The following is a 144179-nucleotide window of genomic DNA, read 5'->3' as shown; positions in this document are numbered from 1 at the left end:
AGTCTCACACTGAGAGATTTTGTTTGCCCTTAAGGATCAAGCTGTTCCCTTCTTCCTCCAGGGCTGGATGTAAAGGACTGATAATCTGGCCCAGCTTTGTGATGCAGCTTTAAAACCCTCAGGAACCTCACCCATCCACAGATTTTTGTGGGCCCCAGGAGCCTGATTCTGCTTTCCAGCAAACTTGCTGACTCAATGCTGCCCATTATTCCTTTGAAATCATTGCACTGGCTCTAGATTTACAGTGGCATGAGAGACATCTGAGTACAAACAAAGGGGAAGTGCTGCAAGATGCTCTACAAGACACTGTTTCTGAGAGTCTCAATGAAAAGAAATCCCATCTCAGACAACATCCAGTAATGCTGGAGCAATGCCCATGGGTTGTCACAGCTCTGCCCAGTTGGGCAGATGCAGCATCTTGCACAGCACGCTAAAGCTGTTGGAGAAAAATTCTCCCCCTTCTTTTTTCCTTAGCTGTTCTGCCAGGCAGACTCCCCTTTACTGAGTGGTGAGCTAGAGGAGGATGTCTCCATCAGGAGCTGCTGAGGGCCAGGGAGCTGCAAGTCAGAGGTCTGCATAGGCAGCTATTGACCTCCATGTCCTGCCTCTTTCCCAGAGCAAGGGGACTGGGGGAATTGAGAACAAGAAGCAAATGAAACTGAGGCCAAAGCTTTCAGTGAAGAACTTGCCTTCATCTCACAGACCATTTTAATTAGAAACATATTAATGGGGACCTGTTCCATAACTCCCACTTAGCCAGAAAGGACTAAAGGGGCATATATGACTTGCCACATTACAAGTTAGGGGTCTTCACCCTGCTTCCTGGCAGGTCTCCAGTCAAAAGCAAGAGCAAAAGCTGAATAAATGGGCTACTGCCAAAGGACTGGTTTAATAGCTGATCTGGAGAGACAGCAAACCTTTGCTCCAACTTGGTGCACCTTCTAACCCCAATTCCACGCTGTCCCTACTAACAGAATTAATTGAAATGTTAGGAGATAATCAGAGCCTTGAAGGGTAACACAGCAAAAATGCCTCTGCTTTTAGATGTTAAATTCTGTCCCTGTGTGCATCATCAGGGAAATACATCCATGTTTGCAAGCTTTAGAGAGTTCATGATTTTTTCTGTTTAAAGCCCTACAAAAGTACTCCAGCTGAGATGAGGAATACCTTGGAGAAACAGGATTTTTTGCCTATTGAATATGTTCTTGTGTTTTTCCCAAAGGCTCTTATTAGGCTGTACCATAAAAAAAAACCAAAAAACACTAAAGCCCTTAGGGTGCTCTGATATCAAGCAAAGATATATGAGATCTGAGCAAACTTCTTGTCCAAACTTTTTTGTCCTTCTCCAGACGAATGGTTTTCTTGTTCTCTGCGAAGTACTTGCAGACAGAGTTGCAGCAGAGCTGGGAAGTATTATTAGTAAGGTTTATTATAGCATCTTGCCTTGAATGGCTGCAGTGAAGGAAACCCCACTGGGTGACCCAGAGTGCAAATGAGTATAGAAGCTGTGTAATTCATTGTGCACAGCACAGAGTAAAATACTCACAGCAAACCATTTGCCTGGGGAATAACTTTCTGTCTTAGAGGACCTGTGATTTCCTGGGGTTTGTTGCTTGAATTGCACCTCATGACCCTGTTTTCCAAACATGATTTTACCTCTTAAAAGTCTGTGTATGGTGAGACTATCTAACACCTCAGGTTCAAGCTTTAAACTGAATTGCTTAATAGAGAAGGTAGGTCAGGTAGCACTATTTGTGTTCCTCAACTGGGTAATCAAGTAATTCTGGGGCATGGAGTACATCTAGAGCAGTCATTCATGTGAATGAATTTTCTAAGAATATTTAATTTTTTTCCCTTTGTTGTGTCTTCAGGAGTGATATCAACCTGGGTTGGCTGCATTCCTTCTCTGATGGATGGAGCTTGTGCCAAATCTGCTGTGTTCACTCAGAGATAAGCCAGTCAAGCTCCCTGACCTGCTCACTAAGTTGGTGTATTAGTGGAGAGTAACTGATACCACCTCAGTTTAAAAAATCCGAAATAGTGAGGAGAGAGCAAATTGTTCAGTCATGTCAAGACTCACACTGGGTCCCGCACTTGGGTTGCCACAACCCCATGGAATGCTACAGGCTTGAAGAAGAGTGGCCAGAAGGCTGCCCTTTAGAAAAGGCACTGGAGCTGTCAGTCAACAGCCAGCTGACTATGAGCCAGCAGTGTGCCCAGGTAACCAAGAAAACCAACAGCATCTTGGCTTGTATTAGGAATGGTGTGGCCAGCAGGCGATGTTTGTTCTCTTGCGTTCAATGTAGTTAAGACCACACCTCAAATACTGTGCTCAGTTTTGGGCCCCTCACTACAAGAAAGCCATTGAGGTGCATCCTACAAACCATTAGGGACAACCCCAGAGGCACTGATGGCTGAGTAATACATTCCTCAATCCACTTACCACCACATGTCAGTATCTACTGCAATGTCCCCAAAATTTAGCACAGTCAGAAGCACCCTGGAGACACTCAGTCTGTGAAAGGACTGTTCTGCTGTTGTGGCCCCACCAAACTATTACCTACATTAGCCCAAAGGGCAAAACTCTGGGGCTCCAGGGATCCTGGGCAGGTTCTGCATTCCCTCCTTTCTGTGAATGCACAAGTTGTCCATAATTTCCATGTAAGCAGTTCACTCATTGCAGCAGCTGTTTTCTGCCCCTATCAGGTAAAAACACATAAAATTTGTTACAACTGGCTCTGTCTTTTCCCATACTGAAAATTATTAAAGAAGGGGACCAGGCAAGAATGACATCCTGATTGCAGAAGAGACCAGTCTGGTAGTCCTTCCCTTTTCTCTGTGACCTCCCTGGCTGCTTTAATGCAAATACTTGTTTCAGGTTGAAGTGCTCCATTTCCTTCCTAAAAATCTCTTCCTTGTTCTACTAATCAGGGCAATATAGAATGTTCCTTTCAGACCATCTGGAAGCCACAGGAAACATCAATTAACTGCATATATTTGAATCACAAGTATATTAGGCAAAAAAATCTACACACTCTAAAAATTAATTTCTATAAAGATTTTAAGCTGTGCAATATTTAATTAAATGGTGGCCCCAGAATGTGGGGAATCAGGTTCCTGAGCCATGGTGCAGGGTTTGCCAGAAATCCACACATGCCAGTCCCCACCAGAAGTGCAGATATAAAGTTGTGTTTTTTTTCCATAGTGAGCTCACTGTCCAGCTGGTGCAGCCACATCAGAAGCATTTCATTTATAGCCTCTTTTGAAATGCAGAGGATTTTATTAGATACATCCAGCAGAACTGGCGAAAAATAAAGGAAGTGTGCTCCCTACTGTCTACGAAACCTCAAAGCAGAACCTGCCAGTTTGATTCAAGCACACTGGTCTAAAATACCAGCAACAGTTTAAAATTTAAGCCAACTGCTTTCTTCATATGCCTGCAACATGCCAGGAAGTGTGTGCATCACAGCCAGCTCTCAGCTAGGGTGACTCATCTGCAGTCAACCCAACTATGCCTCACAGTGCAGTCCCTGGATTGCCTCACGATAGAGTGAGAGGGTGAAGAAGGAAGCATTCTGTTCCCACCCTTCCCATAGGGACCATTTGCTTTAGCTTCAATTCTTACCTTTGTTTTGTGACCTTGAACAAGTCACCTCACCTTGCTTTCCCCTTCCTTGTCATGGAAGCATGATGTGAATGATACTGTAACTGCTCTTGATGCCCAAACCGTAAGCTGGGTTTTATGCTGGAGCCAGGAGATTTCCCTGCCAGTGAGGGAAGCAGAGCTCAATATCTCATTCACCGGTTGCTGCATTCTCCAGTTGTCTGGAGGCTGAGAAGGAGCTGTGAGGGAAGAGCTGACCAACATCATTTCAGAGCTCTGACTTGTGCTGTTTGGAGGGCAACTGTGCTAACAAGAGAAACTGCACAGAAAGCAAACTACAGCTACCTTAAGGGAGGTTGTAGACAGGCATAGGTTGGTCTCTTGTCCCAGGCAACCAGCACCAGAACAAGAGGACACAGTCCCAAGCTGCGCCAGGGGAGGTTTAGGCTGGAGGTTAGGAAGAAGTTCTACACAGAGAGAGTGATTGCCCATTGGAATGGGCTGCCCGGGGAGGTGGTGGAGTCACCATCATTGGAGGTGTTCAGGAGGAGACTTGATAAGGTGCTTGGCTGCATGGTTTAGTTGATTAGGTGGTGTTGGATGATAGGTTAGACACGATGATCTTGAAGGTCTCTTCCAACCTGGTCTGGTCTATTCTATTCTATTCTATTCTATTCTATTCTATTCTATTCTATTCTATTCTATTCTATTCTATTCTATTCTAAATGATTCTCTGGAGTGGGGCTGGCCACTTTTAAACTGTCATCAGGCCTCTTACTTTGTAAGGCATCCAGCAGGTATTAAGTCCCCACAGCCAAGCCCCATGCTCTGAGCACAAAGAGAAGGCACCAAGTCTGTCAGCAGTGGAGAAGCTGAACAAGCTCCACAACAGTTGCAGAATGCTGCTAGTTTTCCAGCTACCCTCTTAGGAAGTGTCAAATGAATTAAAAAAAACTGATGGCATGGTTGAGGGCCTGGGTACAAGTGTAGTCTCCTCTGTTCTGGGCACTAGTGGAATTCATCTTTTTCCACTACCTAGCTAGGACCAACATGAGGGAAATTTTGCTCTGAGAGCAATTTCATCCTGGGTAATCCCAGAACAGGGCTCCCCTGTGATGACTCTTTCTGGGATTTCAAATAAATGGATAATGAAAGACACTAAAGTGAAGACTGTAATGGAGACATGCCCAATTCACCCAACACACTACCCTAGTCAGAAGTGGGGTGATAGTTCATCTCTGTTTGGACTTTGTTTCATTTGGGAGTGAGCCACAAGAAATGCTAACAGTAGAGAACTGTATGGTGGATAAGGAATTGGCTAAGGGGAAGTGGCAATGGCTGACGTTAAGATGGGAACTACCATGTCAGAGAACAGTTGCCAATGGAGCTCATCAGAGGTGGTAATGATTAATGTTTGCATCAGTGATATGAAATAAATATTAAGGGAGTTGTTAGTGGCATCTGTTGATGACACAAAAGTAGGATGCATCTGTCAAAGAAAATAATTGAAGAAGCAGTCTGAGAAGAACTGAGTGAGCCCGAGGACTGAAGTATTAATAAAAATAATATGAAATTCACTAGAACAGTGTTCAGGGTCTTGAAATAAGGAACTGATGACAAAACATTTTTCCATAAAATGAGAACTCATCTGCTAGAATTGAGTGTAGCAGAGAAAGACCTGTGCATATGAGGTGATTATGGGATGATTATATGCTGCCAATGTGATGCAGCTGTGTAAAAAGAAAAGGTGGTCTTAAGCAGTGTCAGGAGAGATACCAACTGTTGTACAATGTGACAGTAAAATGTCATCCTTTTGGTATAAAACAGTCCCTGCTGAAGATAGATGATCTGCACTGGGAAAAATGCAGTGCTCAAGGGGGAGGAAAGTGCCTCCTGAGAGGAAGCTCTGGACGCTTTGCACATCCTGGTGCAACGAAGGGAATACGCCTCTCTCTGCCTATAACACAGGCATTCAATACGGAAGACGGAGAAGAGATGTTTGGGTCCCCGCCCAAAGTTTGTTCAAGAGAGAACGAGTGCAAAACGGCCATTAGTAACGTGACCTGGAAGTGAGGGGGTCAGAGCGCTGGGAATGAGCCGATCATGCAGATGTTCGTCGGTGCCAGCAAAGAAAGGCGATGCTGGACTGCCATCGTCTGTCCCTTTATAGCATTGCAAGGATCTCTGGAGGAGTGTCAACGCTGCAAGGACCAAGCCAGACTTGTGTAATTGGTTAAAAATAAATCCGTATGTGCGCGCTATGTTTTGTGCCAAACCAGGGCTACAAGCCCTGACTCTCCCCAGATAGCAGAGCTGGACGTGCAGCTTTCCCTGGATGATGTTGATACATGCACAGGAAGCAGAGGGACGAAGCATGCAGCCTCCTCTGTCAGTTGGGAGAGTTCGTATCACAGTCCAAATACAACAGAGAGAAACAACAGCAAAATATCTGCAACTTCCCTGAGACAAAACCTAGGAAAAAAAGGATGAATAAGCCAAACTCACATCTTAACTCTAACACCAACGTTAAAAACCATGAAGTTTCTGAGTTGGTTGTTTTGCAGCAGGTTACCACTCTGATTATGTTGCCTTCTGTTATGATAGTGCAGATAGCACAGAATTAATGTCTTTCTGCCACTCATCCTTTCTGCAGCTGTCTTATGTGAGGCTCCACGATGTGTTAAATTCCAAATATTTTCACTTGAAGAACGTGCTTTGGCTCATTAGTCCTCAACAATATTGATTTTCTGTCTTGTTTTCTCAGTTAATTCTTCTAAATGGAGAGGGACTGCCAAGGCTGTAATGCTAATACTAATCCCCATAATGGCACACCTCAGAAGAGGCTAAGCTACTAAGTGTAATTGTGACACAACTCAAACCCAGACATCTCTGGTTTTCATTTGCAAACATTTTTCAATGCAGGTTGGCATCAGGGCCAGCCAGTTTCTTAAGCCAATCATCTAACAGTTATTGCTCCCTATTACCATATTACACCAGAGTCTAGATGACTGAGCAATCAAAACATACATTTTTTAACATATTTTGCTTTTTTAAAATTTTCTTCTTAAAAAATGCAATGCTACTCCTCTGTTATACACTGCATCAACCATTTGGTGGAGAAAAAGCACTGAGAATAAAGAGAATTGCCACTCAGCACCTCATTCCCAAAAGCAAACCTGTACATGATTGATTCTCACTTAGCACTTCCACCAAGTCTGTGTGAAAGGAGTGCCCATCCTAGTCAGAGCTTTGTGGGATATACTCAGTGAGGAGACCAAACCCTACTGAGACCTTTGTTCCTACCACAGTGCATGCAGCACTGGCAGACATGGCAAAGATGAAATGGAGGAATGGGGGAATTATGTCCCCTCTTGCAAAAATTATTGTAAGCCATGGATGTTAAAGAGCTCACAACAGTGTGCAAGACCAGGCCAGACATCGGCTGTTGTGTGAGGCTCTCCTCCAGTGAGCAGTGAGCTGGCAGGAGCAATGCTTGGACATACCAGTATGCTTTTGGTACCTCAGAGCAATGGTACCTCAGGGTGCCTAAGCCTCACTTCACCTGGTGAACAAGCGTTTTTTTCCAGAGCAGCAGCGCTGTCAAGCAGGTCTGCAGGAGAGACAGAAGAGCATTTCTTAGCTTTTTTTCTGCATTTATGGCCAGGGCTCCTTTTGAATGTTTCTGGACCCCTCTGAGCACAGGCATTGACTCTATTCCTGCCTGCCTATCATCCCTGCTCACTGTGACAACTGCCAGCAAGTATCCGGGTAGACTTGTGGTATTCACATCAAAAAACACAGTTTGAAAAAAAAAATCCAAACCCAAACATGCCATTAGTTGTCTACATCATGCTGTCAACACCTAAACTCCCTGAGCAGAAGAGAACCTGGGCTGCAGCAGGGTTGAGGAGGACACCTTCACTGAGCAGCATGCAGAGCCACACACACATCCCCATCACAATGTCCAACTGCCAACTGCCCACTTCCCTGCCCATCTCTCTGATGTGTGACACAATCAACCAGGTTGGAAGAGCCCTCCAAGATAATCAAGTACAACTGATCACCCAACACCAACTAATCCTAAGTGCCTCACCCAGTCTTTTCTTAAACACCTCCAGGGATGCCGGCCCCACCACCTCCCTGGGCAGCCCATTGCAATGGGCAATCACTCTTTCTGTGAAGTACTTCTTTCTAAGATCAAGCCTAAACTTCCCCCTGCACAGCTTGAGACTGCATCCTCTTGTTCTGTTGCTGGTTGCCTGGGAGAAGAGACCAACCCCCACCTGGCTACAACCACCCTTCAGGTAGTTGTAGATAGCAATAAGGTCTCCCCTGAACCTCCTCTTCTCCAGGCTAAACAGCTCCAGCTCCTTCAGCCGCTCCTCACAGGACTTTATCCAAAGCGTTAAAACTAAAGCAGTTTTGATGGAGTAGGAGTCACCTTCCAAGAATGCATGCCAAGTGCATGGGAAAAGGGTTCCACTTGTTTGTTCAGAGTGCTGAAGATGTATGGCCTCCTTATCTCACCTGAATGCAAGTGCTTCACCAACATGAATCTACGACTGATGTCTGTGTACTGTTCCACACACCTGGTTCCTTCTGCGTCCTGCATAAGATAAAATCTTGTGTACCCCAGCACCTACAGAGACAAGAGCAATTCAGATTACTCATAACTCTTACATATTTTTCTCCATCTATGACTCACCTTTTTCACCCCAAATATCTTTTCCAGCTTACTAGCCATTTTTAATTGTGTTCCAAAGAACATGTCAAAATTAGTAAGTTAACATTCTCTGAGGTTAGTTCTTTTCACATAATCTTGGTTACATTTTCAAGTATGTATCTTTCTTGGAGAAATATAACTACAGACTGACCAGAACTTTTAGCAAATTTACATCGAATGGAATTAAGTGTTTTATCAAACCCAGTGTGTAATTAGGAGACAATCTCTAGGTGGAGCCTGATCTAGCTGCTCTGCAGAGAGCATACATCACTCTGTTAACACCTTACAGTTGAGGGTACATGAACTACACTTGAGCCAAATCAACAGGCAATAAGTAGGAGATACAGTCCTCTCGAGAAGTCCTCTGGTACCTACCACCCTGTGGTACAGTCTACAGGAACTACTGTAAAGTGCGATGCACAGGCACACAGTGACTACTTGTGTCATGTGAGCACTGCCAAATGTTGCATACTTGATATTCCTGCTCAGGAATTTAAAACTAAGATTCATTCACATTGCTATCACTACCTAACAGTATGACTGAATAAAAGATAAGATAGCAACAGACAGGTCAACCTAAGTAAAGTGCTGTCATGCAGAGAATAGATTTTCACTGCACTGGGTGACAGGTTTTTGGGTTGTTCACGATCATTACCGACATTACCAATTGCTGCTTCTCATCCTATTTAGGTAGACATCTTTTTACAAAAGGGATATCTGTTGTGTTAAAACAGTAAGTTTTTCCAGCAGTTGAAAAATGGATATTTTGCTGCAAGCTGGCTGAAAAAGAATGCTTACTGAAAGTGTATGTCAAGTTTCCATGTAGTTTTCCTAACATATTTGTGTATGGTGGTACATGCTCTGTACTTAGAGGACTAGCCAGTCTATTAGGTCTTTTTATTGCTAATATTGAGTCTGAATAAGATAACTTCTAAATTCTGGAGAACAGTTCTCTGCTGTCTCTGACAACCTTAAGATTCCCTCTGGTAATAAGTGAATAAAGCATTCTTTCACTGAGGCTGTGAGAGAGTGGCCAAAGAAGTAAAAGATACTGCAAAACTACTTATTTAATTGACTTTTTTTTTTTCTGAAAGTGTATCATGTTGTGTGTTAGGAAATAATTGGGTCTTACCTTCCATGAATAACAGAACAAAAATTTAAATCACAAGGTGAAATTGGCATCCAGACATGTTTACTAGAGAAGGAATCCAGCACTGTAATATCTGGTCAAAGAATTGGGATCTTTATGTAGTCCATATTTACAGCTCAGCCTGACAAGTTGCTGAGATCTGTGGCTCTGATCCAGCAAAGCACATGTTTAACTGTAAGCATGTGAGTAATCCCATTCACTTCATTTGTACTACTTAGACACTTCAAGATAAACAAGGGATGCAGCTCTTACTGATCCAGGAATGAAAAAAAGATAGGTGATTATACAGTTCCATGGGCAAGAATGTTTTGGATTATTTTTCTTTTCTTGTTCATTCCAAAGGATGCTGCAAATGCTTACTTGGTGTTTGTGTACACTGTCTCTAAGACTCTTCTGGCTGATAGAGACAGGATGCTTTAGGGATGCTCTCATCTGTTCTTCTTAATGTTTGTGGAGATGTGTTTCCTTTAGCTTAGCAGACATCATGACTGGAAGAAGTCCTTGTAGTTTCATTGTTTCATAGTTTCATTATGGGTTGGAAGGGACTACAATGATCATCTAGTTCCAACCCCCCTGCCATGGGCAGGGACACCCCACACTAGATCAGGCTGGACAGAACCTCAGCCAGCCTGCTCTTAAACACCCCCAGGGACGGGGCCTCGACCACCTCCCTGGACAACACATTCCAGGGTTTCACCACTCTCATGGGGAAGAACCTCCTCCTCACATCTAGCCTGAATCTCCCCACCTCCAGCTTCATTCCATTCCCCCTAGTCCTATCACTACCTGATATCCTGAGAAGTCCTTCCCCAGCCTTCCTGTAGGCCCCTTTCAGATACTGGAAGGCGACAATTAGGTCACCTCGGAGCCTTCTCTTCTGCAGACTGAACAGCCCCAACTCCTTCAGTCTGTCCTCATAGGAGAGGTGCTCCAGCCCTCTGATCATCCTTGTGGCCCTTCTCTGGACACGTTCCAGCACCTCCACATCCCTCTTGTAATAGGGGCTCCAGAACTGGACACAGTACTCCAGGTGGGGTCTCACCAGGGCTGAGTAGAGGGGGAGAATCACCTCCCTCGACCTGCTAGCCACACTTCTCCTGATGCAGCCCAGGATCTGATTGGCTTTCCGGGCTGCAAGTGCACATTGAGAGCTCCTGTTGAGCTTTTTGTCCTTATGGGTGTTTTTCATGGTGCTCTGTAATTCTTACAATGAAGCAAGTCCTTCCTGTGCCCTCTAAGAGTATATCAAGACGGTATTCTTATAATGAGGAAAATTTTGTCCATTAATATAGATGTCTGTGTCCATATGCAATACAGCTGTAGCTGGTGTGTGTTTAGGCACATAGCTATTCTGAGCTGGAAGAAGACTCTGTTGACTGTATACTTGATCTCCCCGCTGAGATGAATGACGTGAGGTGCTGTAAACCACATTATTTCCATTCTTGAAGCAAGGTGAGCTTGCCAACGGTCACATTACAGGGAGACCACTTGACCCATCTCCACTTACAATGTGCACACAAAATACATTTCATGACTTTACTACAGTGTATGATTGCCTCCATGGGTCAACCTATCATCTTTCATAAATTTCAAAAAGAACAACACTTTCTGGGCAGCAGCCAAAATAAGGACTGCTGAGGAACCTGATACTTGTTTCATGTTTATATCAGGAGGAGTCAGGCAGTAATAGATCTTCCATCACTTCACTCAAGTTTCTTAGTCTGGGTTATAGGACAAGAAGTCAGATGTTACAAGCAGAGCTGTGTAAACTTGTAGAAGACACTGAAGCTAGAACACACCATAATATAAAGTTTTATTACAAATCTGCAACTGGTCATTCTGCTTATTACTATTGCTTTTACTGATCCATCCCCTCATTTCAAGCAAAAAATATCCAAATCCCAGATTTTAATTTTTTCATATACCTTTCTATGTGCAGAAACTTTTTGAGATCTTGTAACTTCTATGCTTCTTTTAGAAAGATTCTTTACAGTCTTTGCAAGTTACAATTTACTTTTTCTCCACATTTCAGTGTTTGCTCTAAAGATGAAGGAAAAGTGCGAGACAGCTATATCCTGATAATAGCTTTGCAATCTGCTGCAGGTGTAGTTGACATAATAAGAAGTGATTTCTTCTGGGGCATATGAGATCATTTTTCTCGAAAAGCTTAATGATGTACAATTAAAGACATGGTTTAATGAGACAGAGAAGGTGGTAAGAAATGTCATATCATTACCATGAATTAGAAAGGTAAAAAGCACTTCCCAATAGGCCAAGTCAAACTTGTCAAATTTTAAACTACCTGTCATTATACTGCAGAACTTATCACAGATTGTCCTTTCAAGACCTGTTAAAACTAAGATTTAACAGATTACATAGATAATGTCATGTGCACAGTTTTAAGCCCCAAATTCTGGGGGTTTTGCTTTGAGCAACCTGGTGTAGTGAGAGGTGTCCCCGCCCAAGGCAGGAGAGTTGGAACCAGACAATCTTTTATGTTGCCTTCCAACTCAAGCCGTTTTAGCATTTTTGGTTAATAGAAGGCCCCAGATGAAATCTAATGAGACAAATGGGCCACAAATGAAATGCAAAACCCCAATAATTTTCAACTGAGACAAAATTCCATTTAGAAAATCCCAATGCGTTGGCTTTATAACAAAACTCTGATTTGAATCACAAATTTTCTTCAGACGTTCATGGTCCAGTCTAACTGCCTTATATAACCTGGATCTCTCTCTTACTCAGATGTGTCTAATTGCCTTAATCGTGCCAAGTTCCCTAGTCAAGAATGTCTGGTACAGTAAGCAACACAGGCCAACCATACAGTGCATGAAAAATATTTTTAGCAACTTGAAACATCTGATTGAATGATCAAAATGTCATTGCTCACAAAATGTCCTCTGTGTTAATTTAAAAATGTTTGACTGTCTACATAGAAGGCATAATTGACACATTAACAGCCAAAGTGGGTAAGAAGAATGGTCATAACAGGAGTTTTTGCTATTTCATAGAAATTTGTTTGCATCATTCATGCTTCAATTTCCTTTTCATTTCTTCCAACACCTGCATTAATATATTTTTTGTCTTCAGATCTCTTAAAGAACTCTTTATAATGCTTTTGTTCAAAGGCAGTCTTACATCAATCAGTGTAATTCAGTTCACTCTAACCATTAACAACAACTCTGGACAATATTCACTTCTCGATCTTTTCATAGCTGGGTAGATATTATCTTCATTTTACAGATGGAAAAAAAAAAAGTAATCTCTGGTATTTCTCTTTGTTTGTTTGGCTTTGCTTTAGTCTTCTATGTTTTCACATGTACAATCTGGGTTTTTGCTGCCAAAACCATAATTATTTCAGGAACAGCAAGGGTTAAATAGTGAGTATTATAAGGGGAAATTTAACCTAAAGCCTTCTTCTTTGACATCCTGCCAGCCCTTGCATCTCACATGAGTTGCTGCTTCTCTGCTATAATCCTGATGTTACTAACGTCTGACCTGTTCCCTACCCCAGACTCTTTCAGCAGGTAGTTTCCACCACGACCTGGGCAATTTGTGGGCAATGCAATCACAGCATGAAGGAGAGAGTGAGTCAGCCAAGAAGCATCTAAGGGAAAGTTAATTTTCAAGATATGGTACTTTTAAAAGGATAGATATGGGTTATCTGAATTGTAGGTTAGACATACTATACATATTAGATATGTGGCATCAAAGAAGCTCCCTTAACAAACATCTTCCCCACCTCTGCTTGCACCCTTTATCTAACTGAGAAGTAAATTAATTTGCAGCAGCAGGAACAAGCAAGAGATCTGTTAGTACAACACAGAAACCTCTGAGGACCACCACATTGTAAATGCTCAACAGCAACAGTAAAAAATTCCAGAACACGTGTGCTGTTCCACTTTTCAGAGTCTACAGAGGAGATCTTCAACAGCCTTTTAAGGTCTCTGGACTAACAAATTTCCTGGACCAGATCTGTAGCTTTCCTCACAGTAATGGAGATTAGGTACATAGGAATGATCAGGCCTGCTAATCAGGCCCACTCCATTTCCTTGACATTGTTGGTAAACCTTCCATCCAATCACTGACATAAGCCTACCACAGTCCATTTTAAAAGTACTCACTACATTGACAGAACATTCCAATGCTTTAAAACAAAACCAAACCCAAGCCCAAGCCCAAACCAACAACAACCCTGAATGCTTTTTTATTTTATTTTTTAAATTTCCATAATCTCAATTCTTTCCTTCTGAGAGATCTCATATATGCAGACAATGGTTTCTTAAAATGTTTTCCACCTACTTTCTATTTTTTTTTTTTTTTTTTAATTTAGGAAACATTATCCCTAGCCCTTTAATTAACCACACTGCCCATCTGCTGCGAGCTCTCATCAAATAACATCATTCTCGTGGCTGTGCTCTTCATCTAGTGTTCAGAGCTATCACACTATCTGGCCTCCATGATAGCCAGCCTTCTGTTCCAGGCCAAGGAATCATCTCTGCTTCCATTCCCATGACGGTGTTGTGCTATTAAAAGCCTGCTTTCTATATCAAATCATTTTGGTCCTTAGCACAGTGAGGAAGTAGCCTGGCCCTGAGGAGCCTCTGGAGAACGGACAAGCAGCATCAGTGCAGTAATAGCTGCGAATCAGTAGATGGCTCTCTTGCAAACTATTGCAACAGGGTTTTCGGGTCTTTGTAAGTGTCGGGGGAAAGATCTTGCTTTTCTATTCTATTCTGTTTTGGAAAGTGGCTCATACCCAACTCAGTTTCTCCTTTGTGTGCATTAGCTGTAGATAAATTGTCCCAAGAGTAGAGCCCATCAACACCAAAACAAATTAAATGTCTCAAAAGTCAACAATCCGCACATGCTTTCAAGTCAAATGGTTTGAGAAAGGGCTGTGGCACCTCAGGTTATTTGTTCACCAAGATAACAACATTAATGTAAATTACCACCAGCTTCCCTCAGTTTGTCCTTGCTGATATTTCCTAGAGTTTGAAGGTGTTCAGAGAGGCCACAGTTTTCTTGTATCAAACTGGACCCGTGGATCTTTGTTGTATAACAATGTTTAATTACAATTAATTATAAAAATGGTTATAATGGATTAGATTCATAGTCTATATTGCTCAGTATACTGTTTCAAGCAGTTTTAAGGAGGACTGTATGAACATTGCAAGTAATTATGAGATCCCATGGATGTCACAGTCAGTTCAGGGATGTTCTTTATCAGGGTAATCTTTATTGATTCAGTAATCTTCAACAGGTTTCTCTTGCATGAGCTTGTACAGATTACACCCATTTAAGGATTTCACACCAACAACATCCCACACCAAGAAGTTTCACAGCTTCTTTACACAGTCACATGAGAGAGATGTGCCTCCTTTCATTTGTTCAGAGTCTTTCCCAGCCACCATACGATATCCATGGCTTCTAGACAGAATACTGAATGAAGGGGCAAACACTGTGCCCCTTCTTTGTGTGGACCCTCATATAAGAGACTTCTGCTGCATTTTCTCCTCTCCATGTTCATGTCACAGGTTCAGTCTTATGGCTAGAGATATACCTTGGCCAGGCAATTCACAATCCCCTGTGCCTTGCTCACTTCCCTCAGATCAGGAATCAGGATGAACTGTGATACAGCTCATGGTGTCTTTGAAACCTATCTCCACCAGTACCACTGTACTGTCTAGCCCTAATAACAGATTTTTCTTATTTTCTGTCCCAAGCACCTTTTCAGTTTGATGATGGCCCACCAGCAACGGCAACTTTCACCACAAACTGAAACCATGCCTTTGAATATATTTCTTTTCATGCCTAGATGGTATTCAGGGCCATTAAAAAGCAATAGTAGTTCAGGGAGTTCCTACTGGGTAATCATGTGCATCAGGCATACAGCTATCTCTTGTAACTTTGGAAATGTCCCTCTAATAGTAATAACATGAGGGAAAGAAGAGTGTTACCTGCAGATCCTGAGGTATTGGTAATACAAGTATGATTAAGCCCACCTTTCTGTTAGAGCCCTGTTCCCTGTTCTGCATCCTTCTCACACCTTTGGATTCACATAGTTCCTTCCCTTCTTCAGGTTTGTGCCCAACTCTGCTCCTGACTGTGGTTCTGTCCTTTGAGAGCAGGTTCTCTTCTTTGGTACGTCTTTCCTACTCCCAGATTTCCACATTTCTTTTCACAGTGTATTGATACATTTCCTACCTGCTAGTCTAGATCGAGCTTTAGCAAGGATAGTTAAGTTCCCAGAGCTAATCTTCTGCATGGAAAAACCATAACCAGAAAGATATGGTTATTTCAAAATCACTCTGTGAAGTGATCAAATCTATACTTAAATATCTGCTTTAGCAAGGGGTTTAGATTAGGTGATCTTCAGAGGTCCCTTCCCACACTGATCATTCTGTGATTCTATGATCTTGAAGGAAGGGGCATTGACTCTGGGAACAATGTAGGTGTTTCTGTTCTTGTCATTGATATGGGAAACATGCAAAAGCTGGCAAGAGACCTATATTAGAAAGTGGTTCAGCTCCTCTGGCTGTCTTGTTATGTGAACAGGACCTATGAGATTTTTGCTGAACTGCAAAAAACAGGAAGTGTTAACAATAGCTCGAGACAAGAAGGCTCCCCTGAAAGTCCATGGGCCAGATCTTTTGCCAATCAGTCATTCAAGTCAGTTTGAGGAACTGCATTTACTACATCAAAACTAGTCTCAGCTCACATGACTCTCGTGGTAAGAACAGGTGACAACAGCAGAAGATTGTGGGGAAGCATTTTATTGTCCAGCTGAATGTTTCTCATAGGTTGGAAACAAGTATACTCTCCAACCTCTTTTCAAATCACACAATAAATATCCTCTGTTCTCTCAGCATTTTTGGATAATCCCAGGGAAGATGGTAGCCTGTTGCACTCTCTGAAGGCTGGATTACCCAACTAATAATTTCACCGCAGGAAAATTATTGGTATTTCCCAATTAACATCTGATTCATAGTCTGCAAAGCAAACCAAAGTAGCCTGGTACCCAGGGACAGCTCTGGACATGAATATGAGTGCAAAAATACACGGCAGAAAAAACACAAATTACTAAAGTAATAAGAACACATTTCCACTTCCGATGTGTCACCTTGCTCAGGTCAGCCACCACTTGTTCTCCCACCTTCATTTTATCCTCCATCTACTTGTCTTAGAAGCAAGGAAATTTTTTTTCTTTAGGTTAAGCACTAGTACCTATCACAGACTGACTCAGGCTCTTGGCTGCCCTTAGGTGCCGCTACAGCACAGATAAATACAGCTGGGTACAGCTTGGTCTTCCTCATGTTTAATTCCTAGCCTTTGCACAAGCCGTCATGCATGTTAGAGCTATGGGCAGAAAGCAGCAAGTTCATCACAGATTCACCAAACGAGTCATAAAACTCTCACAGCTCCTCATGGAACAGGCTGCCAGTTTGGACATCCAAACAGTCAAATTTAAGTGCCTCCATATTACTGAGTCTGCTCATGACCAAGCTATTCCTAGGTGTTAGGGAATGCATACTTAACACATTTTGATCATCTCTCTTTCCTACAAATGGGCCCTTGCAGTTCATCTGTCCTGTACCTTGTGTGGGCAGCCTCTTAGACAGCCCATTGCTAGATCAAACACTTCTCTACCTCCAGCTTTTCAGATGCTGGTATGTTACAGCTTACTTCATCAGAGTGGTGCCAAAGTGCAGAATACTCAAGGCTTTACAAAGGGTGCTAAATGTAGTTATCCTTCCTTTTCACTCGTGCAAGAACACAGACTGAGGAAAAATAGTAAAAGAGAGAGATGGAGCTCTATGCTGAAGTTCACCACACTTGAGCCTTCTGTAGGTTTTGATCAGTGATCCCAAGATTGCCCTCACTGCAGCTCATGGCTTCTCCCATGGATCAAGGGATGTCACTTTCTCTATTCAATGCAGCCAGCTTCTCTGATCCTCAGCTGTGAAAACAACTCTTTTGCTATAAAAGCTTGTCCTTCTCTTTCTCTTTTACGGCCCAGTTTTTTCTCTCTCTTTACATCTTTTAAGGTGAGAACATCCTGGTTTCTTTGCTTCCCCATCTGAAAATTTTTCTTTTCTCTTCGGACCACAGAGTTTCAAATTCCAAGCCAGATTCATCCTCTGAAACTTTGGCATTTGGGCAGAGCCTGGAAAGCAGCTTATTTTCCTTGCTGCGTAGCATTCCGCAGTGATATGGGCAGGAGGAGTGGAAGTGTGAATGAAGATTGAGGTAGACAGGCTCAACCACAACATTCAGTGATGCAATTTCATGAAAATAACCCAAATTCATCAGTTATGCAGAGCCTCTCCACAGCACTCCAGTGACTAAATTAGTGAGGTTAAACCAGAACAAAACTCAGTCCCTGGGATAGGCAGTGACTTGCCCACAGCACCGGAAAGAACTGAGCTACGTTTGTTTCATGCCCAAGGATATGCAATTTCTGCCCTTGAAATCATTTCCTAGAAGGAAAGAGATAAATTAGAGGCCCTGCTTTCCTCTTACTGTGAAAAGTTTTGATCATGTTTTGGCTGAGGTGTGCTTGTGAGCTAGGTCAAAATCATTTACATGGACATTTCCTGCTGACCTATAGAACCACTCCAGGTCATAAGTGCCGCCGGTCAGGACCAGGCCAGGCGACAGCCTAGGTAGCAGCAGTGGTGAGATCCAGACACACGAGGCAAGATCATAAATAGCAGGAACTGATCCTATGAACTGCTCTTTTCTGTATATTCAGTCCCTTAGGTTTATTCCTGCAGAACTGATGGCAAAACTAAGGCAGTGGGACCTGTGGGTGTGGAAGGAGCCTCTCTAGGGATCCAAGTACAAAGTCTCAGTGCCTAATGTTGTGCATCCAACTCTGTAAACTGTGGCCAAAGTATTTTAACTAGGCTGGGTAAGGGCTTGCTTCTCATATTGCTTCCTGTGCTTTTGTGCATTGTTACCTCTAAAGTTATTCAAAACATCTAAAGGAGGCTGAAGCAATTATATTGCATCTAAAATAAAGTCCTAATTTTGTAATCCACTTCCCCCCTCACCTACACAGAAAAACTCCACAATGAAATATAGTGCATGAGAAAATACGGAATATTCCACCCACCCTTCAACAGTGCATGTATGAGCACAGCCCTATCACAGACAGCACCAGGCTAGAGTGCTTTTCATTAACTCAGTATATATAAGGGTAGAAGCTTGATAAGCAAATAGCAGTGTTCCCAGCACACCAGCCAAGCCCTATGAAAACTAAAAACAATAAATTTATTGAAAGCCTTTTAAAAATACTAGGAAATTATTACTCATTCGAATTCTGTTCACGTTAAGGTCAATGGCCTTTTTTCAGATTCTGATTGTTAATATTAGATGAAAGGACATTTCCTTTACATTGTATTTATGAACTCTAATGGCACAAGGAGGATAACAGCCACATACATTGCACACCAGAAACATTTCTGAATTTTGCATTGTTTAAGAATTAATTCATTACTCATTTTTCCTTTGACCTTTAAGTTAAAGCCAGGGTTATTCAAACACATTGGGCCTGGTTCTGATCTGCAATGCGAAAAATAAATAATACTTTATTTTTATCTTCTAGAAGTCTAGTCTGTGTAGGAACACATGGCTTGCATTCAGTCAATGCAACTTTAGACTATTCACATGGTAAGACTATGGTTTGAACAACGCTGATCTGATGGTACTCAGTTATTTTACATCCTGTGTGATGGAGACAAAATTTCCAAGACATTGTAGCATGTAACCAGAGTTTCAGTATCTTCTGATGAGTTTAACAGGACAGTTCCTGGTTATGGTTTATAGTTGAGAACCACAGCATTCAGTGGAGTTGCCTGGCTTTGCACGCTCAGAAACACCTTTGTTGCATAATTTTGTGGGTATTCAGAAGTAAATTTTTGATTGCTTGGATGATTGCTTTAAAATACTGCACAAGCACAAAATTATGGTCTTAGATTTGCTGTGGCTTTCTGCTAACAGCAAACATAATTTGACAACTGAAAGCAGCCCCAGAGCCTTTTGTGTGGTCTATATTACGGAATCATTATCCACAAAACAATATACTTCGGGTGACATTTCCATTGCCCAAGAAATTGCCACCTTTCACTCTGCTGATGTTACTGTCATTTGAAATCCTTCTTAATGATAGTCAAAAGCTTTTTCTTCATCTTGAGGGGGGAAAAAAGGCAACCTCCTAAGATTTGCCTGTGTGTAGGTACTGGATATTGCTCAAAATACTTCATTACACCAGGTGATTGCTAACAGAGAGCAAAAGATTATTAACAGCGTCAATCCTTAACTCAGTTGTGGAGTCAATGCAGGTTTACCTGGTGTTTGTGAGAACAGGGCTTGGCTGTGGGCATTCCTAAATGCTCTCTGCATATGCACAAGCTGCCAATGCTGTATCTTTGTCTGTGAGATAACTGAACCATGTGATAAGCTCTAACGTTGCAGTCAGCTCTGTGACTTCCACAAAACACCTGGGAGTGGTAGCTTCCTACACAAGGCTGTAACCAGCATTCCTTGGGAGTGCAGCACACCTTCTCCTGACTGTAGAAAGGAAGAGGGGTGGCCAAAGCCTTGGGGCCAGCAGCCTCTGCTTCGTCCTCTTGCTGGTGCTTATCTCTCTGCTCCACCCCATCCTCAGCATTAGTGTCTGATGCAGTTCCAGTGTTTGCTCCTTCAGTGATTGTACTTCTTCACCTGGCTGCTGAGACATTGCTCTCATTTTTCTGGTTAGAAATACCAGAGTATGACCTCTTCCTCCTGAAGGCACAACAGCCTGCAAGCAGCAGGGCTGCAACTCTGTAAAATGGAGTCCAGTTCCTTTCCCCCTGTCTTTCCCTTTTCTTGTAAGGACAGGATAAATTGTGGCTGCCTGTTGCCACGAGGGGCAAACTATAGCCTGCCAAAATGGCCTCCTGTGCATACACTTCCATCACAGCCATTGCAGAAGAATATTTTGATATTTGTGAGTGGTTTGGAAAGTTCCATAGTTTCAGAACCATAATCCACAACTGATATCAATGCAGTAGCCGTTCAATCTACATCCTCCTGCAGTGCTTTTTGAAGTTTTCTGGAATACACATGAAATTAGTAAAAGCATTTTCTTATTGATTTTCTGTTCTCAGATTCAGATTGCATCAACAAATGTATTTTTATGAAAATATGGGGGGAAAAATAATCAGCAGTTTAATGGAATGAGAACATCTTCCTTCACTTTCTAATCCCTTCTGCTCATACATGATGTGCAACAGTAAAGCCACACAGCAGTTTTTTTGAGCAATTCTAGTTTGTGAAGAACTCCACCAAGGTTTTAATCTCAAGTAAAGCTTTAAGACTTCATTCAGATTTTAGAGCTTTGGCTCAAAGAAAATTTGGCCTGAAACATCCTTAGTAATGATCCGGACACTCACAACTCAATTCGAACAATCAATAACACAGCCTTTGTGGAAAATGGTCATGGATTAATGTTAAAATTTGCAGAACAGGCATTTAGAGGATGCTTTGCAGCCTTTTGAAACAGAGCAAAGAACACTATTTTTCCTGTTAGCCTTCCAAAGTCTTAAAGTGAAAGACAAGTGAGAGTGTCACAAGGCTCCCCTGGCTTCAAAATAACAATAATACACAAATAGTTCAGCTATTGAATAGGATTGGATAATCCTTTGTACTTTTAGTATTTCACCATCTGCCATGTCTAAAAAGAAGTACATGTAGCCAGGAGCACTGTGAAAGATAGTCAGCCGAGAGATCACGACCCCTGCTTTTGACCTTGATGCTGAGGACTCATATCTCAAAAGAGATCTAGGATTGCAAACCTGTCATTAGTCCTGCCCTTTAGAAGCAGACAGTTGGCAGGCCATGGATTCATCCCTGTAGACATGAGAAACTGTTGTGGGGGGCTTAGGGGAAGGGGGGAAAGAAGACTAGACAAAAACAACTGCATTTCGGAGTACCGAACTTACTCCTCTGAACCATCCTATCACCATTTTCCTCCTCTCATTTCCATACTGCAGGCAGATATAAGGCTGTGAAAGATGTTCAAGATGTGGCATCCATTTGAAAACTTCCCAGGTAGTTGTGCTAACATGTTTTTAAAGACTGCCTGTAGGTCTTTCATCTGGATTAGCTGCACATTCTTTCCTTGACTTCTCTTTTTTTTTTTTTTCCCTCTCCTGCACTGGCTTTTATCCACTGCAGGACAAAGTTCCCCTTAAAGCCCCACCTTAGAACTAGCTAATTTACACAATAGAAGCTTGCTTGCCACCACTTTTGCATCTGTATTTACACAGGAGAGGCACCTGGATCCAAGTGAAGCTTCTTTTGGGAATTGACTTCCCTTTGCAAATCAGGAGTACATTCCAGAGCTTCACTCACTTTGAGTTCACACCACATATGCATGTTCAGCTGGCTTATTCATGGGAGTAAGACAAGCAAGAGCTGGCCTCCTACTTGACTTCATATAAGAGCAATGGCTGTGTTGGTTTTTTTGGATTTGTTTTTTGTCTGGTTCAGTTTGGGGTTTCTGGTGGTGGCGGGTTTTGTTTTGGTTAGTTGTTTTTTGCTTTGTTTGCTTGTTTTTTAAAGTGCTAGAACAAATAAGCAAAAGTTTCTGCTTTCAAGGAAAGGACTGGTGGATACATCACGTTAATTTTCTTGTCCTAGGCTATTTCTCTTTCATTAGGTTGTTTTTTGGTGTTCAGGTGGAAAAAAAAAACCAGGAACACCTATGCCAGAAATATAAAACTAAGCTGTTGATATTTTGCAAATTGTTTCTTCTCCAGTCTGCTTGTTGATAACAGAGTTTTTGATACTGAGCCACAGAAAAGCAAAAAAAAATGTTGCCTGCCTTGGCTAACCTATTGAAACAAATCATCTCCTCTTCCCAGACTGTTTCCGTTCCCCTCATTAATCCCTCTTTCCTGCACAGCTTAACTCTCCCATCCTGTTATCTTTGCCTCATGATGTTTCACCCAAGACAAGGGTGATGCCTACCATAACAAATTCCTCCAAGAGACCTGGCAAAAAGAAAACATGGCAAGAATCTGCAGGTAGACTGAAACCTGAATGGCTGGCCTTAAGCTATATTGATATTTCTGTAGTGATATATAAAGGAACTGCAGTAAAGAGCTAGACCTTTGGCTTAATAGGGCCAGTTACTTGTTTTTAGATGTGGCTGCTAATTAGTCTTTTGAAGGAAGATGAAAAGTCACAGTATTACACTGAGCTCCAGTGTAATGCCACACACAGGAATTTTTTCTTTGACCTTGCAAAATCAACAAGATATGTCATGCTTATTTTTGTATTCTCTTAATCCAAATACCTACAAATGTTATCAATCAACATCAAATAACTGAGTCCTACTCAAAATCCAGGTCAACAAATCTGCGTATGAGACTATGCAGTTATGTCATTGGTCATGATAAATTGCCCTTTAAAAATGTTATTTTCCTTTCATTTTGGAAAGGTTGCAAATAAAATGACCTGATTTTCTCTGACCCAATGAAGGGAAATGAAATAAGAACAGCTGGGTAGGACAAGAAGAAGATGAGTCATATTAGAGTCAACTCACCAGGAAAGGCCAGAGATCTGGACTACACAAATTAGGAAAACTGAGTGGTAGCAAAGCAATTGCAAGTGTATTGGACTCTTATCCAAATCCCTCTAAGTGGGCTTTTAGTTCTCTCAAAGACAGAGCCAAATAGAAGTCAAGAGAGAACTGGTGATATTTTGTTGGAAATATTTGACAAAAGAGGAAAAAAGATTGCTTTTAACACAATGTTCAGTGGAAAATGTCAGTCTTTTATTTCAAAATATGGGCTGCTATCTGAAAACCTGGAATGTTTTAGCAGAATTGTTGCAGCAAAATCCAAATTGATTTAGGTGAAATCAACAATCTCTCATAACTGTTGTCAAAAGAATTCTTACTCTTGACCTAAATCAATTCACTGAAATACTGGCAAGCATTATGAATAATACATATGCTTTCATTTCACTCTTAATGGCATTAATGTTAGAAAGAGCAAACTATGCTTTTTCGCATGTGTTTGATTACTTCCGCTTCCAAATATGGATTTGATTCAATAGCGATCTTCTAGAACAGGACACACCCTTCAATGCATCACACTGCTTCCTCTAAATCATGTGTAAACTCCTTCCCCTGGCCAAAATCATCTCTCTGCACGCTGCTTCTGATCACTTCCACCATTCTGCTTCTTGCCCACTGATTTGATACTCTAGTGCCCACATGTAATGTCCAAGTGATGTCTCAAAGTAATTATAGGTAACTGAAAAAACATGTGAGTCCTCAGGACCTCAATTAATGCTCTGAATATGAATGTGCAGCGTGCAGTGGAGTAGCTGAAAACTCTCTTCAAGTCAATGAAGATCAGGTAAACTTTGAGGCAAGCAAAGGCAGGCAAACAGTTTTTGGATTAAGCACGCAGGATTTTTGCTCGGTGATTTTGCCTCAGGTTCATTTTGAAGTTTATAAAGTTTTTTAATTGCAGCTCCAGTGTTTGAGGTTTTATTGAGATTTTGGGGGGTTATTTTTCTTTTCTTTTCTTTTCTTTTCTTTTCTTTTCTTTTCTTTTCTTTTCTTTTCTTTTCTTTTCTTTTCTTTTCTTTTCTTTTCTTTTCTTTTCTTTTCTTTTCTTTTCTTTTCTTTTCTTTTCTTTTCTTTTCTTCTCTTTTCTTCTCTTTTCTTCTCTTTTCTTCTCTTTTCTTTTCTTTTCTTTTCTTTTCTTTTCTTTTCTTTTCTTTTCTTTTCTTTTCTTTTCTTTTCTCTTTTCTTTTCTTTTCTTTTCTTTTCTTTTCTTTTCTTTTCTTTTCTTTTCTTTTCTTTTCTTTTCTTTTCTTTTCTTTTCTTTTCTTTTCTTTTCTTTTCTTTTCTTTTCTTTTCTTTTCTTTATTCTCTCTTCTCTTCTCTTCTCTTCTCTTCTCTTCTCTTCTCTTCTCTTCTCTTCTCTTCTCTTCTCTTCTCTTCTCTTCTCTTCTCTTCTCTTCTCTTCTCTTCTCTTCTCTTCTCTTCTCTTCTCTTCTCTTCTCTTCTCTTCCCCTGGGTAAAGAGAATATTGAAATGCAATAAATGCTCAGACAAACTGGCAGGAAATATTTCCTGAAACCAAGAGAAATAAAGATGAAGATCAAAGTACCAGCCACTTATATTGTCCTTACTATTCACTCCAGTGCCAAAGTTTTGTTTTTTTTCTCATGAGAAACAAGAAGGAATGTATGTGTGATAGCAACATCTTGAAAGGATGCTGAATTGCTGCATGGTGGGATGTATTTAACTATCACACAACTTCAAGAGAGCAATGAGTGCTTCAGACCACTGACTGTTGTGGAGTCGCCATCCTTGGAAACACTCCAGACTCAAATGGCTATGACCCTGAGCAACCTGATCTAACTTTGAAGTTGCATCTGACTTTGAAGTTGGCTCTGCTGTAAGTGGGTGTTGGACCAGGTGACATTGAGAAGTCCCTTCCAACCTAAGTTGTTCCATGAATCTCTCTAAAGCTGCTCAAATTAGTTACTTTTACAGCTAGAGTGACATAAACAAAGGTGGTGATAATGCTTTAGTACAGAATATATAGACAGCAGCGTAAGTAATGTCTCTCTAAAGGCGAGGACAAGATGTGAGAGCTGCTGAAGTCATGATATATACAAGGCAACTCTTCGGAAGGTAAGATAGTATCTTTTTATTAAGTCAACTGATAAGGATGGAAAAACAAAGATAAGGTTTAAGACATGTAAGACGTTTTCAGGTCAGGTCATCTTCAGTTGATCTTGTAAATAGTCATAGTTACTGCAGTGCTAAACTACGGAGGGATTCATATAATTACTCAAGAAAATGAAGAATGTGAGATTAAGCTTTAAAATGTGTATTAAGGAGATTCACAGCCTGAAGCAAAAGGACCATTGAGTTTGTTTTGAAATAAAATACAGTGTAAAGATAAATTATACAAACTGGATTTGAAAAGTCTTAATTTACAGGTTGGTGTTTCATTTCCTTGGGACACACTGATTTGCACAGACTGTAAAGCTGCAGTTCAGTTCACCAGAAATGCTAGTGTCTGCTGAAGAGAAGCCCTTGTCGGGACAGCAAACTACATTTCAGGTCAGAAGTCAAAAAGTTCTTTCTCAGCAGTGATGGCCTTCAAAGAGCTTCCTAGAGGCTGTACTTGCCTTGTGCCAGCTCTGTGAGTCACTCTTTTACACAAGAAATAAATGTATCTATGTTATATGTACATAAACCAAGAAACCAGGCTTTACCTTCTTTTTTTTTAGAGATGTCTTATTTTTTGAACTCTTCAATACTAAGACATTTCTGAAGCACTGTGTGGCAGCTGTGAATATCCTGTATTCAGAGACTTGTCTGACCCGGTCAGGATGGTCTGTATCTTGGACAAATCCAAACCTCCTACATTTTTGCCCTTAGATTACCCTCTAGATTATTTGTTAAAAAGTCCCTGCCATTCAGCAGTAGAATGAGTTATTTGTTTAGAGTCTGAAGAGAACCTAAAGCCTCCTTTCCTATGGTTCTCAACCATCTACAACTTCACACAATTCAGCACACCTCTTCTGCTGCCTCTCACTCTGTATGGATTAACTGAAGGTGAGCTGAAGTGGGAGCCGTGGAGGGGAACTCTTGGGATTTGTTTCCAAGTGCTGGTATTTTTGTAGAATCCAAGGTTATACGAGGGGTAGTCTATACATTTCTAAAACAAGGTAGCAATTCTGAAAAAAGTCACCATGTGCTGATTGGAAAATGCACAAAGGACCCACATCCAAAGCCCACTGGATCAATGGAAGGATGAAACACACAGCGATGAGACATTCAGAATCTGAAGCCTTTGATACATGAGCCCTGTAGCAAAGATTCCCTGAATGCCATGAAGGTGAACTGAGGTTAGCAGGGAGCAGATAAACACAGGGGAGTGCAGACTTCCATCCACCTGATGAGGGAGCACAGTTTGCTTTCATCTAAGCGAGGCCCTGTGTTTTCTAAACATTTCAGATGCTGCATTCTTGTTTTGGGTTGGTTTTCATTATTAAAAATGTAGCAAATGAAACCCCCAGAAAAAAAAAGTGAGAGGGAGAGCTGCTCCCACATTTTCACCTCTAGGTGCATTGCTTGACCCTGCCCACAGCCCCACCCCGAGTGACTAACAGAAACATAAATCCCAGTGGCACACAAGAAGATACTGTATTTATGTACCAGCAAAGCATGCCTCGGGAAAAGTTATGAAATCATTGCCGAGGAATCTCGGCATTCGTATGCGGCTCCAAATTAATCACCATCCTCTGATTATTGCCTGGGTAAAAGCCTTTATTTCTTGGGGCCTGAGTTCTTACCTGTCACAGACAAACCAGACATTTTGTTCTTCTTGCAGCTGCATCCTGTATACTCAGAGGTGTGCCATGTTATCTCAGATTTTTCCTTCTTTTCTCTTTATTGGCATCACTTTACTCATTGAAGAACTATGGCAACATTTTGTTTGTGCAGGAAACAATGACATACACCAGAGCTACCATGAATATCCTGTTACATGTAAACAATGCTCCCCACGCTGATTTTTCACAAAGAATGTTTCAAAATTTCTAGACCAAAATGGCTTGAAAACTCATCAATTTACATGAAGCTGTCAAGATTTTATCAGGCCTAGTATTTGTCTAGTTTTCTACGAGGCTGTGATATTAGCCCTGGCATTTTGATAAGGCTCTGAAATCCACCCTACAGGGAATCGAGGGCATGTAAGGAAGAAGGACAGTTCCCCATAACTTGTAGCTCATGATTTAGGCAGGAACACCTGTACCCAGTGCCCTGCCTCGAGAGCAGAGGCCAGTCAGGCAGCATGAAGCATTCCATTCCTTGTTCTACATCAGTTGCATGCATGGTTGTTTCAGTGGTGTACAAGGGTCATCACATTTTCTGCCAAGCAGTCACTGAGGGAGAACACCATTTTGACACCTAAATAGACTCCAAACCATTAAAAGTATGCTATTTTTCAGTACAAGATGTGAGAAAGCATCTTAATTGACATATGACTTGTGCCTAACTTCTTGTGACTATCAGTCCCCGGGTGCCAAGGCAAGAAGCTTGCAAGTTAGGAAGACATGTCCATGTCCAGACCCCACAGACACCTCCAGTCCACACAACGACAGAATAATTGAGCTGAGGACATTACAGACTATCTATTCCTAGGATCTACCCAGGGCAAACCTAAGCAGGGGTTGGCACAAAAGGCTATCAGCCTAAGAGGTTTACTGAAGCAACAAACCTAGTGTTATCACAAGCAAGTTTTGTCCTTAACTATACTTTAAAAAGCGGAGATCCATCTATGTGGCTAGTACTTGCTGAACAGGCTATGTATACAGCCCATCACACATGAACTTGTGCACACCTTTATCATGACATAACCTGTCCAAGAAGTTTGTCAATTTCTTCATGCCAGCTAATAAGAAACCCCTGTCTGGGTGCAAGGTACAGCTGCATTTGCTCAGACTGTAGCACTCAGAGGGAGACTTGGATAACCCTCATAATCTTGCTATGATGGGAATAGTATAAAACATTTTGGCAAACACAAGAGCACACTGTGTGTGCCAGAGGTGGTCTATGCTGGACATTAGGAAAAATTTCTTAACTGAATGGATTTTCAAGCAGTGTAACATGCTGCCCAGAGAAGTGATTGAGTCACCATCCCTGATGATATGTAAAGGATGTGTAGATGTGGCACTTAGAGCCATGATTTAGTGGTAGACATAGCAGTGCTAGGTTAATGGTTGGACTTGATGATCTTCAAGGTCTTTTTCAACATTAAAATAAAAAAGTTGCAATGACTCTGTGGTATAATTCCTCATACTCTGGGGTGAACTGAAACCTGTGTAAATGTTAATCTCAGGTAATTATTCTATAAAATGTTGCTAGAAGAAAGTATAGAGTCTTGATATGTGAGCATTCTAGGCCTAAGGAGAGATGGGTTTAATACCCAGACTTCCACAGCTCTTGTCTCATGGGTGACTGCTGTCAGACAGACACCATCTCTTCTATGGTCACACCACAGGAAACTGGCAGGAATTGCATGGCATCCCATGTCTGCCTGTTCCCATATTCTGCTCCTCCATCCTCCACTTTTCCAGTCCAGTGCTTGCTGTCTGCAGCCATCAGTCCCAGGAGCTGCAGTACAGCCTCTGTACTTCATGACTATACGCATGGACACATTCCTGGGTTTAGGTGACCTGCGTCTCTACTAAACTTGTGTCACTCACAATCTCCCTCTCTGGCTGTGCCTTTTCCAAGGCATAGAGATAGGTTTGTTAACACTGTGTTAGCTACTACAATGTTCAAAAAAATCACTTTTTGTGCTGGGAAATCTGTGGGCATGAGGGCAGGATACATAAATACATTCACACATATTTTTGTGTGCATTTATGATATACATTCTGCATACATATACGTCTATATATCTGTATCTGCTTACATGTATGTGTATATGTACAGCTTAAGCCTTATCAGAAGAAACAGGCTAATATGCCCCTCATGAAAAACAAACATTTATTGCTTGTGTGGTTTTTTTTTAACTTGGCCAGTACAATAGTACATTGGCCATCTGTGCAGAGGAGAAGAGGGGTTTAATGAATAGACAAAGCAGGGAATGATTGACTGATTGGGACTGTTTCCCAGTCTCATTCATACCAGGCATACAATGGAATCACTCCCCATTTACACCGCCAGAAGTGAAAGGAGAATCACGTCTGGTTTGAGTTCATTCCTCAAGCTCAGATCATCCTCCTGGGCAAAAGACTTTAAAGCATGTGCTGCTGAAGCCAGGCTATCTGGTTTATTCAGAACATGCTCAAGGCTTTTATATATGCTAGTAAATTTAGCTTCTCCTTGGTCCCCCTGATGGTGTCATGCAGCAGACATGGCCTTTGTATAGGGCTAGGACAGTTTGTGTACAGACAAACTTGTTTATGCAACGCAGTATGCCCCTTCCTTTTTTTGTCCCCATGTATAATGACAAAGTTCTAGGCACGTGGGCAGATCACTTTCTTTCCCCTTTTGTCAGAGTACAAATTTACAACAGCCTGTTTGCATACCGTGTGCTGGATTTTAATCAAGTTCACTGTAAGGAGAGATAATAAAAATGAGAACCATGATTACTTCACAGTTGATTTCATTTGAATAAAGAGCTGCTCAATGACAGATGGTTTCTAGAGCTGCTCTATATGTGAGCTGCCATGATGTTGAATAGTAAGAAGAACAAGAAGGTATGCTGCTGTGGTCTTTGGGTCTTTACATTGTCTTATCTATATTCATGTTTTATTCAGAGAGGAAATTAGATTCCACTCCATTTTTTATTCAGAAGAGAAGGTTGGAAAGGGATAATACACAGTATGCAAACCTGCCAGCTTCTCTCAGAGCAGGTCCACATCCCTTTGCTCTGCCAATTCAGCTTTAACAGTATTCTGCATCAGCAAAACACCTTGTGAATTAGCTTGTATCAGGAAAGCTGCGCTTTTGGCAGTGCCACTTGTTTCACCTGCACCCTCAGCTCAGAGGCAAATGCGTTAACCGAGAAGAGCAAGGCAAGGGCTTTCGTTAGTAAAACCTGGGTGAGGCAGGGACATCTCCGTGCACTGCCTGATGTGCTTAGACCAGCAGGTCCTTGCAATGCAAACAGGAGCTGGCTGTCTGTTTCCAGTGGCCTTGCATTTGGTTACTTCTGCTGGTTACTACGCATTGCATGACATTTTTGAGGACTTTCTTTTCAGAGATTTATTCTGTGATGATGCCCCTCTGGCATATACTGAGGGATTATATGACCTGTCCAAAACAAAGATGCTTGCAAGCTCTTCCTTTCCTGCAAAACCAGTAGTCTGCTAGTCACAACTATTATTTCTTATCTCATCTTGAAACATCTTGGTGACATACCCTTGTTGGAATAAGTGGGTTTTCATCAGCAGCTTAAAGTATGTTCTTTTCTTTTTAAACAGAATATTGTTTGTCCTCCTCCACTTTTTCTGATCTCTCCCTAATTGCATGCTTACCTGATGCCACCTGCATTATTCAGGTTGACTGTCTTCTGAGCTGCAATGTATAACTTGATGAATTAAATGCTAGACTTGCTTTGCATTTGGAATAAGTTTTCCAGAATAGGCACGAATCCACAATTTCTAAGTATCCAATTAATAGTTAGGAATGTCAAAATTAGTAGGGAGAAGGAATAACTTTTATTAAACCAGCCATTGTGCTTGGAAAGGTTAGACAAGTTTTTAAGCACATCACCAAAATTCAGTTCAGAAAACAGCAATCTTTAAAACTAGGTATGGTTTGAAAACTATTACTCTACGTTCAGCTAATACATCAAAAAACAATACTACTTGAGATGAAAGGTGGTTGGTGCCTGTGGCTTGTTCATGTCAGAAGGGATTTTCAGAAGAGGAGTCCAGAAGGACATTAGATCTTGTGGTTCAGAGGGAAAGAGATAATTTATCACCTGGAGAACACAAAGGTATTTGTTGAAAATAGTTACTGAGGGATTACAACATGCCATAAACCCACTGTCTTTATTGCATCCACAAGTTTTGCATCCAGTAATGATTAAAACCAAGAAGTAAATATTTCAGCTCCTCAAACCTCATTAATGGGAGCCTTTCCATTGGCTTTAAAATGCTTTGAATTGTGCTCACACAGAGTGCATTCATCATCTAAGCTTTTGGACTAAACTTTTTTGGCTGTTGAATCATGGGTTCAGCTAGTGACCACCTGTGACTCTTGAGATCACTGTGATTATTAGCTTAGGCAAATGCACTTTTCTTCCATTCCTCCTTCCTGTCTCCATTTATCCTACCAGGGTATTCACCTGTTGTGCATTGTCTGAACCCTTGATTATGAGGTCTCCGGGTCAGGGCTTGTCTTTGTGTCCTTTGTTAGATCTCTTCAATATTAATCCTTTTCACATTGGCAGTATATGAAAGGTGGATTCCTCACAAATTCTTATTAAGTACCCAATTAATAAGAGCAAGAGCATGTTAAGAGCACAGCACAGAGACAATGCTCCATTCAGATGCTGCACAAAATCTTGATGCTGATACTGTCATTTGAGTGAAGCCTGTCTAGAGCTGAAGATGAATCCTGTGATGAGCACTAGGAAAGGATTATTAACAAAGATGGATTTTATTTATTTATTTGGAATTCAGGGCATGTGTGATGAAATACAAACAAGAAATTATTCCTTCATTTTTCATTATGCACCATTTAAACAGGTTTTATTTTAGAAATTCAGACACAATTTAATCCTAGAAAAAAAAGATAAATTGGCCTAAACGTTAGTCCCCAAACCTGAGTGTCACCAGTGGTTTCAGTCTGCTTTACACCTTCTCTAGCAACATACCACAACACTATTTATGGCCCTTTGGAGAAACTAGCATCTTCCCCTGGGATATCTCTGTGTTTCTAGGGGACTCATCAGTTCCCATGTGCTAAAGGATTAATGAAGGTCAGATGTCAGACCCAAAATATGAGTAAAGCAGAATGCCTAAGCGAGAACCCTTATGGCGGATAGGCACTGAATGAAAAGGGGGTTGTATTAGTCTGAGAGGAGAGCTTTGAGTGAGATGATTTTTTGGGGTCAGTAACAGCAGGGAATTGGCAAGGACCAGCTGATGTGAGACCAAGCAAGATGAAGGGAAAGATTTTGGTAAGCCTGGCTGGGACTGTAAGTTGACAGAAAACCCTGGGTTTCACCTGAAACACCAAAGTAAATAAGGTGCCAAGCTACAATATTTGCTTTAAGAATAGATGGCTCCAAATTTCTGGATGGAAAGGTTGCCAGTGGGGCAACATCTGAGGTTTCCAGTGGGCCCATACGATGCCAAGCTGTGAAACCTGACACTTCTTCCAGGCTCCTTCCTCTTGCAGAGCTCCAGACTTCCTTCTTCTCTTGCTCCAAGTCTCCTCAAACACAAACATCAGAAAGCATGGGCACACATGGATTGCCTTAAGTTTCTGACTCTACCATAGCAATGCCTTGAAAAAATATTCCCACGGTGCACCTCCGGCTGTGGATGCGAGGTGATAAAGGCAGGCCTCTGTGTGCTCCCAAAGATGCTGGGTGCTAATTTTGCCATTCATTGCCCTATAGAGCAGCTTTTAGGCTGCTCTGAATGGTAACAGGTGCTTCTGGCCCCATTGTGCTGTCCCAGCTGTCAGGGATTTCTGGGGACCAGTGAGTGAGATTGTGTAGGAGTTGCTTTAATGGCTCTTTGCCATTCAGGAATTCTTTTGCGCCAAGGGAATCCTCCAACAGCTGTTTGGGCTGGCTTGGTGACAGCTTTGTGCTGCTGGAGCTGGGCAAAGCAGCTCCAGCTGGGCCAAGGATCTGGCTCCTTGCATCTAACTTGCTTATTTAGGCCTGTCACCCTGTTTTGTAGGTACTCTCTGCTACTGTTAGTGAAAGCAGCAAGCTCCTGAAGCTGGTGGCCTTTGCCAAAGAGCAATATGCTGACTGATGTAATCAGAATGTGAGATCTGCAAGGCTTGAAAATTCTGCTAGAAACTAGTTAAATGGCATCTCATTAAAAGGAAGAATGGGGTCTCTGTGCATGTTTTCTGTTCTTAGTTTGGGCAATGGATCTCCAGCAAGTTACCTCTGGAAAAGTTAAGCATTTGAAATATGGGACACAGAAGATCTGAATGGTGAAATACAGAGCTGCAGGCCTATTGAATTCAAGAATGCAACACCCAGGTGCAGCAAATGAAGACCTGCCTGATGACTACATGTCTCTTATAGACAAAGATATGCTTTGCAGTGCCACACTTTTGGTTTGTGCATGTGCCCAGAATGTTTTTCCTCATCCCTTTGTGCTTTGCCTATTCACTAGCCACAAGGAGCATATCATGAGGCCAGCTAGCGACAGTGTCCCCATATCTACTGAGTCACGACTGGCAACGCATGCTTCGAGGATCAGCTGTTTGATTATCCAGAGAGCATGTGGCTTTACTCAGCTGCTCCAGGCAAAAAAACCCAAGACAGACAACTGACTGATTGTCAAGAAGTGTGGACAATGAGGCAGAAGGGGGAATCCATGTGACTGATTTCTGAGTACGGTCCTTCAGTATGCAGTCAAGATAGAATAGTCTTGAGCTATCTGATGACCTGCATATGTAAAATTATTTGTCCTTATTCAAAAGGGAGTGAGCGGGACACCATATATTGTGAATGGAACAATGAATGCAAGCAATTGGAAATCCAAGATGTGCCTTGTAGCTAATTTGTATGAAATGGCACTATTTACCCCAGTACATTGTAGATGGGCAATCAGATCCCAACAAAGCTGTGAGGAAAAGTGGCACCAAATAAACTCCTTCATAATAGGCAAGCTCATTATTTTTGTACTGCTAAATATATAAATACTGAAACAACTTAAGTGACAGTAGCTTTTAAAAAGACACTTTCTGTTCATTTTTTATATATTTTGTAGCCTAATGGATTAAAATTCAAAGCTGACAGGCTGCTTTAAAGAGATGTTCCTTGTGGGACATTAAAAAGTCTTCATATATCACAGCAGACAAAACAGACAACCACGTCTGTCTTTGCTCTGAACAAAAGGGGGGCTGATTTTTATAAGCAGTGCTACTAAAGGGTAAGTTTTATTCCAGTAACAGGATTGAGGAAGGATAAGAAGTACAGATATCATCTAGAAATTACAGTATTTGCCATTATTTGGAATACATCTCCCTCAGAAGGAGAGTAACAACATTCACTTCCTTCACCTCTGTTACAAACTCAGTTACAGAATTATTTGGCCTGAATTAATCCAGGACAGTAATGTCTTGAACAGGCCTTCCCAAGGGAAGAGATGTAAAGGTAATCTCATTGTCTAAACTCTTTCCTTTTGGATCTTAGTGAAGACACATACTGTAGATGGTGCCCCCATGGGATGCCAGGTGGATGGGCAAGGCAGAGCCACCAAGCAGCTCTGTCCCAAAGCTTATCTGTAAAGGCAAGAAAAGACTAGAACCATACCAAATCTCCTGTGCTGTCTTCAGGCTGCCTGCTGCAGAGCAGAGGGGGAGGTGTAGGGTGTTGAACACCTGTAGATGGGCTTGACTTTCTGCAGATACTTTAGGATTTGTGATATCCCTGCACACCTCTCAGATGTGAAACACCAACTCTCTTCTTTCTCCAGCCCCTCTAGTCAAACTTCACCATGTTGACAACATGATGGATGGGGGCTTGTGCTTGGATAATGGACACTCTCCAGACACTCAGTTGCCCCAGGGGCTTTGGCATTCCCCTTTCCTGCTGTGGGGGAAGCCAGTTCCCACATGTGGGGAGCCAAGCTGGGGGGCAGTTTCCCACAGGGGGCAAGAGAGGCTGGGTGGATTTGGAGCCAGGAGCTGCAGCTATTTAAATGCAGAGGTAAACTTCCTCTGCAACCAGAGCGAGCACATGTGGGGGTTGGAGGGATAGATGGACTCTCCCTGAGGTGGCATCCTCCCTGTGAGGGACTCTCCGGGGGTTTTAAGTGTAGGCTGCACAAATCTTGATGCGTGGATACATGTTCCTCTTATTCAAAAGAAAACAATCCCTTTCCCCTGTTCCCTCCCTGGGCTAGTCTAAAATCTTCTGCCATGAGGACTTTATCCAGAGACAAGACTCTTCACTGTATTAAAGAGAGAGCTTTGCTGGGTGTGAGCCATTGCATCAAATTCAAAATAAACCTGGAGAGTATTACCAAAAATAATAATAATAGAAGTGTGTGTGTGTTGTGAGAAAACATTTTGTGTGCAAATTAAAAGAGGAAAGCAGGGGAAGCTTTTCTGAAGTGGAGCCCAGAGAAACTCCTAGTACAAAAACTGAGTGCTGCTGGGCCAGCTTCTGTCCCTCCAGCCTTGCTCCTGTGCTACACAGAGTCCTCTCACCAGCCCTGGCTCTTCGTCTCACACACCGTGCCTCCTTTGCTACAAGAAGCAGCATGCAAGATCCATTTCACCGCTCTCGTTGCCCCACGCCAGAAAATGTTACAGCTCTGAGCACAAAGCTTGGTGCAGATTTACTCTGCTCCAAAGTTAGAGCATGGTACACATTGGGAAGAAAAGCTTCAAGCTCCTTTGAAAGTCTAAGTTTGTGTCATTGCAACCTGCTAATACAGGAAGAGGGCCAGCTATTATCTTTTCATGCAGTGCTTTCTGTCAGCTTAAGCTTGAGTAATGTCAGCTGACAGAAATTTTTCATGCTTTAATAAAAAGCAACCGACACTTTGAGAACAGCACACATTTACATCATCTCTCTCAGTTTCAATCACCTTAAAAATTGGCAGTATCAAACACCAGGCAGTTACCACAACCAACTGGTGATGAAAGTCACTGGTGATGATGGACCAGACAGAAGAATACTGTTTTCTCAACAACACTTTTATCTCATACTTTAAACCCCCATCAAAGGATTTCATACATATTTCTCCGCATACTGCAACTTGTTGAAGGGGCTGGACTTGGATTGCCTTTTTACTTCACTTTGTATTTTATTTAAAATACACCAGTTCTAAGAAACCTTGATAGGATGTCATTGGCTCAGGTACTGCATAAATATCAGCTATGTTTTCATTTGCTCCTTTATTTCCTTTTTATTTGTCAGTACTTTCCTCCAGGCCATTCCCCCTTGAGATTCAGAGTCCCTGAGACTTTGTTCCAGCTCCTTCACTTTCCAGTTCAGCATCCTACCATCGTTAGTGATGCAGTTCCAAAATGCACTTATTTCTTATACCTGAGATAAGACTCTTTGGGGGATTCTTTGAATGGCTTCTCTTCCTTCAGCCTCACATGAAAATGTTGCCCTTTGTAGGCAACAAATTTGCACCACTTTGATTTACAAATTCATCTTCCCTTTCCTTGTAGACCTAATCCTGTAATTTAATCCACACAGAGAAGTTACAAGTACACTGGTAAATTAAACATGCCCAGCAGTGTTCCTTGACATTGCGGTCATTTGGCATGGAAAGGCATTATCTGTGCTAGCAAGCTATCTAGCTTAATGTGTTCACATGATAACCACTTACTAGAAATGGTCCCTGGGCCAGTCTAAGTGCTGTGCACAGGTACAAAGTTAAAATGGGCCAAATTCATACCAGGGATGCCTTAACAGCCTGTTAGTGCAGCAATTCACAGCCCGGCACCTGGCGATGCTACTGCCATGCCTGAATGTAGCAGTACACTCAGTGCTGCCCAAGTACTTTGCTGCAGAGATAGTGTTGTGGGTGCAAGCAGTGCAGCCCACTGCTTTATCTGGGTGAGTTATTAGTACCATGGCACAACCCACATCTGCTGTATATGACAACATACCACTGGTGGCTCAATTGCACATCAAGGCACGCTTCTCTTTAGTAGTGCAAAGATACACTATAAAGCTTTAAGCCATTTCTGAATGACACATTATCTGAATGAATGGATGGATGGACAGACGGATGGATGGATCATTTTTTTGTTAATCCTTTAGCTCCTCTCCAAAGACTAGCTAGAGAGGCTCTAAGGGAGATCTAAAGGATTACAATCCTTACTGCAGATCATCAACATAAAAAATCTTATATAAGGTCACCCATGAACCATCTCTGACAGTTTTGCATAAAGAATCCAAAGCAGGACACAATACAGAAACCATCCTGTGGACACAGCTTCCTCTCAGTTCCTGGAAATCAACAACTTCTTAAGCTTTCAAAATTGGCAAATATTAAAGGATTTTTAATCATTAATGTTTCTTTTCCTTTTCTGAAACCATTTATATTCTTGGTCTCCATAACAGCCTAGACAAGGAGTTCCACAAATCCATTAGACATGGTATGAAACAGTATTTCTTTTTATTTGAATTTGCTGCTTTATCATTTCGTTGCATATCCCCCAGTTCTTCTATTGTAAGAACAGCTGTCTTTATTTACCTTTTCTATGCTATTTGGGATGTAAAACCTTTTTCTCAGATGTTGCTTTTCATCATCACTTGTCTGTAAGGAAGATTCCAGTGTACTTATTCAGTCTTTGTATAGAAGTTATTTCTCCACAATTATCATACTCTTTTCTATCAGTTTCAGATACAGTCTAGTTCTGTTCTACGCTTCTGAGATGGCAGGACCAGACCATTTGAAAATGTTCGGATTTAAGAAATGGCTTAATAATAGTTTCCCTTTTTTTCTGTATTCTTTTTCAAATAATTACTACCATCTCATCTGTCTGTTTGATCACCATTGAGCACTAATGGTTTCACAAGACCATCCTCAGTGGCTCGTTTCTCTTTCCTGATTGTAATAGGTATATCAGGAGCCCCCATTACTTATGTAATATTTAGATTGTTTTTCAACACTCAATTCAATCTTCTGTTGTATTGACTCACTTAGTAGTGCCAACCTCTTCCGAGACCCTTTGCTATCAGCTGCAGTTTCGACAGGCAGGTCTTTTTCAGTGGAAACCCCCTATGCTGACTCTTTATTCCACTTTTGATTCCTCTCATTTAAAAAAAAAGTTAATTCACAGAGGACCCCATCCATTCCTTTGCAGACATGCAAACAGAAGTCTTGCCATGGACTTGCCATTCTTTTCCATTTGAGGTTGAACTAATGATTTAAATCCCTTATGAATGTTACTGGGAATAAGATTGGACTTATCCTACTCTATAAGTGATATACTGTGCTCCATTGGCCCCCTGCAGCAGTTTTCATCTCCACATATCAAAGTACATGCAAAGATGGGGGAGTATCAATGTCTCCAGGTGACAGCCAGGGAAACTGATATCCCTTTTAGCAGTAACAGTATGCAGTGTTCTAGAGTCGCCTGAATGTTATTTGTTGAATAAATTAGTTAATGAGTAACGGCAATAGTTGCTAATTAACATACTCAATGAATATTTATGATGGCATCTCGCCAGTTGTACATCTTATACAATGTGTCTTTCACTCTCACTTTCCCCTTATTTATTTCATACCATGAGCTCCCATTGGAAACAACCTATCCTGGCTCTGCCTTCCCAGCATCTGCCACAAGGAAAGTCAACTTCTTCTTCCTGCCCTGCAATGGCCAATCTTCATCAAATGTAAACCTCAAAAATCATCCCCAGCCTCACTGTGTCCCGACTTCCCAGTGCAGCAGTCAATCAGTGGGTCCTCCACAGCATCCCTAGGATTTAGAGTCAAACTGTAGGGGAAAGAAGACCCCAACTTATGGGATGAGACAGAAACAAGAAGTAACCAGTGGGAGTTCAAGGTTACACCTGCACATTTCTTGCCACTGACACAGATCAGCATCGAGAGAGGCGTGCCTTCGAAACATAAGCATCCTAGGATATTTAAAGCTTCATAAAGAAAATCGATAGCTTAATTTCAACTTGGAATTCAATCTGTAGCCCACATAGCTTCAGGCCCATCACTGTACCACACATCCTGGATTAGCTCCAGTGCCTGGAATAGCCCCAAGCGTGTGCATTACAGTCATCTCACTAATCAGGCATTTCAACCCTGTACGCCCTGTAGTATGATGAGGTAAGTATTGGTGTTTGTTATTCAAGAAATGAGGGAGTCTGTTGGTGTCATCTATCCTTTTGGGATATCCAACAAGTTTTTGGTCCAGAAAAGTATCATACAGGCACAGAATCCAAAGCCTGATGGCTTGTGTCCAATATTACCCTTAGAGGTGAGACTCTAGGCATTAGCCCACCAATAATCTTGCCTAGGTTACTGAAAAGCTAATGTTACCTGTGAACAGTAAAACAACTAATGCTTGTTGTGAAGAGCTGCAGAAAATCTCTCTCTCCCAGTGATCGCAATCCCACACTAGCAAACGATAAAATAGCAAATAAAGTTTCACCATAACAAATGCAAACTCATGTTTACAGGGAAAAAAACCCACCAGCCTAACAATGCCTGCACAGTAATAGAAAACACATTAGCTCTTGCCAGTCAGGACAGACAGCCTGCAGTCCCTGTGGATAGTGATGTTAAGTATGCAGCTCAGGGTCCAGCAGCACTCAGAGAGAAAAAGTGAACATCAGGAACTATTAGGAAAGAAAGAGACAAAATAAAAAGACTCTTGTCTTCTTCTCTGCATTGCTGTTTACGTTGATGCTGTGTGTCCTCTTCACCACTGCAGATGGGGCTGCTGGCTGTGTCTAGGTAAAACAGAGCAGGACCAGAAAGGCTCACAGGAGATCAATAGGGGTGATTAAAGCCACAGAAAGCTTTCAAAATAAAGAGGTATCATATGGGCTGGGACTATTCAGCTGGAGAGGAGACTTCTGAGGTGGCACATGAGAAAATTATGTGAAATCAGTTGTGTCACAGAAAATGTGATAAAAAGTGTCTGTCACAGCACAAGGACTGGGGTGGCTTTATGTGATTGTGTCAGGTTTAAAGCAAAACACCCAATGCATAACCACATTGTGACACCTGTTGCCACAGGATGTTGTGGAGGCCAAAAGTATAAATGGGTTAAAAAAGCAATTAGAAAATTCTTTAAAGAAAAGTCCATCAAAGGATCCTAGAATGCAGAGATGAAGATGCAGCCCTGGCTCAGGAAGTCCCTAAACTCCAGATTGCCAGAAACTGGAAGGATGGAATGGAGGAAATATCGGTGTACTTGCCCTGCTCTTAAGCTCTTTTGCTGAGTATCCGCTATGGGCTGGTCAGAGACAGGATATGATCTAGGTGACCCCGCAGTCTGACTCAGCACTTCTGTTCCTGCAGCCTGGCTCTTTTCCAGCTAGTCTAATTCACACCATGGCTGCTTGGAGGCTGTAATTCTTTGTATCCTGCATTTCTTCATATCCTGCTGTCACGTGTTATTTAGGTTACCCAGAAGAGAAGATTGTCTCTGCCACTGGGGGCAGACATTCACTGGGATCAAGTTAAAGAAATAGACAACAAAATCAACAAAAATGAGGAACTTGGTACTATGTGGTCAAGGGTCCTGCAAAAGACAAACAGAGACAGGAAAAAAGATAGAATGGATGTAGGGTCTACATGGCCAGACAGCACTGGCTACATCACTCTGTCAGGACCTCATTGAGATGTAAGACATCACACTCTGTCACATTTCTTCTGAGACAGGCACCATCTTCAATCTGTGCCACACAGATTTTGGAATATAGATGTATAAGGATCCACACCATGCCCAGCAATAAAACAGTTTCTGCTGACTTCACCTTCTACCAGGGCATGACGGAAAGAGGCTCCCCAGGGAGGTGGTTGAATTCCCATCCCTGGAGGCATTTAAAAGATAATAATAATAATAATAATAATAATAATAATAATAATAATAATAATAATAATAATAATAACAACAACAACAACAACAACGACAACAACAACAACAACCACCACCAGGTTGGAAGAGACCTTCAAGATCATCATGTCCAACCCCTCAACCAATCCAACCCACCTAAACAACTAAACCACGGCACCAAGCACCCCACCAAGTCATCAAGTCTCCACCTGAACACCTCCAATGACAGTGACTCCACCACCTCCCTGGGCAGCCCATTCCAACGGGCAATCACTCTCTCTGTATAGAACTTCTTCCTAACCTCCAGCCTAAACCTCCCCTGGTGCAGCCTGAGACTGTGTCCTCTTGTTCTGGTACTGGGTGCCTGGGAGAAGAGATCAACATCCGTCTGCCTACAACTTCCCTTCAGGTAGTTGTAGACAGCAATAAGGTCACCCCTGAGTCTCCTCCTCTCCAGGCTAAGCAACCCCAGCTCCCTCAGCCTCTCCTCATAGGGCTTGTGTTCCAAGCCCCTCACCAACTTCCTTGCCCTTCTCTGGACTCGTTCCAGCAAGTCAACATCCTTCCTAAACTGAGGGGCCCAGAACTGGACACAGTACTCGAAGTGTGGCCTAACCAGTGCAGTGTACAGGGGCAGAATGACCTCCCTGCTCCTGCTGGCCACACTGTTCTTGATGCAGGCCAGGATGCCATTGGCCCTCTTGGCTGCCTGGGCACACTGCAGGCTCATATTCAGCCTACCATTGACCAGTACCCCCAGGTCCCTCTCTACCTGGCTGCTCTCCAGCCACTCTGACCCCAGCCTGTAGCACTGCATGGGGTTGTTGTGGCCAATGTGCAGAAGCCGGCACTTGGATGTGTTAAATCTCATGCCGTTGGACTCTGCCCATCTGTCCAGCCTGTTGAGGAACCTCTGCAGAGCCTCTCTACCCTCCAGCAGACCAACTCCTGCCCCCAGTTTGGTGTTGTCAGCAAACTTACTGATGATGGACTCAATCCCGTCATCCAGATCATCAATAAAGATCATCAATAAAGATGTTAAAGAGCACAGGGCCCAGCACTGATCCTTGGGGCACACCACTAGTGACTGGCTGCCAGCTGGATGTGGCACCATTCACCACCACTCTCTGGGCTCGGCCCTCCAGCCAGTTCCTTACCCAATGCAGTGTGCTCCCATCCAAGCCATGGGCTGACAGCTTGGCCAGGAGTTTGCTATGTCAAAGGCCTTGCTGAAGTCCAGGTAGACTACATCCATGGGCCTCCCCACATCCACCAGGCGGGTCACCTGATCACAGAAGTAGATCAGGTTGGTCAGGCAGGACCTGCCCTTCCTAAATCCATACTGGCTGGGCCTGATCCCTTGGCCATCCTGTAAGTGCTGTGTGATAGCACTCAAGATGACCTGTTCCATAATCTTGCCTGGCACTGATGTCAGGCTGACAGGCCTGTAATTCCCTGGTTCATCCAACTGGCCCTTCTTGTGGATGGGCACCACGGTGGCCAGCTTCCAGTCCTCTGGGACCTCTCCAGTGAGCCAGGACTGCTGAAAAATGATGGAGAGTGGCTTAGCCAGCTCATCTGCCAGCTCTCTCAGCACCCTAGGATGGATCCCATCTGGTCCCATGGACTTGTGGGGATCCAAGCAGCTGAGAAGAGCTCCAACTACCTGCTCATGGAAAATAGGGAAACTATGCAGCTCATGGTGCTAAGGGACAAGGTTTAGCACCAGACTTGATAGATAATGGTTGGATTTGATGATCTTAAAGGTCTTTTCCAAACAAAACAATTCTATGACTGACTAGCTCTGGTTTTTGCACTGCAGTTCCTCACTAAGAGAAAGAGGGGGCAAGGGTTGCTCCAGACTTCTGCCAGGCTCTTCTTGGAGACTTCCTGGCCTTCCCAAGGCAGATGCACCTTGGAGCAGCAGGAGGTTCAGATAAGGCCTCATTCCAAAAAACAAACAAACAAACACACACAACCAAAAAACCCCACAAACCAGAAAACCAAAGGACTTAAGCACCCAGGTAATGAGCAGCACCTGTGCACCTCTAGGCACACAACATTTCCCAGTGGAGCTTGTGGGGCTACTCCACGTGGTGGGAATTATACCTGCACTTCAGCAGCTTGTTTTGGGGCTTAAAGTGGTGCAGAAAATCTCTCCTTTACCTCACTTTGCAAAGTATGGTATTTATCAGCATCTTGCTGAAGATAAGCAGTCTGAGTGCATCGTAGCAATGAAGCTGTTTTTGAATTACTAAAAATCTCAGTGCTACGAGCTCTGACTGTGATAAGACTAATCTTCTCCTCTCATCATTATCATGCTAGAAATCATGCTGGAGGCCTCTATAACATGATTTAATTTTGTATTAACCATAATTGCAAGAACTTGCTTTCTGCATGCATGTTTAGGCAAACATTGTTTGCCAAGTATTTTATACATTTATTTTACTCCCAGAAGTACGCCAGAATTAATTTATTTTGCTTGATTTAAAATATATAAAAATAATTATCCCAGGGCAAAAAGGAAAGGAGAAGAAGAGAAAGGCCCTCTTGGCTCTGAATTACATAGTAATAAACTTGGTAAACCCAAATAACCAGGCTTCAACAGTCAGCTTCATGTTCAGTGAGCATTGCTGTGACAGACGAAGTCTCAACAGACCAGCTCTGAGGGAAATATGTAATGACATGTATTGCAGATGTATCTTCACCTTTGTGACTCCCAGATTAATACACATGCAGTGTTGGGGTTGGATATCCTTTCTATTTTCCTTCTATTTTTCACAAAACCCTCATAGTCTGTTCACTCATTACTCTCAAGCTGCACCAGGGCAAGTTTAGGCTCGAGGTGAGGAGAAAGTTCTTCACAGAAGGAGTTGTTGGCCACTGGAATGTGCTGCACAGGGAGCTGGTGGAGTCACCATCCTTGGAGGTGTTCAAGAGGGGATTGGACATGGCACTTGAAGGCATGGCTTAGAAGTCACGAGCTGTTGGGTGATAGGTTGGACTTGATGATCTCTGAGGTCTTTTCCAACCTTATTGATTTGATCTTTGATTCGATTCGATCTTTTACCTTTACAGACTGTCAGGGGTTTTTCTTACCTCTAGGGACTGATCCTCTTCCTATTAAAACCAGCAAGAGGCCTCACACAAGGTGTGAGACAGAAGTAGAAGTTGGGATGGGAGCTGCAGAGGAAGCTCTGCACTGTAGAGGGTGTGGAAGCTGTGCACAAGCTCTACAGTCAGTCATGAGCTACAGGGCCCAAAGAGCAGAGCCAATATTTGCAGCTGCAAAGCAGACCTGATGTTGATCCCAACTCTTTTAGATCCCAGTCTGATATGAGGGGAAAAAAAAGTATTTCATAGCCTTTCCATTAACACCTTATCAGCAGTGTAAAAGCATCTGTAGTGACTGATTGCTAAGGAGGAGGCACACATCACGAGAGAGGTTTATAAAGAAGAACACCTAAGAACATGAACCCAAATATACTATTATGGCTAATGCAACAAAGGCGTTTGATTAATTACTGACATTGCAAAAATACATTTTTTGAAGCGATTACTATAACTGGAGATGTCAAACATGATAATATGCACTAAACTACATACAGTAGGGCTGAAGAGGATTTATGAGATTACCCTACACCTTGGCTGCAACAGATATTCTGTTGAGTTCATTGAGTCCCAGAATGTATAGGAAGAGACCTGAAGAGTTGTGAGTCTTCTCCAAGCCCCCAGAGAGCTACTTGAGACTACCAGTGATATAGATAATTTACTGTTAGTCACCTAGGATGGACAGAAGGCATTAAGGCTGCTGGGTTGATGGCCTGTTCCCAGTATAGGGGGTACAGGGCCTTGGCCTTGACCAGAATGTCCAGGGAGTTGTCTGACAAGGGACTCAAAGGGCAATCATAGCACTCATATTTTGATGTCCTGCTTCTTCCTGGCAGTCCCTATGGAGCTGTTTGGAGGTAGTGGGTTTGCTCTGACACAGATGGGAAAAACAGAGTTTTCCTGAAGAGTTTCATCTTAAGAAGACCTCTAACAGACATGGAACTAACTGTCTGCAGGTGCTTTATGCCACCATGGCCAAGGCATGGTGGAATCATATGGCTTCCCTCTTCCTTTACGGTGCCTTCCAGAACTTGGCTCTGCACAATTTGCTCAGGGAACATCATTACATGTGCGCCTTATCCACTGCAGGGGAGGGAATATGTCCCACCTCCATTTGCTGTTGCATCCCCAAAGAGGTGGGGATGACAGCCCAGGGAGGGAAGGCCTTCTGAAGAAGGGCTCTTACAGCTTCCTCCTTCTTGATCAGGATGTCTCCAAAGGCTGAGGGCTGTCACTTGCATTATAGACAAAAGTACTGGAAAATGGCTAAATTTCATCAACATCTTACATATTACCAGCTGCATTACCAGCTGCATCTGGGTCAGATTAGTCACTGGTGACTAGCAGAGCAGTCTAGAGAAATACCACTATCTGCTGCCTTATTATCACCCTCTTCCACAGACACCAGTCCATGGCTGCTCTCAGCACCACCACATTGCATAAATTCAGGTTATGTGTTGCATGCTAATTTACAAGCTAATTTTGCTCTTTTGTTCTGTTCGAGCTGTCTCTGAGTTCCCACTCATAGTTAGAACTAGCCATGCATTTTTAGATAATGATAGGAGGAGAGAAGAGCTCAAGACAGGCAGGTAGACGAGTCTTTCAGATCTCCACCTGCATTCAAGTTGAGAATAGTACCTAGAAATACTGCTTCTCTCTGCATTATGCATGGAAATATGGATTTATTGATTACAGACAGGGCTGCAAATAAATATTGCCTGAAATGGCAAACAAACAGTGATCACAGAAAGAAAAACAAGTTATACCAAAAAACAAAGAAGAAAATTTATAACAACAGAGACTCTGCCATGAAAAGCACAGATCTCTGCAGAAGAGCAAGGGGCACCTTTTATGAGTTGTTCCAGTTCCTTACACACTGGAGAAATATCTCAATGATTTCACTGGCAGATACATGCCCATAGAGGGGTTTCAAGAGGTGAAAAAAACAACAATATCCTCAAGCTACCTGTAACAATTGCTAATTTCCAGCCTCCTCTTTTTTAATCATCGAGACTGGCGTATGTTGACATTCCTTTATCATTGCTGTTAATCAGATTTCACTATCTCTGTTTAGCTACCACCTTCATATGCCCTGTGGCATTTTTCTGCATTTGTATGACAGCTCCATAACTTTAACTGTGTTGCCCTGCATTAATGACACCATGTGTAATGTGATAGGTGCAGATAAAGGTGCTAATGAAATGTGCTTGCTGTGCCCTTACCACAATGGTGTGGCGGCAAGATCATAGGTGCTGCCCTCACCAGCAGAGGTCACTGCAGAATCCATGTGTGAACAGTCACCTAGGAATCATTTTAAGTTAAAAAGTTCAAAAAGTTCCTGTGAACTCACATACTTCATGTCCTCTTCCCCCTCCCCCTCCTCCCCCCACCCCCCCAAATTGATATCTGAATCTAGACAGCGCCAAACCTTCCAGGTAGCACAGTGGATCTCCCCAGAGCTCAAGAGAACAGACACAACATATTTCCAATGCTCACCTCTCCCAGTAGGCCAGATCACAGTGTTTTTTTCCCACTATAATCAAAAGCAATACAACATTGTCCCAGAGTAGCAATATATTTTCATATAATATTGCTAGCAGACTGGTTATTTTTGATAGCAGACCTATTGTGTCAAAAAGCGGGGGGAGAGGGTCTGTTTTTTAATGATTATTGTTCTTTATCTCTGTTTCTGAGGCCCTGATGTTGAATGCTGTAATCAAAGTGAGATTTCATTCTGATTACAAGGTATGGAAACATTTTTCTCATTCACCTCTATGACTTATACAAACACAATGTGAAAAAGGAATGTATGGATTTCCCAGTGCACCCAAGGTCACACAGGGGTTGTCAGAGTAAGGACTAAAGAGGATGGCATGGAAGATCAACTTTTCTGGACATTCAGCTTTGTTGTAGGAGCTTTCATAATGACCATCACACCTCCTATATAACCGTGATATAAAATTACCTCCTGTGAGCTATTCTCCATCTTCAGATGTTGCAGAAGAGATTTCAGGACGTTATCCACCCTTGATTTTTTAAAAGAAACTGAGAATCCAACTTTACTCTAGTAAGCAGTGGTTAATTACCTTCAATATTTTTACTTGACTTCTGTCCTGGACGTGTAGCACCAACAACCAACCACTGGACTTTTTTATGGGTTCATTTTTTGCTTGAAACATCTGTTGCATTTTCCCCATGCTCATACTTGTCAACCACAAGCAAGTCACCCCTTAGCCTTCTTTAAACAAGATGAGTTCTCAATCTCTATCATAAATTTTACTGCATCTCAGATTGCTCATGTACCTTGCCCTGATGCCTTTCCAACCTGTCAACACCATTTTTGAATTGCTGACTTGAAAAAGCAAACAGAGTGTTCCTGTGATAGCTCCATGATTTTGTGCATAGAAATAAATCCAGGTCATGGCTCCTCCTGTGCATGTTCAGGATGCACAGCAGTACTGCATGAGGAGCTGACATTTATCTGGTTATTTCCCATCACCCTTACAAGTTTATAGCTCCCCTATGGTGCAAGGTATAGAGTACTCTTCAGAGCAATCTTTGATGCCCTTATCCCAAGTTCCATACATTGTAATGAAAGGCTTGGGGAAGAAAATGGCTCCCCTGATCCTTGGACCATTTGGCTTAGGACCAATCCCAGGTTTAAGTTAGAGCCTCAAGGGAGACTCCCCAGCTGCAGCAGCACAAAAAAGAATGGTGCTGGGAGCAAGGGTGGAGCCTGCATTCCGCAATCTAAAAGGAGACTTTTAGTCTCTTCCTCACCTCCCTTTCTTTGAAATGTCTCCTCTAGAGATGGTTAAAGAACAAAGACGAGGAATGAATAAAGCTCACATTATCAGCACTTTGCATGAGTCCTGCAGGGAAAGGTGGCAAGCTCCCTCTTTTTCTCCTCCCTTTCTTGTTTTTCTTCCTTGCCATAGTGACTCTCCCTGTGCTGCTGGCTTGACATCCTCCTTGTAATTCTTTGCAGATCTCCTCTTGGAGTCACAGGAGATGCTGGCTGCATTCTCTGAGGGTCTTACTGCGTTGCTACTCCTGATTAGCATCCCAGTTAACTGCCTTGATTGAAATGACACAAATAGCAGTAGCAGAGGGAAACGCACAAGAATGAATGAAAAGCCATAACTGATGGGGAGTGGTACACACCCTCGACTCACTGGGGAGCAAAGCAGCACCGTATCACTCACCACCGTCTGGAAAAACTGGAAGGACTAAAGTTTTGCCCTAAAACAATGACAGTGAAACAACCCAAAATATATTATTTCTTTTCTGTCTCTTGAAGCATATTTTTGAAAACTACATTGTCCAGTGCTGCATCATACTTCTCTTTAATTTTCCTTTTTTTTTTTTCCCCCACAGGATTTTAAGACAAACCACTTTCTTTCCAATCCATAGAGCTTTACACACAGATTCTCCAAGTGTAACTGCTTTAGTGCCATGAAATAGAAAACCAAGGCCCACATCTTGTCCTAGTTTTTCAGAGTTATTTGTATAGGCTAGGAAATATTTTTAATGCATTCATTTATTAGCTGTTAAGGGGCTTGTGCCTTTTCCAATCAAGTTCTGCAGAAGATGAACATTTGCTAGCCTGGAATATGTGCATGGCTCCATAAATGATCTATATCTGAATAATGCCATTGCTGCTAATTTGTGTGATGGCTTCATACAGTCACAGAAAAGGTAGATAGGGATGGATTGTCCATTGTTTTTTGCTATGCATGAACTGGGTTCAAAACAAGAAGTGGCAGTTTTGCACACAATAAATAGTAGATCTAGGGAACTACTTGCCAAAGGATGTTGTGGATGATATAAGTTTATGAGGGTCAAGCAATGACTGGGCAAGTGTGTAGTAGAGAAATGCACTGAGGTTACTAAGTATGCAGAAACCACAGCTAGCTCAAGCAGTCCCTGACCTGAGAATTGTAGATGCTGGAAGAGTATCAGGGGAACACATGTTATAGATTTGCCCTTTCTTTACTCTTCCCAAGGTATCCACTTATCATTATAGTCCAAAACTGTATGTTGGTCTAGATGGACCTTGGCATGACCTTGAAGGGCTACTTTTCGGTTTTTCTATTTGTGGTACAGATAGCAGTGATAAGCAGGCTGTTGTTGTGTTTGTATTTCCTGAAGAGTTTAGTTCTTACAAGAAAAATTACCTAGATATTTGTACTTATTTCTACCATTACAATATAGTCCAGGTTAGGCATGGCTTTCAAAAAGCAGTGCTGGTTAGTGACAATATTGCTTGTAATTTTGGTGGATGAGTTGTCTTCTCTATTCACAATCTCATGGTAAAATCAGGACCATAAAAGAGAAAAAAGGGGGGGATGGGAGGGTGCGTATTAAAAACAAAGAAATCAAGCACACATGCTATTTTGACCCAAAACAAGTCCATGACAGATCAGTACACACAGACATTTCAACAGGCATGTTGGCTTTATAATCCCTTTTTTGGCATCAGCATAAGTGATGAAAGGTAGCCATGTGTCCAGATAACTCCATATGAGTGATTAGAAAACCTGGTCATTTTCTCCACTGCAAGAGCCCCTACCTGCCTTTCTAAAGACAGCCTTCATCCAACATGCATGATGGATGCCAGCTGGTTGTGGTATTATCAATAATGTCACATACCTGTGAACATGCAGCCCAGCCCTGCAAGAAGCAAGTTCCAGGGAAGATGATGAAAAGCAGCCCTTGAAAGCTTGAATACTCCAGATGGGCAGACTGTCCCCAGGGAAGAGTTCTCCTCTTGTTTCTATCAGCAAGCAGAGGGAAACAGTTAAAAGAGACAGGCCTTGTTTGCATTAATATGTAGAGTGTTTTAGCCAAAACGTAGTTAAATAATGAATCTGAACTAAACACTGTTGCGCAAAGCTGAAACTCAGACCAAACAGAGGAAGAGAGGTGTCATTAAGACTCTTGGGGAAGTTGAGACTCTGCTTAGCCACCAAGGTCTTTGGAGGACTCCACAGACTGCAGGGTGATGGTGAATGTGGCAGCTACCTCAGGAGGAAACATTGGTGCTAGTGTAGAGCTTTTATTGAAGCAGCTAAGGACTTCAATTTAGCTTAGAAAATCTTGCAAAGGTTTTGTTTATCCAGCAAGCCAGAATCACCTTGGCTCAATAAATGAGCGAAGGTAGAAGAGTTACTGCTTCCCTGAAGGGCCAGAGATCACCTGAACTTCTCCAATGCCAGTCAACAGTAGCAGTGCAGGAGGAACAGTCATTGAATGAATTAATTGTATGGGATATTCAAACTACAGGTGGAGAACTGAGCTCAAAAACTATTGCCAAGATGCTGCTGGGAGTGGGAAACAGCAAATTTCACTTAGCAGCCATAGATTAGATCAAGATGTAGACACAGATATTGTTGGTTTATTAATGCACCTCTTCTCAAACTGGGTGGCATGTCCCCCCGGGGGGCTGGAAGGCATAGGGTTGAATAGTTTACTTTTGTAAGGGAGAAAGCAAGTCTGAAGTAAGTCTCCCACACTGCTTCCCTTTGTGTTACTGCTCAGAACAACCAGACTTGTTCTTCCAGGACACCAAGACCCACAGGCTACATCCAATGTCCACATGGAGCCCCCACTTCTGCATTACCTGTCCATCTCACCATGGCCTGGGCACTGCAACAAACAATCCCCAGCAATTGCTTCAGCTCCCCAAATTAGGATATTTTCCCTGGGGACTGCTGTCTGAGTGTCAGTTTTTCCAAGCCGAGGTTATGCCTTTCATTTCCTTTTCATTCCTCATACAACTCAAGTTTTCTCTGTGGGAAGCTTTGTCTAGTAAATGCACCTGGTGAAGATATATTTTCCTAGGCCTCCAGGCTAGAGCGCAGGCTGGTGGTAGCCATCACACCTGATGAAACCACTAGGCATTTAAACCCATCTCTGCTGCTGCCAGTAGCATCCGACTGGGAGTGTTGCAATATCAAGGTATACAATAGTGACTTCTAACAAGTGCATAATATCTAAAAACTGACCAAAGTCTGAGGTACCATGTCTGATGTACATAACTGGTCCCACTGCTGAGAAAGGCAATCTATACTGACCAGAAATTCTAACCTTTTCCATTCACTGACACCCATTTTACTTCTGTTCATGCAAGTATTTGAGTTCATTTCTTCTTGAACTGTGGTGCAAGAGGTTAGTTTTGGCTCTTGCTCAGGTAGGGTTGCTGCCACACTTGGTTTCCTCATCTTTGCCCATGGTAGAGCCAGAGAGCTAGTCTTCACTGTCTGAGAACTTCACTCCTACATAAAGAGCATGGACATCTGCCTGCTTGTGCTGCTTTAGTCATTGGTATTCACTGGGTCATATGGTAGCAGTGTCAGTGGTGAAGAGCTGTGAGGGTGGGTCTTAACCCATCAGAACACTGGAACAGTTTGCCCAGAGAGGTTGTGAAGTCCCCTTTTCTGGAGACATTCAAAACCCACATGGGCACATTCCTGTGTGACCTGCTCTAGGTGATCCTGCTCTGGCAGTGGGGTTGGACTAGACAGCCTTTCAAGGTCCCTTCCAACCTCCAACATTCTGTGATTAAGAAAGTTCTTTGGTTTCCAGTAACTTGATGGATGCTGGCTCAGGCCCCTGTCAGACCCCACAGGTCTTTCACCACAACCTAATGGTGGGGCAGAAGCTACCATTAGAATAGAATAGCATAGAATAGAATAGAATAGAATAGAATAGAATAGAATAGAATAGAATAGAATAGACCAGACCAGACCAGACCAGACCAGGCTGTAAGAGACCTTCAAGATCATCGTGTCCAACCCATCATCCAACACCACCTAATCAACTAAACCACAGCACCAAGCAACCCATCAAGTCTCCTCCCAAAGACCCCCAATGATGGCAACTCCACCACCCACCCGGGCAGCCCATTCCAATGGGCAATCACTTTCTCTATGAAGAATTTCTTCCTAACATCCAGTCTAAACCTCCCCTGGAGCAGCTTGAGACTGTGTCCTCTTGTTCTGGTGCTGGTTGCCTGGGAGAAGAGACCAGGCCCTGCCTGTCTATAGCTTCCATTCAGGTAGTTGTGGAGAGCAATAAAGTCTCCCCTGAGACTCCTCTTCTCCAGGCTAAGCAGCCCCAGCTCCCTCTGACGAGAAACTGAGGCCAGAGGTGGGTTTAGGGACTAATGACCAGATCAAATCACCAGGTCCACAGTAGTGGTAGTGTGTAAGCCATGTAACAAGAAAGATTACCCAGTGCTGGGTGAAAGGAGGAAGATATTCTACTTTAGCCACTCCTGAGGATCATCACAAGTTTAATTCTGGAGTGCAGGTTCAAGAAGGCTCTTACTTTTGTGACAAGAAATACAGTTTTAATTTGATTCTGGAGAGCAAAACACTATAGAGAGCTGGCAACTTTCAGTAAACACTCCCTATAAGCAGAGCCTGACGTGGCTTCACAAAGAGCTGAATTTCATTCTCAACATATTTATTTTGGAAAGGTGTCCATAAAGCCAAACACGGTGCAAGTATGCTGGTGGGGAATTTTCTGGCAGAGTCTCTCTTGGCATGCAGCAAAGTTACTTAGTCCAGTCCTGTTGTTCACGCTGGGTCTTGAATCACCCGCGTGTAACTGCAGCTTTGTGCTGGGACCGTTCCAGAGAGGCCCTGAGCCTGCCATGATCCTTGCCCGCATAGTGATGACAGGGATGCTGTAGTGGAAACTGGAGAGGGAGAGGCACAAAATCTTGGTGAAGTTTGCATCTGACATGCTCAAGGTGAGTAGCAGTTGGCTCTATTGGTGGCTTAGAGTCAGATTATGCCTTGTACATACAGGCAAAGAATTACTTTGAAGCTAAGACCCTCAACAAAGACTTGAAATAAAAGGATTTAGTCCTCATCACTGTCACAATTTTCATGTGCCATTAAATAACATTAACTCTCCAAATTTCAATTCTTTCCTTGTGTAATGAGAAATTTCAACTTCTTTCTCCTTTGCTATTTAACTGCAAGCCATTTAGGCTGAGCATTGTTTCTCAGAAGGTACAGTGAACACATACAGTGCCTACCCACAGGAATAAAAATGGAAACTTAGGACTCCTCTAAATCTGATGAGTCCTGATAAGGAACTGAAAACCATATTCTCCACACATCAATAAACTCATTTCCCTCTTGTCTGAACACTATTGTCAATTTTCCTTTGACTAATTAGGTTACCATTGACTTAATGAAGTTAATGAGCTTTTATCACATGACAACAATATATGAGATATTACTAAAGCTTCTCCATACTGGTCTTTCAAAATACAGGACTCTCATTAATATCCCCTACTCCATGGTTTAGATCATTTGACTACACTGACAAGAGCAGCCAGTTCTGAGAACATCTCAGTGCAATTCACCCTTCCTTCACAGAGAAAACTGACACTGTAGTTTGATTTAGGAATACTTCTGCTTCGAAAAAGAGTAAGATACAAAAGAGAAATGGGGATAATAAGCCAAACCTTCTTCTCCTTTGTACTTTCCCAACACTGCTTTGACTCCACTGACCATGAAGAAAGTACTCCTGCTTGATGATGGCCAGCACAGTTGAAGCAGAAGCTGGGTAGTCTGAAATGAAATCTAGTTCACCTACAGCTGGTGAACATGAAGATGTGAATGTACAAGTTGTGAGGCATGATGGTATGGCAAACTGTTGTGAAAAAAAAGCTATTAGGTAAGCAGCTGGTCACCATGTTGCAACAATATTAACAGGGTAAGGATGTCACCATGACTTCTGAAGGACCCTACATACTTTGTGACAATATTTTAGAAAGAAAATATACTTCTTAAAATTGCTGTCCATGTGGTGCAAAATTATGCAAATTCCCATCTTTTGAAATAAATATAGCTGAGCATTATTTTGTGCACAAAGGAACATGAGCATGGCTTTACCATCTGAATAAACTGCACCTCAGTGGGACTCAAATAGCAATACAAAACAAAGTGCATTGGAGCACTTGGATATAGGAAAAAAAGAGGAAAGAGATCCTCACTGTGCACAACTTTTCCTTTAGAAAACAATATGAATGAAAACAAGCAAAGGTTAATCACTCCATTTGCCCTTGAATGAAAGGTATTTGATGAACATAAGAAGTCATTCTGGGAGGTTAAGATTTTTAGCACATATTTTTTTGTGAAATTCTGCATTGGTCAGCACCTATGACATCAAGATCCTCAGCTAATCCCTGCAGACCCTCCCCACATGTGGACTGAATAAATTAAGAATGTGAACAGCAGAAGCTATGTTTCTTCTGAGTGAAGTCTGCCTGCACAGACACACCATATGAATGAAACCATTTTCAATTCACAACTCTTATTAATTTGGTGACAGAAAGGGAGAACACAACACTGGTGGGTACAATGAGCTAATTGGATAAAAGGCATGTGAAAACACTACACCTGTAATGCACTTTGTTAGCACATGCAAATGAGATAATTATACAGGCTGATAGCAGTTAGGCACAGTAATACACAGTCCATGTGAACTGTCCACAAATACTTTTGAGATTAAGAAATGAAAGTAAATTCTTTAAACATCCTAAGTGGTTGCCAAAATGAAATTCATTCCAGCTAGAACTTAATTCAGTGTAAAGTAACGTAACTCATTTGATCTCAATGAAGATCCATATCCCAACAATCTTGGATTAGTACATACTGTATGTATATATTTACTACATAAAGTTATTATGCAAAAGCAACCTAAGTGAGATGAAGGCCCTGTGAAATCCTTCATTAAGATTTCTCATGTATCATTAGTGAGCTAAGAATTGTACTGTTTGTGCAAGGAGACAAAAGATATTCCTATAATCCAGGTTGGCATACAGGATTTCTACAAGACAAATGGATAGTCAGATGTTTCTTATTCCCTCAGTTGCACTCAGTGATTTTGCACTGCAAATTTAGGCCACCTTTCAAACTATGAATGTACCTCAGAGACATTTTCTAGGGAATTATTCAGGTAGACAACATTTTTTCTACTTGATTTGCTATAAAATGACAAGCACTGTTAAACCAAAGGTTAATCATTGATTAAGTTTAATGACACTAAAAGAAACAGGTCATGTGAGAATGCAATTGCACTTTCATTTTTGCTGTCACAGGTCATTTATAGCTTTTGATTCAAATTCCACCCCATGCAAAGAGTTGCTAACAACATCCTACTTCAAATTCTAATGTACTACGACTGCAGAGCAAGCATGTGAGCTGGCAGTAATTAGGCTGTTTGTAAAGCATACACAGATTCTTTCATTCATCCTGGCCATTAAACTGTTTGAAAATATTATTTTATTGTTTCACATTAAGAAGCAGTGCTTTTGACAGCTTGTCTTACTGAGAAGTGTTCCATTTTATTTGTACACAAGACTGTTCTGCCATTTTCATGCATTTAAGAACTTCAAACTCATCATCACTTGCGAGTCTTCCCATTTTGGTATGGACTCAAAACAACAACAACAGGAAAAATAAACTAAAAGAAAACAACTCTAAACTAGAAGGAAAGAAAAGTAGCTTGGGGAAAAAAAGAGTATTTATTTTCTCTGTAACAAATAGCTCTGGTGCATGAAAAGTGAACTGTAAGTTTCCATGATTCTATCAAGGGTGGTTACATCAGCAGGGAGCTGCTCATAGTGCAAGCATAGAGCTTGCTTCTGATCTCATCCTCCTTTGTACCATGACATATCCATTTGGTTAAAGGATGTGACTCTTCCTCTACATCAGCATCAAGCAGATCAAAATCAAATCTTCTACCTGCTTCAGGAGAGTGAATGGGCATTGTGAATCCAATATGTACTTATGCTTTTGTCTACTAGCCAAAATCATTAGCCCTTTGACAAAGAAAAAAAAAAAAAAAAGCCTTTCAAAACTTAGACACTGACAGGAAATAAATTATAGAAGTAGATCATGAGACTTATATGGCCACATAAAGCCTCTGTAACTTTACTTCCTTTTTGTCTTCATAACATGAAAAGGGGCCTATGCTCTAAGCTTTTGGACGCTCACATCAGGACCCACTTATTTTATCACAAGTGTCAAGAGACTTTCAAAACCAACCTTGTATGGAAGAAAAAACAGAGAGAGAGATATTGACTTGACCTAAAAAAGTCAGCATTTCTGTCACAAAGAGCACTTACAGAGAAAGGAGAACTGTGCTTTCGAAAAAAGTAATGGTGGGACAAAGACGGTGAGATTGCCTTTATTTGTAGATTGTACATGAATGCAAGGATGCACATGGATCTTTGCAATTAGACCACTGACAGCTGCAAAGCTGTGGAGAATGGCATGTCTCAGAAGCATAGCACTGGATTTTCATGCAATAGGCAAACCACTCCAGATGTGATTTGATAAAAATGGGACTATTGGTATAGACTATTTCCAGAGTATTACCAGAGTTACTATCTAGAAATTTGCTTTAAAATGATAGTAGAACTGATTCAACACGAGAAATGCCTTAAAGCATTAAGATGTTTCTCTTTTCAAAGAATGCAGAGAGCATTGTTCAAATACATAAAACAAGAAGAGAGCTGTGGTTCTGCAATATTTACATGATTCCCCCCCTTTTTAAATCTAATTCAGGAAAAATAATTAAAAAGTCTGCACTAAAAATTCCCATGTTCAGTGCTGCAGCACTGGAGCATTTCCATAGGCTTTTCGAAGAATCACACCAATGCACAACTATTTTTACCCTTTCAACCCAATTCTATATTGTAAGTACTGAGTGGTGGAGCTGCCTTTGAAAACATACAAAGCAGGTGATTTTCAATTGTGTAAAACCATGTTTGGCTTTAGGCATTTGAGTTCATGGGAATAGCCTTTCAAAGCACCCAGTCCAAAGCACAGTGAAGTCAATGGAAAATCTCCAGGTGACTTCACTGGGCCTTGGATCCAGTCCAGACACAGGAGTCTTGAAGTCTGTAAGCCTCAACTGGTCTTGAAGTTAGTCCTAATTGTTCAAAAACAGAATAAGAATTTTGCAAAGTCAACCTCCTTCCTATGTGCTGTGTCCTATTTTGCAGTGGCTTGAGAGTATCTTACAAGGCTGCAGGCATTCAGCACCTTGCAAAATGAACTCATATCTTGGGATAAACCTTCTTACAAGAATCACAGCAGTATATGTGAAGTGGATTCATTATGTTGCATTAATCCTCTTCCAAAATTTGTCCAGCTGTACAGTTTAGTCATTTTTAGCCAAAACTTGTGTTTGTGGCCTATCTGCAGAACCTAGAAAGCCACATGCAAATTCACTTCTAGGAGATTATGAGGAGAGGAGACTCGAGGAGAGGAGACTTGAGGAGACTCGAGGAGAGGAGACACGAGGAGACTCGAGGAGAGGAGACTCGAGGAGACTCGAGGAGAGGAGACTTGAGGAGATTCAAGGAGACTCGAGGAGAGGAGACTCGAGGATACTCGAGAGGAGAGGAGAGGAGAGGAGAGGAGAGGAGAGGAGAGGAGAGGAGAGGAGAGGAGAGGAGAGGAGAGGAGAGGAGAGGAGAGGAGAGGAGAGGAGAGGAGAGGAGAGGAGAGGAGAGGAGAGGAGAGGAGAGGAGAGGAGAGGAGAGGAGAGGAGAGGAGAGGAGAGGAGAGGAGAGGAGAGGAGAGGAGAGGAGAGGAGAGGAGAGGAGAGGAGAGGAGAGGAGAGGAGAGGAGAGGAGAGGAGAGGAGAGGAGAGGAGAGGAAGAAAGGAATGAAGGAAGAAAGAGAAAGGAAGAAAGGAGGAGAAATTTAAAGTGTGATCTGATCGTCAAAAAAATGCTTTATCCATAAAGTTCCCACCCAAGGAACCAGTTATATGTGTTTCAAGGAACTATATTGTTTAAAGAAACTGTAAATGTCACACAGTTAAAAGAGAGATGCAACTAGATTTAGTTTAACAATTGAGTAATAACTCAGTCAACAATATTCTTATCCTAGGTAGTAGTTATCAGCTTAGACAGCTGTTACAATCTTTCACTGTAATACTTAAAAGGCAAACCACCAAATTCAATACCATATTGTTTTTGTAGCAGTGTTTGTTTAAAGGTAAATCACTCATAAAAGTGTAATTTCCTGCTGATACATAATGGTGGATAGTGGCAGGAAGCCGGTCCCAGCAGACTGAGACCCTGAGATATGCAGCCCTAAACTGCCAGCAGTACTTTACTGCATCTCTAAAATGATTGTGTTTTTACACCCAGTCACACCTAAGTTAGTACCAGCATATTAGGCCTTCATGCAGACACCTCTTTTCTCTTTGTGCAACAACACAAGATAAGAAAAAGTACTACAATTGACACAATGAAGTCATGTTTCTTCAAATAAAGATTCCCTTCCTGCTGGGGAGACCCTGCTGGGCAAAATTCCCTCCTTGTTCTGTTTTTCTTATTAATTTGTTATAGAGTCATACTTATATACTGGGTTTCCTTCTGCTTGTTTTCAGCTGAAACACTAACTCATAGGATTTCGTCATTTTTTGAACTGCTGTTTGAAGCTCCCACATTCACAGTGTTTTTCACTCACTAGCTTCTGAGTGTCAGCAGCCCAGAGAGCAACCACTGCTGGCTTTGGAAGAGCTGTTCCAGATTTGTGTCAGTATAACCAAAACCCCAATTAACTTGTAAGCATAAGGTTCTTCTCCACTTCTTTAATGCTCTATCCTACGACCCCTTGACCTATGTAGAGGTTGGCAATATGAAAGCAATGGTGATGCTCCCAGAGATGAAGCCTAACACACTGACACTGTAACAAACACAGTCCCAAGAGGAATCATGTATTGTTCCCATCTTGGTCCTTTGAGATGAATGGGGTTTTTGCCCAAATTTAACAGCCTAAATCTCAGGCTGCTGAGTCCAAGCCAGCTCTCGACATGATTTAAATTATAATCAATGAAAAGAGAGGCAGAAGGTAATTCATGATGTGCACTTTTTTGGTCAGAATGTACCAGTATCCATCTCTCAGATGGTCCTTAGTGCCCGGGGTGAGTGGATACGTGTTTTAGTTTCCTGTTTATATCTAAAGAAATACCCCAGGATGCCATTGATATGCCCCAATGGCCTGATGCCAGGGAACTCCCCATGAGCCATAAGAATGGACTGGATAGAATCTTGCAGCATATAGCTCAAGTGTGCACAGAGCAGAAAGGGAAGGACTCACACTGCCTTTCACCCTTTCTCTGCCAAGAGCCTAATTGCTCAGCCAGCTTAAAAGAGAAAGAACAACTTGTGTCCTTTGCTCTCTCTTAGCTGTCTGTACCTGAAAAGCTGGATCCAGACAGACCTGGATCTAAGCCACAGTATTTAGAGGAAGTTTTGACAGAGTGAGGATATTGAGCCTCATTTGGTAGGAAGGGCAGTTGCTGTAGAATTTGTATCAGGACTCACTTGTTCTTTTGGACAGCAGAGTCTTCTGATATGTATGTACATAGGTGTTTTTTACAGAGTTCCTTCTAGCATGCCACAGAAAGGAAACAGAAGTCCTGCAATGATCACAGTAAAATGGACTACTCTGCTAAATTTAATAATCATAAAACATTAATAGAAGGCTAAATTGGAAATCAGCTCCATCTTCCTCCATCTGCCAAGCTCTTCTCTCTCAGCAACAAAGCACATAGCTCAGGAAAATTCTCCCATCTCTCTCCATTAGGGTTTGATGTTATCTTTTTCCTGTCACATACAAAAAATTACCTTTAATTAGCATGGTTTACAGCTATACTACCCAGACTTGGAAACATGTTTTGGGATATGAGGATATGTCTTCTCAAGTATCTTATGAATCAGCAGCAGGAATAAATACCTCAAAGTCCTGCAGCTCAGGAGAGCTGGCTGGCATCACTGAGGCCAATACTTAGTCCTGGAGGCACAGCTCCATTGAGAATGCCATTCTTTGTACACAGGCCCACATCCAGTCTAATTCAGCTATCAGTGCCCTAGGATATCTCAGCACTGAGAGAAGCCATAGCAAAATGCTCTTGCCTTCTTGCCTTGGGTTACACCTTGCCTTCCTCTGTCAGCAGGTGTATCCCAAATTATGACCTAGTTAGTTGACTTCCTTGCCTAAAAATGCCTTTCCCCTACTGGTTCCCCTTTTTTATAAAGCACAAATGCACTTAGGAACACAAGTGTCTAGTGCACTGTGAGGTGCTCACATTCCCTGAAGTTCATATTGTTAGAAATAAAGGAGGATTTGCTTCCTGATAAGTTGGACAAAATCCTTTTGCAGATTATATGGTTCACAAGTAAATATAGCATTTGTCAGTGTTTCCTTGCCTGGAGGAAGAGAAGATTGTCTATAGGTTTCCTCTTCATTAAACAGCTGCTAAGAAAAATATAAATCTTTGTTACTTGAATGCTTCTGCAGAGTTAGTCAGGTGCAACTCAATTCTTCAAAAGAGGAAACATATAACTGCCATATAACCTTGCCATTTGCTTTGAGGGGAGGAAGAGTTGCACACCAGTCACAGGTTCACCTCAGTGTTTCATGGCCAGAAGGAACAGCTGTTAGTCTTGGGGCAGAAGGATGGAGAAGGATCACATACTATAGAAAAGCAGAATAGGATTTGGAATTAATTTGCAGAGGAATGGTTCAGGTAAGGCTGCAAGTGACACAGTTTTGTCATTCTCCCTGCTGAACCATCAGGTTTCTGCTGTCCTAGCTGATTCCCTATCAAAAAGTCATTTTGAAGCCAAGTGAGATTTTACAATGACCCTGGTGTGAGTGAATATGCCATAACTTGGCATCATTTGTGCAAAGTGGACTTCTTTGGTATGAGGATCGAGCCTCAGTCAAGGCTCAGGATGAGGCCTGAGTCAAGGACTGGGTAAATATCTGTAAAGTTTAGAATAAATATTATTTCTTATTATTATACTTTTTGCCCTGCAACTCTGGCTGAGAACAAGTTCTCTTCATATTTACAGAAGCAGGCCCTGCCCCTCCAAACTTGCATTTGAAATAAGTGAGAGAGATGTGTGATGGCAAAGATAACAGAAAAGCAAAGGAAAGAATTATGCTATCAGAAATCACACAAGAGATTAGTGGCAGTGCATGAATGCTGATTTTAGGATGCTAATGACAGAAATTAGGAATATGGGGATAAAATTAAAGAAATCTCCCAGGAGTTCATAACTTAGCTGATGATAAAATTCAGGGTTTCTGAACAGCACTCTGTAGCAGAATTTAGAAAAACATCTCTGTCAATAACATACATAGACCAAGGTTTTTGCAGTCTGTACTCAAGAAAAGGATAGGAATCTCAGAACTTTCTTTTTTTTTAATTCATCAAGTGTGATTTTCTTCTCCCTTCAGTCACAGCATGTGTGACTTTGTGGAAAATCACTGAGTTACACCAGGATGGAGTTCAGCAAAAAACGAAAAACCAGCAAGTAACTGGCCTTGCAGCTGCAGTGAGACTCTACCTGCACTGCTTTTGTAAAACATATTTGCTAGTCTGTAAACTAGTTCCACATGAACCCAAATCTGCCCCCTCTTCCCCTTCTCCCCATCTTAAATGGCACAGGACAGGGCAAAGTCCAATGCTGAGCTCTAGCTGTGTCAACCCACGCATTCATAGCTCCTTCAGTCTGAATGCCTTCCCTAGCAGTAGAAGAGTAAATCCAGGCAATAACTGTAATTCAAGGATTTGTAATGATAGATGTTTCAAGGCCAGAGAGGCTGTCATGATCTCGTGACCTGACCTTTGGCATAACCCAGAGCTGAGAAATTAATGCAGAAGCTTCTGTGCAACCCTGTGGTCTCAATTTGTGGTTGGTGGTGGTTTAGAAACTAAGGCTTACTCCAGTCTCCCAATGATGGAGAATCACCACATCCCTGGTCAGGTATTTCAGTGGTTTGCTACAAACTCAGTGAGTCACCTTAACACAAATCCTTTTAAGCCTCACAGGTCTCCTATCTACTTGCAACCTGGAAATCAAGACATTTTGCAGATTCTGTTTCAGTACAATACAAATAAAAATCTCGTGTCTGGTCTATTGCTCAGCTTAAAACATCCTATAGAAATGCGAGCTGGTTCTCAGGATATATGGATATTCTCTATAAAGTGTCACTGAAAAGAGGAAAATCTATTTTCTACCTACATCACAAATTTGCAAGCTGCTATATTATCCAACCCAGATATTGCTATTTAAGACAGTCTTGGCCTCAGATAGGTCTGACTGCCAAGAGGCTCCTAAGGACATTGAAACCGAATTTCTCTTCCTATTTGAAAACATCTCTCACTGAAACACTCTTTGAGGGAAATCACAAACGCAGGAAACAGCAGCTACAGCACCACATGTTTGTCCATATAGAAGGAATGTGATGATATCATTTTGGAATGTGCTTTCTTTCTCAGGTTTTTGTTTTAGTGGTAGGAATGTCACTTTCTTTAAAAGTAAAGCACATTCTTGGCTGCTCTCTCCCTCCCCCTCCTTCCAAATTTTGCCTATAAATCAATATTCCCATCTCTTGCCATGTGTTTTTCCCAACCTGTCAGATACTACTCTCATGTTACTAGCACAACCATCTGATGTCAGGCATCCCAACAGGCAATTATAAATAGTCATTTACTATTACCTAGAGGGTTTATTTCTACAGATATAAATTTCAAGATGCTCTTTGCTACTTTAATGTGAAAGCGTTATTTATTTGCATTTGGCATAGAAGATTTGACCATTTAAACATGTTCACTTACATCACACTGACATAAAACCCTAATTGAAATCTCAGGCCTCTGAAATGAACCATAAATACCTTGTGTTATCCATTTTCAGAGGAACCCAAAGGCACATGATGTCCTGTTCCCCACAAATCTGACTGGAAATCTCTCTCTTTCTTACAGATCTGCCTGAAAGTGTTGATTTCTCAGTGGGCATATCCTTATAGCCAGGTAAGGTTTGTTAGTGAAGGTGAAGCTTGCCAAGACATGGGAATGTCCTTTGCCATGTTTTCCTGTGAAACTGTCACTTTTTCCCCATTTAAACCTAATCCATATGTTATGAACTTCTACTACAGCTCCTATGACATTGTGCTTTCATGCTTCAATTTCTGTTTGTTATTAAGACTAATTTAAGTTTAAGTAATGTTCTAATCAAGACTGTCCCAAGAACTAATGTCCCAAAGGGACTGAGATGCTGAAGAATACACCTGCACTTCTAAGAAGCAAACCCTATCTCATCATGCAATGTTGCTGTCTCTGGGAGCACCTTCCATCTTAGGGAGGAATGAAAATTCAAAACTGTCCAGGCAAGTAAACTTTAGACAGAAGAACCTTAGAGTTTAACACTTTTCTTTTTCATCTGAAGTGGCTGCCGAGTGTGGATCTCAGTGTAATAAGCAAATACCAGAACAAAAATGATCCTTCCGAGAAATAAGATGGGGAAAACTCTACATGGTTTAAACTGCAATTGCTGCTGGATGGAAGGCCAAAATGATCTTCTTGTTCACCGTGACAGCCAGACTCATGATGTTTAATTCTGATACTGAGAAGGGCAATGTATGTCAAAATAGAGAGTTACAAAAATCCTACTGATCCCTAAACCCAACATTTTTCCTGAAGTTGTGTGCTTCAGCAATGATCATCTGGAAAAGAATAGAGTAGAAGAACAGCAGGCTATTGACAATGTGCAGTCAGTTTAAAAACAAAATTATGATTTCTGTGTAACAGAGACCTGTCTCTAGACAGCAGATGTGTGATTCCTAGGTCTTTATTCTCAAAGAAAAGCAATGTTAACACCAGTCAAACAGCAATTTCTGATCTGGATATGTATGTCTTTAGCAATGAACACAGAATCAGCAAAATTCCATTCACTGTAATTGATCTAATGTTCTGTCTGATCTCCAGAACTTCCTATGAATGCTACTGTGTTTTTTTAACATAAAAATATTTCCTTTTATTGATTGTTTGACACAATGCTACAGATCTGTAATTGGACACAGAATCCAAATTATCTAATATAATTAAGGACACTTCAAGATCAGATACTGAGTTTGCACTAGCAAAGCCGTTGCTGCACAAGAATTAAGAAGCCTGGCTGGGCAAATGTAATCCCGCAGGGATCAGCTAATACACTTTCTTAAATTTTCTATACTGGCCACAAAATGATTATGCAAAACCAGAGGCTTCCTACTGACTTAAGTCAGGATTGTGCGTGGGTGTAAGGGTGTGCCTTCACTGGAGCATTTTACATGGCTGGGGCCAGAAACCTAACTCAACAAGTCTCTGTATTCTTTAACAATTAGATAAACCAGTAATAAGTTCATAATTGAAGTTCCACAAGGTAATTTCATGTGCCTGGGAGATGACAATATGCATACAATTAAAAGAAGAAAGCTTTTCATCCCTCAAAACTGCATTAGTGTATACTCCAGTCTTTTCTATTTGCTGCACAGAAACAGAAGGGAGGACAGAGGTCGCCCTGAGCAATGTGGAGGTACCAAGAGGGGAAGAAGGAATCCTCAAGGCTGTAAATTCAATGAGTTCAGTTCATCATAAAATATGGAAACATAGCCCTTTGATATGCTACCTCTTCTTAGCAATTTTCAGCTTTCTTGGTTGATGCAAGAGGCAATGTCTTGGGATAAGGTTCTTACATCTAGTATAACAAATATGGTATGAAAAAAACATCTTTGAAACAACAAAGCAGCTAAATTTCTGAATTATTATATTTAAGCTGTCTTTCAACTTTTCCTTTTCTCCCAACAGTTTTAAATCTCTCTGAGGGTGGATGTCTAATGTCAGCACATGCAATTCTATACTTTAATCATTTTTTAACTAGAAGATCTAAGCAAATAAGTTTTTACTGCTCCGGTGTCCAACACTTCATAACTTAACTATTGAATGTCAGGCAACATCCCTTCTCAATACACTGCATTAAAATAAATCATCCCAGATACAGTCCCATTTCACCAAGAAATGTATTAAAGGAGAAGATTATTGTATTAATCATGTGAAAATTATTATTAGTAAAAATAAAATATAACAATCTTGCTTCTACATTTACTCTGGGACTATCCAAGCAGTGCACTGCCTAAGAAGCCTTGTGGCAAGATATCATTAACATCTTCATCTTATTTTAATTTCTAACATTTTTTATTACTTTTCCTGCTCCCACACAAGAACCTAGAGAAATTAACAGCTGGATCTTAGCGAGACTGTGTGAGTGGTCCTCTGGGGTATTCTTCCTTTGACCACAGCACTGCAGTCATCACATCAGAAGAATGAACACATCTTTTACACCCCTAGTGTCAGTCCTTCCTTAACTGTGCCTGAAACTGGTCTGCATTGCTGGTTGTTCACTGCCACTCACATCTCACTTTCATGCCAGGTATCATAGGAATAAAGTTTTCTGGACTGACTGCAGACTTGTGTTCTTTTCTTGACAATGCTGGGATCAAAGTTGGGACAATAACTTCAAGACAGGAAAAAATTTTGATCACTCCTTTATACTTCTGGAGAAAGTATTTAATTTATAATCAGACGTGGCTTATTCATGTGTTCACTGCTATGCACAGGGAAGTGACAGCTCTTGAGTACTAGTTGAGAGGAACATTAACAGTGTCTTATTGTGTCTACAGCATAAGTTCTGAGCAAACGTTTCTGTGTGTGTATCACTTTGGGCACCTGGGCAGTCCCACTGCCCCTTCCCATTCAGCTGCTCTGCTTGCACAGGGATTGCTGGGCAGTGTTTCTAGCTAAGCATTTTGTTGTCAGGTTGAAATCCTCACAAATACTTCTCTGTCACAAGCTGTTCCAATTAAGAAAGCATGCAATAATATCCATAATTATATTTTACTTTGATGAGAGATCTAGGCATTTTTTTTTAAGGCATGTTGCATAGGGTTATGAGAGTCTCTTCATTTCAATTCTTTGCATATTTTGGCACAAGGCATGTCTCCGCCCTTTGGCGGGCTCCAGGCCCTGCAGGGACCTGCGCATCTTTTCTGCTACAGCAGTCCAGGCCCTGGATGCCAGAACCCAGCAGGAGTGATGTGGGGTCCTTTTTTTTGCTGATTCACCCTAATACTAAATCTGCCAGCTCTGCCAGCTCCAATACGGGAAGCAAAAAGACCCTGAGTATTCTGAGCGCTTGGATAGACAGGTACTGATGTCAAATGCTCCCTTCAGAGCTGTCAGGTTCAAGCAAGCACTTGGAAGAAGATTTATATTTTGTTGATTACAATGGTAATAAGCCACAAACAGAAATTCAAAGAGTAAGAGTCAACCAAACTCATGTTCTCTTTAAGTGAGATAAAATCTCTCCATTTTACATGCCTATCTATTGATGTGTTCCTGGATAAAAAGTGCAGTTTTAATTAACTGAAAGTACCTGCCTTTTATATTGAACTTGGTGCTAAAACCGAAGAAAATCATACAGCAAAAATGCCATGCTGGCTAAGTGCATCTTTCTTTTGTGCTGAGAAACTGGTATGTGCACTTCTTTCCTCTCAATCAATACACACTGGTGTGTAATTGGAGACTACAAAAATATCCACATCACTTTGCTAATTCTCCTGCCAAACAGACACAAGTATTTATATATTAAGCTTCTCTGATGCAGGTTCCACAGAAAAATTTCTTTCTATTACTGAAGTAGCTATGGGGAATGCAGCTATACAAAAAATAAGGAATAAAAACAAGAAAAAAAGCATCAATACAGAACTAAAACACATGGAAATTAGGTTCTTCATGGCAACTATCTAATACTATTCCAGTATTAAATATTTGCTTCTATTATTTAAACTATTACATCAAAATCATCTCCATTTAACACAAATGTAAATACAGACGGAGGTATATACATCATATTTCTCTCTATATAGATCAAGACTGCTTTGTTTTTGTTGGATCTCTCAGGATTATTTGGTCACTACAAATCCCTTGATCGTACTAGAGAAAAATTTTAGGTCAGGAATTCATATTTAGACTGAACCAAAAACTGGAGTAAATAAATATTTCATTAGAACTAACTTTTAATCTCCATCCAGACCCAAGTCTCACATCATGCCTTCCTGGATATCCTCTGTTGTCCCTGCCCAAGGGTTTTGCCATCTCACTCTCTGACACCACCCTGCTGTTTGGCTAGCTAGACACGTCGTTTCTCTAAGTAGTTCAAAGATTTTGCCAAGTCGTGTTGCTTCCACTTCTGTAGCATATTTAGAATTCCTCCATCCCTCTCTATCTCTAAATTCTTGGCCCTGCACAACTGTTTTATTTTGGCTGCTAGAAGCCCACACTAACCTAACAAGATTTTGGCTGGCAATACAGATCTTTTTAACCATGTCTGTTTTTCCCTGGGCATATCCTTGTTTATCAAGTCTGGTGGTGGTGGAACCAGTACAGTATAACTCAGCATATAAAGACACCATGGAAAACCCACCCTGAGTCTTTGGAATCAATAAAAGTGCCACATGACAGAGCTGAGGACAAAGCTTAGCCAAAGACTCAGGTTTTCTTTGTTGCTTTGTTGAGGTTTTTTTGAGGGTACCTGTGTCTATTGACTACAGCTTCTTTCTAATGTTTCCAAAATGTAACCATACGATGCCCAATTTTCATTTTTCCTGCTCAGTTTGCACGCAGGTGAATGCCCACAAGCAACTGTCTGGGTAATGGCAAACATGATACAGAGACTCTGTGATTCTCCATTAAAGCTGACTGAATTGGGCCATTACAGCTATTAATGTCTGTTAGTATAATAGTGGATTGCTGGTTCAATGTACACCAGTAGATAAATTTAGATGTTGGTATCTGTGGTGGTAGTGATAAAAATATAGCTGTACAAGCATATGTCTTCTGCTGCAAATTACTTATTCCTCAATCACCTTCCCTGGTGTTTTGGTAGCAAACCTTTCAGCAAAGCTCAGATAACATTTATCCCAGGACCATTTTTATCAATGTCCTCCTCTGGTATGTTTGATAGAGCACTAACTTCAACAGTTGTTCCTATACACAGGATGTCCAAGATTGCTTTCAGTTCAAAGCTGCCTCAGTGGTTTACTAAAAGAAAAAGTTCATCTTTCACTTCTTTCTTTCTTTTTTTTTCTTTTTTTTTTTTTTTAGCTTTTTATAAAACCCATTTTGGCTCAACTTGGAAAAAGTGACTATACAATGGGAAAGGGCAGGCCCTCCTTTTCTTTTTTTTTTTTTTCTCTCTGAACACAATGGCAGGATAAGGGAGGCACCGCTCATTACAGGGAATACATTTTAATCAAGTTGCCCAGCACCAAGTATTTGTCTTCCACCAAGCTAGATGCCAATGTTAGTTTTGTATCTGGGAGAAGAAACAGACAACACTTTTCATTTTAATAAAAATCTTTCATAATGAAGCAAACAGAATGACCTAATTTGGAGGATCTACCTCTTGGTGGGTGACTTAGGAGGTAAAGATGACCAAAGGTCTCCCATTAGAGCATTGCTGGAGGAGATTTAACACTTTCCTGTTCTGTTTGCTACTCAAGAAGCGTGAGCTCAATCACAATGGTATTTGACTTGACTCACTGTTTCAACCATATTGCTATTCCTGTCATATAGTTTGGCTTGAGGGGTAAGTGTGAAATACACTGCTATGGCTAAAACTGCAGTTGCAAAGGTAGAAATCTGGTTTTACTAAACACATGTGGGCACCTATTAAAATTACTTCTGTAACTAAACCCAGGACTTATCTTCAGACTCACAACAGTCCCATTCTCTGGTAGGGTTGCACCCAGCATTGCTAGTTTTAAGGATATCTGACAAGTTTAAGGTCTTCTGATAAGTTTCTATATTCTTCAGTACTGGGTGTCTAAAATATATGAAGACAAGAGATCATAATCATAAGAGGGATTCATCTTTCATCTAAATAATTAATTTCAAGCCTCCAAGTTTGTGCAGAACAACATAAAAGCCTTACAGACTCATCGTGTAGGGAAACTGAAATGCTTATTTATTTGGAATCATCATTGTATCATGGCCAATTTCCAAGACTTTGGGGCTTGTATCCTACATCTTTCGTATTGTTAGCTGAGAGCAAATACTAACAACACTTAAAGGCTTCAAGTATCTTGTCCCATCTGGATGTAACATCTGAAAACAGCAGAGATTTTATTATCTCTGACCAGGTAAGAATAACAGCCTGAAGTCTCATGTTCTGTTCTAGGATTCACCCCCTTTACAAACACATTTCCCACACTTTCCCCCCCACCTAACTCCCCAAAATCAGGGGAGGAAAGGGTAAGAGGAAGGGTGAAGAGGCAGAAACATGAAACCTAAATCTTCTTTCCCCTACATCACCTTGAATATCAAGCAAGAAGCCTTGTTATCACTGAGCTGCAGGCACAAAAGATGCCATCACTGCCGGTTGTCCTCATGAGACTTTCTGCTGGTAACACAGGTGGGACAACAGAAAAGAGGAGAGGTAGTGGAGGACTGGAATCAACATGTTTTCTGCTATACACTTTGCCCCAAAGAAATTCCTACTTGCCTTGTGTCACACAGCCCAGAACAGCTAAAACTTGGTGGAATCTGTCAATTTGTCTATGAACTACCAAAAAATACTGTCTTGTTAGGCACCATGAGATGATTTCCCTTGGAATTTGTGCTACAGCAGTGCATGATCCCTGCTATTAGAAACACATTTATCATTTAAACTTGTCTCACTGTAGCTTCCTACTACTAATTCTTGCTATTGCAATGCCACACAGCATTTCTCTGCAAGGGTGAATTAGGCAAGGATGAGGTACACAAAAATACTGTTGGTTGTTTTGTTGGGGGGGTTTTGTGAGCAGAAGCTGGGACCTGCTCTCCTGCCTGCCTGCATTAGAAAATACAGCAAACATTACTGATAGCATGGAGCTGCTTTGGAGGCCCAGGCTCCCTGTGCAACGTAGCTAATGTTCAAACATAAATGGTCAGTTGTGAGGACCTTGCAGTAACATATGGCAAAACATATACTGGACACTGTACACCTTGAGGGAGCATGATTCAATCTTTGTCCCAGAGCCATCCATGAATGGATCGGTCCTCATTTTCATAAAATGCTTGTTTATGCTACTGCCCCAGTAATTACTACTATTAAAGCAAATGGTACCATGTATGATCTTGCATGTGCATTATTAAGAACATCAAGTGTAGAGCTGCCAGGCATCTAGGTGTGTTGCAAGGTGCTGCATGCAAACATCCACACCCATCAGATGGGCGTTTCTTTGACTAGCCCTCTGTTTTACCTTTTCTTTGTCAGTTGCCTACCTGTTTTAGCCATCAGTTGCTATCAGCTCTGTACTATTAACTATCAGAGCTCTCATTTCTGTGCAGACTTATGGTTATAGGCACTTTCTTGTGTTGGAGGGACCAGGAGCGATGGGGCTTTCATGTGCTTTTGGCCTGTGAATATCCAGCTCTCTGAAACCATGTTTTCTGTTCACTGCTGACACTAGGAATCCATGTAGATTCAAAGGTATAAGATATAATTGAAGATGTACTTTTTCCTTCCAAACACTGATTTATTTTTTAATTTTTTTTTTTTTTTTATCATTTCAGAGGTGACATCCAAGAGGATATACAATTAATTTAGCTCTACCAAAACCAGCAACACTATGTCAGCAAAGAGTTTGTCCTGTAAACTGCAATTGGAGCTGGACATGCAGTACTCATGGTAATATGAACAGCAGATTATTCTGGAGAGGTGTCAGAGATCCCAAGACAGGGCTAAGGATTAAACCAATAGCACCCAGAAGGACAGGTTCCTGAAGACATCACCACACATAAAACATCCACAAAACTTATGAACTCCAACAAATTTTATTTAAATCAAAACAGTTCAAGTCAAACATTTCATCACTCACTAGTCATGCTTTTTCCATTTTTTTTCTTTTCTGTTTCTTGTGAGAAAATGTTTTTCGTTCACCCAGAGCTTTTAAAACAGTTTTAATTCACCACCCTGTTGTCTGTGTTTGGGAAGTGGAAAAAACAAACAAACAAACAAACACCAAAAAAAAACCCCAAACCCCACACCTGAGAAATAGAAATTTATTTTCTATAGAATGGAAATCTCTTTTTCAGGTCAGCTCTGTTACTGAGTCAGCTACCCGTAAGCACTGCCAAAGGAAGTAACGCACGTTCTCTAAACAAAACTGAGGCAGCACAAATCAATAGGAGAGAAAACTCAGTTTCTTCTGAGCCACCGGTAAAACCAAACCTATCCACAATGTAAAATGAGACAGGGCTCACTGCAGACTTGCAGATTCCCTGTACTATATTGATGATATGTAAGTTGCATGTCTGCTCCACAGCTCTTTTCTCTTTAATCCAAATAGTATTAGCCTTCTCAGCAAATCTGCTTGCAGACACTACTGCATTGATTTCCATCTGGTGCATGTTTTAAAAGTTTTCCTCCCAACCTTAAGGATTAACTGCCTGTTGGTTTTTTTTTTGTTTTTTTTTTTTTTTTTTTTAACAGAATTTTAGATTCTGAAGCATGCTGAAGAAAACAATCATAGCAAAGAAGCACTAAATCTCTTGCATACTCTCCCCTGATCACTGGGCATTCAAAGATCTACCAGCAGCTGTTAATGTAACGCTATGGATGTTTAGCAGGACTTCCTGTATCTAATGAACATAGCTCTTTCAGTGGGGAGACAAAGTGCAATGCTGTCCCAGGAAAATAAAAACGATGTAACATTCAGTCAGGAATGCACTTACTTCATGGCCTGGAATGGTGAATTGATCTCATGATTCTGTAACAAAGATCTCATCTGTAGTCCCCATGCACTGCAGGCACTGGGCACAGCTTCAGAATGAGTGCAATGATCCTGCTCCCAAAAGGAACTGATAAGGAGTGATGTTCCAGGAACTATTTGATACAGGCAGCACAATCCAGAATGACATTTATAGTGAAAAAATTAAACTACAACCATCCTAAGTAAAATACTTACATGTCTGAGACTGCCAACAGCATCATCTCACTGACAGTGAAAATAAAGACTGTTTAAGAACTCCTGCAAACACAATGTTTCTGGATTTGATATAGGCAGAGTGGATGGACAGGTGTTTTGGTGAGAGCATGGCACATAAAGGGAAAAGGCTTAGTTTGGGTAATGCTGCTTTCATCTTGATTTTAAGAGGAATTATACATGCAGGCCCATTTAAAATCCTGCTGCTCATTTCTCCAGGCATTGTTGGACACAGAATGCATCAGAAGCAAAATGTAAAGTTGTGAGGCAACCTTGGTGGTATTGGAAACAGGGACAATGTAAGTAACACAGGCAACTTGTCAGAGAGGCTTTCAGCATCTTTTGCCAAACATCCAACCTGTGGCAACAGTGTAAGCTAGGGAGCAAAATCGTACTTGGAGTCTTGCTTCATCAATACTATAAAATAAAGCCAAGTTAAAATGGGTGTTGCCCAATCCAACTGTCAAACATCGCTGCCGCAATACAAGACAAATGTTTATTGGCTTAACTTTGAAACAGCAGTAAATGCTCTTCTATTCAATTAGATAAACAAATACAGTACTGAGTATATAATAGGGTTCTTTCAAGTAAATTATGCTTCCTAACTCATGTGTAAAAGAAAAATTACTTCTAATGTTTATGTTCCTGCAAAATAAGAAACTACCAAGGTTCTCCTTCTCTTATATTCCAAATATTTTAAAAAAAAAATCAAGAAAATTTAAATAATATCCATTTTATAATGTGAGCGAAGCAATGAAGTATAGGCAGGCTGACATTCCAGCTCTTCTTATTATGAGAGAGCAGGAGAAAAAAATCTCTATTCTGTTCTCATTTACAGTAGCACAAATCCCCAGGAACAGCAGCAACTTCAGTGGGCTATTTTGGATTTATGGAAGACTGAAAGAGATTAGAATTTGGTCACACATGAATGAAGAGCTGAGCATCCATGTTCACTCTAAACACAATCTCCTTTCTTATGTACACAAACTAGCAATGCTGTCCTTAGCTACACCAGATTATGTGCTATTGGCTTACCTGATTGCCTAGTGATATTTGTACAGGTACCAAACGGGATGTCTCAGTCAAGGAAGTAGTTACGTCCTCCAGCAAACACATAGATGTTTGAGTCCAGAGAGAAGTGCATTCTCTGCAGGAACAGGGAGTTAGGCAAAAAGCTGGACTGCATGCATACAGTATCATGCATTCCGTGATGAGAACCAAGCAATTCAGTGTCTAGCTCCCTAGCAACTTAAAAGCAATGATATCCCTTGCACCGCACAAGCCAACTTCAGATCCTAATGCCCCATGCCTTGTTCATCTTGTTCAGCTAAGGCACAACATCTTTTATGCAAACAGGTAGCTAAGGTCTTGACACCTATCAAGATTAAATACATCTGCCTCTTCCACTCTTCAGGCTTTCTATTGAAGTGGTTGTAGGCAAGGAAGAGGCATTAAGACAGGGAGCACTGAAAAAGTATGGTGAAAATATTCTGCTTGAGGAGATCAGCAGAGATTAGGGTTAGATATTCCTGGGCTCCATTTTACTGTGAGCATACTAATGCCCAGATCTCCATCTGAAATGCTGTGGAAATCACTGCAGCCTCCAAGAATACAGCGCAAAATAACAAATCCAGCAAGACAGTTCACAAATAGGAAAAATGGGCAAGAGTTGATTTTTGTGCAGTTATTGTGGGGTTTTTTGCTGAACTGTAACAAAAGAATTGAAAATGTCTAACTGTGCAGAATATCTATAAAATAATAAAAAAAAAAAAGTTGTCAAGGCTTCAAATTCAAGCATTCAAGAGTTATGAAATGTCAATGTCAACAGTTTTTTTAGAGTGCAATGTAAGATTTTATTTTTCAGAACTGTGACTCTTATGGAGACCCAATCTCTTAAAGACCCAAATTCTAAACTTTCAGTGAGCTCTCAACAACAGATCAACTCAGCTGCTTGCACTTGCTGAATGAATTAAACTCAGTGAGTCCAACCCTTATATTGCTTCCTGACTTCAGCTCTCCTATACTGAAATCCTGCTGTCCTGTATTTCCAGCCCACATCCCATGCTGCCAAAGCACTCCCAATCCTGCCCTTCAATCACACATGCTCTTTGATGAAACGCTACACCCCCTTGTGAAGAATTTACACTGTCCTTCCTCAGAACTCTCCTCCAACTTGCTCCTAACCACAAGAATCTCACAAAAATATTTAGGCTGGTTTGTTCTGTGTTTTGACACCACTGAGCAAAATCTAGTTCTGGATTCCTATTAATGGCTCCAATACAAATAAATATGAAAACAATACAGAATGTCTAATAAAGAAGAAGCAGGAAAATGCCTAGTTGTGTTTCCTTACCTTTCTATCTCATAAATTCTATTCTATTCTAGTCTATTCTAGTCTAGTCTAGTCTAGTCTAGTCTATTCTGTTCTATTTCACACATACATGCATTTGTATTTGAGTATATCAGAATAAAAGGCAGGTACCTGTTCCCTGTAACTGATGAGGGAAAAAAAACCAAACCCACACCTTTTCTTTGGAATGTCTCAATCTACTGAACAGAAACACTTCATACAGACAATTTTTCAATTAAATTCCTTTGGAAAACAGGCAAGCTTCCACTGGAACTATGCCAGCCCTGGCTTCTGAGCAGCCCAGCTGGTAGGTAGTCTCCTGAGGACCAGAGCTTCCAGCTCCCACAGATTCAACAAATCTTGCTAGGCAAATTGCCTGAAGGTTGAAGACCCTTGGGATTATAATGCCTGCGATCCAGGACAGGCTACCAGGCATATCACAGTGTCATGGTGATTGGAGAGTTCAGAGATACCAGGGTCACGGCTAGAGCCATGGCCAGCATTCAAGTATCCAACTGATTGTGATCCAGTAGCTTTTACAGACAATTTCAAACTATTGGAATACCAAAATTCCCTGAGAAATGAAAATACTTTTCTCCTTCCAGCTCTATTGCATACAGATGGGGCAAACAAAAGCAGATTATTCTTATTCCTTTACTCTCCTTCAGCTGTTCCTTATGGCTGTATGTTAGTCTTGTTTCTTTGTATGAATTAGTTTGCAGCTCTTTGGGAAAAGACACCATCTTTCTACCTGCATTTAGTTTATAGCATAATGAGATCCAGATTGTGGTTGTACATGGTACTGTAATACAAATAACAAGGTGTTATCATTTTCTTTTTTCCCTCATTAAAGAAGAGCTCATTGAAAAATCAAAGTCTTCCCTCTAATCATTTTCACTCTTTTAGCTGTAGGCAACATTTGTTGGATAGTAATTAAATTAATTTAAAAGCATCTAAATTCTGCATGCATATTGTTTCTTCTTTTTTTCCCAGACTTTGTTTGTTCTTCCCCCAGGTGAAAAACTAGAAATCAATTAACTTTCCATCTTATCACCTTCCTCACTTCACTTTATACCATATTGCAACTTATCATATCATGATCATCTTATGAACTGTCTGATTGACATATTAGTTATCTATTTATGCCAAAGAGCTTTTTTTCCTCCACTATTTTTAGAGAGATCAATTTTATGTGTCACGATATCCGTATCTATATTTGTGCTGGATATACTTCAATTATGTTCCTTCTTACCATATTTAGTTCAAGGATTTTAATAATGATATACCTTGGCAAAAGAACTCTGTATTAGCCTTTCATTTCATAAGGCGCGTGGACAAATTCCAGCTCTTCTGAGAAATTACAGTATTCTACTAGACAGGTCACTATGGGCCTTTCTCATTAAGAGACATTCTGCCCTTTTCTGAAACCAAGGAGGAGCTAGTGAAAACATAGAAGAGAAACAAACTGAATTCTAAGTTGGAGTGGCGCACATCAGCAGTACCACACACCATTCCCATCTTGCTCATGTTGTCAGTCCCCATGAACCAAATTCTGCAAACCCATACATGAATAATTACTCTGAGCTCTTCAAACTGAGACTATTCATGTGATTAAAGCAGCTCTGAACCAACAGTTGGTGAATAAAATTGTTGGAACATCTTGTTATGTACTGCACTGTGGACCTCTAATTTCGTATTTTGTAATAGAAAGGTAAATTACATGTAAAAAAAGAAGTCTTTCAGAAATGTTACTACTAAAATAAAAACAAATTTCTCTAGGGCTCTATTTACAATGCCGGAAGAATTGCATAAGCATGATTCTTGACTTTCATGATTGTAACCGAGGTGGTTATGCCCCAGAACTGAATAATAATTAGAAGCTAGATATTGGCAGCTTCAGGCTTGCTTTTCTGCAGGAGCCTAAGGGGTAAACTTTAGAAGGCAAACTTCACAACAGCCACTTCATTATGGAAAGAACCTGCATGTGATCCCCAGAAAGACACTCAAAACTAACATGTCTGTGGCAATGCAAGGTTGGCCCACATGAAGAGGACAAGCTTTCTTGTTGCCAGCTGGAAGGATTCCTAACGTGAGATTACAAAACATACTGGATTTTTGACATTTTCATCTATCTCTCAGAGCCATTATAGCAAAGATGTCTGACTTTCTTGATACCTTTATGGGACCTTAAAAAACAGCATGTGGCTGACGGAGCTGCGGAGCAGAAGTTCTGGCAGCAGTTTCCAGGCAGAAGAAAATAGCTCTGCAGGGGTCCCAGCTGTCTGCTGCTTCCAGGGGTTGAATTGGGCAAGCAGCTGGATCCTGAGTCAGCCAGCACCCATTGGCTTCAGCAGCCTCTGATGGCTTTCTTTTGCCCAGAGATGTAGATTCAGGTTATCTGTCACCCCAACATCAAAGACTTTCTACTATAGATATGGCATCACCTTAGCACAGGAGTTATGTTTAATATTAGGTTTGCTCTGTCTTACATTTCCCAGCATATTTTTCTGCAGTTAGGAAAATTAGCTTTATAAAAACGAAAGCTGAAAATTGCAAGTCAATGTGCCTCTAAGCTGCTGAAACTTTCATACCCACAGTATCTTAGTAACTGCAGTATTCACAAATATCATAAGAAATGGGAGTAAGTAAGGAGATAAGGAGATAAGAAAGGCTCAGGACTTGAGGATTTCTGTTCATGAGCAATGGCATGCCAAAATGGCAAAGTGAGCCTGGTAAGGACTGACTAAATTTAAAATACAGAAAAATCACTATAGAAAACTTTCTACCTAACTGTGCATGAATGAACCCAGAAGATTAGATACCTTGCTAAGCTCCAGCAGGAAGAGGGAAGTACTGCAAGGGACATTCCTGGGTGCCCACCCACGGTAAACAGTGAGGCTGCTGCCTGAACAGATGGGCTAGGGCAGGGGGAAGAGGCCTATCCTGATTCCCTGCACACCCACACTTGGGTGTGCAGTGCGAAGAAGCGAGAGGGTGTGCTCAGCTCAGGAGCAGGGCAGCAGCACAAGGCTTGCATGGGAACCATTTCCTGTTGTGTTCCAAAGCAAACAGCAATAAACCAAACTGCTAATGAGGATTCAACCTCACTTTCTGCAGAGTACATGCCCAAGGACTGTGCATCTGCCTGTACTTGATGGGAAGCAAAGGAAACTTCAAGCTCAAGAGTATTTTGTTAAAAACAACAACAACAATAAAATGTTTGGATATTTTGCTGGTAATAAAAGTTACAAAGTAACAGAGAGCAAACACTGCTTTGAATGAAAGAGAAGTCTGTTAAACGAAGTGCCTTACTTGGCTGAATTTCTTTTTAGCATTGATGTTAACATTTCATTTTTTATGAGAAATCCCAGTGAATCTTCCCTTCAGACTCCAGCTCCAGACAGGATGCTTCCATTTCTTCCTCTCTGCCTGATGACTTTGATGATCTTCCTTTCCAGGGAAGAAACAAGCTTTTACTCATGCTTTTTACTTTATTAGGCTGTTTATCACACTGTTACACAAATTGTTCTCAGACCCATTAGAGCCTGTCCAGGCAAAACACCTAAATTTTAGTATGTTACAACAGAAGACCAGCAGTTCCTGGAAACTATGAAGAACACATGAAGAAACCACTCAAGACAACATTAAGAACTTTTTATCTGTTATTTTAAATGGCAAGAAAACAACATGTAATACTGAAAACCCACCTTCTAAGGAAGATAAAGGAATTTATTCAATGTAGTGAAAGGCAACCTGGGGAGTCAAATTAACAATGACTTTAAACAAGAAAGATGTGATAGTTGGTTTGAAGCATATAATTGGCAGCTATTTCAATTAGGAGTGTATTGGTAAACGTGGGTAGTGGTCTGGACAGTTAATGGCAGAGAGCAATTCAGGATGTATGAAGTTTGGGATGTAAGAAGTTTTGTAACTAATAATCTAGGAACAAAATTATAGAAATTTAAATTGTATTTTATGGAGTAGTGTTAATTTAAAAGATTTTGCAAGCAGTTAAACAGTTGAAGTATCAAAACCATCTCACTAAAGTTTACAGACATGAATACAATACTTCAGCAACTTGGAATTATGGGGGATATTAGGGATGTCAAGTAACACATAAGGCAGCAGTTCAGAGATCTGCTAGCTGATGATTATCAGAGGATACAAATCCATACAGGGCAGCACTGAATATACACCTGATGCATCAACATCCTCTCAATCAAATTGCTGCAGTGGAAGTGATGACTACATGGTGGGCACCTCTGCCCTAACAGGACTTTGTGCATCACAACAGCTCTTCTGATCCCTGAGCTGAGATGCTGAGCAGTGCCTCTGCAATGTATCCTCTCTCGTATGTCTTGCTGCAAAGCCAGTGCATGTAGAGCCAGGTCAGAACCACTGCACCAGTCAGCACAGGCAAGCTGTAAAAGCAGTGCATGGGAGCAGAAAACGAGTGCATCTCACCCATCATTTATTGTTGTCCATTGGAATAAGGGGGAGCTGAAGAGCATTCCCCTCCCGAAAGTGTTCCTGGGCTAGCAAAGTCAGTTGCATCACAGGGTATCTAGGGCTTAATGTTAAGAACCATAATGAAATCCAGGTGCAGCTGCTCAACACTAGTCCCGCTATGCAGGACTTACTTTTTCTGTTTATTCTCTCACTCAGATTTCACCTGTAAAACAGTAACACTAAGGCAGCTCCTCAGTCTCAGACTGTTAAATCCTTAGTTCAGCTGGCTTATTCACAAAGATATTTTTCCAATAAAGAAGTCTACAACTTTCAACCACAATGATTACACTAGAGCGCACTGAAATGCGTTTTCCTGTGACACTGCACTCAGCTGTCCCAGGTACATTAGTGAGATAGGTCTGTGACACATCACAACCCCGTAAGCATCCCACCTAAGACTAAGAATGGAACAAGCAATCCATCACATGCTATGACATGTTACCCAAAACACACACACACTCAAAACCTTAAAGTGGTGTCAGAATGTTTATTGAAGAGGGCAATCTAACTGGCTGAACCAACCTGGGTACCCAGTAATTTTTAATATAAGCAAACAGAGATACTATAAACTTGCTGTACATGGAAACTGTGTTTATACTTAAATTGGACTTGGAAGATTGAAATAATTTAATACAAAAATATTGTGTTAAGTTCCCAGGAGCTGTGAATGACCTCAAGATCATTTAAAAACCAGAAACGTAGGGACATATCCAGAGATGCAAATAAAGTTAAACAAATATTTTTAAAGTCAGCTAATAAAATACATTTAGTTGCCTGTTCAATAGCTTTGCAAATATACTTTAAATAAAACACACTTTTCAGTCCACTCAAACAATTTTGTCATTTTATCAGAACTGATGGTAAGCGTTCTGCAACATAAGTGCTGCCTCATTTACTTCTTAGTGAGTTTTGTAACTGCTGGATGCGTTCCTTTAGCCAGACTGCTAAGATTCTCACTACCACATAAAGAGACAATAAACTTTCTTAGTGATACAGTGGAAGACTAGTAGAGAGAAAAAAAAAAAAAGAGAGAGACAAGAAATTTCAGATTATTCTCAGTACAGCCAATACACTGATAAAATAATAATTTTTATAGCAAGTAAAGTAGCAGTACACTGGAACATCTGCACAGAAAGTGAACACGAGTCAGAGAGATGCTGGGCACAACAAATTTTTGCCCATGAATCTAAAAAATCACAATCAAGAGCATTAAAAATTCCAGAGGAATCTATCCTAATATTACACAATAATGACCAAACTCCTATGAGAATCAGGATACACTCAAATCTAACAGCTATTTTTAAAAAACGAAGTAAAAGAGAAAACGGTAATCATTTTGAAACTTTGTTGCTGATAAAGCTAGAGAAGTCTCATGCAGCTGCATTTATTCTTCTGCCAGGGGCTTAGTGCGTGGCCATGACTGCAAGGGTTCTCAAACACTGGAATAGGCTCCTCACAGAGGTGGCAGAATCCCCATCTGTGCAGTAGTTTAAAGATGCACAGATGTAGTGCTAAGGCACGTGGTTTCGTACCAGACTTGGCAGAGTTATACAGTGGTTGGACTGTCAAGCTGATCCTAAGAGATAAAGTTTAAGAAGCACCAAATAATGTACCGCAGGTCAACAATTAATCTGTATTTGTGCCTGCACTTTCCACACCACCCATACAGCTCCCATTTTGATGTGCATATGCTACACAGGCAGATGTAAGAAATTGTATTTGAACACTAAGGTCCTCATCCTGCAAAACCTCATGTACAACCAGGATCAAAACGATGTATCGAAGCTCAGCCTGCAGGTATATCGTCTTCAGAGAAAGGGCCTGGTTTCTGTTTAGTATGGGAGTACCCCTTTAATTTTGGTGGAAGGTGGAAACAAGCGACCGCTGGAGAACTTTTGCCAGCCGTTTTGAGGGCCTGACATCACAAACTTTGAGGAGGCTTTGAGGAGTTCAGGTGACAAAGCTGCCGTGTGCTGTTGCCGCGTCCCCTTTCTCGGGTGATACCCAGTTCGTCACAGAGAAAGAAGGGTGCCTGTCACCCCCGCCTCGAGCCTGCCTGCCAGGGAAAGAACTCCCGGGCTGCGTAACGCGGCCCTGCACCACAGTCAGCAGCCACGGCCTCTGCGCGCACCAGAGCCGCGCCCCCCCTCGACCGGTTTGGCCGGACCCTGCCCGGCTGTCTTCGGCCCTGCCCGCCGCCCTTCGGCCCAGCCGCCAGCGGCTGCGCACTGCTCTCCCCTTCTTCCTCCTCCTGGCGGCCGCTGCCCGCAGCAGGGATGGAGGCCATCGAAGAGCTGGAGCTCAAACCCTGCACCTCCTCCCTCTACCTGCGGCCTTTCCGGCTCTGTTACCGGCAGGTGAGTGGCGCCAGCGACTCGCCTCTTGGCGCCCGACCAGCTCCTTCCTTCGCGGCGGGGCCGTTCCGTCCCGCCCCTTCTTTCCGTCGTTGACCGCCGGTTAGGAGGAGGGCTGGCTGGCCAGCAGACGCTTGGGGTGCCCCGTCACCCCCCCGCCGCCGCCATTTTGGACAGTGGCGGTGTCGCTGGTGGCGTGTGCGCCTCAGCATCATGGCGCTCTTCCGCCGGGAATAGGCCTTCAGGTGGCTGCACTCCCCTGGTCCGCCTGCCGTAGCCTTACCTGGCCTGCGAGGCTCTAGGTGGACAGTGGCGGTATCCCTAAAGACCGGTGACCGTGGTGGCTACTGCCTTGAGGCGTGCTTCCAGTTCCTTCCTGCCCCCAGGTGCCCGCTACCCTACTGCCTTTTTAGGGGAGCCTCTTGCTTTGGCGTTGGTAGGTGCTGATCGAACCTGCTGGCGGCCAGCCCTCGATGCAGCAGGTTATTAGTTACATCAGTAAGTTACGCTGCTGCTCTGCCAGGCCAGCTTCAACCCTGGCATGTGGGAAGTGGGGAATGAAATCCCTTTCCTTACTATATTTACATCATCTTGAGTCACCTTTCACAGAATCCCTGAAAACCGATAACCTCCAACAGTGGCAAGAATGCAAGGTGCAAAAGGAAAGTCACTTCTCGCAGGATAAAGTGCTGTATGTGCCTTTTCTGTCAGCAAGATCCTGCACAAAACTAGTTGCTCTAGCAGAAGATACAGCCCTGGCCAGTCTAGCGTGAGCTTTTGCCCAGGCAGATAGATGGAAGTGGAATTGCAGAAGAATTTGGACAGACTTGTCTGCAGACTGCACCTTCTTGTACTCCTTTGCTTCTAGACACATCAGTTGAAAAGGCAGAAGAGGGAATGCATGGGAAGGAGATGTGTTTAAGTCCAGCTGTGAGATAAACATGGAAAACAGCAAGGATTCAAATAGTGTGCCTCAAAGCAAAATGATCTTTTAAAAACTGTTACAAATAAATTCTATAAATTATTTTGTTAAAGATAGCTCTCATTGTCTGGGATAAGTAAAACATTCTCATTTGTCCATATCTGAAAGCTATACACTGAATTCTTTTCTTTTAGGTATCAGAAGAAAGCCTGGAGAATATTCTTTCATGTTCTAAATTTTTGTTGACTTAGTTTATAAGTGATAAGCCTTGTTTCTTACTTTCATTTGTGAGGCATGCTCTATTTACATGAGAAGTGGGATTTAATTAAAATGTACAAAACACTATCACAAAATTACATTTAATTGAAAACAAGTGCCCTAAATGTGATGAATATTGTAAAGAGAAATAAGGATGTGTTTGGTCAAGTGTTATGATTTGTGCAAAGACCAGTATTGCCACCAAAAGAAGTAAACTTGCCTCTACTGCACATCTTGCTACTTACCCTTGCACAAGAATTTTGTGCAGCAGCACTGAGCTGGGTCAGTTATCTAGTCCAGGTGGCCAAAAGAAGTTAGTTTTAACCTACACCGGATACCTGATTCAATGCAAATGGTTACTCTGGCAGACAGGAGGTGGTAATGTGGTGGTTAGGGATGAGCGTTTTGGGGCTGGTTGAGATTGTTTCTCTTGGCCACAGTGCTGTCTTAAAATCAACCTGAAAATACACAGAAGCTGGCTTGGGCCCAGCCTACTGTGTCAGCTGGACAAATGCACCTGACCCAAGAGACAGGCCCTATGTTTATTAAAAACACATTTTTCATTTAAAACCTGACTTACTAACCAGAGGAAATACTAAATGTTTTTAGTCATTTGACTTAATTATTTCAGAGTCATTTAGACTTGCTGAAAAACTATTTAAATACCTAAGCAGTTGTGTCTAAAATATAGGCAAGTTAGGTGTCTGAGCTGCTTAAGAATCTTTGAAAATTCCACAACTCATCTAAAAACTGAGAATTATTTTGAAATCTAGCCCTTAATTGTAAAGGGTTTATGCTGAGTAGCAATTGTCCAACTTCTTCTATTCACCAGATGGAAAAAAGGGAAACTTTTCATCTAGATTCCTAACTGATGTTGTATCTTAAATTAGTTTTGCCTTGCCGTTAGTTCCCTGCATATACTTGCTGAACTTAACCCCAATGAAATAAAAAATATTTCTGAATAACAGAATAATCTACATGAGGAAAATTGAAGTAATGGCATTTGTTGCACTGCAAAAACCAAGACTGGTGTAAATGCTTACTTTCTGCAATATGTGGCATCATGCTGTAATTGGAAGGCTTGAGGCAGTCTTGCAGGTACTTCTTGTGGAGCTGTAATGTCCTCTATAATTTGCTGCAGTCTGAAGAAGATTGGGACATACTTTTGTGTGTACGTGATATTGATGAAGGATAATTTGAACCTTGAAGATGGCGATTTTGAAATCTTTTTTCAAACAGAAATGTTCCTAAAATAGGCGCTGGTATTTCAACATAGCTTCTCTGTCCAAAGATGCATATACAACGACAGGTTCCTTACTTTATTAGTTTCGTTTTTTACAGCTACTGCTCTTCTCTGCAAACAGGAAATCGAATGAACTTTTACATACCGCATGTGATTTTAAGATTGTTTCTAAGCACTCTTGAACACTTAACATTACAGCACTGATTTCTAGACATTTCATCATGAACATGTACATAAACCCATCTTCTTTGGGTCAAAAACTGGCTGGATGGCCAGATCCAAGGCGTGGTGGTGAGCATAGTTAAATCCAGTTGGCAGCCAGTCACAAGTGGTTTTCCAAAGGGTTCAGTATTGGGGCCAGTTTGCTTTAACATCTTTATTGACGACCATAATGAGTTGATTGAGTGTACCCTCAGTAAGTTTGCAGAATGCATGAAGCTGGGTGGGAGGTTAAGGAAGGCTCTGCAGGGGTATCTGGACAGGCTGGATGGTTGGGCTGGGGCCAGCTGTATGCCATTCAACAAGGCCAAGGGCCGTGTCCTTCGCTTCAGTCACTAAACCACCATGCAGTGCTACAAGCGCTACAGGCTTGGGTAAGAGTGGTGGAGTCACCACCCGTGGGGGCGTTAAAGATGTTTGGATGAAGCGCTCAGGGAGTAGTAAAAGCTGGAGTCATCATTTAGATTTAACATGTTGTGGTTTGTTACATATAGGAATACTCTTCCAAAAGATGACAAAAATGTTGGTCTCTGACTATGTAGCTGCAGTGAGGATTGTCATAACGATTTGTGCCCATGGGGGATCTGCTTTTCAAATAAAGGATCATGAGAACTTTTCCTATAAGATCTTCCATCTTCCTTTTCCTCTGCCCACTTACATTTTAATGCAAGTGATGAATTCTTAATGTTTCTTACAGAGAGTGAAAGTAGGTGACACGCCCTTCTGAAATAATTCTGTTTTGAACCACATGAGTTGAAGCAATGTGCAGCTTGTTAGGCATCCAGGCTGCAGGGACCGGCCAGACTCTCCAGACAAATCATGGTACCAGCCACTTTTCAAAATTACTTACTCTGTCTTTCTGTAGTGCAAAGGTAGAAATGGAAGTGCAGTTAAGGAGTCATGGAACTCAGCAAACTGTATGCAGATTTGATTAGACCCCGTGTGTAAAGTAAGGTACAGTTTAAAACTATATTCAAAATAGGCATCTGCCAGCTCACCAAAATGGACCTTACTTTCCTTTTGGGATTTTCAGCTGCCAACCCTTTCCTCAAGATGGGGCCCTTAGTTAATTAGCTGTGTTATTTAAGTAGGGTGGCCTGAGGATAAGAGATGGACAAAGTACCTCACATAGTTTGATGAATATACTCTTCATTTTGTCAGTAAGAACCCTGTTTATGTATTTTTGGTCTTGTGGTTCTGAAATAAAAGAATTACTTTAAATACAGGGTAGCATCTGGCTAGTTTTAATGTATACTGCCCTCAAAGTGCAAATTTGTTGTCTAAAGTGGCCTTTTTTTTAAAATCATATACCACGTCTTGAAGAATTGGCTTCTTTACCAGGAACTCCATGGTGAATCAGTTTTCACTTTTTTCTATTGAAGTTTTTCTGCTTTTCATAAATAATTTATTCAAGAGACCAGAGGGATGGCTAATGAGAGATTAACTCAATGCCCAAGGGCTAGGGCATTTCCCTGGGATGTGGTGGAGTCAGGCTGCAAGATCTTGCTTCAATTAATATTGCTTCCCACATCACAGAATAGTGTGCTCACTGCTGAGAAACACATTTGTGTGTAAATCTTCAACTCTCTTTTGTGTGTGTGTTAGCCAGGCACTGGCCTGTATATTGGGGGGGTGGGGGTGGGGAAGTTTAAGAATTCTGATGAAGTAGGCCATGAGTACTAACACTTGAGCCAGAGGTGTTAGAATTTTGGGCCTCATTAAGTATCTAAATGTGAATTTGGGTTCAATACAGTCTTCTTAATTAACACCTGAGCAACGCTTTCAGTAGTTCTGCATTCTGGGTTTGAGCTCTAACACAGGTCTTTGACAGTCAGAGCTCTGGTGAATCTTGTAATTGGTTGTAATTTAAGAAGTTACTGCATGCAATTGTTTGCTAATGGTTATTATCCTCGCAGAATCGGCAGAAAGGAAGGTAGTTTTGCCTCAGCTTTTACTCTGCTGTTTGAGTTTAAACCCATATCCATGAGCCCTTTAAGCTAAATTACTGGGCTTTGCATAGAACTATGTGAGTTGCCCTTGAATATTCTTATGGAGACCTCTGTGCTGGGGACAGTATCCTTCAAGGGGAGGCAAAGCATCAGCTTGGGGGAAGCATCTAACTGGGGCAATAATATCTTGAGCTGTAACAGAAACTTTTGCCTAAAGCTCATGGATCAAAGTCTTTGTAGATCTAGCCCAGACTCTGTAGCTTTGTTTTTAGAGATTGTTCTGGCAAGGGAGCTCTTGCCACTGTTTCCTTGCATTGTATAAACAGAGATGTGCAGTCTGCCCAGGAAATTTTAGAAGTTTGCTACTAGACTAATATCAACTGTCAGTAATTTTCCCAGATTGAATATAAATTAGTTTGTATTTTGAATTTGTGAGAGGGTGGATGGGCATCTGCTTCAGTGATGTGGGATAAACCTCAAGAACTCTGTATATCATGCAGTCACTAGTGGTATATTTGAACTATTTGCTGTTTTGTGAGCTTCACATTCCTTTCACACTTCAGAGTTTGTCCAGTGCCTGTGCATCACATTCCCTCTATTGATTGAATGTTTAAAATCATTATTTTGGAAATTAAACATGAAAAATGTTACCTTGAATTTCATTTTAATGTATGATGTTTTCATTCACTGTTAAGGGAATTCAATTATAGTATCTTTGAGCTTTATAGTAACTCTAAAGTAGTTTTCAAGACCTGTAGATTTTAACACATCACAAACTTTGTAATGGGCAGAAAATACACTTCAGGAGAAGTGTACAATTCATCAGTGAGAAAGGCATTTCTAATCTTAAATCTGGCACTTCTTTCTTTGTGACCATAAGCAACCACTCTGTTTCTGTGCCTTGCAATTTAACTGGAAGCTTCATGAAGATTAAAATACGTATGCATGCAGAATGAAGTGAGGCCCGTGTCAGTAATGTCATGAAAAAAAGCAAAGCAGTACAATGTTACAGTGATATTAACAAGCTGGTTTTACATTCAGGATTTTTTCTCAATCTGGCAGTAGCAACACGAGTGTGCCCAGCTGCCTGAAATACTCTCTGGAACTTCCGTCTGCTTTTTTATAAACATAAAACATTCTTTTCTGTTTTGACAGTTAAAAATGGTTCTGTTGAGGGAGTAAACAGATTTTTAAGTTACCTGTTCAAACAAGTAATTCTTCTGTTGAATCTTCAAAAGGCTCCAGTAGTAGGAAATATGCTACCAAATAATGCGTTTATTTGCAGTTCTTTTTTTGCAGAGCAGTAGTGCCATAAAAGGAGATGCCATCTTTGCTGCAAAATTTGTCTCATTTTCTTCTGTTTGTCAAGTCTATTATGTCAGTATAGGGTATTTGCATTCTTAACTGCAAACATACTGCTTCTAGCTCAGGAAGTCCCTAAGCTGCACATTGCAAAATGCTGGGAGTATTTGAACAATATATTCCTTAGGCTTCTTTCAGATCCTGGACAAGGCAGATTTTTGATCTGACTGATCTGACTGCTGCTGTGTTAACCAGGAATTATGGTTTAGTGTAGTATTACTCGTTTTTTTGTGGGTGAAAAAGAAGAAACCTGAAGTTTTGCAATGATAGCGTTTCTAATGAGTTAAGTACCAAGAGAACGTAATTTCCTTTGAGAGAAAAAAAATTATCTTTGCAATTAGAGCACAGGTTTAAGGAAAGAAAGTTAGAAACCTAGGCATATCTGCTTCTGTCTCTGCCATACACTTTGAATTCAACTCTGGATATTTGTATAAGATCATTTCATGTGAGACATTTATGAATTATTAAAGGGGGAAATGAGAAGAATTAGTTATTAAGAGTAGTAGTTATAAAGAGCACTATTACTTGGTTTTGTTTCAGTGAGTATTATCTTGTATTAATCTTAATTTCTATATTCAGCATGCTTTGACCAGTGAATGTAGTGTTCCTTGAAGTAAATACTTGAAGTTGGCAGTGTTAAAAGTTTGTAATTTTAAGTCAATCATATTGTCACTTACTGGAATGAATGGGCTCTCTCAAGCATCTTTTGTAGCATCCTTGTAAAGGGCTGGAATGTCTGTGCAAGGCATAAATGAACAAGTCTCATTTAATATCATCAGTAACTAGACGATTTGGGTTACTGTACAGTAGCTGTGAAGTTAAGACTAAGTATTATTAGGAGCTACTTAAGTTGTAGTTAGCTTAAACTAGTATTTTCCAAGTTCTGATACATAGTGCAGTGAGGATCATTGGACTACTTGTAGGTCATCCATGTGACTCAATTAAGAAAAGCAGGATAATTAACAGATTTTAATGTGCTACCAGGGCCTGCAGCTTCACTAGAAGATGTTTCCAGGTCTGAAAATTAAGAGGTTGAAAACCATTGGTTTTGACAATACTTCCCCAGTAGACTCATCTGCAAGGGCTTGTCTACACAGGACTTTCCTGATTAACTCCATGTCTCATTCTACAACAAAGAGTCTGGTTCTGTTTATGTTAAACCATTTTCAAAGTACGATTGCACTTTGAATTCATACCCTACCTTAATCCATGTTAACTTTCAGTGCATGCCCTGAGGGAGCAGTAAACTAAACCGAATGATTGTGTCCACACAGGGGTTTAATGGATTTTAACTAGCAGAATTCAAGTTCATCAAGGTATTTATTTAAGATTAATTTTCTTCATGTCCTGGTATAGGCAAGCCCTGAGAAGAAAAGTAATGGTTTAGTTGTAAGTGAATGAACAATGTTATAAAATCCATTACTGAGATTTTATTACAGGGGGTTCTGGGTGTAAAATATGTCTACTATAGGGTTTAAAGTGGGGGGGGGGGGTGTCATGTTTGTCACTTTTGTAGCAATTGAGAAATAAAGTAGTGGTTGTGTTCTTCAGCAACTTAACTGCTTTGTTTTTCAGTTTGGATCAAAATACATATGTCTACTTAAAATAACAGAAATTTTGTTTCCCAAGTACAAAAAAATTTGTCATCTGAATCACAGTTTCAGCTAAGACATTATGTGTAGTTGGTATGTTTTGAAGCAGATGAACACACATTTTAAGTGTTTCTAGCAAATCTGAGTATTATGGAAATTAGACATTTTCTGTAAATGGGAGTATACTTTGAAGTGTTTGGGTTTGGTGGTCTATATGAGATTAAATGATACTTTATTATATTCCTGAAAATGCAAGTGTGTTTTAGATAACATTTTTGCCTCAACTACTGCCATATTTAAAATACATTTGTATTTTCAGCTGTAACGCATAAAAGGTCAGCTCCCATGCTTTGAAAACTCTGTACAAGTTGATGTTGCATAAAGAATGTTTTACACAGCAAGCCTATAAAGTTAACTGTCCGTCTGACTTGCATTCAGATTAATTATTCTTCATAATTTTAAACTAAAACAAGTTAATGAACTTAGCTTTTTGGTACTGTCCTTCAAACATTGATCAAAATCTTGTTAATACAGTAACAGCAAAGTTTAAACAAAGTAAAGCTCAGTTTTTCTTAGTGGTCAGCTCATGTCACACTAAAGCCCTGATCACTGATCAAAACAGCATTAATTATTTGTTTCACGTTGTGGTTGCTGTGTCAAAATCCTTTAAATACCTCTTGGAGCTGAGAGGGAATCTTACGGCCTGTGACAGAGCAGCTGGTCTGGACATGGGCTGATGCCCCAGTTGACAGGTTGTTGGATTAGAAAGAATATCAAAGGCAGTGAGTAAGATTAGGGATAAGTGAACATCTGACAGCAGTTTGCAGCAGGGGAGAACAGATGATAAACAATGGGAGCGGGGTGCGTGGGGGGGGGAGAGAGGTGAGAAGGCCATGGGAAAAGTGTGGCGGCAATCACTAAAGCTCCAGGTTGCTGAGCTTCATGAATAGAACAGGAAATGGGATTTGCTGGGACAGATGTGCTGAGCAGTGATGAATGCATTATAGGGAAATGAGGCTAAACTCCTAAAGGTGAGAGATGTTCTTTCTCTGAAAAGAGAAAGTATGGAAAAGAAAAAACTACCCTCCTGGAGAAGTAAGCATTAGTACTTGAAAACTAATGCAGAAAGAAATAATGCTAATGGTAATTCTAATTACATGGTTATTCCACAGTAGTATTCATGACAATCTCTGGGTCATGCACTTCTAGAGTAACAACCTTACAGTGCTGTTACATACATAGGATTGCAAGTATTTGTTAAACCAAAAATTGCACAAATAGAATAGTTTGAAGGATAGAACCGCCTGAATGGTGGCTGTGACTGGGTAGTGCTCAGATGCATATTCTGTTTCTGGCATGTATTATGTAGCACTCGCATAACATATGTTTGATCCTGCCACCCTTAAAAGAGAGTTGTTCTGAGTGATCTTGTGAGGTCTTTCCATCCTTGCATTTTTTCAGTTCTGTGAAGTGCTTGTATGCTTGTTGAAAATAATGCATAACTCTTCTGTTCCTTAGGACATTGTTTCTGTACTTCAGAAACCAGTTTGTATTCTTGATGGATCCTTTTCTGATATTTATGAGAGGATTATTTCAGAAAGCCGACAGAAACTTTTTGTCTCTTTACTGGTAGGACTACATGTAAGTTCAGTGACTTAGAATTTTTTCTGTGTTTTTTTTTTAATCCTAATTTTTAAATAAAATTTCATTAAACAGATCTCACATTACCATTTTAGTGGTGTATTACTTCAGCAGAAGGGGGAAGAGCAGAAAAGTATGATCCTTGGCATTGCTCCGAAGAAATATTCGTGATTTACTCTTAGATATCACTAAGTTTTTTCCACAATGTATTCTTCCAGTTTGTTTCACAAATACAAGCTTGCTAAAATAAGGTAGAAACACAAACTACAAGAATCACCAACTGGAAAACATAAAGCTCAGTGGTGTGAGGACAAGAGGTGACTTAGCTGTAATGGGAATGCCCACCATCTGTCTTTCCTGACCTCCACTCTCTTGTATGTGCTGCCCCTGTCCTCAAGATGAGGAGATGTAGCTGACCTCCTTTAGTCCCTATTTGCTTCTAGCCTTGTGTAGTGTAACTGTAGCTCTGGATTTTAAAAGAATAAGGGATTGTAACTGGAATCTGGGCAGAATAGGTATGTCCCATAGCCCTGCTTCTTCAAAATAGCTGTTCATGTGGCAGCATGCTGCCTGTGGTGTTTCAGCCATAGCAGGCTCACTTGAATACAGTAACTGAGGCATCTGTAGAGCTCTGGAGCTGTAGAAGTTCCCCAAAATTAGTGACCAACAAAGATTGTACATCAGGTGGCCATAGTAATGAAGAAGTAAAATGGTGGTAAGCAGAGGAAAAATGTAGCTAAAAAGTATGCCGTACTGTTTCTGATAAGCATAAGAATTGTACTAATAGTTCTGTTTTCCATAAAACTGATTTCTGCATTTGCATAATACTACAACTGAAGAACCTGACATTTATTATGGGCAGTTCCCATTTTTAGAGTGGCTGAACATTATTTGCAGTTGGGCCGTGTAGTTCTTCAGTTTGTATCCCAATAGTTAAATTGTTACAGGGTAACTGTCAATATGAAGGTTTCAGAAATAACTGCATTAAAACATAGAACTGTATATAAGTCACTAATTAAACACTAGTACATTAAATTATTTGAATGTCAGATGTATATGACTTCTAAGTAACAGGAACATTTCTCTCTATCAGAACTCTCCTCAGCATAGATAACAGGTTAGATGTTCCCACGTTACTTCTTGAATCTTCTGTGTATTTTTTTTCCCAATGGGAAGATACCAGGAGATCACCACCACTATGGGAATTGGATTTCAATTCAGTCTGTCAAAACTGAAAGGTAAAAGTGAAATTAAGGAAATAGCAAAACCTTGAGCTAGCTGCCTCTGTCACTTTGAACTGAATTTTTTGGGGGTGTGGAGAAAGGAGAGGATGAAAAGCCCTGAGGATCTTTGTGAGGAGGGTTTGTGAGAAAGTCTTAGGAGAAAAATCTAAAGATTGTTACTAAGCCTTGGCTTCTATTAGCCCCCTGCTGCTGTTCTTCATCAAGTTGTTTTAATTGCTTTCAAAGCAAGTGAGTGGAAAATGGTTTCTCTGGAACTTTAAGGAGACTGAACTGAAAACTTTCATTGCTTTATAAGTAAAACACATCAAAGTTTAATGGAAAAAGTGCATGTTGAACACATTGTAGATTTTAATTAAAAAATTGGGAGATACCATAAAAGAGACATCAGATCATCATAATTACCTAAAGGTGAAAGTTTAATGGCTTGTCGTCTGCTCAGGAGCCCTGTGTTAAGAATCTCTTTCATAGCTTTTGTGACCCTCTGTGTGTGTGTGTACGTTTGCAAGTTGGGTTTGTTTTTAAAGTTTCCCCCCCACCCCCAGTGTACACAGGGAAAATTACACAAGCATAAAAATGTAGATGGTGGTTGCTGTGGGGTTTTTTTTTTGTTTTCTTTCCCATATATTTGGGGATTTTGCTTTCTTGTCTTTTTAGCTGCATAGTGCTTCAAAATGTAATGTATTTTTGAAAGTTACTTGTGTGCAGTGTGTAATACATGTTCTGTGTTCAGCATGTGCGAAGTGCGTTTGCATATTATGTAGTTACTGTGTGAGTGTTTCTTCTGGAACCTGATACTCTTTCTTTTCCATACTTTCTTTGCCTTCCACAATTCTCCCATGCAGTAAATAGTGTGGGGTTTTTAGAGTTGTGGTAGATCTATTTAAAATATAAAAAAAAATGTGTGCATAGAAAACTCCTCAACTGAGGCTTTGAGCTTCATTCTTTTATGCTTGTTCTGATATGCTGCATACGATCAAGGTGCATATTTAGCTAGCAAATACAAACAGTTGTTTTAAAAGCCTAGAAAAATTCCTCAGCAAGATGATAAAGCACACTGTGCATTACTCACTATCCACTTTAAGATTTCAGAGATGTTAAACGTTGTAATTTCAATCTTAATTTGTGAGTGCTTTTTGAAGTAAGCAGCTCCATGATTCTGACTGTAGATCTGACTCTTAATGAAGAAAACTGTATTTCTCAAGAACCTAATAGGTGATGATTGTTATCACTGGATTTTCTGCTTAGAAAGGGTACATATTGTCAAACTTATAAAAACATTTGAGTGCTTCTGCAAAATTTTAATGATGTCCAAGATGAGAAGTAGTAAGAATATTGACTATGCAGTCAGTTACACAGGCTTTGATAATTTGGTGTTCTTATTTTAAGGATTAATGTAAATGATACATGTCATTTTAGCTGGTGTTTTAGTTAAATGTAATAGTTATTTGTGGACGTGGGATGGATGTAGCATTTTGTTCGGCTGCATGTAAAAATTCTAGACTACGACACGATGATCTTGAAGGTATCTTCCAACCTGGTTTATTATTATTCTATTCTATCATTCTATTCTAAATGGGTCTGGCCTATAAAATACCACATACTGAGATCCTTAGCATGAATTTTTATCAAGTTGAAATTCCAACCTTGCTGAACACAGTGATATTTTTGCTCCTCTCATTGGTGGGGCCAGATGCCTTTCTCTACTTAATTTTAGTCACAGCAATTAATCACAGAATCACAGGGGCTGGAAGGGACCTTGAAAGATCATCTAGTCCAGCCCCCCTGCCAGAGCAGGTTTACCTACACCAGATTACACAGGAACACATCCAGGCAAGTTTTGAGATAATCACAGAGATATCTTCAGTGCTTTATGACCAAAACCAACATACTGTGAGAAACTGAGTGGAAGTCAAGATGTGGAAAAAATGGGAGAAAAAAAATTATCCCCATTGGCTACATTCAGTTTTGTTTTGGTTTTAAGATATACCTTTGTTATTTTTTTGGTCACTTTGAAGCAGCAGGGTTAGAAGAAGTTTTGACTATCAAGTCTTTTGGCAAATCTGTCTCAGAATTTCATATGTATGTCAGCAGTTTGCACTCTGCTTCCAGTATTGTAACATGTAACATTCCTGGCATGTTAAAATACTGTCCATAGGCAGTTTCTGGCTTGCTTTGCAAGGTTTGTGTTGCTCTTTAGAGTAACATTCCATAGTGCTGCAGTTTGTAAGTCCTAAAATTTGATCTGTAGCACTTCTGACTTGTGTCACTCAGATAAATTTAAAGAGTAGGATCATTGGCCTCCTATTGAAGGAGTCAGTAATTGTTAAGTACAGAAATGACTACTGTAGTACTTTACTAGACAGTTCCATCACATCTGAATGCTGATTGTCTTCCTGGTTGTTTCTGTAAACCATCCCTTTTTCTTCTTGACGAGAGATAGTTGACTTGTCAGTCTAGAGAACCCTATTTCTTTTTATCTCATTACTTTCTCTTTGATCTCTCTAGGAGTTAAAACCTCTTGGCAGAACTCTCACAAGACTCATGAGAACATACAAGCCTCCTTAGAGCATTATGGTATACTCCACAGAAAAAGATTAATTAGTAAAAGTAATAATATAAATGTCAAGATTTAAATGTAAGAATTATGTTGGTGGGGGGCGGGGGGAGGGGTGGGGGGTGGGGAGAGAAAAGATTTAATCACACCCAGGGGCTGAATAAAAGCTAGTCAGGGAAACTATCTTACTAAATGGTAAAACTGTTGGAATATTTGCTTTTGAAGTATTTCTCAAGAAAAAAAAAAAAAAAAAAAAAGAAAAAAGAATGCCAGTTGGCATTGTGTCTTCACTCCTCTATGTCTGTACATTCTTCTGCAGCCCTTATGAGAGCAGTGGCATGCCTTCTAGTACTGCGTTAAGTGGGACGACAAACCACACCTAACAATTGTGCCTTGGGGAGAGGATGAAAGAGGAAAGAAACTGCTGTCTGTAGTGCTATGTTTTGTACACTTTTTTTTTGGTCAGAAAAGTGTGTCTTGCTCTTGCAAGGAAAGGTGTGTAATTGACTGTAGTTCTTATGGAAGTTAATTCTCAGGTCAGCCCAGTTGAATCTGTGGAGGAAATTTGTGACCATTCTTTGCATAAGATTTTAGGCTTTTCTGTGTATGCTGGGTTCATGCTATTGCATGCTCAGGATAAAGTCTTAGAGATTAAGGTGTCATAGTATTCTGTTAAAGAAGTCAACAGAAATGGCAATAAATAGTTTTAACATGCTTACAGCATTCAGTGCTGCTGAAGAGACATGTTTAAAATCCCAGGACCTCGTCTGTGAAAACACTTGCATTAAGAGGTAACCTTGAGTTCCTGTGAGACTGGGTGTGTAAGAGCTGGCCTTCCCTGCTCTTTCTTCACCATGGAGACACCATGGTGCTGCACCTGGCTTTGTTCCCAACTTTGTTGAAACTTGGGATTTCCCAAGTGCTGCCTGTTAATCTTGGTCAGTCTTGTTAACACTGGTTGGTTGTTGGTGTGTACCAGGCTTGTGTGTGATGCAAGACAAACAGTTCATTAAGCTGTATTCATAAAATCATTGTGCCTGCATTGGTTTGATTTCTGCCTTAAAAATATTTTGTCCTTCATAATTTGTAAATAAACGAATGGATTTGGTAATTACTTTTAAAAATCATATTTATGTGAACTGTGCTGTTGCTTTACAGCTGCATTTGCAAAACCAAGTAACTTTGTGACGGATTGTTTTCTGTGTTATTTTTTCCTCTTAATCCAATTTTAATGACACAACTGTCTATACACAGGCTTTTTCTTGTCAGTGTTGTACATCAGGTGACATAGTTGGTAGTTTTTGTTTCTGAAGTTAGAACAGTGTTTATCACCTGCATAGTTTGGAATGCAGCTATATTACCTAACTAAAAATCGATTGGTCCGCTACTGTTACAGCAAATGGATAATTGTGGGCTTTTCTCTTTTGATTTGTTTTTTGTTTGCTTTGGGGTTTTTGTTTGGTTGATGGTGGGTTTTTTTTTCTGCTGGCTCTTTGTCAACCACAGAAGATTTTTATCAGACTCTATAAGTTGCAATGGAATTTGTTAGAATGACTAAAGAGGTAATAAGAAATATTAGACAATTGATAGTGGTGATTAGCGTTTGGCTGAAATACCAGTGGCAACTTAAACTGTGGTTTTATAGTGTTGTCAGTGTTGTTTTCCTGAATAGCATAGTGAAATTAATGATGAAAGGACAGTTTCTTTCCTTCCTCTTCGGATGAGGGTCATGACCTAGGGTAGCAAAGAAAAAATTACGCTTGTAGGCGTAGTGGTTGCCTTGGGACTGATGATTTTAAGATTAATTTTCCCCTTTACTTACTATACTTGAGTTTGCTGCTTTCCCTGCTGTGCCTGCAGAGATGAGATGAGAGCTCTAAATCCTGGCAAAGCCAGTGAGGTGAGATTTTATGTAAGGTTGTCTTCAGCAGCCCCAGATTCTTTGGCGTGCTATACTGGGGAATCATGAGTTGTGGGAACGTGCCTTGGACCAAAGCAGTGTTTGTCCATAGTGTATCATTTGGAGAGTCCTCTTCCTAAGGGGTTGAAAGGATACTTTGACTAATGAACACACAGGATGAGTACAGGAAGCAGTTCAAGAATATCAAATGAGATTTCTCATGTACTGTGGGGTCTCTGACTCACAATGGGTACTTTATATTGAATCTCTATCTTGAAACAGCTACTGCAGACATAATTGATCTCAGTATGGTATGGCAAGTTCAGAATTATTTCCCCAGCCTGTCATTAAATATCACTGGACTGAAATCTCAAGAGTCAGGCCTTTTATCTTGGTACCTCTCTAGTAATAAGAAGTAGCTACCCATGGACCAGAAAAGATTCAAACTGATTTTCCAGAGATGTTTTTCATTCTTTACTCTCTTAAAACAAAACAACAAACAAACAAACAAACAAAATTTTTAAAAAGGAAGTTTATTTGTCTTATGATTAACTTTGTCTAAACAAAATTGAGCAGTTTGGGAAATGTCTTCATAAGAAACTTAGAAATGTAGATGCCATTCTCCAAAGGAATTTTCAGGAATCAGTCTCACTGGATTTAACTAAGGCTCCATCAGATAGCAGAACAGACAAATACTGCAGTTCAAATCCCATCACAGAACATGACATTATTCTAATAAAAAGAGTTTTAGAGTTCTGGCCTTGGCCTGAAATGAAGTGGTTCAGAGTGAAGGCTACATTCAGATCTTCCATCTTTCCAGTGAATGCACTAAAAGTCAAGGTTATTGAATACTATAAAGTACTTTGGAATTGTTCATGAGTTATTATCAATTGGAGCATATGAACCTATGTCTGTTGTTTCACAGATGAACTTATTAATGAACTACAAAGGCCATGTTTGTTTGTTTCTAACTCAATGAGTATGCAACAGTTAATATAAATAAGAAAAACTCTAGAAAAATAAACACAGAACGCCTAGCAGTTCTCAGCTTCTGTCTGGTTGAGATTCTTTTAGGAAAGATGTTGAGTTGGAATGTGTCCAGAGAAGGGCAACAAGGCTGGTGAGGGGTTTGGAGCACAAGCCCTATGAGGAGAGGCTGAGGGACCTGGAGTTGCTTAGCCTGGAGAAGAGGAGGCTCAGGGGAGACTTTATTGCTGTCTACAACTACCTGAAGGGAGGTTGTAGCCAGGTGGGGGTTGGTCTCTTCTCGCAGGCAACCATCACCAGAACAAGAGGACACAGTCTCAAGCTGCACCAGGGGAGGTTTAGGCTGGATGTTAGGAAGAAGTTCATTACAGAAAGTGAGATTGCCCATCAGAATGGGCTGCCCAGGGAGGTGGTGGAGTCACCATCACTGGAGGTGTTTAGGAAGAGACTGGATGAGGCACTTGGTGCCATGGTTTAGTTGATTAGATGGTGTTGGGTTGGACTTGATCTCAAAGGTCTTTTCCAACCTTGTCTATTCTATTCTATTCCTTTCACCTGGAGCCAGCAAATATGTCTCCTGGATCTGTTTCACACCCTCTTAGGTTGTTCATGAAATTTTGTTTCCATTTCCATTAATGTGTACTGGATCTGTAATTTGTACAAAAAACAACAAAAATATTACATGAAATTACAGGTACAATTGTCCCCTCATTTGTGTGGCACATACTTTGTTTTTTGCTTTGGTAACATGACTGGCCTGGAGAAGCTGTCTGTGCTGAGGTGGTTTAGTCACTAGGTGACATCTTTAATGTGGCTTAGCGTGTGGTCACAGAAATGTTTTTGCTGTTTACAAGCAGGAGACTGTGCAGAAAACAGGGAAAGGGATGTTGATACTATTTTGATGGAAGTGCTGGTTTAAGTCAGATTAAGCAGAAAGTATGGCAAAGGAAATCTCAGTGGTTTACATTTCCTGAGTTTTTGTCCCTTTGATAGTAATTTTGGTATGAGAGTTTTTCTTCAACAACAGAGAAATACAAGGAAAAGATCACAAAAATGGACATTGCTGTGCAAGTTTTTAGCAAGTGTGGATATGTATATGGGTGTGTGAGATGTGTTATACATCTGTTTGAAAGTACAGTACTTAAAACATTTTGCTGTCTCATCAATTGAATGCACAGTTTGTAAATTATATCCTCTGTTACAATGCATTTAAGTATTAGGAATCTATTCCTTAACTACATCCAGTCAAAGTTTTGGATTTAATATTTACTATAACTTCATGGCAAAAGTAGTGTTAGAAATTCATAAATATGAAAAGTGTATGTTCCTTTTGTCTGTGCAAAATGAGAAAGGGCATCACAGACTTCAAAGGGAAAGCACAGTTCAGTGAAAATGGAAAATACATGCAGCCAAATTCAGTAATATGACAGGAATTCAAGTAGAAGAAAGAGCAGTTGAGGACTTTAAATTTTGTAATTTATGTACAATAACACTCTGTTCTGTTAGGAAGAATTGGAGTGAATTTAGTACTAGGAAAACCCTGTTTGTATCTCAACTTATAACCTTGACTTACATGCTGACCTGGCAGTAAAATGATGTAAGAAAGGTCATACATTTGACCTTAGTGCATATCGTGTTAATGCAAGCACTGTATCTTTATTCTTTGCGGTATAGATTTCACTGTGCTACTATGTATTTGCCTTGGAGTAAAGCATGTTTGATATGTACATGCAATTGTTCTTAATGATGATGTGTATTCAAAATAGAAAAACAGGGCAAGAAAGGAGATTTGACTTAATTTAGTGTACTTATATACGCTTGATGCGTGTGTTTTATAAATTTCTTTCAAAGGTAAGTGATCTTACTGATAGCTGTATGCCAAGATGAACTGCAACAACTCCATTGTTGAAAAGTACACACAAAAAAACCAAACTGTGACATGAAAAGTAAACTTCCAGAGGATTATATGAGAAAGTTTACTTACACATCAAGTATCTTAGTTGTAATTGTTCTGGCAGTTGATGTACATAAAATGAACAAAGTGGCTTGGCCCAGTATTGCACTAACAGTTGAATAAATTAATGCATTCTCCATTGTTTATTTTACCTCCTAAAGTGTGAAAAAATTGCACCTTTGAACAGTAAACTCTATTACCATAAGCATCTGTTTGCAGTTTCATTACAAACTCCTACCAGAATAACCCTCACTTTGAAGAGAAAATTGATATGGGTTGTAAAAATTACAGTCTATGACCTTAGGTTTTATGTCTCTTGAGGTATCCCTGGTGTGGTCTCCACTGGCACACATGATTTTTTTTAAAGAAGTACGTTTTTGTCTTCCAGCTAATTTCAGATCAGAAGTCAAGTCCATGCTTCAAAGACTTTGCTGTCACTTAGAGCTGAGCACCTCTGTCTCTTGTTCAAGATCCTTGTACATAGAATGAGTGTAGAGGAGGTCACATCAACTTTGCCCTGCCCTGCCTGGAACTACTGTGTCAGCTGGAGCTGGCACGTTGTTCTTTGGTGTAGAGGATGATTTGTCCTTGTGAACTTTGCTAGTTTATTCTTACTTGGTACTTTTTAATATTGTCAATTAAAGCCAATTACCAGCAATAGTATTTGTGCTTCAGATAGAATGCTAATTTTCAATGCTGTAAATCATGAGATTATGTATTTTTGGATACAGATTCCACAGAGGCACTAACACAGTCATTGTGATCTGAAACATTTGAGTATGGGTGAGTTAAAAACTGCAGAATGCCATTATTTGTAATCATGCTTTTAAAATAAACATTCTGGATAGTTCAGTAATGAAATCTTACAAGCTTTGTTTAAAAAACAAACACTCCCTCCCCTTCCTCTTGAGCTTAAACAGTAGCTTGTTTAAAAAACAGTAAAATTCCATAACACTTAAACTCTTTTGAAGTAGTTCTTCAACATCAGCAAGTAATTCTGCAAATTGCTTTTGAAGATGAAGCTTCATTTATTTCAGCGTGTGCAGTCTGATGGAGTGGATTGGTGGGTGTGGACTGAAATGGTAATTTAGGCTTTTTAGTGTGCATGTGCCTTTCTCTAGAACACTCCATATTAGACACATCTCCATCTTCTTGAAGTAATTTTGAATAGGCCAAGGCTGTTCTGTTTAATTGCCATTGGTAAAAACTTGTTATGTGTGTAATGACACGACGTTCATGTTGACTACCAAAACCCATTTTTTTCATTGGGTTTTATTGTAGAGCTCTTTATTCTTAATCAGATCAGTTCCCAGGCCCAGCTTGCTGTGTAGTTATACAAATGGCAATGATGGGTTAGAGGTAGAGAAGAGATGTGCAGCTGGGGTAGCAAAAGGGGCAGCCTAGATTTTGATTGATTTTTTTTCATGCACTCTTAGGGATCTACACCCTAGGGCTGCATTTAAATTAGTGGTTATGTAGTATGATAGCCAAGCATAAGACAATGCCCTGATACTGTTGTATACCTTCAAAAGGAAAAAAAAAAATAAGAAAGGGCCAGCCACTCAACCTCTGTAAATTAGAATTATTTTATTGATTTTTATTAATTTTTTTTTAATTGAGTTGCATGGTTTTATACTGGCTGAAAGTGCTTCCTTTCATGTTTAAATATATGTAATACTTTCTCTGAAGTCTGTAATTACGTAAAAAGAAGACAGCTTTCTCCCTGCTTATCACAGCTCAAACCTTTAAAGTAGACAAAATTATGATAAGTCATTATTTTAAACACATTTCATATGCATAATATGCTGTTCAGGACAGAGGTTTTCTTTTAGATGAAAAGTTGAACATGAATTGTCCTTGAAATTTTGATGGTTCTTTTGCACAGTTGGGTTTTCTGGGGTTTTTTTTTGGTGGACAGAGCATGGCAGTTCTCAGGCTGCTGTAAACAAAAAATCCATCTCACTAACTTATCAAGCTAATTGAATCTTTTAAAGCATATATAACAGGTATTTACTTTTATTTAGAAACATCACAAATCCAAACTTGCTTTAGCTGCCTTTCTCAGCCTATTTTTTTTCTTCATGAAGGTTTCACAGTATCATGTAGACTACTAATGCTTTGTTTCTTTAAAAAGCTCCCAAACTATGGATTTGTGGCAGTCAGAGCTTATAGTTTGTTTATTTACATACTGTTGTGGCATAGTGCTGAAAACACTTTGAAAAATATTCAGGCAGTGCAAGTTAATTTGATCACTAATTAATTTGATCACTAATTATATGACAGGAAACTGAAAAGCATATCATATTCGATCCCAATTTTGTCCTCAAAGTACAGCTTCTGTGGGCATATCTTTGCGGACACATCAACAAACATTACGTATAGTTTGTATAACAAAGAGTTATAGCAATAATAATTCAGCTGGCACAAAATGGTTTATATTAGATTATAAATTTCCATTGAACACTGCTGCAGCTGTGACATCAGATTCCATTAAGATGGAAAAAAAAAAAAGAAAAAGAAATGTTACAATGAAATCTGCACTGATAGGAGTACTACTTCTGTAGCAGATAGAGAAGGGAAGGGAAAGATTCATATGCAGAGGGATGAGGACTTTGCTGTTGGCATTCAGTATCTCTTGCCTTGCTCAGTTTACTATAGGGGAAGTTCACTCTGTTTAGCCCAGCAACTGTGAGTCAAGGAGAAGCAGCAGTTAATGCCTGTCTTCAGAGCATGTTTTCCCATTGTAAGAGCATATGTTTTATAAACCAAAAAGTCCTGAATTACTGGGTTGCTTTTATTGCAAATTTACCTCTTGGTAGCTCCTATTGGTCATTAAAAAGTGAGCATGACTGAAAAGCATTAAGCTAAGACCACTTAAGATGGCAGGAGGTTTCAGGAGCTGGTTACATTGGAGCAGATTTTTGTCCATTTTCATGAGTCAGTTACTTGATTCCCCAGGCATGATGCTCATCTGTATTAACCTGATGAAAACCCATATAACAAAGAGACAAATTTATCTTCTTTTGCCATGCCCGTCTGGGCAACAAGTAGAGACCTTAACAAGAGAATTCATAGTGAATTTCCAGATACAGGCATTGCTGTGCACATTGATACTGAACTGTGTAGGTATTGAACTGTGTAGATGGAAGAAGGGTTGAATGTGGGAATGAGTGCAATGGAAAAGTTCTACATGTGTTTTTAAAAGAACACAAACATCCCCATGTAACTTGAAGGGGTTTTCTTGTATTTGCCCCCTGTTTTTTTTAGAACAGAAAAAAAGCAAAATCTCATTATTCCTCTAGGGAGTTTTACTGCTTTGTTACATGTAAATCATTAAACAGGGACTGCACACTTGCTTGGCTTTGCTAACTCTGGTTTGAGACCGTTATTTGCCAATTAATTCTCTTATCTGTTTTTCTTTACTTACAGTGTTATTATTTTATTGCATGAAGAACAGTCATAATCCCTTTGCATTAAGGGCATTAACTGCTTTTGTGTCTTAGGAGGATGGAAACAGAGTAAATGGAGCAATAAGGACAGAATTATTTTTGTGTTATAATTGCTTCAACTCCTCAAGTTGAATTTTTTTTTCCTCACAAACATGGAACATTTACTTCTTGGATGACTACTTTAAACCCCTTCCAACTGGTAGAGGCTAGGGGATCATGCCTGTTGTTTGTCATTTTAACCCTCATAACTTGTGCACGTAGCTTATCTATACCATAATGTATTTGCCATTTTTCCTTAACTGCTTCTGTTTGTTTATACCAAGTTTTCTCTGTGCTCTAACTGAATTGTAAGAGCAGTGAACAGGAACTGTTCCCACTACATATGTCTAGGGTGTATCACAATGGGTCGCCAAACGTCATGTTGTCTCTCCTGTAATGTAAACAGTAAGCAGTTAATCATTGTCATGGAGAGATTTTTTTTTCCCCTCTCTTTTAGTGGCATGTGTGAAGCTAGATTGCTTATTTTGGAGACATGTCTCCAGCATTTCAAGTAGTCTGCCTACGTGGCCTGTTACCAGTCTCCTCAAAGATCTGTACTAGCAAGTAAGAACTGATCTGGGTTTTGTTTGATTTTGCAGTTCTTGGCCACTTTGGCATTGTCAGTCCAAGCAGAAGTTTTCTGTGGATAAACATTGGGCAACACGTTGCATTTTCAAAGTTTTAAATACTTAAATAAGGCCAATAAGAGAAACTTTGAGCAGATTTTGGGCAACAATCATTTCTGCTTTGATCACATGTTGTCTGTCCAAAGCTCATTACAAGAAGTCATCTAAATGAGTGCAAATCCAAGATAAATTATTTGTTTAATTATCTGAACTCCCAACAGAGTAATTGGGCTGTCTTAGGCAAGTTTCTCTAGTAAACAAAAGTTACCTTTTGCTTTGGTACCCTGACAGCATTTTGCTCATGTTGTTCAGCCACTGTATTGCCTGAGGTAGGGTAGGAAAACTGAGGACAACAATACCTGTGCTGCAAGGATTCTTAAAGCAGTTCAACCAGAGACAGAGAGAGTGTAGGTGAGAAAAGAATGGTCTTTTGGTCACAAGTTGTAGACAAGCTCAACTTATCTGTAACAGACAGTGTGAACAGGCTCCTGCCTGTAATTTTGGCAACGAGCAGGTGCAGGAAGTCTTAGGAAAACAATATCAAGGATAGAAGCAGGATGGAGAATGCAGAGATCAAATATGGGTGGCATCATAAACAGCTCTCTGCTAGTAGGTGTCACATCTGCTGAACTTTCATCCGCTGTCAACACTTGTCTAGCAGAGAGCTCTTTTGCAGTGCATGGTTGTCCGGGAATCAGTTGAGCCAAAAACACTTCAGTTCTTGTGCAGGCTGTCTAGCTGGTGCATACTGTTGTAATTCTAAGTTGTCAATGCCATTATGAAGTCAGTCTCACAGACAAGATGAGCAGGACTTGTGGCGTACTATCATGCATTCAGATATTATAGAAGTGGTCATTTCTTCATGCTTCAAAAAGCAAAGGGAGTAGGACTAGGTTTAATTTGAATGCTTTTTTGAGGGATCATCTTCTGACATCCCTCAGCTGCCTTCTGTCAAAGGCATGAAAGAATATTCTGGGGAGGCATTGCTGTACACTTCCTCTGTTTTTAAATTTTCTTTTTACTGTTTGAGACAGGATGCTAAGCAAGATGAGTATCTCATCTGACCTGGTATAGCTTTCTTGCACAGTTTGTGCTGGTTTGAGTAATCTGTCTTCTGTGTATTATGAAATGATGTTGTGCCCCATGCTGCCTCTCCTGAAATACAGCTTTATTAGTTTACACATACTATATGCACTAGTTCAGCACTGCAGCATCACAGAGCCTGATCACAGAACTAGAGTGTGGTTACTTTGGGATTAAAGATTTCCCAAATCAAGTATGTGTTAGAGCTATTGCAGTGTCAGAACTGCTATTCTGAACAAATAAAAACTCCCATGAAATACTTTTGATGTATCTGTCTTTATAAAACATCACAGGACATATTTTCTATGTGAAGATTAATTGTTTAAATCCTACCCAAGTATCATAATGCAGTCCTTTCTCCTTCTCATCATCAGTGGTTAGATCTACCAGCAATTAATTATATTTATTTTTCCCACTTCATTGAGAGATACTTTGGTTGTTCCTTATTACAAATTAGAGAATGGACTGTTGTGCAGTAGTGCAACTCTATACGTTTATTAAAAGGAAGAGCATTAAGTGTTTCAGAGAGCTGTTGTGACTTCTTTTTTTGCAAGTGGTATTGGCCATCGATACCTTTAACTCTTTCCAGCTCTCTGTAACTCTGGTGATAGGAGAGCATTGTCAAGGGCCAGCATATATGAAGTGGAACAGTTTCATAGGAAATCATAGCTGCTTGGCTTTGAAAAGCATGAATCTTGATCAGTTTCAGCAATTAATATTTTTTGTCTTAAGATAGAGATATTACATAGAACTTGATATAATTGTTAGAAACGGCTCAGAATTAATGTTCTGTAAAGTATGTAAAGCAGCATAAGAACCATTGGCAACTGTTTACATGCTATTAATAATTAGCAACTTTCATACTAGTCTGTTAAGAAAGAACCAGGCATTTGGTACAATAGAAACTCAACTCCATACAGTTGGGTTCAAATTACATTTGGCTTGGGCAATAGGGCATGAATGGGGCTCATTTGAGTTTCTGCCACTGTAAACAATGACATGTTGGAATGTTTCATTTGTTTATTGATTTATTTATTTGGACAGGTGCAGGTTGATCATATGAAATAATTTTTTTTCTAATATAGGCAGAAAATAGTTAACAAACATTGCCCAGGCAGAGTGTGTAATAGCCAATATCTTGAATGGACAGACTCTAATTAATTTAGCTTGTGGCTGGGTTTGAATTTGGGGTTTAAACTAATCCAGTCATGTTCTAGAGAAAATGCTTTATGTGCTGCCCAGCCACTAAGAAAATACAGAGTTATGTATTTATTTATTTATTTTTACTAAATTACTTCTTTTACTTTCTGTTAAAAATTACATGCATGGCTGTGAGGTAGATTCTGTTATGCTAATGGAGCTCATCCTTGAGAAGAGGTCATTCAGATCTGATGGATCCCATCTGGATAAGGATGATTCTCTAGGGTGTAATTTTCCTCAGCTATTTAAAACCCTTTCATGAGTGTTCTAAAGCAATCAAGTTCTATAATTTGGAAAATGGTGACAGGAGGAAAGAGTCAGGCAAGATCGTTGCTGGGATCATACGTTAGGAAATAATATCATAGGACAAATAGCCTAAATTAAAGTGAAAATAGCCTTAATTCAGATACTTTCTTCTCCATAAGCTGGACACCCACCTTTTTGCCAGGTGAACACTATGCTGGGAGAAGGGATGACAATAGCATGTCTGACCGTTTGGAACAAGGGGAGGTTGAAACTGGAGAAACAATATGATGTACATGCCAAAGACATTATCCTTGGTCCACAGTTTCCCAGCACTCAAATGATAAATTGCACAGCAATCTGCAAACAAGAGAAAAGCCCACAAATACATGTCTTACAGGTAGAAATAAACCTATGAAAGGATTGAATGGAACTTGCACCTTTAATACCTTAAATTGTCTTACCACACCACATAACCTATGCTGTTAAGTTCAAGTGTTGCAACTCTGTGTTGTATCATAGTCCTTTCAAAGCTGTTCCTTTGCCTCTCACCAGGGGGAATAAACTTGGTACTTCAGTTTGCACTGAGAATTTGCTGAGTTTATTTCTCTTCCAAAATGATGTTTCATTTAAACAAGGACAGGGTTTCTCTTCTAAGGTGCACACATTTGATTCCTGTCAGTGCTAACAGAAGGTATATGCAGACACCAATGGACGAGTAGACTAGAGTTTCTCTGTAGAGGAACAACTGTTTACGATTAGAGTTGTAGGCATGAAGAAAAACCCAGCTAGCAAGCAAGCAGTCACTTTTCCAAAAAGCTTGGTAAACTCATAAAGCGAAGGAGCTTTATCTCTGAACCGGAGTGCTTGTTATCTAATCCCCACCAGCTGTTGTGGACTTGGTAGCCATGACATCTGTAATAGAGCTGAAGGGCCTGTCTATATTGCTTGGCACCTTTACCCACCAACTGAACTTGATTCTTTCATTGCTCACATTTACCTGATTTAAATCATTAACCAGTTGCTCAGGGCTTGATTATCCATTTAACCATATTTTGTAATAGCCAGCATGGACTGCTTTTTTTTTGGGGGGTAAAGCACATTTTAGGTGTGTAGGTTATCAGCAGGTCTAGTTTTTGCCTTGCTAATGAGATAAAGGTGTCACCAAAAGAATTGTTTCTGGTGGCATATTGATTCTTTATATAATTTAAAAACTGACCTGGGAATGAAATCTCTTGAGTTGTATTTCAGCTGAGAAATACCATCACACTTCTAATAAGCAGGGTGAAGAGTTATATGCATGTCTCTCTTACTGGTGTAGGTCATAATAGAAGATGGAATATAAATATAAGCAAGTATGTATGTATTCACTGTAACTGTAGAATAATGTTTGTTTTCAGGGATCAGTTTCAGCTCTGCTGTAGTGGATGTTGCTCTTTTAAAGACAGCAGAGGACAGAAATCAGGCCATCTCAAGAAAATAATTGATTTTCTATCTCCCAGTTCATGGGTGAATGTTGTGACTTCAAGCCTACTGTTAAAACAGTATCCTCATGACCAGCAGCAGTGCAGAGTAACAGCTGTTGTGTAGAATGGAGTGTGATTTCTTCTTGTTAGGCGTATTGTGGACAAAACTACTATTCTGTGCCATGTAAGGGGTTAGCGGGAAGGATGTGTTTTTGTTTTTTTCCTAGATCTCAAATGAGTTTAATTAGGAGGTAAGTACAAGCTGTACTAAGATAAGATAACTTCCAGATATGCAAGAACATAGATCTATGGGGTTTTTGGTTTGCTAGTTAAAACTTAGGTGCTTGTAGCTTCCTAGCACATGAATGATGAGATAGGCATCTGAAGGTGATAACTGTGGCCAGCATTGGGTTCAAAGATTACTATAGTCTTAAATTAGCTGTTAGCATAATATTGTAGATCTGGAACATCTATAATACTGACTCAAGATCCAGAATTATGATTGCCTAAATAAAACTACCTATACCAAGTTTTCAAAGAAATGCCTGTTAAATTTGTTGAATTTCATTATAGAAATTTTTTACTTGGAAATAATTTTGCTGATGGAGGTATTTATTTTCTTTTCCCCCAGAATGGCACTAAGAAGTTCTGGGATTTTATGAGGACACATGACAGGTAACAGATGGAATCACACTATTTCCTTTTGTCTTCACGTTGTTTCACACTGTATTCTGTTCCACTGGTCAAATCTTCCTGATGTGGAGTCTTTTATCCCCCCAGTTTCTTCTTCAATTCTCCCCTCTTGTGTCACACTTGCAGGTAGTTCTCTAGTGTTGTAGACAGAATTAGCTAAATTTTATTATATTTTCGGTTAATTTTATTATATTTTCAGTTAATTTTGTCTGTGCTTGGCTTTTTAGATAGGAGGATTTTTCCATATGATGTATTGTACATTTTAATAATTACAGAGAAGATGGTTTGGATTGTATGATGTTTTCTTTTTTTAAGTGTGAGTATGTCACCTGAAGGAAGGACTCTGTTCCCCATGTACTTAATCCTGTTGTTATTTGTGCCATTAGATGGTTTAGTTCCAAGTATGTGACCATACTCTCTCACCTTTGCATACACAGTCCCAGGTATTGCCCTAATATAAAGACTGTTAAAAAGCAGTCTGAAGTTATGGTTGTACTGGTTAGGTTATTGTGTGTTTATTTTTGGGGCGTGTGTGTGTGTTTGTTTGTTTCCCCCACTGGCAAGAACTTGGAATACAGTAGAGATTCCGTTTTATGTTTGAGTAAATCCTAGTATTATGTGAACTTCTTTATTTTAATCCTCTCCACCACTACTATAAAAGGATGTTTAAGGCACAGCCCAATTCAAGTAACTTTATGAATGCCTGAAGCCTTTCAGGCTCTGCATTTTGTACACCAAACCCTGCTTCTCAGCACAAGGGAAGAAATGCATGGCTAGAGACTTTGTTCTGTCTTTCCTATTGTATTTCTCCTATCAGGGAAGAAAAGCAGTGAACTCCGGACTTCAAAGATCAGTTCATGCAAAGCTATAACAAATGTGTTATATATGAAACAGAAGCAGTCTCAGGGTTGTTAAATACTAAAATATGCATGTGTCTTTTATAAAAGTAAAAATATTTAATGTAGTCACTTAAAATTCAGGTACTAGAAGTTAAAAATAAAAAGCAAAGGTAACAACGTTTGCCTAGAAAAAGCTTTTCTAAATCTATTTAATGTAAAAAATGTAGCAAAACACTAATGGCAAAAGAAGGTGTGACTCATAACCAGAACCATACTGGGAGAGATTATTATTCTTCTAAATCAAGTAAGTAGGTAAAATCAATGTAATTTTTGTAAATTCATCCTCATTGGAACATTCTAAATCCTTACAGTGAGTCTTTTTGTGTGTAGGTATCTGGGGTCAACATAAAGTCATAGCCATGCTTTTTATCATTATAATTGTTATGAAGGTGTGGTGAAGAGGTTATTAAATTTATGAATATGAATTATGAAAATATAATTTTAATTAATTATCAAACTATTAATAACCGATGAATCACCAACTTATATACATGTTCGAAGGTTTTGTTCCAGGAATAATTGGAAAATATTAGACAAAAAATGCCTTCTTGAGAAGGAGGACAGAAAAGGGAGTGATATTTGAATACAGAACTTCAGTCTTGCTTTTGGAATTTGCCTGGAAGACAGTTCTGTCTTCGCACTTTATCCATATGGGCATGTGCCTGAATTTATGATCACAGATACAAAGGCTGAAATGATAATTGATTGCCGGAAATTTAATACATGCCCTGTCCTTTCAAGCAAGTGAATCCAGCCTCAAGTTGCAGTGCTGAGAATATGGCTTCCAGATGAATAATTTGTATTACTATTTCTGTTTCAACTGTAGTTTATCGCTCTGTGGTAATGTGTGAATGTGTGCAACTAATTGAGGAGGCGTAAATATTAAAGGATTGGTTTGCGATAAACTCCTTGGGAACAGTATTTCTGAAGGACTTTATGGACATTTTTAGAATAGTTAAGAACATAACTGTATAAAAAGGCTATGGCCACATGTCACGCCAGTCATCTCTGGTCACATAACATTTGTTAGCTTCAGATGTACAACAGCTGCCATCCTAACTAATGACTACTGTTGAATGCCTGACACTTTTTGAAGTAAATTCAGTGAAACTTCTGACACCAAAGGTAATAATGTGAACTTTATAGGAAATAATTCTGTTTGTGAATGTGAAACTAACTGTTATTAGACAGATTCAGTTTCAAATTTCCTTACAATGCAATATTTTAATAGAATAGCTGTGATGCTAGTTGTGTGGAAAAACCACACTGTCTAATTGCCGAAGATTACAGAAGACTTCATTCTGAGTGTGCTTGTGTGCTGGGTTCCTTTGGGACCTCAGTGTTCTCCCTTGAATCAAATGAGGTCAACATAAGCCAATATTCAATAGATTTGTATCAGAATAGAGTCATGATACAGGAAAATATTTAGCAGGATAGATTAAGTTATTTTTGTATAAATTTGTCCTTTCCAACTGTTCAGGTGAACAGCTGATGAAATTATGCAAAGACAAGCCTAGGGGGATTGTAGTACTGAAGTGTGTGTCACCTTAAAAGAAATCTCACTATATATTAGAGGAGGACAAGATCATTTAACCTTATGTAGGTGGCATAACACTAGCACAAGCTGAAATGGGTGAATTATTACTATCTTTTTTTTTTTTTCTTAGTTATTGCAGATCTGGGCTTGAGTCTACAGTGTCTGGCTCTTGAGCTTTCTTAAGATCAAGACCATTCAGAATTAGGGTATCAATCCTGGATTCACACTTGCTTTAAGTAATTTAGAATCCATGATGAACAAATAATTGCTTACTCTTACTCCTTCAGTGCCACTTAAAAGAGAAAACAAAACAGAAAAAAGTTTTGTGCAACATTGTTCCTGCTGACACAACAAACAGTTACCAAGGCAAACTTTCTAAACCTGTGCTGTCAAAGTCAACTGAGTGTCATTATGGACAAAAGAGGCAGCATTTCATACCATAATTAGATTTAAATTGTAACAGGAGATGACCCAGGACACAAAGACATACCCATGGAAAGTAGTTAAGTCCTGGAACGCTTTGTCCATCCTTGGAGAAATTCAAAGCTTGACTGAACAAGGCTCTGAGAAATCAGACCTAACTTACAATTTTGTTAGCCTGATTTTGAGCAGGACGTGGGATCAGATGACCTCCAAAAGTGTCTTACAACCTCAAGGTTTCTATGATTTTTGTAAGTATATTAAATACTTAGTGAGTTCCCATCTGACAATTGTCACAAATTTGTAAACTTTTCGTTGAATTTGTCAACTTAGAAGCCATTTTTGTATTGAAAATAACATGTTTACTGTTGCTTTTGTCCTGCAGTTAGGTTAATCTTTCTTTGCAACACACAGATGAACAGTATCAGAGCTCATTGCAAGGTTTTATTACATCGTTGGAAGCAACAAGTAAAGATTATCAAAAATGAATGAAGAAAAATTAAAATCCTTGGTTACATCCTTTTGATTGGGGATACTGAACAAGTTTATTGAGATGATACTTATATTACATAATTCTGGCTCATTGTGTTAGTCAATGACATGCAGCAAAAGATACTTTCTGCAGTTGTTTCATACACTGCCTGCTTTTCTAATGAAGTTTATTTTTCTTCAGAATACTGAACTGTTGTATGTGTTTATTGTTAACACAGCCTTATGAAAATCAAAGAGGCATGCAAGCGATGTAAAGGTCTTAAGACTTTGGTCTGTCAGAACAATTCGTGGTTGTGTGACTTGCAATAGGGGAAAGAGTTCATTTTTTATTTATTTTTTAGGTCACTGCTATTAAAAATAAAAATCAGGAAGACATTTTCCTTCTGCAAATTTATGGTGATTTTCTGTCAGAAATAGAAATGTACTGCAAAGCAATAATTTCTGCCTGTAACAAAGCATTATTCTCTAAACCCAAACTCAGTTCCAGTTATAGTCTCCCTCATCTTAATTTTGCTATATTTAGTGCCATAGAAGCCTGAAATGTAATACTTAAGTTTTACATTCATCTACTTTAGAAAGCAATAGACCAAGTTAGTTTCAGGTTTCAGCAACTCCTTTTAAAGAGATTCAAGGCTTCTAAAAGTCATAATTTGGGAACACGTGAAGGTTAGTGTACAGTCATGTGCTCACTTTTGTGCTTTCAGTAATAGAAACATAACCGTACATTTTGCTAGTTGGCAAGTAAAATGACAGCTTTCCAATTGTATTGTGAATGGGTATAAAGCAAAATTGTGGCTATTTTTCTATTTTAATAATGTGAAAATTCACAGTACATTTAGAAGAAAACAAATTTCAGGAGACTGAATTGCATGCAAGTTTGTTGTATGAATTCTTCTCAACTCTCAAAATATCATGTGACAAGGAAAAGACATTTGGACTAAAAAACTTACAGCTCTGCATGTGCATTGTACCCTTTTTATGCTGTGTTTTTACCTACAAAAGCGTGTCACAGTGTCTCATTAGTAATTCCTGGCTTAAAAATTCTTAATGGAAAGAAAACTTTAAATGTTTTCTCCTTTCTCCAAAAGAGGAGAAAATAATATTCCTGCCGAGATTATTTGGTTTCACATTTAAAACAAATTAATTTCTAATTTAATTTGTTTGCTAAGAAAAGAGGCTTTATACTTTATCTAGTACAAAGACAACTGAAGAGTGTCATTTTCCATCAGGAGGGGGTTTGCAGGGTGAAGGAAATCAAGGCAATTTGCCCCTCAGTGTGTTGTCTTCTACAGGTATCAGTGCTGGGGTTAAACAGAAAGAGGTTCTCAAGGCAAGTTAAAATGAGCATAACTCAGAGTGAGAAGATGAATATACTCAACCAGTCACTCTGAGTAACTCTAGAGTTACATGGCAGAATGCTGGCTCCTGCATGCCACTGAAATTGGGGAGTGTGGTGGCACGGGGGGGTAGCAATAAATGGTGCCCCTGAAGAGCTGCTGCAGGAGCCTACCACATCCTTGGCCCTGGCTGTGAGAGCTGGCCAGGTGATGGGTCACTAGAGCCATGCAAGTGGCTTGAAGGAGCCAGGGTTGCTATTCTGGTTTGGTGGCTGTAGCAGGCAGCTATGGAAACAGGGTGGAAGTCATGTGCCCTGACTACATTATAGGAGTGGATTAAATTCCTTCTCTTGTTTCATATGCCAGATCATTTGGGCTTTATGGAAACTTAATCCTGTATGTGTTTTTCTGGTTTATGTCCTAGTGTATTATAAGACACCATGAAATTTAACTCAGATGCTTCCTTTGTGCAACAATTATCACAGTAACTTCAAAATGGGTAAAATACAGCTTTTAAACATCTTTATAGGTTAAAAAAAATATATAATAGCTTGGGTGGCAAGTGCCTTTTGTGTGCAGTGATGTGCTGTTTTGCTCTAAACCCAGGCTATCTTTGTACTGTCTCCTCCAGGGAGTCAAATAGTGTGGGATTTTCTTGACTGTCTTCAAATATAATGCAGAAGATAATGCACTGTTTAAAATAAACTGGATGTAGTTCAACAACCAAGAAAAATGATGAAAAGTTTAGGGAAAAAATAGCTGAGAGAAGGTAATGATGGCTGGGCAGGTTCATGTGAAGGATAACAAAACTAAAGAGAAATTACTACTTATCACAAAAATGTAAAGGAATTCTATACAGCAGGCTGAAATAATGCAATTTCATCAGCAGTCAATGACAGGACAGAAAGTGGTGCCTCATGTGGAAAGTATTTTTTAAATTTAACACTAAGAAACTGCTTTTACCCATAGGAGATAAGGCAGGTTTTGTAATCACTGTCATTGAAAACACTCAGGTCTAGACTTGGTATCAAGGATGATATCAGGATAATGGTATTTTTCCTTCTATTAGGAGAACAAAAATGTAGCAGCCTATTAGTTTCCTTCAACCCGAGTAATTACACCATTTGTTTGCATATGATGTTTGCAAATAAAATGCACTTAATGCTTATGGGGTTTTTGGGTTTCATTTTTGGGAGTTTTTCTAAATGAAGACTTGACAGATCATCTACTTATGTGCCAGGAATTATGCAGGCATATTTGCTGCCTTTTAAGATGTTGTTACCTTGGGACCCAATCTAAAAAAAAACCTAAAAAAAATCATAGCAATGAGGAGAGAAAAGAATAAAAAAGTCCTTTATGCTGTAAAGTTATTTGAGAAAAAACAGAATCAAAAGCCAGATTTTCAGATTCTCATTTCACTTCTTTAAGTGTGGGACATGGAAGCACCATATAGCATATAAACTCTTGCCAGCTGTTTCACTGAAATAGAGTGAAATGAGCAAAAAAAAAAAAATCTTTACTGGGGGCATTGTTTCACTGGGAAGCTAAATGTTTGTCTAATTTTAAAACCAGAATTCATAAAAATTCTTACAACTAGCCAGGTACAGAAGAGTATTGGCTGATTAGTCACAAATTTCTAAATACAAGTTTCAGGTATCCAGATTAGAGTCATCTTGTTTTTACAGTTTTAGGATTTTCATTTTTTAGTATTTGCAATAATATGCAAAATAAGTGGATGTGTTTAATATCTACTGAATAGTCTATATCTAATTAAGTCATCCCTTTGCTTCCAAGCGTGGAAACAAACTTGTTCTGTCTGAAGATTGCCAAAAGTGTTTATGTGCTCTAGAGACATTAGCTTGGTTACAGCTTGCATTTGGGATTGGTAAAAATAATTTTATGAAAGCCAGGAAATGTTCCAAAATCATGGAACCTGTATCTTTACAAATTTATCTGCAAATATCTCTTGGAAAAGAGGAAACTAGGAAATTAGGTTAAATGTGCACAACTGCCAATTTCTCAGCTATCCTTCTCAATAATGGTAGTGAGACTATACATTTCTACCTGGCAAAACAATGTTATTCACTTTGTATTTATTTTTTGGTAGTTAATATTAAGTTTGGTGGTTTGCCCCTTGCTTTACCTAGAGCAGAACACTCAAGGTTTTTATTTAGCAAGCTGCCTTTGAAACCTGTTATTGTTTTAAAACTTAGATTTTTGCCATCTCAGAGTGGAGTCATTCTTATGCCTTTTTGATGGTTTATAGATTGGTATTATTATGTGATAGCTTTATTTAAATGGCAGTTTCACAAATAATTAGGAATTGGGACGAAAGCCCATCAGGCTTTGACATCTGTTGCACATAATGCCCAAAAAGCTTTATTTAGCCAAATAAGTGATTATATAACCTGAATTTATTTATTAAAATATTTTGTTGAAAGAATCCCATTGAGATGCAATATGTCATTTCCAGGGTATCCTGGGATACAGGCCAAGATATGACACTTAAAGAATGTTATTGAGAGCAACGTGCTTTGATGTCTCATTTATTTTGCAGCTGAATTTACTTTCTGTTTTATTCTTTGTTATACAAAAACAGAGTGCTGGGATGATTGATTATTCCAGAGAAGTTGTCCTGCGTCATATTCTCTGGTTGGTTACAAATAACCACTTTGTGAGTAGGTGGAGATTGTGCTTTAAAACTGTATGTGTATGGATTTGTTAGCACTTCTTAATTGATTCTTCCACCAGTCTGATGATTAACCAAACATATGCTTCCCACTTTATGGTGTCATGAACAACTTCCTACTGCAGTTCTGTTTGCTGAAACCAATCTTCTCTGATTTTTTCCAAAGTAACATTTCTTTTCATAAGCATACATGTCTCATCAATTCATTCCGATTTTACTTAAATGTTTAAGCTGTGCTGGAGAAAGCATTCAAATTTAATCAGTATACAGAAGTCTTGTAGATGTCTCTAATTATCTTTTACCAAATCCATGTTATCTGTGATTAGTATGAAAGGCTGAATGTTTTTCTCAGGAGCTTATAGCTTTGCTTTTGTAATAGGCTGCATTTTAAGCAGCCAATTGGATTGATGTAGCCCTTTGAAAAATGTAATGTGCTTTGAAGGAAGACTTAAATGAACCAGTAAGGGTTGTGCAAGCACACACAGTTAATCTGAGGACTATGTGCATTATAGTTAAAGCTCTGGGAAACTGAAGGAATTGCACTGGAGAGTAATCAAAGAGTACAGCTTTATTACATGTCTGTTCTGAAAAAGAAGGGACTTCTCTGGCTTAAGATGCTGGGTGCTGCTCTGATAAGAGGAAGAAGACAGCACTTTAGAGGTTATGTTAGAAGTTTTCAGGGACATGCCTAGCTGTGAAATGGATGGTTAATTTGAATACAAATGTGACATGGGCTATGTGCAATTCTTTGTTATTGTCACAAAAAATAATTTTGAAGCAACTTAAGATGGAGCAGAATCCTCCCAAAGAATTACTTTTGATTGTTAGGTCTCAAGCAATTTGGGGGGTGGGGTGAGGGTCGCTTATCACTTTGAAATTGCAAGCACAGTCATTTCTGATTTGGTTGAGGAAAGGAGACTCATTCATATCCTGATCTGAGATGTTTCTCAAACACAGTAATTTTAAAAGACTAGAAGTAACTGTAGTCTTGATGTAGAAAACAATATAGAAGGTGAATTTGTCAACATTGTATGAGTAAAGAAAGCCAAATTTACATGACTTCAAGAAGAAAAACAAATTTATGCTTTAAAGCTAAAATAATTGCAGTATTTCTGGATGATTTATTTATTTTCTTAATAACTTTGCTCCTAGACATTTTCTTCCTTGTGAGCCACATAGGCAAAAATACTGCATGTATGTCTGTGGTTGCATGCTCCATTTGATTATTTTCTTCTGATTCTATAAAAGGGATTTTTCATAACAAATACCTGTTGAGAGTCAAGTGGACTGGTTAAGTGAATTACTTGCTTTTATTCCTGCATACCATTTTTGTGTTTCTTTTGTCTTCTTTGAGAATGGTAACTGAATTATGATAGGCTCTGATAGTGTTGGGGGGGGGGGGATGGGGTGTTTGTGTTTTCTTTTGCATTATTTGTTGGATTTTTTTTAAATCATTTAGCATTACTTCCTAAATTACTTCTCCACTCTGGATCCAAGATTGTTGTTTCTAAGCAGTGCCAACACTATTACAGACTTTCAACTAATTTTGAGGTTTTAGCCTTTAAAAGTAGGTGGAAGTGCCTGAGTTTAATTGCTGGGAAGCCCTGGCTTTCAATGTTAACATCAGGGTTTTTTCAGTTGCTTTATCTGCCATTGCTCAATTCTGATCACAGTTTGTGTGTGACACACACATACCCATACTGGGCACAAGGAGATCTTGAATTACTCTTAGAAAAAGCAAAGGAGAATCAATTTCTTTTCCCGTACTACCTCATCAGTTACTTAGTATGCTGTAGTATTAGTACAAGATTTTCATTAAAAGTCCTCCTCTCCAGCCTTAAGAGTCTTGTTTCATTCACTGAAACTCAAAGGGATTTTGTCCTTTTCTTTGTGATTTTTTTTAAGAAAAAATCATTGTTTAGTTTTGCAAACTCATATTTGTAAAGCACACATTAAGGTCATTCCATGCAAAGGCAATCACAAAACCCCTCCAGAACCCCTGCTTCCTCACACCCCTAAAAAAACCCAGAACAGCAATCCCCCACCCCCTCCACCTTCCTTCAAGTATTGGAGCTCTGGGAGGACATGTTCTTCTAGCTTTGAGAACACTCATTTGTTGATCTTAATTGCTAGGTCGTATTTCAGAAGAATTAGCTTTCTGTCCCTCCATATGTGTTTGCACATTTTAACAGGATGTTAGTTTTCATCTGTCCTCTACTTCGTAAATGCTGTGGTCAAATGCTGAATTTTTTACATTGCTCCTAGAAATGCCACGTTCCTTCCTCAGGTTTGAGTGTGTGAAGTTTTACCAGTATTTCTGTATAAATGTTTGCAGGAGGTCAATAAATACAGAGCTGTACTATGTTGGAGGAATGAAAAATAAAATAAAATTGGAGAATAGTTTTCTAGGCCACTGGCACACAGCAGAGTAATTTTCTAAATTCTTCTAACACGTGTTTCAACTCTAAAGGTTGTATTCGGGTGTATACCTTCTCTTCCAATGAGAGTCTTAAAAGTGGAGGAAGAGTTAAGATTCTGGACTCACCTGTTGAAGATGTCCATGGGTCAGTTGTATGTAATTTCTGCACATTGACTAAGGCCTTTTGGGAAAGTGAAATAGGCATTACCTATTGCATTGAGGATTTTCTTTGAAGTTCCAATGTTTAAATGGTGTGTGAGGTCGTTGACTGAATAGTTGTAATTGTGTATTTAGGAAAATACTATGTTAGATACCAAGAACAGACACGCTTTAAAACATCAGTACAGTTTAGCTGGTCTGCATAGATGTGTCATGCTGACATTTTACGTACGTATCTTTCTTAAAATGTTTTCAGGCTACCCGAATTGTTCCTATTTTTGTAGAAGGAATCGTGTCCTACGTTATTGCACAGCAACCAGTTTACATGCTCCTGTAACTAGAGTAGTGATTTGTTGTATAAAGTGAGCAGGAACTACTGCAGGAGGAAGCCAAGGGGATGCTGGGCTGAAGGCTGTGATCTTAACCAGCCCTGGAAGACACAGTACAAACCTGAGTCATATCTTACTATGTTGTCTTTCTGGTGAGTGGTAGTCCCTAAAGCAGCCACTGAGAGATGCAGTGCAGAGCAGCCCAGTCTCCTGCATTAGTCTGAGATGATATGTGTCTTACAGAAGCAAATTACATCACCAGAATGTCACACAGAGTGCATTTTGAAGAATTTTCTTCTCAGCCACCTCTTGCTTACAGAGGTGGCAAGCCCATTGGTAGGGGCAAGTGTCAAATGTGATACCTCTGTGCAATAATTATGCTGTGTACTCACTGAGTCCCAGGTGCAGGTCTGTGGCTCTGTGGCATTGCATTTGCATTAATGACCTCTCCTTTTGTACCAGCAATTCCCTGAGTGTCCAGCTGCTGGAAGAATAGCCAGCAAAGATGTACAACTGTTGAATATAGTAAAAAGTAATAATCAGCCATCCAAAAGGAAAAGGTTGGCAGGCCTAAGATAAGTCAGTTTCATTTGTGCAGATGCATTACAGCTTGTTTTTAAGGTATGGATTTAAGTTTGGGATCCATCATGATCTTTTTACATCTGACTGTTCTCTTCCTTTGTAAAAAAACAACAAAAAAGTAGTCTTGTGCTCCTTTTTGAAAGAAGGGCACATGAAGCCCTTTGATGTCCATGTCAGATTAAATTCTTAGATAAGATTCCTATATTTTTTAGGAAATTTGACTTTTTCTTTTTTTCTTCTAGTAGTTCTGCATGATTTTTCTCTGATAACAGGCAGCTTGGGCATTGTTTATCATCTTGTAGTGGTTTGAAACACACTAATGTTACCCCCCTATCAGAACCATGGATTTTGGTGTTCCCCAAAAGTCATTGTGAATGTTTTCATTTTTTATGTAACTTTTTATTTAATCTTTGTTGATCACTTTAAAGCTTATAGATTAATATATACAATTCTAAAGCAGAATTAGTTGCAATATTTTAAAGGGAATTGCCTTGAAACATCCAATACCTTTTTAATGTCCTGCGGTATAATACCACTTAAAGATTTATTTGAAACTCTGCTTTTGTAGTGGTCCTTTTTGGTGGACTGTATCATCTGTAAAAATAATAATCTCAGAATAGTTTTGTAGTGAATTCTTTGTATAATGATTTAAAACTCCGGAAGATAAATACTTCCATCATCTTACAGGACAGTCCAAAGAGCTGAACCTACATATTTGGGTCATTGCAGTAATGATGAAATCCATTGATTGCAGTGGCTCAGGTGATTTTCCACTTAGAGCAGTTGAACACTCTGCCCTAGGTTTTTGTTATACTCAAACAACTGTACTGATGACAGCTTCAGACAGGTTTTCAGAAGTTACAGGCCTGTAGAAATATTTAATGTTATATAGTTTCTTGTGATATAAGCCATACCAAACAGCATTTGTAATGTCACACTCCTCCTTAGAAGGTCTAATTCTGAAATATTTTCTCTATGGCTCTCCAACTCTGACAAGAAATATTAGAACTTGTCTGTTGTGGTTTGTTAAAAAATGCAAATTTATGTTCAAAATTGTTTGTCAGTCTCTCTGAAAATTAGAAGTAATTAAATAGAAAGTTCTACAGATTTGTGCCATTTCTGTACCCTCTTATCTCAAGATGGTGTGAGAAGCAGACAATTGTAATAACTTGCTGCTACTCCTTTCCAGCTTAATTTGATCTTCTTCTCTAATTCTGACAGATTGTTTTTAATTTTCCCATCTGTTCCATAAAAATTTCAAGTGATTGACTCTTATGAAAAAAAATAATGTCTAATAGCTGAGCCATTTTTAATTAGTTGGTATGAGTATTTAATGAGACATGCTGAAGAAGGCAAGCCAAGTGAAAGACTGGGCCTGGAGTAGTGGTTGTAAAGAAAAGGGCAACTGTATGCTTCAGGGACTTTTTTCTCTTTAACCTCAGCTTTCGCCTGCTGCTGTCTCCGGTTTCAGGCAGTGTGCATCCTTCAAGCCATGGACAAAACCCAAAGGGTTCAGTAGCAGTAATTCCTTTTTCCCTACCCTCAGACAGTACCACTTTGGGGAGAGGACCTGTCATGCAAAGGCAAAGAAAAAACATCAATGAATAATACATCAATAAACTTTAAAATGTTGTAAGTTGTGGTTTAACTTCATTTCTTCTAGTAACCTGCACCGTAACTCCCAGATATTCTAGTGTTAGGTCAGAAAGAACCCCCATGCCAGTAAACAGAGTGAGTGTTCTCCTCCAGCCTCACTGAAGGCTAAAACTTTTGCCTGCAAATCACGTCTCCTGGGATAGGAAGCCATCAATATACAGTACAGGTCTTTGAGAACAACCACCACGTATATAAATGTTAACATCTCAGCTTCTCTCTTCTGTTTTGGCTTTATATATTGTTATAATAAACATTAACATTACTTTTAATAGTCATCAAATATCTGGCAGCTTGAGACTTCATTATTAAATCAAATACTGAAAATAAATATACAGCTCTTTTACAAGGAAAGTTGAAAGATTGACTCAACTCTGCAAATATGCCATTGTTGGTCTGATCTATTGTAGAATTCATAGAATAATGAATTAACTTTCCAGTTGCATACAGTGAGGCATAACAAATGAGAGAATGCTGCCATGGTAATGAGCAAAATACACACATGCTTTTGCAGGAGAGAGACTTTTGTCTGCTTTTCTGCCTTTTTCTGAGAGTAATTTAGATGAGGAGAGAATATCAGTACTCCACACTTAACAGAGCATTTCTAAATACTCAGTCTGCCAGGTTTCCCTACGTCATGTATTTCAGACAACCAAAGAGGACAGGAGGAAGATTAAAGTGTGACCTTTAAACCATTCAATGTCGTGGCAATTGAAACTGCTTCTAGTTTAAATTTGTACAAAATTTGGCTTCTATGGTGTCTTTTTTTAAGGCCCAAGCTCAGCAAATAGCCACAGATTCTCTGTGCTTACAACAGAAGTCTCTGGCTCTGAATGAGTTACTATCCTAATCTGGGACTGACATACGGGGTTTGTTTATTTTTAAGGATTTTACTGCCTAGTAGTGATGTTCCTAGAGATGAACCTTTTTTTTTTTTTTTATTCTGTTGAGGAGAAGGAAATGATTGGTGGTTTACTTTGTGTGGCAGTAGAAACAAGTGTCTCATTTTGGGTAAATTCTCCTGGACTTTTGGAACACAACCCAATAGCTATCCCTCTTGATGGATTTTGACAAGAATCTTGTTGCATTGTGGCTTTAGCAATAAATCTTGCATGTATTTATGTAGTTAAATTCACAAGATGTAAGTTTAATAGTTCTGCATTAGTCCGTCATAATGCATTGATCTTTTGTTTTCTGTCTTATTCCTCAGTGTGTCAATCCTGATCTTTAATACTTCCCGGCAGTGCTTTGTTGTGGTGAAGCAGTTCCGCCCAGGTAATCCTCTTTTTCTAGACTTACTTTTGCTCAGTAGCGAAGCAAGCTTTTTACGAGTTTAGCAGATAAAAGTTGGTATATCTGTGGTGATAAAATTCTTTGTTCTGTATTTTGTTCTTTGTATGGTAGCCCAACCTTTTCAGTTGGTGAGTATTTCTAACCAAGGAAATTTCCATTACAGATGAAACGGGTGACCAGGGTAGCCTTACATTCTGCTTTTGGGCTAGTCATTGTCCTCTTTTGTAGGAAATTACAAACAGCTCTAGAACGATCACACATTAGATTGCTTTTATTTGAAGATCCTTCTTGATCTATCTAATATTTAGTAGGCAGCTTTTGTGCAGAAGCAAAAGATCTTTCTTTCTTTCTTTCTTTCTTTCTTTCTTTCTTTCTTTCTTTCTTTCTTTCTTTCTTTCTTTCTTTCTTTCTTTCTTTCTTTCTTTCTTTCTTTCTTTCTTCTCTTTCTCTCTTTCTCTCTTTCTTTCTCTCTTTCTTCTCTTTCTTTCTTTCTCTTTCTCTTCTTTCTCTCTTTCTCTTTCTTTCTCTTTCTTTCTTTCTTTCTTTCTTTCTTTCTTTCTTTCTTTCTTTCTTTCTTTCCTTCTTTCTTTCTCTTCTCTCTTTCTTTCTTCTTCTTTCTTTCTTTCTTTCTTCTTCTTTTCTTTCTTTCTTTCTTTCTTTCTTTCTTTCTTTCTTTCTTTCTTTCTTCTTTCTTTCTTTCTTTCTTTCTTTCTTTCTTCTTTCTTTCTTTCTTTCATCCTTCCTTCCTTCCTTCCTTCCTTCCTTCCTTTCTTTCTTTCTTCCTTCCTTCCTTTCTTTCTTTCTTCTTCTTTCTTCCTTTCTTTCTTTCTTTCTTTCTTTCTTTCATCCTTCCTTCCTTCCTTCCTTCCTTCCTTCCTTCCTTCCTTCCTTCCTTCCTTCCTTCCTTCCTTCCTTCCTTCCTTCCTTCCTTCCTTCCTTCCTTCCTTCCTTCCTTCCTTCCTTCCTTCCTTCCTTCCTTCCTTCCTTCCTTCCTTCCTTCCTTCCTTCCTTCCTTCCTTCCTTCCTTCCTTCCTTCCTTCCTTCCTTCCTTCCTTCCCTCCTTCCTTCCTTCCTTCCTTCCTTCCTTCCTTCCCTCCTTCCTTCCCTCCTTCCTTCCTTCCCCTCCTTCCTTCCCTCCTTCCTTCCCTCCTTCCTTCCCTCCTTCCTTCCTTCCTTCCTTCCTTCCTTCCTTCCTTCCTTCCTTCCTTCCTTCCTTCCTTCCTTCCTTCCTTCCTTCCTTCCTTCCTTCCTCCCTCCCTCCCTCCCTCCCTCCCTCCCTCCCTCCCTCCCTCCCTCCCTTCCTTCCTTCCTTCCTTCCTTCCTTCCTTCCTTCCTTCCTTCCTTCCTTCCTTCCTTCCTTCCTTCCTTCCTTCCTTCCTTCCTTCCCTCCTTCCTTCCTTCCCTCCTTCCCTCCTTCCTTCCTTCCTTCCTTCCTTCCTTCCTTCCTTCCTTCCTTCCTTCCTTCCTTCCTTCCTTCCTTCCTCCTCCTCCCTCCCTCCCTCCCTTCCTTCCTCCCTTCCTTCCATTCCTTCCTTCCTTCCTTCCTTCCTTCCTTCCTTCCTTCCTTCCTTCCTTCCTTCCTTTCCTTCCTTTCCTTCCTTTCCTTCCTTTCCTTCCTTTCCTTCCTTTCCTTCCTTTCCTTCCTTTCCTTCCTTTCCTTCCTTTCCTTCCTTTCCTTCTTTCTTTCCTTCTTTCTTTCCTTCTTTCCTCCCTTTTTTTCCTCTCTTTTGCTTTCTTTGAACATTCCTTTTTTTTAAAACACTGTGTTACTGTGCACCATATACTTGGGAATTTTAAATGAGGGAAACTCAGGCCTGTATGTTTTCTTATCAGTATGTGGACAGCTTCACTTTGCCAGTTACGGATTTAAGCTAATATACTAATTTTTATTCTGAGCTTTTATATCAGTTACTTTAATTCAAAGCAATATTTACTTTCTGGAAGTTGAAAATTAATTTCATATTCTCTGCATGTTAATTAAAAAAAAAAATTACAAGGTATTTCACTGACTGTTGCTAAGAGACCATTTCAAGACTGTTCATTGCAGACTTTTTAGGAAACTTTTTGGGTGGTGTCATGCTGTCAGTGATTACCAGGCTCTTCGGTGTTGTTATGCAGCACTGTTACACTGACAGTGTATCTCATGAAGTGCTATATTCACTACTTTAAAGAGAAAGTATTTATTTATCAATAATTTAATGTCTTTTATTTGCCAGTGGAATAAAATGGCTTATGTAGCTGTTGCTCTCTTTGAGGTAATCTTAGGCAGAAACCTTTGTATGCCTGCATACATGTATGGGTAGTGAGCAGCAGCAGGTTCATTGTCATCCGTATGAAGGTGTCAGATCTGCCTCGGAGGACTGAGCTGTTGTTGGCATTAAACTCTTCCGAAGGCTGGAGCTGCTCAGAAGTCTGGCCTTAGGAACGGTGGTCAGCTAGGCACTCCACAGCAGTTCCAGGACTGCAAACATGCTGTGACATTACTCTCATTGCTACAACTGTATTTCCATTCCATGACTATTGTCTGCCTTAGTGCCTGTTCCACAAAGCAGAAATTAAAGCTGAAATGTTCTCCTTGCTAGCTCCTATCAGAAGTACACCAAGAAGGTGGTAGCTCATTACTTGTGAGCAGACAGATGCTCTTCACCAGGCATGACCCCTGCATGTGTGATGGGTTACATATGTGCTTGCCTTTCCTTAGGGTGTGGTGTCCTGATCAGATTTTCTCATTGAAGTCTGTGCTGATTGTCAAGACATTCATCCCTCCCTGTTCCACCCCACTCCCTTTGACAGCACTCACACTTATGCAGCCACAGCAGAGGTCTAACATGGCTGCAAACAAAAAAAAATATTGGATTGGGCAGTTTATGTGACTGGCTTGAAATAATTCATGCTGGCTTGAAGGATGGCAGAAGCGTACAACTGGGGAGAGGCAGACAGGACCATATTTTTGAGTGTATTGTGGACTTAGATCATCTTGAATGATCATCAAGTCACACATTTGGAAAGAGCAGAGAGAAAAAAAAATTACATGTGTGCCTTAGTAGTTTTTTGTATTGGTTCCTCACCCATGACTGATTGGGAAAGGTCTCAGGCAGTGCTGATTTTGGTAGCAAACTGACCACACATTTTCAAATATGATAAGACAGCATATTCCTGGAAGGGGCTAGGGCTAGTACTGCTTTTTTCACTGTAAGTATAGTGATGCTTCATCATTGTGATGCTTCATCATTGTGATGCTTGATTTTGCATTGACTTGGTAAACAGTATCAAAGATTTGAATCATAAGCCATGTTCTGTTTGAGAAAATACCAAACAATGATGCAGTCAAAGAGAAATCAGAAGTTTAAAGAAAAACTAATACCTTCCCCAATCAGCCAAACCCCACTACCCCCTAATTCTGTACTGCTGTTTTCTTCTCTTCAGAGATAGCAAACATGTCTCTGCATGAGTCATGTGACAAGGTTTCTTTGATTAACAGCTGTGGTATCACTTGGCGAGTTTGGTTAAGCTATCTGTCCTTTGTCCCAGCTTTGCAGATACATCAATTCTGCTTTTCACTCTGGGAATTCTTACAGCAATAGATGTGCTGCTGCACATCACATGTCCATCTGATGATGGAGGAGACTGCCTGGTGATGATGCAGTGGCAGTTTCTGACCGAGGTAGCATAATGCATCAGAAGACAAGAGAGCAGTCAGACTTGGGACTAGTGGATGGATGACTGTGCTGGGACCTGAGTTCTTAGTTCTACAGTTTCTACTCTCCAAATTCTTAGCATGTTTGCAGTAAGCTGACCACCTGTGATAAGGAAGAGGAGAATCATAGGTTTCACTCCAGAGAGTGTGCCTAGGCCAATACAATACAGGCTGCTTTTCCATCTGGTACTTTATCTCCCCTGGTACATCACTTGTGCAATCAATTTTACACCTCCAGGAGAGGTATGGGGAGCTCTCTGTTTCCTGATACTAGCAGGCAGCTTGATTTTCTAGGCATTGCTTATCTCTGAGATAAATTGAGTTTGAACTTTTGCAAGGCTGGTGATACAGAATTCATACTCTGACTCCTTGGTGAACGTTCTATTATTTGGTCTCTCTTACAGAAGTGGCTGATACAGCTTTTTTTATTCCTTATCTACAGAGAAAAAAAGCTGTTACTGGGCTTGAAGTGTTGGCATATTGCAGGACTTCTCTCTGAAGAGGACTAAAGATTAAATCCTTCTAGGAATGTAGGTTTTGATCTCTGTGGAGCCCAGTTGTGATGAGGGAGAAGGAGAATGGCAGGTGCTTGCTGGAATGACTGAGATACTTTAATCACAGTTTCATATTTCTGTACATCACACTCTTACCTGCATCCTATTTTGATGCCCACATCCTTTAGTGGAATGCATGTGTTGTTCCTTTTTGTATTTACTGATATGATTGTCTTAATACTAAAAAAGGAATAAAATCTTAAGAGTATTCAGCCCATGTAGGATCTTTGAACTTAGTTGTCATTTATGATAATTGTAATAGCTTTTAGAAGTCTTGGGAATCATGACTGAGAATGCCCTTCAACGATCTATCCCTCAACGTCTGGATGGAAGAAATTTTTTTTACTGCCTCCATGCCCTATTTTAGAAAGAAAACTGAGATCTAGTCATGTCTTTCAAGTAAGAAATGGAGGCTACTTTCCTTAACTGTTTGAATCTCAAAGGCTTAGATGTGCCTACTACAAACAGCTTTGAAAGTTTTAACTCCCTTTCAAGACTCCCTTTCAAGTGCTGATCTTACTATACTACACTTCTGAGGTGTCACAAGAAGCATTGCAGAAGGAGCCCAGGGACACATTTCTGGGGTGTAGACTTTTCCTCAAAGACCAATTGCTTGAGAAATCATTGTGGTACTTCACTTTTATGTGACATTTTTGTAGAGGCCCTTTTCCATATCAGGGTTTTAAGAAATAATAATAAGCTAAATCCAGTAACTTGGAAGAATAAAAAGTTGTCCATTACACTTGAGCTCTTTGTATTTAAAATGGGAAATAAAAGATGAACTGATTTGCAAACTGTGTTACGGTTTCAAAAATATTTGCATGGAATAAAAATATTTCCAAATTTTAAATTAGTTTTATTTAGGGTGTTTTATAAAACCCTCATGGTAAGCCTTCATTAAAAGCAAGGGGATAGACACGAAGAAATATCAATGAAGAAACAAGTGTGATTATACCTCTAAATTAAAGTCGCTGTGATCTGGAATTGCCAATAGTGATTCTTTGTGTGCTACAATCTAGCCCTGCAGTTCTCACTCAGGCAGAATTTCTTTTGACATCAGTGAGAGGTTTTCCTTAAATAAGGGCTAAAATCTGGCATTTGCACTTCTTTAGGAGTGCATTACAGTGGCAGCTGTTTGTAGATTAATTCAAGAAGTCTTTTTCAGACTCCACACAGGAATCTGTGCAAGGAACTATATGTTCAAAAGAGGATTTATTTTTTTTTTTCACACAAACATACATGCTTTTCATACCCTTTCTAAATAACAGCTGAGTTGACAGACTGAAAGACTCATCATTGTGCACATGGTACATAATGTGCAACCCAACTTTCCTGCAGGATAACTGCATAATTTAAATTAAACCCTGATATTCACATTGCCCAACAAATGGAATCTGTATGGTGCTTCTGGGACTTACACTTCTTGGATGAACTAGCTTGATTTTTTTTTTTAATGGTTTTGATTTTGATGGTTTTTTTTTATTTTAAGGTGTGTATGGTTTCATTCCAAAGGATGTAAACTCTAAAATGTCAATTTTAACAGATAACCCATCTGAATTTCTTACTACTCTCAAGTACTCCGATGGTTATAAATTTTCAGGCAAAGTTTGGGTACCATTTCATTTTCTATTTAATATGAATAAACTACCATTTCTTCCTCCACCACCATTATTTCTTTAATTTTCTTTTGTGTGTTTGATTTTTGTCTTTTTTTTAGCTGTTTACATGTGTGAAGTAGGAAGGCGTCATCCTCAAGTCTTTCAGAATCAGGGCAAGGAGAGCTCCTCTCACCTAGAGGATCCCTTACCTGCTGTGGTGGGAGTGACCTATGAACTCTGTGCTGGCATTGTAGACAAGCCAGACCTGTCTTTAGAAGAAATTGCATGTGCAGAAGTCTTAGAAGAGTGTGGCTATCGTGTTGCTGTTACAGACCTAAGGAGAATCACTTCTTACAAGTAAGCAATTTAAAACACTTTGTTGGGTTTTTTTCACAGATTGCTGAAGTGACCTGAATGTGAATTAGCGTTCCCTATGATTTAAGCAGTGTGTTGGGAGAATATGGACATCTGAAATTATATGCAAGGTGTAATTTTCAGCGAGTGAGAGCAGTATTTACAGAGACTTAAAAAATTGGAGACTCATAATTATGGGATTGGATTCCCAGTAAGAATGATACTGTTGTAATTTCTTCCAAAACCCATTACAACCAGGCAAAGTAACGTTGGGCTTTCAGGGTAGTTTGTCACAGAACTAGAAAACAGCCCATCTTTACTGGGTCAGGCATTTTCCATCTCTTGTTATTACTCAATTTAATTAACAATACAAGCTGGCCAACATGGACTTTGGTTTACCATAAACACAGGGTTACAGAAACACAAGAACCTGTGCCATTGGATCTCTTCACAATATTGGGTCTATAATTGAACCTTCTTTGAAATGGACAGTAATGTTGTTAATGAGGATTTTGCTGATTTGACTATGAAAACCTTTACATTATATATTTTGCATGATTTCAAATAGTTATTGAGACAGATTTTGAAATGCTTAAAAGCATATGTTAGGAGTAAGAAGAACATGTAATATGTAAGAGGAACAACACAATGCGAGTTGTTGAAGGGGTAAAAAAAAAAGCTCAGGAAAAAACTGTGTGCACATCTTTAATCCCATTACATCTCCTTCCCAGCTTTTAATACTGTTATCTAAAATGTATGTATGTTTGTGTTCTAGAGATAAGGCAGCAGGGTTTTAACTTTATTTTGCTTGACATTGCCATTGAACTAGGCCCAGTCATTGGTTTTTAATTTGGAAATTGAATACAAATCCACAGCTGTCAATCCTGGCAAATGTTATTTCCTGCTGGATTAACAAGCAGTGCTTCTGTTGAGGGGAGGGAGTGAATCAAGGGGCTGTCTTTTACAACTCCTTGAAGCCAGATTAAGGGTTTGTTCTACTGAAAGAAAAACTGTGCCTTCTAGATTTATAAGCAAAAGCTGTCTATAGAATTTTACAGGTTGGGTGAAACGGACAGGCTAGAGCCTACAGATATGTACTTGTGCATATGTACATGTGTGTGTATACAAAAACACAAACCAGAACAAGTAGAATAGAATTCCTGTAGCTGTAGAAGTTTGTAGCTACAGTGTATTAGCTAAAAAAATGTACTTTTTTTGGTTGAAAAATGTTCTTACATCTTAACAGTTTTTTGAGTTGTTTGGTTAGAAAACATGAGTGGAAGGAATTTTAGGAGGATGTCATCTGCAACTACTCTTTGAAAGATCAGGCTCCACCAGATTTAAATACTTTCTGACAATCATGCTCTCTGTGCATTCTCTAACATTTGATCATTTCATCGCATGTCTTGGAAGGTCTCTGAAGTGTCCATGTGTACCAGGAGCAAGTTTTTCTTGCTGTCTGATCATTCTTTCTGCTGTCCTCTGCCTTCTTACATTCTGGTCTGCCTGTTTCTTAAAAAAAGAAAAAAGTGCCTGAAGTAGAACACATCATTTTAGCAGGGGCTTTACCAGTGTGAGATAGAGTGGAAGCTTTATTTCCCGGGTCTTACAGATGATTTTTGGTTTGTTGCCTCTTTTGCAGTGGCATTATGTTGTTGACTTATGGTCCACAATGCCTAATGCCTCCCTTATCTCAGAACTATTTTCTGCAGCAGTACTGCTTGTCATCCACCTCCTGTCTGGTTTTGTGCTGTTCGTTATTGCTGCCTGAACACAGGGACTTGAACTTGTCTTTACTGAATTGCATCCTATTTTTTCAGACCATTTCTCCAAGCTGTTGGGATCTTTTTGAATTCTAATATTTATCTCTAGCTTCCCAGAAATACTCACTCTCAGCTTTGCTGCTTGCAGCCTGTATTTCAACATACAAGTTGTAAACCAAAATACTGAATTACACTGAATGTAGGATGGTCCCCAGCGGAATCCTGTTTAGTTTGTATTTCCATTTTGACAGTGATATCCATTCCATGAGTACCATTTTCACACTAGTTTTGCACCTATTTCACAGTTTCCTTAATTTCTGAGTATATCATGATGTCCTAATTCTTAATGAAACTGTCACATTAGATAACATTCAAAGCCTTGATAAACTCAAGTTATTTTGTGTTGCTGCCTCTATCCACAAGACCTGTTATCCTATTATAGCTGATATTTGTTTGACTGCACTTGATATATTCCTAACAAATCTGTTAGCTGTTGTTCCTTTCTTGTTGCAAATAAAGCCACATTAAAATATTTGGATAACTATAATTAATAATCACTGAGCTAACTCTCTTAGATTTGTGTAGATGAGAACTCAAGAGTTGCATGCAGTGAAAAGGCTTTTGTGCAAACAAGGGTTTCTCTGTTAACACACCCATTGTTCTGACAGCAAGGATTTGTCTTGTATTCCTAATAATACCTCATTCTGGAATCCTGGTCAAGAGAAGGAAGTTGCCTGACTGGAATAAAAGCAGGATTTGAGATAGGCCTGACAGGACATGGAAAGCAGAAGATGCTTCAGATGTAAAAGGAGAAACAGTTTTGACTAGGAAGGTCAATATGGTTCTGTGGCCAGTGGATTAACAAGGGGAGGGCATGGACAATACACAGGGAGAACTTGGAATAGAAAATGGAATAGAAAATCCTCAAATAGAAAAAGAGGAAGATGTTAAGGAACAGTGCTGAGAAAAAGCATGGGCTGAGCACTAAAGGGACTTTGGAAATTCATTCCCCACATTCATTGTAGTGGAGAATTCTCTTTAAGGAGGTGAGGAAAGTACTTAGACTGTTCAAGCAGAACTTGGCTCTGTCCTCAAACAGTAGAAGAAGTAAAGACTGGAGGCAATCTGTAGATAGTAGGTTTGGTGGGTTTTTTTTTTAACTTATTATCAGGGCTTTCAGCAGTGGTTTGGGGGAAATTTTTTTTCTGTGTTTCTCAGCTAACCAGAAAAGGTTAACTCTAATACTGCTGCAGGTATTTCAAAAGCACATACAAATAAGCCATTGGACACCCTTTTTAAGTTCTGTCAAAGCTCCTGCAACATGATGCTCATCAGATAGAAGTCAGGCACTGAATTAAGCAGATCTCAGACTTAATTACCTTGATGGATCCATCGAGTACCTGCAAAGTCAATGAGAAATCAGGAAAGAAGCCAGGAGTTGGGGAACTCACACTAGTTGAGTAAAAGTCTTCAGAACAAGTTCACCCAGCAGCAGGAAGACAGTGGACATGGGAGGGTAAAGGAGACTGGACTTGGGGCAGGTAACAAGAAAAACAAACACATTAAGAGGGATTTGACTGGAGGAGGTCAGAGGAATCACACTTTGAAGACTCAGAAATATCTGTTCCTATTATACTAAAATGCCTCCCAGAAGGTGAATCTATATGCAAATGCGTCATTGTGCTATGTAGACAGGCAGGAATTGTTGTGAAAAACATCTATATCGTTTGCCACCTGTGTGGTGAGCTGCTTCTTCTCGTTGTGGCTACACAAATTCCTACTTTTATGCTTGGCGTACAGTAAGTAACCTTAGTTTGGTATTACTAAAAGTTTGCTCTCCATCCTGGCATTAGCTAGTTCACTTTTGGAGGCTTCCTGAATGTTTAGTTGTCTGCTGGTGTGTTGAATTCTTGTCAGTTGTACGTCTGGCCTCAGTCAAAAATGGCATAGATGGTAGAGGCAGCGGGTGTAAAGGAACTCTTTAGCTCAGTAATAAAATGAAGTTAATACTACAGTAGTATAATTGCAAACTGAGGCTTCATTGCCTCAGGACTGCGAGATAAATTGTTCATTTTGTAAAGCTCTACAAGAAATCTGTGAACATCTTTCCAAGTTTTGGAAGTTTTTTCCTGAAAGCAAAATTTTCTAAGTGAATGACTTTGGACTTTTGTATCAGGTATAACAAATTTTCTATCTGTCATGATATCCCAGAAATTCTCAGGTTGAATCCCACGTGGAATTCAGCTGTGGTTAGTTTTTCAGTTGAAGTCCTTGAAGCTATTTTCCTTGAGGCTTATTTCCTTACAAGACAGGGAAATGCCTTTTTAAGTGTCAATATTGTTGTTAAAGATGTTGCTATTGCCATTGTAACTTACAATACTTTCTTTCAGTCTATGAAACTTTTAGTCTTCTTGAAGAATATTTATGAAAATGTTTGGACTTAAATAACTCCTCAGAGCACACCAGGATAAAGTTGAGCCAGAAGCTCTGGTTCAACTTCCTTTTCCCTTCATTTCATCATTATTTTCTCCCAGAGGCTGTAATAGACTCTTGGCTATGAATTGGATACAAAAAGAGCTGCAGGTTCTCAGCCCTGCTGCAAAACAAGTCAGATGGATTAGTTTAAGGGCCTAGCTATATTAACATAGGTACTTACTTTAATCTTCCTACATTTGATTTTCTTTCCAAAAGTATATAACAAAGAAGAGCATTCACAGAACCAGTATTGGATGTTGCAATTACTGTGCTATGGCTATTAGCCTCTGTGCAGTGGGGTAAAAATGGTTTGTATTCACAGGTTATTATGTAGAAAGAATAACAGCCTTGAAAATGTTGGAGTGCATTATAATTAGAAAGATCACCTGCTAGTACACCTGTTGGGTGATGGCATAATGTGATATAATTTTATGTTAATTACTTCTCTGCTTTTTTCCTGCACCTGCTGCTTATAATGACAGAACTGTACAAAGGTCCTAAGATGTGACAATAGGAGCTGCATGTCACTGTTCATCAGTCTACATGTTGCATGCCTAAATAGATCTTGATTTCAACATAAGTAGCAGAGATCTGTATCACATTTGTTTGTAAACATAAATTATGTATTCATTATGTACCCAAATTCTGCATCCATTCTGCTTGCATCTTACAAAAGGATATACTGCATTTAGGAATTTTCACATTCATTGTGTCAAATTAAAACAACCAGGAACAGGTAAATGTTGATTGTTTATAGGTATTATATTGGTTAAAGATTAAGAAATTATGAGATTAGCTTTTAATTTTTATCTCTCAGAAATCTGAGTTAAACTAGTAAATCTTCACAGTAAGCCAATTTGTTCCCCACATTGCAGCAGAGGAGTAGAGGATAAGGTATTGTTTACTTTCTCATATGTGTTTGTTCCTTCAAATTAGAAATGTAGCATTTGTGAGTGCACTAATTGTGAATGGGCCCAGTCATGAGAAGAAGGCAAAGCTAACATTCAGTAGATGCTTTGAATGTCGACCCTGCTTACCAAGGTGCACATGTGCTGACTTGCACACGTGTGCACACACACTTGCTTGGAAGAAGAAACCGTTACTCAGCATCAGCAAGCACGTAAGGTGGATTCAGTCTCACTTGTGCCTTTTAGACATTATTAAACTTTTTATTTTTTTTTAAAGCAATAATGTACTTTTAGCCATTTGTGATAAAAATGGGTCTGTAATGCATCTTTATGCTTATGAAATTAGATATGACAAGTGAAAAGACCCATTTTATGGGCTGTATTTTATGTGCTATATATTTGCTCATGCATTTACTAAAAGGGAAGAACTAAACAAAGGCTTTGTGATAGCTGTTATTCCCATGCTCTTTCCTACAAGTGTGTTGCCCACAGCTTTGAAAGTCATAGCATGATTTAATCACAGTGTTTGAGTGTTTTATTCAAAATGAAATATGGTAGTGCCATACAATCTTGTTTTGATGTGTTGGAGTTACATTTAAGTTATGGTTGTGAAGAAAACCATACCCCTTTGGTATCCTTGCTTTGACATGCTTACATTCTTAGACTTGCTGTTGTCAAAGGTAACGCAGGTTTCTCTATGTCTCTGAAGCAATGCTGGAAGTTTAGTGCTAATAGACTTTTGGTTTTAAAAATATGTCTGTTGAGGTTACAGGATTTGTGAGCTTAAGCCCTAATGATTTCACAGAGAGTATTTGCCAGCCGTGTAGCTGTTAATTGAAACAACTATAAACTTCTCAGTGGATACTAATCTTCATGATAAAGAGATGAGGAAAACAGAGCTGTGTTTTTTATAGATCATTTGCATTTGTCCCACAGCGGTAAATGAGTCACGCACCATACAGACACATCAAAATACATCTGGAACAATCAGCTAGGTCAAGCCAGGCTTAGTAGGTCTGGGTCAGTATGAGCCATGACATGCCTGGTCTGGGCAACATGGTGCTAAACCCCTGGAGTGAGACTGAAGCCTGAAGTCTCACCATGGGCTGGTGCTGTGAGGTCAGACCCTGCTTGTTCTCCCCCAAACCTGGTAGTGGGAAGGGGAGACACCTTTATCGGGAAGGTGGTTTTCCCAGGGTGAAACTCATCACTTGCAGTTCAGGTGTGCTGACCCCTGTGATTTCCACAGATGCAAAGCTAATGAATATAGCTGTAATCTGTTAATAGGTGACTCATTTCAGACCCTGGCAAAAGCATTTTATTTGTAATGCCAGGACAAGGAAAAGCATATGTCACAGACTTGGGATAGAGGATGAAGGTAGCAGAAAAAGGAAATATTACCATGATTAAAGGCATATCAGAATTCCTCAAACATCATACTCAGAAAGTGCAAGTAAGTGTGCAAAAGCTGAGGAAGCTGCAGATAAAACTGAAAGCATCCTGAAAATGTGCCTGTTTACCAGCCAGACACACCTTCTCCATTTCTGCTCTTTTCTTCCTCCAGCCCTAGTAGCCAAAATCACTGAAATGTATACACCTTTTCCAAGAGTATGTGCTGAAATACTTTATTATTTCAACCAGATGGAGGCTCAGAAGAGCTTCAAAGCAACAAACCTGCTAAGTTTTATTTTCTATAAAAATCAAAGGTACTAAGAGAGATTAAATCTCAGTAGCATTGATTTTTGGACAGTTTTATAAGGACAGGCAGGATACATTAGTATCTAAGAGTCTGGAAATGGGAAAGGCATCAGTAAGCAATATGGAGAATATTTAATTTACTAAAGGGCATTCCATGGGGATCCATGTAAAATAGATCAACTGGCAGGATAAGCAAGAGCATTTAGAGAAAGAAATACCAAATTTTAAAAAGAAGATAAGAAACATCCCCCTTTTATGAGTTAGAATATATTTCTGTATATCTCTTTCAGTTTCTTTCAAAAAACATTGAAATGGACCTTTAGTTAGAAAATAAACAAAAGTAATTAATATCTTTAAAAACAGTGTCATGTGCTTGTCTCCAGAGTCACCCATATACATCGTGAGGGGATTCGAAGTAGTCTTATAAACGTTAAATTTGGTGGTTTGGAGGAGGGAAAGTAGAATAGAGTAAGATGAGTATTAATACTAGTCCTCTTTTATTTACAGCTCATATGGAAGTTTTTATTAGCTTTTAATAGCTCCTGGCAAAGTTTCAGGCAGAGATAAGTTAGGTAATCAAATAAGGAAGAATGGACATGTGGATATGTCCTCCTCTGAATATGTATTGTTGCAATTTTTTGGTGGTTTCTGTGGCAGATTATATGCATGGAAGTGCCATAACTTTGGGCATCATAACAAAGGAAATACCTTGATGTCCCATGCTTTCCTCTTTAAAGTATATTCAGTGTAGGAGCCACTTGTATTTAGTTCATAGAGAGTCACTGACGTAGTAGAAGTATCATATGAGTAAATGCAATGAAATAACAGTACAATGAAATCACTCCACGCTATTTGAGCTACAGTGGGAAGAAACTGAATTGCCCAGTGTAGCACCTGGAGGAGCAGTTTGCCTTTACTTTAAAGAAAAGAAAGATGTGTGGAAAGTTAACTCCCGTGATTTCCACAGCTGCAGCTATTTCATAAGTAAATGGTCACAGGTGATAAAGAAGGAGATTGTGCTGTAAATAATCAAACCAGAATGCTCTTACAGGAGGGCTTCTTGAATAAAGTCTCTTATGTTTCTGTACATAACCTTTACATAATAGCAAGTGGACATGAGTATACTCAGTTTAGGATAATTTTTATTCTCCAGGTGGGGCACCCCAGATGAAGCTCAGACTTGGCATGCATCAGAAGTATCAGAACATTAAATACATATTTAATGCATAGTCCCATGTTTTTTCATGGTACCTGTGGAGACTAGTAAGCTCTATTCTTAGTCTTCCAAATTTTACACTATAAATTACCAAAAAACAGTCTCTAAATACTGGTCTCCCTATGTTTATTTAATCACTAAAAATGCAACTCTTACAGAAACAATTGAAGCACAAGCAATCATCATATGGAGAGAAAAGCAGATCTAGACCTTCAGTTGATTTCAGAAAAAACCACACCTTTCTGCTTCCTCAAACAAGTAATGGAGGAAAAGAGGAGAAAAAACACAAACAAGCAATCTACTATTCCATCACAAATACATTCCCTCAGTGAGGCTCCTTCCAGTGGACACAGCTGTAGTGAGGAGTGAGTAGCACATGGGTCAGTGGTCAGTGACAGGTATCAAGGTAGCTAAGCTGAGGGAGACTGTTCACTGAAAGACTGAGGCTTAAATGGTCAGCCATGATGGATTGTGAAATAGATCTGTTTGCTCTTGATCAGCATTTTGTTTCCAGTGTTGTGTTTTCACATTATATATCGTTGCTTGATAATACCAAGAAAAATGTATTGAATTTTAGCACAAAGGGAGTTGAGTAAAGTGTGCCAGCATCCTCACAGCAGAAACAGCTAGCACATGAACATCCAGAATGGCATTCCAACTTCTGTGAGCTGGTTTCTGATAGCAACTTGATGAAAGATGAATCTAGAGTATTTTTATAATGAAATCAGAATGATTAAAGTGGCCTGGTGGGCCCAGTGTGCAACTCCTGCTGCTTTCAAAGGTTGCATTTGTGTTGTGCTATCTGCTGACTGGATCTTCAGTTGAGGTGGGATGAGTGGCATCACAGCTGGTGAACAGTATTACTCTTCTGAGCAGCTTCCAGTTACGAAGGGAAAAGGGAGCATGACACAGGGAGTCCCAAGGAGACATTTGATCTGGTGCCAGTGGCACATACAGTCTGTGGATGATTGTCAGCCCTGGATGGCTCTTCCATTGGCAAACCATCTCTGTTGGTCATCAGAATAGCATACAAATACCAAGAAGAGTGGCTTCAGAAAAGAGATCCTTAGAGAAAGTAAATACTGAATCAGAAGAAGGAGGTCTCATACTTCCATGAAAGTGGGAGAGGGAAAACTGTTAGGCCATGTTCTGTTTAAAACATGCATCAAAAAAAAAAACCCAAACCACTACAACACTGAAATGAAGTGATGAGCCCAGAATGAAAGAAATCCCATAGCAGCCCTCAGAGGTCCAGGAGGTGCCCAAGATGGTAAAGTTTCTATTTTCAGTTATGAAAAAATGATCCTGGAGAGGTGAAACAATTTGCCCAAAGTCACAGAATGCATCACAAGTAATTTCAGGAAAAGAATTCATTGATTGGCTCCTTATTCTATGTTTAACACACACACACAAAAGGGTGGGGTGGGGGGGTGTATATTGGTGTAAGAAACCACTGTTAATTCTCCAATCAAAGTAATTGTCACTGTTCTCAGAGAAGGGAGAGAGAAATTATTTATTCCTGCTGAGGGGTGTGATGTGTGCTGGATTAAGTGAAAGATTTGAAAGATTCAGTTGACTAATAGTTGGGTAAGTATGGGTATTCACCCTGAGATGACAGCACTGCTACAAATCTTAGAATCCTCTCTATGTGCAATTACATGGAAGCTAATTTTTCAGCTTGCCCTAATGCCTCATTCACAGTTTCACTGAACTTGAGATCCAGATTCAATGTGAAAAGCCACTTGTAATCATGTGAAATGAAGAAGTTGTGATTACAATGTGAATATTTTCTTGGAAGAACTAAATGAGTGGATTATGTACTTAACCCTTATTTAATAATATCTAAATGAAGCAGTCCTAAGGAAACAGAGGATTAAGAAATAAGAAGCATAATACACAGTGAGCGGTCTAGCTGAAGAAAGACTACATAATCTAAAATATCCTCAACTAAATCCACTGTAGCAAATTTAGTGGAGAGACTGGATTACTTCAGATACATGCGTGCTTACCATGGTCCATTTGGGTCAAGGCTAAAGTTCAGCAAGGATAGAGAAAGACTCTCAGGCTGCCTCTGTTACGTTACTGATCCAGTCCACGAGTAGAGGACTCCAGCTGTGAATGGACATAATGTTCTTAACCGTAAAAAATCTAAGTATTTGTGTAAAAACAAGCACATGTAGCATGCTAGCACAGAGATACTCTGAGAAGCTTCATTCTGTTGTTTGTAAATCTCTTGAGAGTCGTCACGCAGTCCAGGTCTCACTCAGGTCAAGTGACAAAGCTACTGGCTTCAGGAGATGTCCAACAACAGTTCACCAGTTCAAAACCTATTCTTTTGTTTCCTACCAAACTAACACTTTTCCAAAACTGTGGAATATATTTGAAGATGCATTTCATGTGCAACTGTATTCAGTAGTATTACTGCACGACAGCTGCAATCAGTTTCTGTATTTGCAAAATTGCATTTTTAGGTTCTAAATTGCTTTAGCAGAGAGTTAGGACAAGCTGCTTCGTGACACAAGTTAAGAATCCAGGTTTCTGTTCCTAGTTCCTGGCTACCACCTTCCTTCTCTGCTTTTTTTCCCAGGTCTGGAGTTGGTGTGGCAGGTTCTACGCAGACATTATTTTATGCAGAAGTGACAGATGAGATGAGAACTGGTGAAGGAGGTGGCCAGCCTGAAGAAGGAGAGCTGATTGAAGTTGTAGAAATACCTTTAGAAGACTCCATGAAGTTTGCTTATGATGAGACTCTCCCAAAGACGATGGGTGTCATCTTCAGCTTCATGTGGTTTCAAAACAACATAACACCCACGCTACCAAAAAAGTAAAGCACACTGATTTTAAGAAAACCTTTCCGAGGGGTTACGTGGATACAAAAACTTGCAAATCTGCCTGCTTTGATCATCTCAACGTTTCACAGAGCAAATCTTTCTTGAAATCAATTTGGAAGTAAAATCTCAATTAAAATCCTGCCCTAATTTCCATTGTTACCAAAACACTTACTGGCTTCACCGGAGCCAGGATTTGCATCTGAGAGGCAAATGTTGACTTTTGCACAGAGGCTAAGTAAATGTGTCCAGGTCTCCTTTCTCAAGGCACTGCTCTACCACTATTTTGAAGAGTTGCTCGGGACTCAGAACAGCTGCTGTATGAGGCTGTCACTGTGGTCTGTCCACACTGGCAGCTGTGTATTCACTGTAGTTTCTGATCTTTTTTGGGGGAGGCAGTAAACATTAATAGTCACAGATAACCTAGCTGCATTCCCCAGTTCTGCACAGCCTTCAGGGAGTAGCCTCCTGTGTGGTGTGTAGCTCATGTACAGAGAAAATGTTTGCATTTCTGAACATGCAAACTTTATTCCATCAGCAAACATGCCTGTAAATCCTTCAGCTAATGTGTCACTTTGACAATAGACCAGCTGTAAGATTATGTGCTTCTGTTTGTTCCCACTATAATGCTGAGCAGCAGCTATGGTGGTAGAGAGATGGAGGCTTCTACTGGAACATGTGCTTCTTTGGTTTATGGGTAATACTTGATTAATTAGACCAAACTTTGTCCTCTAAAGCAGGACTCAAGACAAAGTCTTACAATTTGATTCAGAGGTGACTAATAGAAGTGATTTTTCAGAGGCATTCTGCAGTCTGTGTCCTTACCACCCAAATGGGAAGAATGGGACTTAACCCTCAGATAACGCTCCTTGAAATCTAATGATCAAAAGTGCTTTACTGAGAGATTTATCTTCATTTGTGCAGTGTAGATTGAAGCCCATACAGCCTGCAGAGACACAGGGAGCAACACCATTTGATTTACTGAAGTGGTCTAATCAGACCGTATGCTCCTTGTTCCATCAATGTAATTTATATGTGGACTCTTTGTCATGTGAAACTGTTAAGAGCATGAACGGAAGAGAATTAGGTCTGGCAATTTAATTGTGCACTGGTTTCTGTTATTCACTGATTTAATGGTAATTAACATGCCTTCATTATATATTCCAGGATTACTGAGATGCTAGCTATGTTTAGAAGGTGAGGGACTACAAAACTTTAATATGGCAACTAGAATAAATGCAGTAGAAATGCCTGATGGTGTCCAGTGGCTGATGTAAAATCACTGCATGTCTCAGTAGATGTGTACAGAAATCAGCTTTTAGAGCTTGTACTTGCTGGTTCTACTGTCAGGGAATAAAGGCCATAGAAACGTGGAAGGGTTGTAAGGGACGTTAAAGATCATCTAGTTCCAACCCACCTGCCATGGGCACGGACACCTTGCACTAGATTAGGTTGCTCAAAGCCCCATCCAGTTTGGCTCTGGGAAAGGACTTTTCAAAGAAAAGACCCTGAAGAAAGAGCAGCCTATATCTGTGTGAGCCAGACACCTTTTGTGGAAGCAGACACATTTACATTGAACTGTGCCTGGTATGTGGTGAGTCTATGGCTGAGCTATGGTGAAAAGCAAATAAGTTCTGTCTGATGTATTGACACTGGAAGGTGGTTTAGGGTGGGGTCTGCACTGCTCCACATCTTTACTGTGTCTGGACAATCGTTGCTGATGCCTTTACAAGTGACTACAAATATGTATAATAATATCTTTCACTCCAAGCTGTAGTTACCAAAGTGGCTATCTGCTTCCATCAAATTTATTACATGGCTTGTTCCTCACTTTAGTGTCAAAGTGCACGTGAGAAACCTTTTTGCTGTATAATGCAGTGATTTGGGAAATCGGTGCAGTGGTGTGGTGGTTACAGTTGGAAACTTTTCAAAGCAGCATTTATGTATTTACACTGTTTGCCCCAGAATTTCAAATTGATAATCAAATAAGAAGCTCTTAATGTGGTGCTGAGAGCTTTCCACTGGTCAGACATTCCCTCCTCTGCTGCACGCAAGACCTGGAGTCAGCGCTTCACAACAGGCACTCACATTATATTGAGGACACTGGGGAGAGCCCATGGCTTTGACCCACTCGTGGGTGACAAGCACTCAAGGTGTGATTCATCAGACCAAATACACACTTTACTGATTAATCTGTCTAGAAGGGGCTTCAAATCTCAGCACCCACACTCCGTTTAGACTTGTCAGACCACCCCTGGAGGAAGCAGGTCAACCAGTGATGCATTTGTTGTGCCATCACACAACATGCACATCATGAACTACAAACTGCTGGGCCACCAAGGAGAGCACATGGCCATACCCAGGACAGCGGGAGGATGAGTATCCTAAAATCTCTGTGCATCACTCAGCTGCTGTCAGCCAGTCATGCTTGGCTGCATGTCTTGGAGCTGTACAGTTTGAGATGTGTATTTTGCCCCTTCCAAGATTCAGTGGCTGTCCTAACGTATTGTCGTTCCCCAAGAGTGTGTGACCTGAGGAAGCATCAAGGGCAGTGCCAGACTTGCTAAAATCTGTTCCAAACTACTGCTGCTGGTCAAGAGAAGGCTGTTCCTCATCACTCAGGCAGCAGGGTGGAAGGCTTCCAAGTTCTACCCGAGTGAGGCCTGTCAGCTTTACAACCCAGCCCTGGGGCCATGCAAGGTGATAGAGAAGAGCTACCACCACCAGAACAGCAGCAGAGGTTTTCCAGGCATGGGATAAGAGTGGGAAGACACAGTGTGGGAAGAAGGCTGCAGCAGCACGGAGGGGTGTCTGAGGAGGGAAGGCACAGCCCTCATAAGGGTACAGGGTCCCCCATATGGCAGCAGCCCTCCGCTGTGGTCCGAGGCAGCCTTGCCAACACCAGCTGTGGGCTTCAGACTAACTATTTTTGATGTAATTTAAATTTGTTTTCCAGATAACCATGACAGAGGGCAGTTGCATGAGCTGGGCAGTCACTCAGCCCATCTCCATGATCCAGAAAGCTGGGCCAGAAGATGAGCAGTATTGCCCTCACCACCAGCCCATTGCTCTCTAGGGATCTACAGGGTAGACACATAAAATCCCAGGAGACAATGGTAGCTCTGAAGCCTTTACACTCCAGGGGATGCTACACCTCAGCCCTGTGCTTTGCTTGACCACCCCTGCACTTTGTAATTCTCAAAAGTGGTGAAGGGATGACTTTGCTTTCCTTCTACAGATTGGGAATTGTCCCCAGAAGCCGCTGTGACACAAATAACTGAAAGCCATGCATACAGCAGTGTTGTGTCTGGTGTTTGGCTTAGCAATATTAAATGTAAATGTATCTTAACCTTTTCCATTTTCCTTTTTAATTTTGGTGGGTATTTTCATAAGGAATTAGGAAGGTTTGAAAAGGCAGGAGAAAGGTCTTAAACTTTTTTCAAAACAGTGGATGATTTGGATTTATAAAAATAAAACCAAAACAACTCATGCCACTTCTCTTGCCAGGGCTTGTTTTAAAGGTCATAATTAGAGCAAATCCAATATACAGAAAAAAAGTGCTTCTAATGGAATCTTGAAATCCCAACTGCATTTTAGATGTGTACTTCAGACGTGCCACCACACATATGTCCATAAAGAGCAGAGAATAAAGCACAGTCCCCATTTGCAGATAATGTATACTGATTCTGGCCTGCAAAACTCTTATCTGATCTCATCCAGCTATCCTCATGAGATCAGCATCTTTCTGCTATTGAGTGTAAGTGGTTCGCATTTAAAAAACATCTTAGCATCTCTCTTATCTTTATGATGTGGCTTTGGGATATGGGGATAATCTAATGAAGCTGATATTATGACTCAGGCTTCTAATGATGCCTGAAATTATAAAAGCTTGAGTGTATTTCTGCTGTCAGGCTTGCAATTAGGTGGCAGAAGAGGCATCACCAGCGCCTTGTAAGCACACTGGCATTGTTTATCATGGCTGCCTGTCACTCTATTTGTAAAGTATCTAGAAGCCCTGAGCTACTACCAGATCTCACAGAATCACGGAATTGGTTAGGCTGGAAAAGACTTTTAAGATCATCAAGTCCATCCACAGCAACATAATTAAAATGCCTTCTCTAAAAGGCTGTCACTTTAAATAAATGGGTGGAATTACACTGTGGGGTAGGCGGGGGCAGAGGCTGGGTTGGGACGCAAGGTCCCTTAGCCACCCCTGCTCGCTGGGTGCTGGAGATGCTCCTTGCACTGCTGGAAGGGTGCTCCCCTGGCAGTCGCCCGCTCGCCTTTTTGCCTTCTCCCTCATTACCCTCCCCTCCCTGCCAAGGATGAAAGCAGCGCTTCCCAATTCCCCGCAGGGCTACGGCCATGGTCATACCACGAACAACCGATATAATGGCCCCTGAAATACGCGTGCCGACTGAGCAGGGCGTCCTGCTGTACAAACAGGAGTCTTGCTAAATTAGGGCAATTGCCAGGCTCGCTCCATCCCCTGACTGGGGCTCTATACATAGATGAAAGACACACCCAGTTGCGCAGCCTGCTGCACGGGCACACCTGGTGCTGTCTGCAAGTCTATTCACAACCGTTAGCAGGTGCGACTTGGCCTTTGTGCCCATAGAAGCCTGCCCGAGCAGCTCCTGCTGTGCTCTCTGCGCCTCCGCTGCCCTGCGCGCCGCCGCTGGGGAGGCCGCCGCAGATTAACTCGGTTGTTTGAAGCTGTTTGGAGCCACCCCCTGAAGCATGTAGCGGCTTCAGAGGGATCAGAATAAGGCCTGCGCATGCAGGACGGATTTGCAGTTCAGTCTTGGAGGCTGCGCGGAGTAGGAGGTTACAGGCAGGGCAGGACAGGGCAGCTGCCTGAACGGGGCCGCACTTTCTGCTGTGTCCCAAGGGTGCTGCTGAGTGGCGCTGCCAGCAGGTACCAGAAATCTGCTATCCAGTCCCTGTTTGGGTTCAACCTTTCCAAAAATTATTTGGTTTGCTCTGCTTTGGGGTGCTACATACCAAACAGCACAGCAGTGTAGTGGAGCTCTGAAAACTCCAGCCTCCAGTCCGCACTCAGATTGACTTTGGAGAAAGTTTTCCTTCCCACTGGTTCACATAGGAGTTCTCTTGATATGAACAAAAAATAAAATAAATACATAAATAAAAGGATGTTCATACAAATCCTGTGCTACTGCAAAAGATACTCCTCAATTTGTCTAATCCTCCAGAGCCAGTCTCACTTTTTAAACTGGGAAGAAATTTTTTCATGAGCCATAATTTTTCTCCAAATGAATCATGAGGGAAGAGAAGAAGTCATAATATAGCTAAATAGCCCAGGTTTGCAGTGCTCGGTGCTCTCTGGCCTGCCTCAGGACCGGCTTCAGTGCATTTCTCATAATCGGAAACACAATCAGATGGGCATTAAACCCTGCCAGACACATGCTGTATCGCTTCTCTGCTCAAGTGCTCAATATCCTGTGCTGGCCTTGCTCTCTAATAAAACATTGAAAAGCAGTGGTGCTCTGAGAAACCCCTTTCAGATACTTAGTTATGATGAAAATGGGCTGGGAATGGGCAATGCAGGAATGGGCATCAACCATTATCCATTCACGGCTACCCTCATGGCCCAGCCTCATTGGTAGAAAAAAATCCTCAGGCTTTTCTTGT

At 40.3% G+C, this 144179-nt stretch overlaps 1 protein-coding gene across 1 annotated transcript; it reads left to right on the top strand.

Moving 5' to 3' along the window:
- Positions 1 to 80870: 80870 nt before the first annotated feature.
- NUDT14 (nudix hydrolase 14) lies at positions 80871 to 139779 on the top strand. Its single transcript, XM_068160294.1, has 5 exons — positions 80871 to 81006; positions 107566 to 107609; positions 121354 to 121418; positions 127405 to 127642; positions 138287 to 139779. The coding sequence occupies exons 1-5, from the start codon at positions 80926 to 80928 to the stop codon at positions 138525 to 138527; spliced, it is 669 nt and encodes a 222-aa protein (XP_068016395.1). The 5' UTR covers positions 80871 to 80925; the 3' UTR covers positions 138528 to 139779.
- Positions 139780 to 144179: the final 4400 nt, after the last annotated feature.

The sequence above is a fragment of the Melanerpes formicivorus genome, unplaced genomic scaffold (genome assembly GCF_026170545.1).
Source record: "Melanerpes formicivorus ecotype bairdi unplaced genomic scaffold, bMelFor1.0.p_v2 SCAF_48, whole genome shotgun sequence".
Classification (NCBI taxonomy): domain Eukaryota; kingdom Metazoa; phylum Chordata; class Aves; order Piciformes; family Picidae; genus Melanerpes; species Melanerpes formicivorus.
This window is presented reverse-complemented; position numbering and strand designations above follow the sequence as displayed.

Excerpts from the sequence above, each read along its gene's own strand:
- NUDT14 (XM_068160294.1), top strand. The coding sequence starts at position 80,926 with ATGGAGGCCATCGAAGAGCTGGAGCTCAAACCCTGCACCTCCTCCCTC. Across the intron at positions 107,610-121,353 it reads TTTATGAGGACACATGACAG|TGTGTCAATCCTGATCTTTA; the intron begins GTAACAGATGGA and ends CTTATTCCTCAG. Across the intron at positions 127,643-138,286 it reads AGGAGAATCACTTCTTACAA|GTCTGGAGTTGGTGTGGCAG; the intron begins GTAAGCAATTTA and ends TTTTTTTCCCAG.